At 44.0% G+C, this 121,896-nt stretch overlaps 1 protein-coding gene across 3 annotated transcripts; it reads right to left on the bottom strand.

Annotated features, from left to right (window-relative positions):
* Window positions 1–2,364: 2,364 nt before the first annotated feature.
* Window positions 2,365–61,436, bottom strand: PELI1 (pellino E3 ubiquitin protein ligase 1). 3 transcript variants are annotated; one of them, XM_008172378.4, is made up of 7 exons: window positions 61,140–61,436; window positions 17,954–18,098; window positions 16,825–16,954; window positions 12,769–12,870; window positions 4,918–5,115; window positions 4,622–4,810; window positions 2,365–3,675 (listed from the first exon to the last, which is right to left on the bottom strand). In XM_008172378.4, exons 2-7 carry the CDS (start codon window positions 18,022–18,024, stop codon window positions 3,109–3,111), a joined length of 1,257 nt encoding a protein of 418 aa, XP_008170600.1. In that variant the 5' UTR covers window positions 18,025–18,098; window positions 61,140–61,436; the 3' UTR covers window positions 2,365–3,108. The 3 variants fall into 3 exon arrangements, with proteins under 3 accessions (XP_008170600.1, XP_065445776.1, XP_005287270.1); XM_065589704.1 differs by having other exon boundaries at window positions 60,667–61,410; XM_005287213.4 differs by lacking the exon at window positions 61,140–61,436 and adding an exon at window positions 30,707–30,868.
* Window positions 61,437–121,896: the final 60,460 nt, after the last annotated feature.

The following is a 121,896-nucleotide window of genomic DNA, read 5'->3' as shown; positions in this document are numbered from 1 at the left end:
CCATGCAGAGCTGATTTCAGTGTCTGTCTTTCTGAAGCTGGGTGTGTCCTTACTTGTGTGTGCTGGTGGAGGCTTGAGTGCCTGGCTCAGCAGGACAGTATAAGGGAGCCCAGGCTGGTGGAACAGGTGGGCTCAGTGGTACCCCAGTACATCAGGTGGCACCTGGGCGGGGGGGGGGGGGGAGGGGGGCAACCCATCAGTTTCATTTTAAAAGCTGGTTTTGCTGTAATTGGGCTTTATTTTAGTTTTTACTCAGACTACACTGGGTAAGTAAGAAGCAGTCAGATATGCCCAGGGAGCAGCAACAGTCAGGATTCAGAAGAACGTAACTACATCAGTTAGGTGCAGATCTTGCCCTAGCCATCCATGCCTCTGTCACTTTGAGATCAGACTATCATAATGCACGCTAAAGGCCTGAAGTCAATAGGAGCTTACTGACGACTTCAATGGGCTTTTGGATCACGCTGTACCTTAAGGTCCCACAATCTTATGCTTGCACAGACTATGGCTGCAGGATCACTGATGGTGCTTCATGTCAACTGTGCACAAACACAACCTACACTGGCTGCAAGTTAGATATCTCAGGGGCTGGTTTTGATCTAACACGCCATGTGGTGTTTGGTCCATGACTATCCAAGAGAGATCACCTCATCCCCCTCAGGTGATACTGAAGGAGCTCCAACTAGCACAGGAGCTGTCAAACATCTCCCCCCCACCTTTTTTTTTGGGGGGGGGGGGGGGAATAAAAGAAGAGCTGCCAGAATTATCAGCCTCAAAAAGGAGATGCAGAGGGAGGTATGCCATTTTACTTCTGCCTGGATTTCCACTTTGGACTCTGGGTGTAGTGTAGAGCTGTACTGCCCATACTGTCCTCTTCTGAATGAAGTGCCAAGGAGGGAAGATGGTGAGTAATCATCAAGGAGGGAAGATGGTGAGGTATGGATCTAGCCAAGCCATGAACATGCCAAATCTCATAAACCCCTGATGGTCATCTCATCATATTTCTCTGCTCGCAACACAAGTGAAACTAACATGCTTAAAGTGAAGGAGATATTTTCTGAACAGTCATTTTTAAAAGTACCATAACCTTTCCATCTTCGCTAAATCTTTTCCATACGAGCAGAAACAAATCCAAGAGAGCAATAGGCAACTCTGCAATTTCTATTTTTAAAAAGTGTTTACTCACATAGTTTGAATAAATTAATTTGAAAATAAAAATTAAACTACAGTATATATAGTCTGAATATAAATGATTAGAACAACTACAATACAGGGATTCCTTGTTGCATAAGTCTCATTACTTAATGCATGAAACCTGAAAAATGTCAAAATCAATTATATTTCTTTGAAATGGAGTAACAGCAGTTACTTATACATGACAGCTAATTGAACTTATAATACAGGTTTCCTGACACACACATTTCCTGAGTGAACCAAACAATATATATATATTTTTTAAAATGGAGAAAGAATTCTTGACAGTTGAAGTAAATAATTCATGACTTCTAAAGAACACAATTCAGTTTGTTTTTACCAAGAAAAGTTCAGAACAGCTTTGTGATAGGATAAATTAAAGCTATGCTACAGAGTACAGGAATTTGCTACTATCAGTTTACACAGTACATATTTCCAATCCAAAGTAGAGAAACCAGTTTAAAAAGCTAGTTAAAAAAAAATGCTTACCTCAATCCTAAAAGGATTATTTGAACATTTGTCACAAAGCATGGTGGATTAGCCTCAGGTTCTATGGCATTGGCCTTTTCTGGTAAGGGATTTGGGGGGGGGGGGGGCAGAGGGGCAAAGAAAGGGGAGCATTTGCGGGGAGGGATATTGAAAGTGAGACTAAAAACTGCTTAAAATCAACCACGGTGTGAGTAACTTTTCTGCAAGCTTCCTCCACCTCAAGCGCCATGAATACAACTCAATCTCAGTTTTTCCTGAGCACAGACTGCCAACTGTCCCAATTTACACAATGGTTTGGGGATGTGGGCAAACATCTTAGCTCCAAGGCTGAAATGTCTTCATTTGTCACCTAAATGCACATTTTTGTATCCAGCTCTGTGGAGCTGAAAGGCAAAGCATATGAAGGCAGTGTGCCACCTACCCACCCAGCATACAAGTTAAGGGGTTAGATTAAAAGCAGAATGAATAAATTTTCTTTAAATTGAACACTCAGCTTTCTGGCTAATTCACAGCTTTTTTCTAACAGTGATGAACAGATGAGTCTTGACTGTTCATTTTTTGTTGTTTAAATAAATAAAAAAAACCTCAAACATTGCTAATGGTAAACAAAAGATTAGGTAACAGAAGGAGAAAAATCCTTAACGTAGTTTAAAATTGCATATTCAAAGAATCAGGTAAATGTTTTCCTGTGACCAGTTCTTTTATTATAGTCCTACCCAATGGGCAGACATTTGGAAAAAAGTCCATCATAATGATCTTTTGTGAGGTTAAAGCATATTTTTACACCAATGTAATTTGCATTAATTTTGTTTAAAAAGCATTCAGCTACTCTAAGAACTCAATAGTACTCTAGATTTTAAAAAGGTACTTCTACAGTTTTCTTCTAACTTTCCCCATCAAGAACTATTCTATGCATCCAGTCAATGGATTTAACACACTACTACCATGCTGCTCCTCTATCAAAATGCCATAAGATAATTTCAATAATAAAGATAAATAGAAAAAGTTAATATACATGTTGCTATATTTTACAATGTTTGCATCCAAGCTGTAAACTAATGTCCTTTGAACTGACCATATTTACCCTCAGTTATACAAAAAAGCGCAACTTTTAAACACCAAGGGCATGTCATTCAAAAATATTAAATTGAAGGCATTGAATTTCACTATGCATAAATTCCCTTCCCCTCTCCAAAAGTAGACACTAAACAAAGTCAGGAACTTTCCCTTTCCTCCCCATAATCTCTCTCGTTGTTTCCAGGCTTTTCCTCATCTAGAAAGGGATTTAGCTGCTGTAACAAAACAAAAAAAAGATCTTCGTTTTAATGCAAACTGTCAAAGCCCAGAGAATATGAAATAGACAATTTGTTTAAAATCAGAATTGCTTAGCTTATAAATTTAATGAAGTCCTTGGTGACACGTGTATTAGTCAAGAGGTCCTTGGAAAATAAGTCTGATGTAACCCTGTTCGCCAGCCAGCTGATGTGCACAGAACGGACAGGCTGCATGAAAAGTGTGAGTACCATGAGGAAGAGGAATTTGGGACCAATATGCAGTTGTTTTTTCTGAGCACACGTGTCCACATGGGCTGAATGCATGAGTTGGAGGTCCTGCATCTACATAAAATCCAGCTTCACATCCAAGCCACAGAGGCACATAGGGGCCAACAGAGCGGCACATGGGACATTCTCGATCCTTCCCGTCTCTTTCCTCTTTGTTTCCCCAGTTGTGATAGCCATGTACGTGGCCACAGTTCAGATACACCCATGGTTGCTTTTCATCGACAACATCTTTCCTCTTCATACTAGGAAATGCTAATGTGTTAAACCCTACAGGGCACTGAGGCCTGGCGGCATTTATCTCCTGTCTTAGAGCTTCCAAGTGCTTCACCGTAGGAGTGCGTGAAAGGCCTTCGGCAGTACGCCACAGCATCGTTGCTCCACACAGATCGATTAATGAGCCATCTTGGAGTTGGTTGGTTTCATTCTCAACCTGGGATGGAAATGCATAGAGATCACAAAGTTACTCAAATGGACCGTATAGATTTTGAAGAAAACAACTGTAAAACCTTGCTAGGGAGCTCGGGCCAAGAGTTTCAACTAAGTGATTTTGGGTGCTCAATCTGAGATGCATGAAAGAGCTTGATATTTAGAGGGTGGGTGCTCAGAATTTTTTGAAATCAGGCACCTTTAACTATGTCTCAAGTTCGGGACCCTAAAACTGAAGCCACCAAAAGCACCCATATGCCTAATCATCATCAGCTCCTTCCTGATCATGCATCCAGCTAAGTCAATTAAAGAAAGAGCGACAGTTTGCCATGGGAGCAAGCAACATTAGTCTTAAGTTAGTAGTAATGTACACACACACCGCAACCAGCACATCATCCTTCCTAAACAAATGCACCACAACTTAAAACAAGTAAAACATTTGATTTAAAAAAATGTTTACTCAGGAAAAAGTCATATCAAGACAAGCCTGCTTTTATATCTCATGAATCTTTCTAGAGCAAGGTTTACATTACATTAGACTCTGAAACAGCCAAACTACTGTGGGAATTCCTCCCCCAATGAGAAAATCGTGAGGAAAGATGCAAGTGAAAAGGGAGGGTTAGGAAATAATTAAAAACTTTAAAAAAAGCCCACATCATGATGTAGCAAAGCTTCCACTGTTCACAGACCAACATGCTAGACTGGGCCACTAAATTTTGCACAGCAGGGTAGACATACAATAAATGGCAGAATCTGGCCCAAAATCGTTCAGTCTTACTCAGGTTGAGTAGCATTTTACTCCATGAGCACCCACTAAAATTAACGTGACTAAATACAAAGTAAGGCACTATACTGTTTAAGTCAATCACGCATACTCTGGCCCTAGGTACAGCCTTAAACAATGTACCTGTATCAAACATGCAGCATAAAGTGCTATTCACTACACTTACCATTTTTCCCCTCTGCTGAGCTGATCTGGTTTCACGGAGGCTGAACACATTCCCACACACAGATATCTCCCTCCACACCCCTGGTTTGGAGTCTTCAGTAAATCCATTGCGCGGATGCATAACAAGAACTCCATTTGTGGTTAACCCATCCATCTGTCCATCGGATGTCTTCCACTTGGCAGCTTTTTCCTATGAGGAATGACAATGACAGAACTTCCATTCATCTGTAATTCTGAGGTATAAACTAGTTTAAATATAAGCCTGCAGTGAGCTGGGAAGAGAAAGTGTCTCTTTACCCCAAGAAAGATGTTTTTTGACGAGTCAAATCCCGCAGCGTATATTCTTGCTGTAAAAGGAGGGTTCCGTTCACAGATGATTCTGCAAGCAAACCTTGATATAGTGCTCTGTACGGACTGTGTATCTGAATTACTCTGACTTCCAGGAACCGTATCTGTCACTACGAAGTCGATAGGGCTTTCTGTTGACCGGCCAATCTGAGGAGGGAAGAAAACACATGACTTAGAAGCTACAGTACAAAATATTTAAACTTAACATTTTAAAGTGGTCAAGAATAAACTATGACCTTTCAAAGACTAAAGGCATTTTACCACCTGAGACCCTAACCCCCTCTGAACTGCTAAGTTATTCCACCTCTTATTTTATTGTAGCCATATTGTGTCTCTCAAAGTGGGACCAATGTAGCTGAGGTAATGTCTTTTATTGGACCGGCTTCTGTTGGTGCAGACTACAAGCGTTTGAGTTTCACAGAGCTCATCTTCAGTTCTAGGGAAGGTAACAGAAGTGGCTAACCTAAATACAAGTTGGGGCAGATTGTTAAGCATAATGGATTCACACATGCTGTAGGAGACCACTTAAAAAGAAGTAGGCAATTAAGGGTTGGCAGGCAGTGGGGTGTGTTACAAATGGTTGTAAAGCAGTGTGTTGGAGTTCATGGATTTTAGCGTCTAGCAGAGTTATGAATTTAAGTTCCCAGGCTTGCCTTTTGAAGGTGTGGAGGTTTCCTTTGAGGATGAGGACTGAGAGGTCAGATATGAAGTGATTGCTTTATGAAAAGCGTTTGCCCACAAGTGATACGGCGTTTTTGTCTTATTTTAATGTGGGAGTTCATTTGAGAGCATAGCAATTGATTTCATGCACAGAATAGTTGAGGTACCTCACAAGTTGTGATAAGCTTCATGGGTTCTATACATGCCTAACAGATGTACTGTGGATGGTATTAACCACTGTAGCAGTGGAGATATGTCCACAGGTTTTGCATCTGTTGTCGCTTTGAGTTGGTGTGTCCTGATTGTCTTGCTTATCCAGTAGCTAGACCACCACCAAAGTCGGATGGTTGTTTGAAGGCCAGAAGGGGGGGGGGTTTGGGAAATATTTCCTTAGGATGTGGTCCCCATCAAATATGGGTTGTAACTGTTTGATGATACCCCATATGGATTCTAGTGTGAGGTTTTAGGGGACAACTAGGGGTATGTGATCAGTGGGTTCCCCGTACTGAAGCAGGTTCTCCCAGGGTATTTGGGTGACCCTTTCCATGATACAATCTACTTCTCCAGTGGAGTGCCCTTGTTAAGTGAAAGTTTCAAGTGCGTTTAGGTATGCATTCCAGACTTTGTTTAGCTCAAGTCTTGTGGTATCTGAGTGCCTAGCTGTAGATAGATTTCTTAATTTGTCTGGAATGGTTGCTGGATCCATGAAGGTAAGTGTGGGGATCCAGGGATTTCTTGTATATAGTCACTTGTGGGGCTCCATTGTTGAAGCTGATCATGGTGTCCAGAAAGTTGATGCTACTATGGGAGTGTTTTAGAAAGATTGGACAGATGTCACACTTTCTATCACTTAGGACCTTCCACAGAAACACAAGGGGCTGGTTTCCCTTGTCTACCTTCATAAAAGATCTTTACCTAAGCAGGTTTTTCACTTATATTCAATTTCCAGGTATTTCAACTCGTCATTGGTTGAAGGAATCATCTTTCTCAGCTTGCAAGAGCCTGGCCCCTTGTGTCTGTCTAGTGAGAGATACCAGAGATGACTTCTGTCTTGCTTATATCTTCCAAAAGTTCAAGAGACAGGATGACCTCATGCTATTTTCCCCTTCCTATGAACTTCCGATCCCCCTGTATGTAAATGGGGCTTCCATTGTTTTGATTCCACCATGCTTAATTTACATAGGAGACAGGTAAACAGCTGTGACATTGCCTCCTGTCTGGGAGAGACTTGTTACTCCGTTTGTTTGGGCAGAGACTACAAAGCCAAATATTAGTGAGTACCCATAATTTCTTATATAGTGTTAATACACATACAGTAGAACCTCAGAGTTATGAACACCTCAGAAATGGAGATTGTTTGCAACGGTAAACAAAACGTCATGGTTGTTTTTTCAAAAGTTTGCAACTGAACATTGGATTTCATACAGCTTTGAAACTTTACTATGCAGTAGAAAAATAATTTTTTTATAGTTAACGTTTAACAATACTGTACTGTATTTTCTTTTGTGTGCGTGTGTGTTGGTTCGCGCTGCCGCCTTTGTGTGTACTTCTGGTTCCAAATGAGATGTGTGATTGACTGGTCAGTTTGTAACTCTGGTGTTCGTAACTGAGGTTCTACTGCATTTCACAATGACAAATGACCAATGTGTTGTTAAATTTCAAATAGATTACATTTTTTAAATAAATATCATGACACTAGTGTGGGAGGTGTAGTGAATACTTTAGGCCTGACAAGAATTGCTGACAGTTGTGAATCACAAATGGGCCCCTGTGTCGCAATGGATGATGGGAAATTTATGAGGGAGTTGAGATCTGTCCAGATGATGGAAATATCAATGTATCTCAGGTATATCGTTAGTTTCATGGTATATTATTCTAGAAATTCTTCGTCGAGGTGGCCCATGAAGAGGCTGGCATGCTGGGGAGTCATCCTAGTATTCATGGCTGCTCCCCAGGTTTGGACAACGTGTTTGTTGTTAAATGTAAAGTTGTTGTGGGTGAGAACGAAAAGGATGAATTTGACAATGTGTTTAGGGTGGATTTCTGAGTGTTGTACATTATCTCCTAGGTATTTGAGGCAGGCAGCAATGCAATCATGGTGAGGGATGTTGGTGTACAGGGAGGTGACATCTACACGGCAGAGAGAATGTTCTGGGGAGTTGTTAATGTCATGGAGTTTCCGGAGGAAGTTAGGTCTGTGTGTGGTGTGGTTTAAGGATGTTTCTATGAGTCCTGATATTTCTTCAGTAAGTGTGCTATGGCCAGATATGATGGGTTTGCCTGGGAAGCATATAGAACCTGGGTTGGTTCGTGAGGGATGAGGTTGTAGAGTTTTTCTTGGAGTTGTTTGGGGAAGGATTTGATGGCAATTTTAAATTCCTGTGTGAACTGTGGTGTGGCATTTTAGAGTTCTTTATAATAAGTGGTGTCAGAGTTGTCTGTTGGCCCCGATTAAAGACTATGATGGCATCTCCTTTGTCTGCATGTTTGATCACTTTCTGGTGGCTGGATTTCAGATACCATATTGCTATGCTCTCAGTAGTAGAAAGATTGGGTGAATTGTAATATTTGTTGAGGATTTCAGAGTATCTTTTCCTGAAGCAACCAATTTAATTATTTAGAGTGTGGTTTCTGCTGCTGGGGGACATCCAGTCAGATTAAAAAAAAAAAAAAAAAAAAGAAATAATCTTATTTGGTGGGGATGTGGTAGTTGTGGGGGGCGTCATCTTCACTGTGAAGGAATTCCTCGAGGCAGAGTCAGCGGAAGAATTCTTCTAGTTCTCCACATGTTAATGTGGCATCAGGTTCTGTGGTGGGGCAGAGTACGATACTTTAGTTCCAATTAGCTGGAGTCTTGATAGGTTGAGGATGCTGAGGTGTTGTGTAGCATCTATGTGGTGGACCTGATGTCTTGGATTCTCTGGAGTTGTTGTAGTGGTTTTCACTTTTGATTTTGTGTTGGATGGCTGTCAGCTTTTTCGTCTTTATCATTATTTTGGGTTTTCTATATGATCTTCAGGTAGGTTTCATGGTTTTTTTCCCTTCCAGTGTGTGATTTTTGTTTTTGTTTGAGGTGGTCCCTTCTGGAGTATGTAAGGTGCAGGAGATGGTTCCTTGACAACCTCTAAAATTTGGTTTATTCAGGAGGCAGAAAGCAGCCAATAGAAGAAAAAATTGTAGTGAAGGCAGATGTAACAGAAATTCCCCCTAGAGGCAGTCGCATTGGAAAGGTGAGCCCCAATATCTAAATCAACCCGAGATCAGCAGCTGCAATGTCAAAATAGTGGGAAAGTGATCCCTTTAAATCATGGGGGGTGGGGGTGGGAGGGGGAGAGAAATGATTGAGCCTCTAGTGGCTGCATGAGCCCAGCACACGTTCCAATTCTTGACATCAGGTTTAGGACCTATTGGAAGTACAATTAGAAAGAACAACTGGGACATGTGAGTTAGCCCTCCAGTTCTAATAGGGCATTGGAAAGCAGGGTCCTGCTTGTTAGGAGAGACAAGGTACAAGAAGTTTGCATTTACAATGAAATATGCCTGCCATAACAGAACAACTTTGGAAAAATAGCAGCCTGCTGTAATCAAGCCACGAGGCTGGGGGGGAGGGAGGATATCTACCTTCAGTGCATTTGCTGACAAGGTAGTTCCCCCTCTTCTGATTGCAAACAATTGGCTTAATTATGCCTTCAGTGCAGACCTATTCAACACACCTGACTATAGTAGGGCAGTCAGTTTCATGCAACCCCATCAGTTGGACTTGTTACAATGCTTGAAGAGTGTACAGGGAAGTTTTTAACCTATTCCATCCAGGACATTCAGATAGCCAGATCTAAATGACTGGGGTGCTACTGAATTCAACAACTTGCTGCTTGAGCTCTCCAATTCCATACCCATTTATGGAATTGACAGACAATCCCTCTCCCAATTTTCATGGTATAGTGGATTATACTATAGCTAATTTACTGCTATGCAGAACGACACTGCAAGTGAGAGAAAGACTAAGCACTCTGGGTATTTTTTGGTGGGGGAGGAAGGGGTTTGCTGTAGGGGATATGGGGTGTCAATATATTTCTTCTATTGCATTTACTCTGCTTTCTAGGCAGGATAACCCATCAGTCCACGTGGACTGCCACAGGTGATTTTAAAGAAGCCTGCCTGAAGAACATTTTTACCAAGATAGCTTATTTGTTCCCCCTCTTTAGAGGATCTGGGGAATTACAGACCAATCAGACTAACTTTAATTCCAGAAAGATACTGGAACAAATTAATAAACAATCAATTTTCAAGCATCCAGAGGATCTTAGGGTGATAAGTCATAGCCAACACGGATTTGTCAAGAATAAATCATGACAAATTGACTTAATTTCCTTCTTCGACAGGGTTAGTGGAGGGAGGAGGTGTAGACATGATATTCCTTGATTTTAGTAAGGCTTTTTATAGTCCCAGATGACAGTCTCATAAGCAAACAAGGGAAATGTGGTCTAGGTGAAGTTACTATAAAGGTATCTAGTTGAAAACAACAACAACAACAACAACAACAACAACAACAACAAAGTCACACTCAGAGTAGTTCTGAATGGTTCACTATCAAACTGGGAGGATGTGTCTAGTCAGGTCCCGCACTATTCAATATTTTCACTAATGATTTGGATAATGGAGAGGAGAGTATGCTTATAAAATCGGTGGATGGCACCACGCTGGAAGGGATTGCAAGCCAGGATTAGAATTCAAAATGCCCTTGGAGAAGTGGTCTGAAACCAACAAGATGAAATTCAATAAACACAAGTGCAAGGAAAGAAGGTAGGAAGGAAAATAATCAAATGCATAAATACAAAATGAGGAATAACTGGCTAGGCAGTAATACTGCAGAAAAGGATCTGGGGGTTACAGTGGATCAGAAATGGAATACAAATCAACAATGTGATGCAGTCACAAAAAAGGCTAATATTCTGGGAGGTATTAACAGGAATGTTATATCTAAGATACTGAGGGTAATTGTTCCTCTCTACTCAGTACTGGTCATGCCTCAGCTGGAGTACTGTGTTCAGTTTTGGGAACCACACTTTAAGATGTGAACAAACTGGAAAGAATCCACAGGAGAGCAACAAAAATGATAAAAAGTATCAGAGGGGTAGCCGTGTTAGTCTGAATCTGTAAAAAGCAACAGAGGGTCCTGTGGCACCTTTAAGACTAACAGAAGTATTGGGAGCATAAGCTTTTGTGGGTAAGAACCTCACTTCCTGCATCTGAAGAAGTGAGGTTCTTACCCACGAAAGCTTAGGCTCCCAATACTTCTGTTAGTCTTAAAGGTGCCACAGGACCCTCTGTTGCTTTTTAAAAATGATGAAGGATTTAGAAAACATGACCTGTGAGGAAACCCATGGGCATGTTTAGCTTGAGAAAAGACAAATGAAGGGGGAGCGGAGAACAGTCTTCAAACATATTAAGAGCCGCTATAAAGAGGATGGTGATCAATCGTTCTCCAGGTGCACTGAAGGTAGGACAAGACGTAATGGGCTTAATCTGCAGCAGCAAGGGAAAGTGAGGAAGTTTTTACCTAATGTCTAACCTAACTATAAAGATAGTTAAACACTGGAATAGAGTAGGAAGGTTGTAGAATCCCTGTCATTGGAAGTTTAAGAACAGGTTAGATAAACACCTGTCAGGGATGGTTTAGGTATTCTTGGTCCTGCCTCAGCACAACAGGATGGACTAGATGACCTCTGGAGGTCCTTTCCAGCCTTACATTTCTATGATTCTGTGTTGGGAATCATTAAGAAAGAGATAGACAATAAGACAGAAAATATCACGTTGCCTATATATAAATCCATGGTATGCCTACATCTTGAATATTGCATGCAGATGTGGTCGCCCCATCTCAAAAAAAAAAATATATTGACCTGGAAAAGGTTCAGAAAAGGGCAACAAAAATGATTAGGGTTATGGAACAGCTGCCGTATGAGGAGAGATTAATAAGACTGGGACTTTTCAGCTTGGAAAAGAGACGACTAAGGGGGAATATGATAGAGGTCTATAAAATCATGACTGGTGTGGAGAAAGTAAATAAGGAAGTGTTATATACCCCTTCTCATAACACAAGAACTAGGGGCCACCAAATAAAATTAAAAGGCAGCAGATTTAAAGCAAACAAAAGGAAGTATTTTTTCCACACAATGCACTGTCAACCTGTGGAACTCCTTGCCAGAAGATGTTGTGAAAGCCAAGACTATAACAGGGTTAAAAAAAGAACTAGATAAATTAATGGAGGATAGATCTATCAATGGCTATTAGCTAGGATGGGCAGGGATTGTGTCCCTCGCCTCTGTTTGTGAGAAGTTGGGAATAGACGACAGGGGATGGATCACTTGAGGATTACCTGTTCTGTTCATTCCCTCTGGGGCACCTGGCATTGGCCACTGTCGGAAGACAGGATACTGGGCTAGACGGACCTTTGGTCTGATCCAGTATGGCCGTACTTATGTTCTAATAAAACCATTTTTGGTAGCTCAGTCATGGCAAATTAGTTTAACTTCAGCACAGCATTCAGTCACTGGAAATGCGAAGGAACAAACCTTCATTTTTAAAAACAAAACCCTTTCCTTTTGAGGAAAGCTATAAGAGATATGAAAAGTATGCTGTGGGCCCAATTCTGCTTGTATATGCAGACTCCACTGAAGGCAATGGAATGACTTCGGATTTACAATGGTATCAGAAGTGGCCAACATTTCACAGTACAGAATTCACTCTTAAATATTACTAGACTTTCTTGAAAGAGTTTGTGCTGTTTTTTCACAGCACAAAATAGCTATTGGTCCAACTAGTCACACTTGCATTTCCACTGCACCTACTAGTGGCTGATTCTCAAAGCACTTTGTAAGCATGAACTTCGCTTCAGGCTCCCCCTGTGAGACAGTTATCCCTTACTCTCCATTTTATAGAAGACAGACGAATTAAGTGACTGGCCACAGACACAAAGGATGTCTGTGGCAGAATGAAGAGTAGAATCCTGGTCCTTGTCCTGGTGGATTAGTCAAACACGTTTCACCTACAAACACTGAAAAAAAACTGAGCAAGAGCATGTCTTGTGCTATTTTCTTATAACGGAAAGAAAATATATACTGCACATGCTTTACATACCTGAAACATATCAGTGTTGCTGTCATGTGTATATTCAACCACCACCGTCTGGGCCCGAGACAAGGTATACGATATGCTATGTTGGTCCTTGTTGCTTATTGCCTATAGAAAATTAAAATATATTAAAAATAAAGACTATTTAAGCATCACAAAGGAAAACAAACACTAGTCAATTGACAAAGAGGAACAACCCAAGTTAAACATAGTAGACTTACAGTAGTGACAAGTCAATGCTCATGTTATTTTGTAAGTTAAAAGATTACAAGAAAAAGGCACAAAAATTATGTGGCTTAGCTGTAGACAGATACGGATTTTAAACATGACACTCACACAGTACACTGTCTGAGTCTTAATTTAATAGTCTGGGTTTAGCAATCTAGAGGTTTTGCATTTTAAAAAGGTATCAAGGATATCTTGGTAAAAAACACAGAACTCAGATTTCCCAGACCTGGTACCCTAAAAAGAATATAAGTGGAGTATGGACAGCATCAGTGCTGCTCACAGAACACAGACTAAATCCATGAGAGCGGAATTTGGCCTGGCCCCCAAACTAGAAAATCCAAAGTGTTTTACTATCACCAGCAACTCACTTATTATTATTTCAAACACCATTCAGCTTTGGAACAAAGAGTTGAGATTTATTCAAGCTATGATCAAGAGTGCGGAGTACAGTAACTCCTCACTTAAAGTTGTCCCTGTTAACGTTGTTATGTTGCTGATCAATTAGACAACATGCTCATTTAAAGTTGCACAATGCGCCTTTATAACGTTGTTTGGCAGCTGCCTGCTTTGTCCACTGCTTGCAGAAAGAGCAGCCTGTTGCAGCTGGCTGGTGAGGGCTTGGAACCAGGGTGGACCAGCAGCCCTCCCGCCCCCCCCCCCCCCCCCCCCATCAGCTCCCCGCTCCCCTAAGTTCCCTGTGCGGCAGCCGCCCAGCAGGCTACCAATTGCTGGCAGTTCAGCTGTCCCTCCCTGCACTGCCATATGCTGCTCCTGCCCTCTGCTTTGGAGCTGCTCCCAGGAGCCTCCTGTTTGCTGGGGGGGGGGGGGGGGGGGGGGGAAGAGGCTAACGTCAAGGTGTCCCCTCCCCCTGCTCCTGCCCCCCCCGCTTACCCCATCTCCACAGAGTGGGGGGGGGGCACGACAGGGCTCAGGACGGAGGGAGCTTGCTGGCAGCAGCTGCTGTCTCAACTTGCTGATCTACTTAAAAAGGCAATGTACTTAGAGTGGGCTCAGTGTACTTAAAGGGGCAATGTGCATCTCTCTCTCACACACACACAGGGTGTGTCTCTGCCTGCCATGCTGTCTCCCCTCCCTCCATTTGTGCTGCCTTGTAGAGTGTGAGGCTACATTAACAACAATGTGTTAACCCTTGAGTGCTAGTTCATAATTTAGCAGTAAGACATTCCCTGGGAAAATATCCCACCCTCTGACTCCACCACCTCAACCAAGCTTCGCAATCATCATCGCTGTGTACAGTATGAAATTGTTTGTTTAAAACTTGTACTGTGTATATACATAAAATTAGTCTTGTCTGGTGAAAAACATTCCCTGGAACCTTACCCCCCCCCCCCCATTTACATTAATTCTTATGGGGAAATTGGATTCGCTTAACATCATTTTGCTTAAAGTCGCATTTTTCAGGAACATAACTACAACGTTAAGCGAGGAGTTACTGTAATCAAAATGAGACATTAGGTAAATGCTCTCCTCACTACATGGCTATACAAGACACCAACATCAATATCGCTGGGGCAGACTGAAGCCACCCCTTACAGGGATATGTACAGACATAAGTGTGGAAGGAGTCTTCTCTGTTTAATTCCTCCCCTCAATGGCTGCTGACAGTTGCAGTCCCTGCATGCTCCTGGTTACCATTGCTACAAGTGGTGGAGCCCTGATCCTCCTCCTCCACTTCATCTAGTGGAGTTAGCCAACTGTGGAAGAAAGTACATACTATCCTCTCCCCCTAAGGAGGTGCTCCCCCAGCAGATTAGTAATTCTGCAACAGCTTGCAATAGAGGCCAGTGTCAAAAAGGCACTACAGAGCTCTACTGTAAAGACAGCAAATAAGCTATGTAGCTTACAACAAACATTAAGGGCCAGGCTATGCCAGGCTCTTGTGTAGGTGCATGGAGGGTGGGGAGTGAGGGTTCAAAGCACTCTTTACCATGTACCCCCACACCCCTCAAGTTCCAGACACAGTCAGTCACTGCAATCAGGGAATCTCAAGACTGCTCCCTCCTAGCAGCCCTGGGGGAACAATCCACGACGGAGCATGGCACACTGCGTAATGCCTCCTGCACATCTACAGAACTCTAGAAGGGGCAGTGCCTTCTGAGTCCCAACCCCTCCAGGATTTCCTGCTGCAGCTTGGCACTGCCCTCGTTGGTGGGCAGGATACAAACACTATGCTCAGGTCTAGGAATATAGCCAACCTTCTGTTCTGCTTGATGACTGCACAAACTCACAGGTGCAAATCTGCTAAAGGTGTGTCACTGCAGTGCTAAACCTGTTCAGACACTAGAGTTAAAAAAAATAAAAAAAATAACGCAGGACTGATCCAGAAACAGACCCAACAGGTCCCTTCACCACACTGCAACAAGAAACGTGTTATGTGACAGACACATTAGTCATGGCTAGTGTTAGACACACTTTGGCCTAGACACAAAAGATGCAAAGAATGATTAAGCATGGTAAAGGCTAAAAATACAAATGCAATGCTAGTAAAACCTCCTCATCCTGACCTTTTGCAACAGCAAAGGAAAAAAAAAAAAGGGTGGATTTTATTTTAACAGCCCTTTTAGTCACTGTGATATCATGGGGTGATTAGTAAGCTACCTGGACAAAAAAAGCAGTAAGTGCTGCTAGCAAAGCAAGGAAACGGAAATTTACTCACAGGATGCAAGCTATCTAGCACAATACATTAACTTTCAGTTTGTCAGCCAGGGCTGTGGGTTTTTGGAGGTTTGTGCCATTTTTGACTTGCAAAACAATGGCTAGTTGTCTATAACTGAACAAGTCTTCATAGTCTGCTTGTGAATGAAGTACTTGTGAGGCTGGAGAAATAGTGAACTCAGAATAGGAGTTGTGAGCACATCAACTGAATTACAGCATCAGATCCAAACCCCTCTTCTAGACTTCTCCCAAATTAAAAAAAGGACTCAGCTATTTGATGTAATTCCCTGAGATAAAGGTGCATGAACTGGTACTCCCCATTGTCAGAGCATTTAGAGACATTAACAGAGTCAGATCCTATAGCCCTTACACATGAGTGTGTGACCGCATTGGCTCCAATGCATTTAGTCATAGGCCTGAAACGTGCCGAATACTTCCTGCAAGACTGCTGAGCGTCCTCAGTTCCCATAGATTTCAGTGGGAGCTGTGGGCACTTGGCAGCTCACTGAAAATATTCCGCATCTGGCAGGACTGGTTCCAGTGCAAGTGTGCACGGAGCCCAGACATGGTAGTTATCAGCTCCAGTCAGAATCGCCTTTACGCTTTAAGCTTCATCAGTGCTCGTTCCTGGGTTTAAAACCTTCCCCCCCTCTCCCTCCTAGGGAGAATCTGACACTTGATTTTAAGCCCCTTGCAACACTTTGTGAAACACAGCTCCTTTTACCCCTTGCCCCATCTGTGACCGACCACCACCACCAGTGGACTGAGTAGCAAGTGTACTCTGAGTGCTCTAGTAACGGAGTGTGGCAAGCACAGCTCCACACGAAGCACAAACCTAGCGCTAGTTACGTAGACTGAGAAAACAGGAAATCTGAACTACACCTTGGTAGCATGCTCTGGAGGAAAACCAAACAAAGTGTTTTATGTGACCAGCTTAACTTAGTAGTTATTTGTGTTATGTGGTGAGGACTGGGCACTGGATTTGTTTGTGTTAAATGGTTTCTTTTTCATTAAGTGAAACCTGGGATAGACACCTCCCAACTGTTTCCCACACAGGGCCTGATGCTTCCAACATCTGGGTAATTACACTGAGCTTAGTAGATTTACACTGGTGTCAGAGTAGAATCTGGCCTACAACTAACAAGCTGTCAAACTTACCTTTGCTGCTTGAGGAGTGCAGGCAATATGCACAGTGCTGGGTTTCACCCCATTTGCCTTGGGTCTTTTAAATAAAGCAAACCTACTTTTCCTTCTTCCTCGATCTCCATTTGGCAGAGAGCCATTATACCTGCGGAAAAAGCCATTATGCAAGATAAACTATATGAAGAAATAAATAATGGTATTTAAATTCATTTGGACCGATTGCTAAACAATTATTGTATTGTAGATCTAAAAACCAAGTTTCACTGTGAACAGTCTTTGTGGTAACTAATGTATTATGAAAAAAGAAACAGCCGGAAAGCTGCACAGAACTATAAGCCTGAGAATAAATGACTATGGTATACAGACCTCTCTCTGGGTGTACAGAATTAAAGGGTGCAGTCAGAAAAACAGATGGAGAAAACCATTCATGTGCATTTAGGGCCCAATCCTGCTCACGCCAACTTCAAAGGGAGCAGGAGCAGGCCCTAAACTGCTAAATGTGTAAGATTTATGGTTACAAGTAGCTTTATCTTCAATAATTTGCTTGTAAACCAGAAGCAGGCTCCGATGAGAAACCCTTACTGCAAAAGGACTATTTTTTCCAGAGAAGATCTCAAATAAATAACAAACACCCCTTTCCTCTACTTAGGGCTTACCTAGACTAGAAGAAAAGATGTTTTTATAAAGTGTGTTTGTTAACATGTTTTAACACCCTAATGTAGACAGGAGCAGCCCCCACAGATCACATTGATCAGCTAATGTGTTATAGTACAATTTGCCTAGTCTGCACTAAGATTCTAAAATACGTTAGCTAGTGTGCTTTTAATAAAACCCTGTTTATCCTAGTCTAGACAAGACTTTAAAAAGGAGGATTTCCATTTATGTTATCAAAGATCCTGTCTTTCCAGCCACAGACTGGGATCTCTGAAGAGGTCATTAGTATGCTGGGGGTTTAATGCCACATAGCTTGCCTGGCCTGGAAAGCGAGAGAATGGAGCTGGAAATCAAACCCAGACCTTCCACACAACAGTTCAAAGCCCTATCAAAGCCCCATGTGATTGGCTCATTTTTCATTGCAGAAGCACTGCAGTAATCTAACATTTGACCTCGCTCCTATGCACTCATCTCTAACCAAGACACTTACCCTAATACAATCAGTTCACCATATTTTACTGGTGTTTTAGATGGATGATTTTCTTGATCAGGAGAAAACATGAGCTTAGTTAGTGACTTCTTCTCAGATTCCAGTTCTCTGATCAAGAGCCTTGGCAGACTTTTTTCATTATTTCCTGTAAAATAAAAGGTAAAACAAATTAGCAAGATGGTAAATAAATTAGTTACTGTCTGCAAATCAGCTATACACAATGGCTTAAGTGAGCCTGCACATCCAACATAACCATATACTGTTCCACGTGCCTATCTTTTGGTCTGCCTGACCTGCTGCAGTAGTGGAATCATTTCATATACACCGTTTCCCCCTGTTTCAGTTAGTCTTGAATAACTGCTTCTGCCATGTACAGTATATAAAAGAGTGCACACACTAATTCCAGTTAGACTGTCTTCAAGTAACTCCTGGAATCACCAAAATATAGCCTATAAAAAGGCGAATTTAAGTGTGGCAATAGAGTCTAATGTTGCCATGGCAGAATGGAGTTACCCCTCCTGATTATTTAAACATAAGTGGTGTAGAACTGCACTAGATATGCTTGGTGATACTTTGGGGTAGACCCTCAAGACAGGAGGTTGCCTAGTAAGACTAGAATGAAGAATATATTTAAAGAACATATTTTCTGATCATTAATTGTCCAGAAGCACATAAGTTTTATCAAATATATTTGCGAGTCAAAATTATTTGCTGAATAATAATTCTTGCGCTGTTGATTGTGAGCAGTTAAGGGCAAGTATTTGATACTACAGTGAGTTTTGATTGGACACAGAGGTCACACGGTATTGCTTCTGTCTTCAGACTGGATGAGTTTAATTCTTAGAACCTGATTTCCAGTGTAAATACCTGTGATTAAAATTTCACAACTGTTTTACCATGGATTCTCTAAAATTACCTTAAAATGTGTTGTTTTTGCAAATTTCCCTTCCAGTAAACTTATTCACTAGAGCTACTTCTGGACAGAACACATAGGGGATATGAATGCAGACACAGCAAACAGCCTGTTACTTCAGAAAATGCCCTGAATTATTCTCCCACATCTGTTAGTAAGAATCATTTCCAGTAGTACAGGTCTCATACTTCTAAGGAAATAGACAGGTTAAGTGACTTGCCCCACAGAGTGAGTGTCAGAAGGAGGATCTGAACTCAAGAGCTTTGCATGCTAAACTCAATCCACTAACCTCTGCTAGCTCAATGCAACAACTCACCCACTTGATGTAGGTGTTTGTGCAAGTAACAACCTCTTTTATCTTCCCATCCCAACAAAACAATGTAGGGTTAATAATAAATAAAATAAATGATTAAATTATTTGTATTACGGTAGCACATAGGATCCCTGGTACTTGCACAGGACTTCACATGTTTAAAAGCTCCTTACAAACCCTAAATCAATCCTCACATTCCTGAGATAGGGAACCATTATCTGCATTTAACAGATGAGGAAACTCCAGCACAGCGGATTAAATGACTCGCACAAAGGCATTCAGCAAATCAGCAGCACAGCTGGGTGTAGAACCCATGTGTTCTGGTTCACAGTCCCATGTTCCAACCACTAGACCACACTGTCTTTAAGCTGACCCAGGTGAGACCCTAAATCTTTCACTTGAAAAAATACTAAGGAAGGCAAAAATTTTAAATGACAGAATATTTCATCTGAAACACAGGGCGGAAAAATGACCCGAAGTAGAACTAACCTACATACCCTGTTTCCCCGAAAATAAGACAGTGTCTTATATTAATTTTTGCTCCCAAAGATGCGCTAGGTCTTATTTTCAGGGGATGTCTTATTTTTCAATGAAGAAGAATACGGTACACATTTTTTTGCCTTATTATCGGGGAGGTCTTATTATCGGGGGGATGCCTTATATTACAACGAGAGGCAAAACTGTAAGTAGGCCTTATTTTCGGAGGATGTCTTATTTTCGGGGAAACAGGGTAGTAGCTACAAATCCAGCTAAATTAAAGACTTGTTTGAACACACTCACAGTAGCCATTTAGTGTCTCTTGCAAAACACCATGAACCCTGACTGGGAATCAGGTGTTCAGCACTTAACAAGAGATGCTCAGCAACGCAGAATTGGGCCCTAACTAAAGAAAGCTTTGAGTACCCTTCCCAGTTTACTGGCAAATATTTAGATGCCCTTGATATTAAGCCCAATTAACCTAGTCCCACAAGTCACCTGTTATGTTACAGGTCATAAATTATGTTACAGGTAATTGGGATTGAGAAATGTATCCAGTATTTATTTATTTATTTTAGGGGGTGGGAGTCAGGAGTCAAATTAAAGTCAGTCCATTTCTCCATATATACAAATAATGGATTTAACACCTTACCTTAATATTTTCAATTACTTGATTTTTTGCCTACACACAGCCCACTAACACGGGGTCATATCTAGTAACATACTGCAAGAGTCAATCCTCCAATTATGGAGACCAAAGAATTTAGGGCAAAACATTTCAGATTTAAGTACTTAAGTAATTTGCCCCACCAGCAGCTCTCATTAGTTTCAACAGGAGCTACAGGTGCGCAGCACCTTTTGAAAATCAGGGCACTTTTATTTAGGAGCCTAAGCATGGATTTAGGAGCTAAATTTAGGCACCCAGGTTTGAATCTATTGGCCATGGCTCCTTAGGAATTCCTACGCAATGAAGTCAAAATCCAGAAAGAAAACTTGCCTGCTGGTTTGATGCTCAAAGTTAATACAGGCAGGCATGTGCGGGAGTGTTTGTTATTATCTCAAAAGATTAAAAGGAAGATTTCTTTTTAAAAATAACCTACAAGTTTAGGGCTCAGTCCTGAAACCCTTACTCACTGAACAGTACTTACATAAACATCACATCAACGAACTGGATCACCAGCCCCCCACACCACCCAGGGTGAACGGAGTCCAGGAATGCAAGAGCCAACACCATGGAGAGACATGGTGCCTACACACCAGCTCTGCTCCTCAGTGGGATTGCTCTTAAACCCTGACAGCACAGTTCCACTGGAGACAAACTACCAAGGACTCCTTGGGGGCCACATCTCCCCTATGATGGGGCTCACTAGCAAGATACAGCCTAGGCACTCAGAGCTTGTAGCTTTGGGCCTGTATTGGGTGCCTTGAAGCACATGGGCTTACGACAACAGCCTGTCACCATCATCTTTGTTAGCCATAACTGCAGTAACAGCATTTCCTGTTTTGCTTTCTCTAGGGTTTCTCCGTGCAAGTACACTGAAGCATTGCTCAATATAAAATGGATTTACCTCCATGTTGGTCTGGGCAAAAGCATGTTACAAGCAACTATTCATCACCTTTAAAAGTCAAAAATGACACCCCAACATTTCTAGTCTTCTCTTTAATGACTAACCATTTGTAAAATGCTCATAGGAAGAAGAGAGGCTGCAGAAGAGATCAAAGTTCAATCTTCTCTGCATACTCCCACTTTCACCTTAGCGATCACATTTCATAGTCAGCACTTTGCGTTTTTTCTTCTGAAGTGTACATTGGAAGTCATTAAAATCTTGACATTTGCTGCTCAGTCATTTAACTGCCATGGAATCTGCAGTACTGCCCATTAGGGAATATTATTGGACTGGTAAATAAGATTGTAATGGTACTGTGCCTTGCTTACTTGTAAGAGTACTGAGCAGTATACTTAAAGCTACCTCATGCTGGCAGGACCAGAGGATATGGGAAAAGATCTGAGAGACAGCAGTTTTGGTTTTGGTGTGAAGAACACCAACAACTCCAAAGTCAAGTACCTACAAAACTCAGGCCTGCAGTGACAAATTCAGAGGTGGCATACATGTTGACATACACATGGGTAAGTCAATGTAAGTGGGTGTAATGTAGTACATGCTAAGGAAGCCAAGGGGGAGGCCTTCAGCCGCCTCGTGCACTCTCACTGCCCTTGTTAGTTGCATTTCTTGTGACACTATCCCCTTGACATGTAATTACACCCAATTTTTTTGAAATGATGCACCACCATTTATATCTGCTCTGAATATGTCCCCTCTCCCAAACGTTTGCAATGAAACCGGGGCATGCTCTACACTGGAATTTCAGCCATATTGGTTTAAGCCCCTACTGTCCTCTAGCACGATTCACACTAGTGCAAGTCATTTCTACACTGAGGGTTTGCACCAATGGCTGAAAAGTATAGATAAAGCTTTTGTCGGGTTTGTCTTTGTTTTTAGTGTTATAGACAATCATGTTTCCTTAAAATCGTCTATGACTTTTAAAAAAGAAATCCTTTACCCTGACCTTTTGTGGACTTCCCACCAAGAATCGCAAGAACCTTAATCATGTCTAAATAAAGTCTTCCAACAAAATTTCTAAGTAGTCTTACTGGAATTTCACAAAATTGAAAATTACACTCAATATTATACAGAGTCTTCTAGGGAAGTGGTGGAGGCTTATTTGCATGAATCATTTAGAACTGGACAAAGTACTTAAGGATTTACTGTAGGAAACCTTTCTGATCTGGCAGGATAGACTGGATTTATCTAATAAGCCTTTTCTTTCTCGATTTCCTGCATTTCTATGATCAGTATAATGTGCCTTTTTAATCTTTCATAAGAAGACAAGAAAGTCTTTAAGAGTCAAATAAGGTTAATGTAAGAGATTATAGAAATACAATTTAGTAGTCTCCTTGAAATCTCACATCTAAAAGATCAATTATCTTGGCACAATGATAGTCAAGATCTTCAGCACAGGCAGCTGAAAATTCAGTAGTTATCAGATCTCCTCCGCCTATTACCTTGTCAGTAATTTCTTCATGTCAGGAAAACTTTCTTCAGTTTTACCATCTAGAACAGTTCAATAAGGAACTGAAAGTGATTTTCTATTTTCTAAGCTTGTAAAGGTTCTTGTGAGGTGATCTAGCCTCTCAGACTTCCAACAACTAATCAGACTGGAAAGAGAATGTTATGAAGCTTTCTTAGCTGAACACCCTTCTCAAAGTCTCGTACTGTTTCCTCCTTTGAAAAGAAGGCATTGTCAGGACTTATGCCATACACAGCTCTTAGGGCAGTGGTTTTCAACCAGGGGTACATGTACCCCTGCAAGTATGCAGAGGTTTTCCAGGGGGTACAACAACTGATCTAGATATTTGCCTAGTTTTACAACAGATTATATAAAAAGCACTAGCAAAGTCAGTACAAACTAAAATTTCATACAATGGCTTGTTTATACTGCTCTATATTTCACTGTATAGTACATAAGTACAATATTTATATTTCAATTGATTTTACAATTATACGGTGAAAGTAAGCAATTTTTCAGTAATAGTGTGGCTGTGACTTGTCTTTATGTCTGATTTTGTTAGCAAGATGTTTTAAAGTGAGGTGAAATTTGGGGTAGGCAAGAGAAAGGGGGTACAGTAGTCTGAAAAGGTGGAGATCCACTGTGTTAGGACAGAACCCACTAGGCTAACCAATCTACGAGTTGAAGGATTTATGTGAAAGCTCACCATTTAGAACGCAGTAGTACCTAAAGGCTGGTTCAACCCCATTGTATTAGATACTGTACAAACAAAGCTACTTTAAAATTCTTAGGAAGGAGCACGGCTGGTGAGGAAGACACTAATTGCAGAACTTTGATCTCAAACAAATACAATTTTTACTCCAAAAACAAAAGCCTTATTCATTTACATTTTTGCAAGATCAGAAGGGAAGATGACTTGACAACTCAGAGCACTGGGAACAGGGTACATGTCCTTCACCTCAAGATCATTGCTTCAGATACAGCAAAGGGGCCAAATCTTGCATACTCTTATGCATGTGAGTAGTTCTATTAAACTCAATGTGATTATTCATATAAGCAAAGTGACTCATGCATAAGTATTAGCTAGGCTTGCAGTGGCTGAAAACCATTATTCTATGGCTGTTTGGTGATTTACATGTAATGAGCTGGTGATCTCAGTCAGCTCTTAAAGGACAGCTGTTACTACCACAAAAGATACCATCACAATGGACACTAATTTGCATCCTTATTGGCAGTCTCAGCAAAGAAACCTAACTACTGAACAGTCATGGTGAATGGAGGATACTTTCACCCTTAGAACTGGTTCCTCCAGAGGAGGGAAGAGCCAGGAGGGTTGGGTAGTTTTCACTGCTGCTGTCCAGGGTGTACGTATATTGTGGAAAGATTTTGTATGCATTTTGTGGACCTCATGTCCCCAGAGCTGTCAAACAGACCAAGTTCAAAACTGGAATATTTTTAAAATGTAGTCTAGAAAAGACAAAGAGTTTCCTTTCCTAAGAGTTCTCTCCCCCCCCCCCCCCCCCGCCTTCTTTACATCTTCATCTCAATCATGGAAATGTTTGTCTTTTGCTGTGACAGGAAGAGAGTGAGATTCTCGTATGCAATGTTCTTGTAGCTGTATTGGTCCCAGGATACTACAGAGACAAAGTAGCTTTTATTAGACCAACTTCTCTTGGAGAGAGAGAGAACTTCTGTTGGTGTTCAGAAGTTAGTCTGATAAAAATCTTACCTCACCCACTTTATCCCCATAGATTATTGGTTATACTTAGGCTAAGGGACAGGGGAAGAGGTTATTTCCACATCTTTTCTGTTAATTAGACAATGCATGCACTTAGGAATACTTCAAACCACATAAGGACCAACTCACTTGTATCAAACCATATGTTGTGGGAGCAAGCAATATATATGCAAGAAGCAAACACCAATGGAAACCTGCAACATCTTCACTGACTACGTTTATACTGAGAGCAGAATCTGGCTGTAATGTAAGTGATACAACAAATGCTTTCATACTTTGAAGGGGAGCTGGCTGAAGTGGGCCAAATTTGACAAAGCTTTTTTTTGAAAACTCAGGTTTGTTGGGGAAAAAGCACAACCAAGTATTGAGGTTTTTCTACCAGTTATACTTTGATGTCCAGTTCTCAGCCACATGATTATCTCAGTATTTTCTGATCAAATGGGACCACATATACATTAGTCTTTCCTGTGTCTGCTATTATAAGTCTATAGATCCTGCCTGGGATTTTTTGGTTTATTCTGACACCAGAGGGAGAACTGATTGGTGCACAGCATTTTGAGGAGTTAATTAACGAAGTCTACTGAACTCCCAACTCAAAACTCAGCTTTCCGAAATGCAAATTAAATCGGCAGCATCTTAATGGTTAACGTGCGGGGAAAAAATGGCGAGTTCAATGAGCCCAAGCAGAGATTCATTAAATACTCTGCTGTGAGCTAAAAATACTAGAATAAAAGTCTCTTTGTAGTAAATTACCATCATTTTCTAAACACAGAGCTAGCATTATGGGCTGTTAGCAACCGTAGTTCATGCCAGACTAGGCTTTTCTAAAATGCTGCGATTAAAAAACCACCACACACAATATATTCATTGACAGAGGTTTCTTTAAAAAAATAAAATAAAAATATGCTGATTCAGAAGCAAAAGCAAATTTTAACTGATGTCACTCAGCATTGCAATATTTTCCTCTTCACGTTCTACCTACAAGCTCTAAATCTTTATTTCTACCCACTAAAAAGATGAAAAAGCGCCACAGACCTTGCAATTGACAAGCACCATAAATTCTGTATAATGTTAATTCTGTATCTGGAAACCATGCAGCCCTTACATATTCCATTCCTTTCATTCACTTAGAACAGGACAACAGGCCAGTCAATCAGTTTGGATATCCTGGTTCATTTACAAGCAGCAAACCCAGTTAAATTGAAACTGAACTGGTGAATTATACACTTACCAGTCTGATTCTGTTCTGTCACAATGGTGACAATTACACAGAAATCAATAAAAGAACAGGAGTACTTGTGGCACCTTAGAGACTAACAAATTTATTAGAGCATAAGCTTTCATGGACTACAGCCCACTGTAGTCCACGAAAGCTTACGCTCTAATAAATTTGTTAGTCTCTAAGGCGCCACAAGTACTCCTGTTCTTTTTGCGGATACACAGACTAACACGGCTGCTACTCTGAAACAGAAATCAATGGAGTTTCACTAGTATAAAATAAATGAGACCGCAATCTTGCTCAAGTTAATACATTACTTTTTAGTAAACAAAATTACTCAGTCCCAAAATACAAAGGGTCTTCTAATACAAAGGAAATTCTATGTTCAGTGATGTGGTTGCATGACTAAAAAACCCCACAATCAGGCCCCAATTTTGCCAACAAAACACTTACACACGTGCTTAACTTTAAATTCATGGAAAGTCCCACTGACTAACATGACTACTCGTGTGCACAAAGTTTGTAGGATTGGGACTCCACATTTCCCCAGTAATTCTTATGAAGGAATCCAATATAGTGTTTTCCCTCATGTCCTCACCCCAATCACTGAAGCAGCAGTCCTGTTTTCTGGATTTAAAAACGACTGGCTATTTCTCTCTTGCCCAAGTACCTGGATTAAGATTCCAAATGTGTTTTTTCCCCATGCTACCACGGGCCTTTTTTCAGCAGAAGGACATTTTTAATGTGAAATCTAGGAGGAAGAGAGGCAGAGAAAGTAGTAAGCCGGCCTAGTGAAATGAAAAATGTAATTCCCTGCAGACTACCTGCCTTCCTGATAGACTGATGGGCTTTTCCTGTCAATTTGCTGGATCCAATGAGTGGGTTGGAGAGGAGGGAGGGTGCATGTAGTATAACTTCCTATTACACACACACACACGAAAGGACTGGATCATGCCACTGAGATTGTCAGCATACATTTATTGTAGAAGGCACACCACCATCTGATACCATGCATTCATTTAAAACAAAAATTCCAGTTTTTGACAGACTTATCTTTTCATTTGATGCTTTGCTTCATGAAGATGATAGTTTGTTTTATATCACGAACCCGATTGTGAAAGTCAATAACGTTACTGCTGATCTACACTGGTGTAAGTGACAGAAGAATCAGGCCCCTAGACTACAAAGCTCTTTGAGGCAGAAACAACGTCTAAAGCACAATGTCCATCGGGGATGGTATAAAAGCGAAAGCGTATATTAAGCTTCAATACATTATATTTTTCCCCCCACTCATTTTTTTTCCAGAAAGCTTATTAAACTGACATCACCATTGTCTTTACTTAAGTAATTATGGGGCTCAAAAAGTACATAAATATTGTCCTCTGGTGTATGCATTTATTAGGCCTATAGTTTATTTTCAATGCTTCTCTTTTCCTCCAAATGAAAAAAAACTCATTCCCATATACACGCTGAATTTTAGTTTCTGTGAGTTTTATATTGCATTTGGCTTTAAAGTTATATTCTGCTTTACACTTGAGGCTGATACTGTCCTTAACTCACATCCCTTTGTATTGGGTAGTTAGGGAGTAAAGATGGGTGTGTGTGAAAGTAGAATGAATTATATTGTAAAAGTAGAATGGACTAAAGAAATGCGGTATGTTCCTTTAAGCAGGAATGAGGTATGTTGAGATAAAGTTGACAGGAATAGAAACATTAAGGTATTGAACAATGGGTCCACTTAAGCTGATGGTGGGACAGGAGATCGGTAAGAGTTAATAAGGAAATAAGATGTGTGTGTCTAGCTCCAGGTAAACTTATCAGTTCTGCTCCCTTTGTCATCTTGTTATGTTCACGCCCTTTTTATCTGTATAAATAAGGTAGTTTGGGCCTTGCATGGCACTCACATTTTCTGGGTGTATTAGCAGCGCGCTTTTGCTAATAAAACAGAGTGGTCTGACAAATTGTGAGTCCTGAGTCTGACTTTGACAAGTGTTACGTGTGAAGTGACATCATTGGTAGCATGATTTTACTGTTCTAAAGGAAGAATATTTCATTCTTCTCTCTGTGAAAATGTTGATTTTCTTTTTAAATACCTAAAATAGCTCCGAAGTTCAGTGTACACCTTTTAAAGTCAATGATAGGGGATTAACTATTTGAAGGAAAAAGACTCTCAAAGTCTGTGCTACATATTCCCTTCCCCTTGAGGCCCTAAAAGAGCTTAATCATCCATTGTACACACAGGAGAGATTTCAGTTTTATTTTCAAACATTTTAATATTAGTAACCTAAAAAAAACCCCACAAGGCCAAACTTAGGCAGCGTGTAGTCCTTCCTACACAGGCCACCAAACATAACATATAATATTAAGCAAGATCTGTCAGTTTCTGTGCCCTGAGACTCTTTACTACAATCTCATTTATTAGAGTAGCAAACCTAAAATCTCTTTGGTAAAACAGATTTATTAGTAGATCGTTAGCCTTGAAACTATGGTACAAAAGGTCAAACCACAAACAAAGGCTCCAAAACTCCAAACACAAAGACAAGTAACTTTACACATAAGAGTAAACTTATTATGTTGGTCTTGATCAGAACATCTGACTTTCTCCAGTTTAAACATTAATTTCCATAGAGTTGACAAATCTGTGCTGTAGCCCCACAATTTGTTCTATTTGTAGAAATGCAAATCAGTGTCTTTGGGTACATCTACACTGCACTAAGAGACCCACCGCCTGAGTTAGAGGACTTGGACTCGTGGGACTCAGGCTGCAGGGTTAAAAATTGCTGTGTAGACATTAGGGCTCTGAGACCCTTCCCCATTGGGGCTGCAGGCTGTTTTATTGCAGTGCAGATATTCCCTTTGAGGCTTCAGGAACCACAGCATAAAGAACAAAACATCTTTGTCTGATGAACAAGACAAACATTTTAGCAGATGTGAATTACAAACTAGTTAAAAAAAATTCTGCACCTTGCTTATGAGATGTACAAGTCAAAAATAGGATTTCTCTTCAAAAGATGGTTAAGCATACTGGGCCAGATTCTGCTCAGTCATATCAGCATTACTCTGCATTTACACTGAGATCAGAATCTGATCAACTATGTGAACACTACACTCAGGAGGGAAAAAAGTTACATAATACTCCCTGCAATATTTAAAAAAAAAAAAATCCAGCATATTTTTCTGTTATGAAAAGTAACAGCTGATCCTCCTCTGAGGAAACCACGATGTCCTCCCACAGATAAGTGATGTAATTCAGAGACACTGTGTGGGAAGCTGAGAACATTATCTTTTAGCACAAGATGGCTATTTTAAAGCTGCAACTTTGATATTACCATCTAACCTCATTAATTAGGAAAAGTCTTAGCCACTCGCAAGGTGGAACATTCACATGCAATTTACCCCTCCTTTCCCATGCCCATTAAATAAGACCATGTCTACCCCATCACTTTTGTTGGTATAACTTTTTTCAAACCCCTGAGTGACACAAACAGCCCCCTGTGCAACATAAGTTACACTGACAGCACTTGTCCACACTGGCGCTTCTATGTCAGCGGGAGAGCTGTGCTGCTGTAAGGTTGCTAGTGTAGACATGGTCTAAGTCCAGCGATAAAATAATGACAAACCACATAACCTTTGCACAAAGCCCACAAGCTGGCTATGGAGCTTTTTCTGCAACCAAATACTGCAAACCTTATTCAGTTGGACTACTCACAAGAATAAAAATTACTCATGAATGACTTGTGAAGGTAAAGAGCATGGGATCAGGTTTTCAACTTGCAGCTTTATGCATCAGCCCTTGGTTGCACTTGTAATGTAATCTAGTTCATACAATTTCAAAAAGGGAAGATCTCTCCTTTGCACCAGATACCCAACAGACTTAATTTAACTTGTGAAAGTGCTACATAAATATACGATCCCATATGAATGTTTTAAATAAACAACAACATATCAGATGGCATGCTTATAAAGACATTAACATATCCTTACCCTAGGGAGAAAGCTATCAGCTAAAAAGTAGAGCTTTTCCATTTGCACAAACTGACAGTTAGGGACTGGTTCTCCAAGAGGTAGAGACCAGGAAGAGCTCCATACTATGCAAGATAGTGCCTTTTATAGCCATCTTTGAGTCCTCTGCGTTGAGGCAAGAGAAAAGCACCCAAGAAATTAAAGTAGATCACCTGAAAAAATTCTTCAGTTTGTGTGTCATTGACAGAAGCTTCTCTTCTAGTACACAAGAGTTTTGGCCATGTTTATTAAAAAGGCTTGCCAAAAATATAGATGTATACATTTTTATTTTTTAAGGACCATTTATCAAAGTATTTACATATTGGATGGAGATTCCAGTGCTTTTGTGACTGAGCACGTTGGGGGAAGGGGTATCTACCCTATAACGCACCGTTAGCTAAAATAGATGGAAATAGACAGACACTTCCCCACTACAAAACCACCTCTGAAAGCTTGTTCTGCAGATTTGGACCAGAAAGCTTTGATTTTTGACAAGCTTTCTGACAATTAATACCATGGCAACATATAAGATTGTTTAGACAACACATGTTCTAATAGCAATAAGACATATTCAGAGCACCTTTAATACGAATTTAAACTGTTGGTTAGACCAATGCACAGGGTAAAGAAGCTAAATATTCAGACTTTGGTAAGACTGCAGTTAGTAGTCATTTGATTAGACACACCGACTGCTTCAATCACATCTCATCCTTAAGTTGTAGATCAAGATGCCCCAAAATCATCTTAAGCTATTTTCAAAACACAAGACACAGTGTATAACCTCCACTTTGAAAGCCTCTCCTTATTTTGGGTGGGAGAGGAGCCCACAAACACCACACTGCCTATTATCTCAGATTCCCTCACATCAATTCGAACAAAAAACATTAGCTAAAATGCTTTGAATTATTCTCCAGCTACTCACAGAAGGAAACTCATTTGTAAAAAAAAAAAATCAACACATGCCTACTAAGTCCAACAAGACAGAGAAACATGATATTAAAACAAATCATCCAAGCACTTACCAGTACCTCTTTATTCTTCCTCTATTTCCACAAAGTATGCAAGGGGGTGAAAAAAGCCAGTCTTTTTAAAATAAAGATGAAATCCAGAGTTCAAGAGTATCCTTCAAACCACAGCAACTCATAGGCTCTGACTGCCTCTCCTGTGTGTTCGTTTACTTAAGCACTCGGTAATGCCTGCTGACTGAAACGGGGGCTGGCTCAGAGTTACGCAATCTAGGAAAACACTCCACTGCCGATACACCATTGGCTGAAATCAGAGCTCACATCTCCCTTACCCCTCTACAAATTAATTGGTGGCCCCAAAAGGAAGAAAAGGAAGTAGAAGGTGTAGAATACAGTTTTTAAACACAAGCCTGATCCCTAGCAATTCTTCTGGATTTGCGCCTCAGAGACTGTTCTATTTCTTGTCAGTCTTACATAACTGTATCGATACAGCCTATACTGGGGGGGGGGGGGGGGGGGGAGTGGTTAAATTAGCACTTATTAACCAAATTAGCTTTCCTCACCTCCCACATCAAAAACAATTCCCTAATATAGTCCCTACAAAGACAGCAACAATGGAAACTCCTCAGGGTACATCTACACCAGAATCACTGCAGCTGTGCCACTGTGGTTTAGATGCTACAGCTACGGAAGGAGTTAGGTGGTAGCTAGGTCAAAGGAAGAAATCTTTCGTTTATCTAGCGGTGTCTACTCTGGGCTTAGGCCGTCTTAATTACATCACACAGGGCCTGAAACTTTTCATAGCCCTGAGCAATGTAGTTAAGTTGACCTAATTTTGCAGTGTAGACCAGCCTGTAGGCATTGCCAATTCTGTTTTAAACTAGATACATTTGGACCTTTACCTGCTCTAAAGGCACCTATAGATGCCACTTGTGTCTATTCACTTTCAGATACCAGACACTGCTAGCCAGCTGCTTCTTAAGGGCTCACTCCCATAGCATATCAGGTTCTGATCTCATCTCTTAGGGCTTGTCTACACCACGCAGATTTTAGCAACAAGGCTGTGTCGCTTGTGTAAAGTTAGCGTGTGTAAACGCTCTGTCGGCACTTTTGCCAACAAAATACTTCCAGCCTGGTGAGCAGCGTTAGCTTTGTCGGCAGAAGAGCGCTCCTGATGACAAAGCCGCGTTCACACTGCCACTTGTGTCGGCAAAACTATTGTCTTTCGCGGGGCGGGGGGAGAGGGCTTTTTTAAGTACCCGTGAAGCAACTTCTGTTGAATTAATGGACTTGATTCATTATTGTCTTACATCTCAAGTGATTATTAACACCTGAGCAAAGTAAGTGTAAGACACTGCCAACCAAATCAGAATGGTAGCCTCTACCATTCAACACTCACTTGGTTGTCGCTTTGCCCATGTGTAAATGGCTAGACATGATGCAAAGTTGGGGGGAGATTCAGACCCAATGAGTTAGACCAGATTTGCACTAGGGTAATAGAGATCAGACTTTGGCCCAACTTCTCTTATCAGTTTGGGAAAACAGTCCAACTTTCTTCCCTGATGAAATAAATATGATCTTTCATTGATTGTTATAAATCTGTCTACCTCTGGCAGGAGGAGACATGGGGGAAAAAATCCAATTCCATTTTCAATGGATCTCATAGGTTCATCATTATCCTCAGAAGTTTTATACAATGTTTATGTGTGATTTAGTTAAAAAACCAAAATAGCATCAGGACTGCCTCTAGTGTGGATGCTGCTATATGGTACAAAGGTACCTTATAATGGTACAGCTTAAACACACCTTTAAACGGATGTAATTTCAGGTACATTAGTTAAAGCAGTACAAAACCTGTGTTTAGACCAGCCCTTCGATTAATTTGGCACTCGTGAAAGCAAGGCCATTGGCAGCACTAGTTGGAGCCAAGCATAGTGCAATTCTGTTGTGCAACTCCATTCCCCAGATAATACCAGCCCTCACTTTTCACACTCCTGTCCTGTTTGTATTCTGAACCTTTCCCTGAGCAGAGATGCTGCTAACTGGGCCAGGATCTGTGAATTGTTTGCAATGTGGACAATGGAGAATCTCCCCACAAGATCTCTGCCATTTCTGTGGAGTGGATCCTAACTGCAGAGAAAGGTTCTTACCTGGACACTGAATAGTTCTCCCAGATAGACACCCTTGCTGTTCTGACTCCATTGCTTTGCCACCTGGCTCAGGCTGAATTTCCTCCCCCCCCTTTGCTTTTGTGGTTTGTGTGACCAATTCAGAATAGGAGCTTTCATTTTATGAGTAGCAAGTTTCTAGCCATCATGGTCGTAAGAAAACCTTGAATATCTGAGCCAAGAGTAAACCAATACAGTTATCTCCCCTTGTGTGCAGACAGCAGGAAAACAATAGTTCCAAAAGGTATGAACTCTACTTATCTCACCATTAATCTCATTGAGCTATTAACTCTAAAACCCAATGATAAACTATTTCACTGCTGAGCATGTTAGCAGATGGATGGACAACGAGTGGAACAAAGCCCATGGGGCAGGAATTGGGAGTTGCTGCAGAGAAGGAAATGGAGAAGGAAGGGAAAAAAAAAAAGATGATGGAGAGGAATGAGAATGGAGAAGGAAATGAAAGAAAGGGCAGAATTTGCACTGGCCCTGAAGGAGAACACATTCACATGGAGCGGCATGACAGCGACAATAAGGTACAGAAATAACCATAATGACTAAAGTTTAGGATGGGATTTTCTACAGCTCTGCACACTTACCCAGTATGCACTGAAGTCAATGGTAAAACTCCCATTGAAGCCAATGATTGTAGTCTTGCAGAGTTAGGCCAACGCTTAGTCAGAACTTCTGAAAGTCCCACCTTTAATTGCTACATAAAAGTCCTGCTCCACCCTTGCTCTTTGTGAACTCCTCCCAGTGACACCAGTGGAAGTGCCTCTGTACATCAAAGCTAGTGTTTCATCCTAAGTTATACCCCACCCACAGACAATAGCTAAAAATGGAGTATGGCCCTCTCCACTGAATGCTTTTGATACTTCTGTCTTGGAAACATCCATGGCTGTTTTGGCACCCTAGAAGAGCTCAGATGGCCTGACTGCTCATGGAGTAGGCACCCTGGAGATTCCCCTTACCAAAACACTACAGTGAGAGAAAGTGTATTTCCAGAAGGAGCCAGATATCCCCACCACTCCGTTCATACATTAGTATCTAAAGTGGGAGATTATCGGTTCACAACATGAACCACTCGCCAACCACATACCCTCCTCCAATTCACTCTCCTTTTGTCAGATGGCCACAAACATACATCTCCCCCCAGTATGTAAACCAAAGAACTGCTCTCCTCAATCCCACCTTCGGCAACAGGCAACATTTCTCCATTAATCTTCTACATACAATCCAAACCACCATCCACCCTTTCTCTACAGACTACCAGCATACTTACTCATTTGCCCTCATTTGCCCAGTAAATTTTAAGAACTCTGAGCTTGAAATCAGTCCTTTTCATGAGAATAGCTGATCATGTTGCAAATGTAGTCCCAGTGAAGAACCCAACGCAAACAGGTTTGTCCAAATGCTTCCTCCACCTCACCTTGGCCCTCAGAATAAAAAAAGGTGTTGCAGTGGTCAAATACCTTTTTCAAACATCTGATACATGACACTTCACACCACCATAGGTTACAAATTATGTTACCCATAGAAAGTTTTCAGGTGTGGCCCTAGTGAATAGTTAAACTTGGAGGGATTTGATTTTTAATTGGTAAATATTGGTCAACATCAATTTCTTCATATACACAAACTGCAAAAATATTTCCATCTATAATAACAATCAATATACACAGATAGAAAAATACTGCTTGAGAACTGAGTTTGATTTAAGGATATTTACTTAGTATAGTTTGACATGTGATGTTGACATTTTGTATTAGCGGTTATAAAGCTTTAACTTTTTGAATTTTAGTGTCTACTGTCTTTAAAAATAATTGTAGTCTGACACCCCCCGACCACCACAATTTTGCACAACTGTGAAAGTTTACATAGATAAAAATAGAAAAATGCTTAAAAATAAAAATCCATATTATCCATCAAAATTATAAAAAATAAAAATCAAATTCTTATCTTATTCTGCCACGCCTAAGGATAGTTCACTAGATTATTGGTCCACTGAGACATGATTTAAGTCACAAGGTGGCTAAATTTGACAGCCCTGATGGATATCCACTTGTATCACAAAAAGTTACCTCACAAAGTCTTAACTCAAGAGAGGCCAAGGCATATTACAGGTTAGGACTGCCGTTTATCAGCAGAGATGTGTGGTGAAGTTTGTGACGAACCTGCCAACACTAAATCTGGCCCAGTGATGTTAAAATATTGGTAGCACAAGGCATTGCTGCCACGATTTCCCTCTTTGCTGGTGATAGAACTCAGTGTCCTAGGGAGACTTTTGCTGGGAGACGGGGGTTGCCAATGACTGGGAAATCTATACATTCCCCTCACACATTTAAAGAAAAAAATGCTCTCATAACCAAGGACCAGGCAACACTACTAGGCAAACATTAAGGTGCTTTGACGGACATGATTACACTATGCTTCTGAAAACTGCACTAAGTATAAATTGATAGAACAGCAGGGTTTTCAAGTTGTATACTTGGAAAGGCTGGGGAGTAGATCTTGTAGGGTAGTTTGGGGGAGGTTTCTCCTCCTAGGAATTAATTCATTAAAAAAAAAAAAAAAAAAAAAAAAAAGTGAGCCATTTATTGCAATCTGATCCACTCCAAGGACAAGAAACAGGCTCTTGAGGAATAAATTTTGATAAACCACCTCTGTCAGAGATAATTTAGCATCATTGCCAGTTGAATGATATGTAAATTGAAATGAAACATTTCTAAACACTAACAGCTGTTCACTTTGAACACATTTGCATCTTTATTCACTATTCACAAACATTTGTGCAAAACTGTTCACAAAATGCCTACTCTTATGAAAACTAATATTCACTCATAAAAACTAAGAAGTGCCATACTAGCTCAGACCAATGAACCATCTAGCCCGGTATCCTGTCTTCTGACAGTGAACAGGACAATTATCGAGTGATCCATCCCATCATCCACTCCCAGCTTCTGCCACTCAGAGCTATGGACAACCAGAGCATGGGGCTGCATCTCTGACCATCTTGGCTAATAGCCATTGATGAACCTATCCTCCATGAACATATCTAATTATTTGTAAGTTACACTTTCACAATAAAGAGATTGCACTACAGTACTTGTGTGAGGTGAACTGAAAAATACAATTTCTTTTATCATTTTTACGGAGCAAATATTTGTAATCGAACATATAAAGTGAGCACTGTACACTTAGTATTCTGTGTTGTAACTGAAATCAATACATTTCAAAATGTAAAAAACATCCACAAATATTTAATAAATTTCAATTGATACTTTATTGTTTAACACTGCAATTATGATTAATTTTTTAGTTAACGTGAATTAACTGCGATTAAATCAACAGCCCTAAATAAGTTTGTTTTGTTTTTTAAATGAGTGCAGTACAGCACATTTAAATTATTGCATGGGGAAAAAAATAGAAGGGGTAAGAACCATTCCTATTGAGACCTAGCCTACACACAGTGTTTGCACTGGTAAAAACAATTTGGTTAGAATAATTTGTTTTCCTTAAATGGTATAGTTATAGTGGTATAACTGTATATTTGATGTCGTTATCCTGATACAAAGGTCCCTTATACTGGTGTAGTTTATTCCCCTTCCTGTATGGGGAATAAACGTTACTGATAAACACATATTCCACTTTACCTACACCAGGGAACCTTGTGGGTAGACAAAGCCTTCATTGCAAGCATTTTGTCTATAATGGCAGGCATTTTCAGGTTTACAAATCCTTCCACCTCCCCTCCTCACAAAAATGGTTGGGGGGGGGGGGCAGTGTTCCAAGTACTGCAACTCAATTAGAGCATGATGTATATTGCCCTGTACTTTGTTGAACAAAGCGGCAACAACTAGAACAATTTCCAGACATACCACTAACTCAGAAAACTCACTCTGGAGAATGGTTTAAAAACAAACAGTGGCTCTCAAAGCTGTGGTCTATGGAACAATAGCGGCCCACTGAGCTGCTTCTGTTACAATGGAAAAGGAACAGTCAGGTCCTCAAACAGGGTGCTTCCTGAGACTTGGAGCCCAGTCCAGGATTCTTGTTTTCCCCAAAAGCTTTTAAAAATCAAAATAAACCCACAGCACCTCTCTGCATGCTGTCTGGTGCTCCTGTCTTTGTTGCTTTTCTTCTGTGTACATTTCAATGTAAAGACGACACAAACCGCAGAGGTAGAAAATAAACAGGAGCAGAACTAAACTGTTGAGTGATCCAGAGAGATTAAAGCAGTGGGGATTGCAGGTTACCAGGGGAAATGCAGTACTGTAAACAGTCACATTAAAACAAGTTTATCTTCCTTCTGGTTTGGCCTTCAGACTATCTAAACAGTACGTTTTGTTCATAAACAGGTTTTATAGTGACCACAAGAAAGGGGTGGGGATCAGTATAGGATTGGGTAGGGAGATAGTCCACAAAGGACCTATGTTTAGGAAGTGAGCCACAGTGTGGAAAGAGTTGTAGAACAGAGTTGTCAGTTCGGGTATGAAATAAGTCATTAATCAGGTCTCATTTAATGCCCAATATGAGATTTGGTGCTAGTAGTAACCCTTGGGGCCAAATTTGGTCTTAGTTGCACTGGTGCAAATTGGAGTAACTAGATTGAAGTTAATGGCATTCAATGGCTGTAAATCTGAAATAAATGGGATCAGAATGAAGGCTATTTTTATTTATTTAAAACAGAATTGCCAAACCCCCTCCAAGACGGAGCAGTTTGAGTGCTCAGCAGTTGCAGTAGCCTCCACATATACTCCCTCTGTATATGAGCATGTGGCCAGTGGAACCAGACTGTTTTGTTTTTGAAGCAAATGAATCAGTGACAAACAGCCCCTCCCCCCATAAATCTGGCCCCAAACAACCATGTGATTGTCTTAAATCGTAGTCATTGGATTATTTCATATCCAACTTTAGTACTTGAAAGGTATGGTATAAACATTCTACCCGAGATGCACAAAGACAGCAACTTGCACAAAGGCTTAGTTCCAAAACTAGTTCCCACTGGCATAATAAATCCACCTCCTCAAAAGGTGGTAGCTATGTCAGCCACCGACATAGCGCCGTCCACATCGGTGCTTAGGTCAGTGTAATTCATGTTGCTGAGGGGGGTGGTTTAGTCACACCCCTGAGGTTATACCAAAGTAAGTGGTTGTGTAGACCTGGCCACAGACTGAGCCTTACCAAAATTAAGCAAATGCAGCTACAGATAGACTAACATAAAGAGGCAACAAAAGTTTAAAATTAAAGTCCCCATTCATGCCACATCTGATAAAAATCAAGGATCACAAATAAGGCCTCTTAAAGCACAGAATAATTTAAAACAGTTAATAGGTTGCCAAGATCGCATCCTTCCATAGAACCCCAGCCTTTTGGAATAGTTATTTGTAATCATGTTTCCAAAGATGTGACTAACTCTGGCACACACTGAAAATGTTCCATAAAAAAGTTTATTCACACCCTATAAAAGTTAACTCAGATAGAAATGCTGCAGTGAAATTTCCCTTTTTCTGGGGCTCTTTAATGGATTTGGCATACTTTATTTAAATGAATAATATAAATAAAGCCATTGTTAAAAAGCAAAGTATATCTCACTATTGCTGAACTAGCCATGGAACCAGTTGGAGAAGGAGTATTTCTTGGTGGAGTAATGTAGTGGAGTGCTGAGGTTTTTTGGACTTACTGTTATGAAAAACAGACCTGAGGGGTTTGTAGACCATGTGATCAGCCAGTGATGGGTCTACATTTGTAGGGATACTGTCCAATAAATTCAAGTAAAATCATATTGGAATAGGGAGAGTGTTACAAGTCAAGTTCTGTCCTTACCCCCTCTTGCAACCTCACTGAGTAAATTGGTATAATTCTGAAGTTAATTTCAATGAATTCAATGGAATTAAGCGACTAAGTGAGATCACTATCTGGCCACTTGACTTCAGGGAGGTTGCATTGGGACAGATTTGGGCAATACATATAATTTAACTAACCACTGTGGTTTAGGGTAAGGCAGACACTTTAGAAATAATTATAGTGCAACCACAGAGGATTCTCTGATGTCAGTTCCCACTATTTTATTTTGTTCACATCTTGTTCAAAAAGACTTAGGCCCCAGAGGGCTATGTATTTTGCAGCAACATTTCAAGACATAAGCTTCACAGACAGTTGTACAGCATGTGTCAATTAAGGAGCAATTTAAATTCTTTGCTGAGACTAAAAGTTAAAAAATATTACAAATTTAAAAACAATCCATACTATGTGTTACGTACCTGTACATCCTCCTCCTGCCCCAAGGCTAATAGGGACACTGATAAAGAATATTATTAGAGCTGATGGTTTTCAGAATTCATCTGCATCACTGCTATGGGCCCTATCAGCTCTAGTCCACTGATATTTAAAATAAACCACTATCAACAAAAACAAGTTTCCAAAATTGTGTCCCAAAACAGATTTTCAATCCTAGATGAAGAGATCAAATACAATGGGCATGATTCTTCCCTCACTTTCATTAATATTAATCAAGTGTAAAAAAGTAGTTCAAGAGAAGAGAATTCAGCTCTCACAATATCCCTTTCCATTAACTTGGTGCCAAAAATAAACTTTAAATGATGCACTAAAAGGATTTTTACCTCCCTAACCTGACCTCCAACCCCTTGATTTTCATGTTTCTCCTAGGGTAGCTGATGAGCCTTATGCTGATCACACTAACACTAGTGAGAATTAGGGGTCACATCATAGACTTCAACAGTTTTACACTAATGAAATCAGAATTGGGCCTGATGTCACTACCTGGTCCCCTCACCAACTTTTCAGTGGTTTCCCTAGGTTTCAGGAGACAAAACTGATCAGTAACTCACAGTCTGAGAAGTATTTGAAATTCTGTCTACTCCTGTTTTCTAGTAGGTCCAAAGCCTCTCAACCTCCCCAAACCCTGGGTGGGTGAAATTCTTCACAGGGGTTGGTGATGAAATCCTATCGTCCCCCTCCAAGACGGAGCAGTTGGAGTGCTCAGCAGTTGCCGTAGCCTCCATATATACTCCCTCTGTGTATGAGCATGTGGCCAGTGGAACCAGACTGTCACCGATTCATTGGTCCACCCACCAGGCCACCCCCCTCAGAGCTACCACCAAAGGAGATGACGAAGCACAACTCCATGCCATGCACAGTGCAATCCTCCATATCTGGGATTCTGAGACAGCACTCTGCGGAAGGACAGGAACAACTCTGCTGCCAGGTGAGCTCTGCATGCCCACAGAATGGGAGGGAGAAGGGTTTGGAACATAACTAAATCCTTACAATGCTGAAAACAACTACGCTCATCCTCAGTGCCTGAGCCGCATACTCCAACACAGGCTCGGCCACCTTACCCTCGTCCCTGTAAAGCACAGGAAGATACCCCACCCTTCCCAGCGAGCCCCTGGCCTCTCATAACCAAATTTGCAAAGCCTCCAGTTATGCCACCCTAAGGAGGCATCTCTGTACCCAGGATGTGCTCCTGACATCACCCCACCTTCCTTTTATTGGCGGTGCCTGAGCTTTAGGCAGGACCTGGTTGATGTTGAGAGCACAGCCCTGAGGGTGTTCTAGAAACAGGGAGGTGGGGCCATTTAGCAGAGAAATTTATAGTTAGGCATAAAACTCCACCCTTCATAATGCTCATGGAGCATCCTATTACAGTATCATTTATCCAGGGTCACTGGTGTACATACAACTTCACAGGCAAGCTCACTGCTCCAGTCTTGCAAGCTCTTAGATGAGTAGTCCTTACTCACACAATAGATCCACTGACTTAAGTCAGAATACTCACACCAGCAGGAGCTCGCAGGATCAGGTCCTAAATGTACCAAAGAAAGCAGAGAATGGATGCAATATGCAACAAAGAGAACTTGGAAGTTACACATGACACTTGTTTTGTTCGTCCCACAGCTTTTTACTTGTTTGATCAATTAATGTTTAATCGTAGTTGACCTAAATTAAACGATTATCTGGAGAGGCATAAGGGTAGGGGATGGAACATGAATTGGGAAAAGTGAGGTTTGTAGAAGTGTCTTAAGGGGGAGAGCCATATTAAAAATAATGGGTGACAGCATGTATTGAGTTTTTACTAGACAACTCATTTATTTCAATAGGAACTTGAGGTTAAAAAAAACAGCTGGTGTATCTCTGATCTCATGTCATTGTACGTACCAGATACCCTACATAATGAGTAAAAAAGGGTGAACGTAGAGTTCCAGCCATAACTAAGTTTCTTGAACTTTGAAGGATAGTGTCTTAAGTTTTTGCATTTATAAGTAAGAGCCAGATTCTAATACCCTTCTTCACCCTGAGCAATGGGACTCCTCGTGGAGTAAGATCCTACTCATGAGTAAGGATAGCAAAATCTGGCCCACAGTATTTAACCTGATCACCATGGATCAAATTCTGATTTCAGTTACACTGATGTAAAACCAGAGAAACCTAGGGCAGAATTTGGCCCCGTCCTATTGTTTGTACATTACCAAAAACATGGTAGGTGCTTTACATGCTGATTCTTCGCCAAGGAGCTTATTTTGTGCAAGAGCAAAGAATGATGGAGAAAAGGTAAAGGGCCAGTGAAAGCAAAGGATTGGGTTACAATAAAAGGATCACACTGATTAAAATTCTTGTGTTCCTACCATGATGGTTCCACTAGGGTAATTTTTTCCTCTCACCTGCATGTCTCTTATTGCTTCCTTCTTTGACTGACATGGGTTATGGTTTGTGGGCTTTGAAAAAGAAGTGACTCTTTAGAAGTGATTTGAATGAGAAAAGGGAGTCTGGTAGACTGGAGCCAAGTTCCACGTGTAGGGTGGCAAAACCATCACGTAACCTCAACTTCCCCAGTGGAATTAAGGAGGCAGATTAGGCCCATGACCAATTGGGATTTTAGTTCCCTCTTGGGAGGCTCTCAGATACCACAGCAAGTGGAGCAGTTATAAGCAAACAGACCGGATAGAGGGGATGCAAAGGCGGCATCCCTGGCAGAGCAAGGAGGTCAGAGGGATATGGGAAGAAATGAAAGCAGAGATGCAGACAGGGGCAGAGATGCACAGGGCCTTGAAGGCAAGGGCAAGAAGTTTGAACCTAATACGGTTGGCAAAGGGGATCCACTGCATAGTCAACCAGTGTAGGAGATTTAGGTGGCAGTCCATTATCAAAGCACGAAGGAGGGCAGCAGAGGGTTGTTAATCCTATTCAGCAAAGTACGCCTCCCCTTTTCTTCTTTTGGGTAGATCAGCATGGGGGTGTTCCACTTGCAGGTACACTGTATGCTTTATAGAAGCTGCTGTATTATACTAGCTTTCTAAGTTTAAAGGAATAAACTTTAATACTTCCCCTGGCTTCTCCATTTAGTTTTCCCACACCCCCTCCTTTCATACAGGACTATAATATTTGCCCAGCATTAAGTATGGTTAAAGACCGCAAGTAATAAGGCAATACAAATATATGTGGATCTAACACTTATACTGGTATACAAATGATACCATCTCAATTAAAATCCTAGGAGGTAATGGAAAGACTTGTTGCCAACAGAGTTGTAGGAGTGCATTTAATCAGAGAGAATTGTTTCTAATATGTACTTGGACAGCAGTTAATGGACAAAACTGTTGATCTTGAATGAATACAATAACATCTATCACATTAAACTAAAAACCTGAATGAAGAAAAAGATTAAAAGCGTGGGTGCTAGCTGACATGTTATAGCACCGCACGCTGCTAGGCTTCATGTGACTGTAAACTCACTATGTCCAAAACCAATATGACTGGAGACTGCACTTCCACTTGGATCTAGGGTATGTGATTGAGGCCCCATCTGCTTTGGGAAAATGGCCTGTTGCTGATGAAAACTGAACTATAGGTCCCCTCTATTGCTGAGTTCAGTTTAGTTGTTAGTGTAGACAGGAGAAAATAATTTTCAACACCATGACAGGAAGCACCATTATGCCCATCCACTCTAGCAGCTAAACAGAACCACCAGTTGAGAGGAGTACCAGCTAGGGGTGCCTGTCGTTCTACTGTCAGCAAGAAGCTGTTCTCTTATGTGTAGATGGGGCCTAAGATTTCACAAAATCGAAGGCTGACTGACTGTCTACAGCTGCACTATTCCAACACAAACACACACAAACACACACAAACACACACAAACACACACAAACACACACAAACACACACAAACACACACAAACACACACAAACACACACAAACCCCCCTTCGAAAATAAAGTCATCATTTTGGTACTTAGTTTGTCTTTTCCAACATGGTGTATGCTTTGTGTTCAATCAATATTCTAGGGCAGTGGTATTCTACAAACTCAAATGCTCAGTTATCCAAAATAGTTTGACTAACTAAACAATTTCAACATACTAACAATTTAACAAACAGACTTCTGGAACTTAAAAACCCTGCCATAAAATGATTGCCAATCCTAATAACGCTGGGTAACTAAGTCCACTCTACTCTAGTTTCCACAATAAGTAGTATTTTTCAAAGACGGGAAATAGTGGCATGTTAAAGTTTCACACGTGAAAGTGCAACAAAATTATTACAATTAAAATAGTCAGCAGAATCAATGGCCTAATGCTTTTGCAAGGCTACGCAAGAGATCCAGGTTCAATATACAGGCCAGACAGAAGCTTGGCACACAGACGAAATAGAACAGTATCAAGGTGCTGGACAACTGGGATGCGAATGAATGCTGGTCATATGGAAAGCATCTCTTCTTGTGTAGTAGTACTGCTTATACATTCTATAAACTGCAGCTGTGACAGTACAGTGTTACCACACATATTTGAGTTGGTCTGGCATTATAGAGGGAGCTGGTAGTGACCCCAAGGCCTTGTCTATATAATTTTTGTTTCAAATTTAACCATTAATTAAATCAGTGCAACTTTTGTCTTTAGATAAGGTCTTATACCTAGCTTGCTCAACACTTTCCATTATAATAAAAAAAAAAAAAAATTTCCCCCCAGGGGAGAAGTTTTCCATTCTTGGCAGGGGAATAGTGCCTTTTCTTTGTACTATGAAAGTCTGTTCAAGTTTGGTGGAGATAGTGATTCTTAACAGTCTCTATTTCCCTCTCTCTCTTTGTGCAACCATAAATCTGACATTTCCAACTTTTAAGTGCTTGACTTTGAAATCAAATAATATTAACATTTTGATTTTGGACTTTAAAATGTATGCGGATAACACATAGTGCAAGGACATACATATCACAGAATTCTATTGCATTATTTGAGAAATAACATGCAATTATAAACCTTGCTGTCAAGTCTGCATACAAGGGGACAGAGTTAAGGCTGTGCCTGTAAATTTAACTCTAATTTACTTTTACTTGCTTCATTGTACAAGCATAAATATTCTATTAGCAGTTTAACGAGTAACTAAAGTAAAGAACTTAGTTAAAAGACCCTGTCAGGATGCATACCAAAGTTAATACTTAGCTTATCTGAAAGGTTAAGGTGTTAAAATTAAACAAACAAAACAGATGTTCAAGTATTGCAGTAAACTAAAACCTTGAATTCAGTTTCTAAGTTACAGCAGTGGAATCACAATGTTCTCTTAGAATCACAGAACCATAGGGTTAGAAGGGACAGCAAGGGTCATCTAGTCTAACCCCCAGCCAAAATGCAGAATTTGTTGCGTCTTGACTCTAAGTCTGCCATCTGCAGATTCAGTCATATCCTATAAACTTTTCCATATGCTAATTATTCTGTTACATTTTGCCATGCTCAGGATAACTAGACGCTCTGAAGGAAATCTCAATTTAGGACAGGGGCAGGCAAACTTTTCGGCCTGAGGGCCACATCGGGTTTCTGAAATTGTATGGAGGGCCGGCTAGGGGAGGCTGTGCCTCCCCAAACAGCCAGGTGTGGCCCGGGCCCTGCCCCCCTCCAACCTCCCCTACTTCTTGCCCCCCCGGGGACCCCTGCCCCTTCCAACCACCCTTTCTCCCTGTCCCTTGACCGCTCCCAGAACCTCTGCCCCTGACTGCCCCCTGCCACCCCATCCAACACCCCCTCTCCTTCCTGACTGTCGCCCCTCCCCCCCAGGACTCCCGCCCCCATTCAATCCCCCTGTTCCCCACCCTCTGACCGCCCCGCCCCCTATCCACACCCCTGCCCCTGACCACTACCCCGAACTCCCCTGCCCTCTATTCAACCCACTCCCCCCGCCCGTCCCTCCCCACTCCCTGCCCCCCTACTGTGCTGCCTGGAGCACCAGTGGTTGGCAGCGCTACAGCCACACTGCCTAAAGCACCAGGACAGGCAGGAGCTCGCAGCCTCGCCACCCAGAGCATTGCTCCCGTGGTGCATTGAGCTGAGGCTGCAGGAGAGGGGGAACAGCAGGGGAGGGGCCAAAGCCAGGAGTTTAGGGGCTGGGCAGGAGGGTCCCACAGGCCAGATGTGGCCCACGGGCCGTAGTTTGCCCACCTCTGATTTAGAAGAGGGAAGAAGCAAACAATCATTTTCAGCCTAATCAGTTCTGAAACCTTGCAGCAGCAATTCTGTTTTTTAGGGGGACAAATAATTTCCGGAAATTATTTGGAGGCTAACAGTTGCGAAAACTGGTCTAAGCTGAATTTGTCCACTAACATTAACAAACCTGTCATAGTAGGAACTTTTTCTAGTTAGCTTAATAAAACTGCCACATAGTTTAAAATACGGCACACTGTAACAACTCTTGGGGGCCAAATTGCAATCCTTTACTCCTGCCAATACAGTCCCACACACTTTAATTGGAATAACTAGTGTTAATAAGGCCTGTAGGATCCTCAGGCCTGTGGCCGCCACTGAACTGCCTCCTCTTTAAAGGTTTGCTCATAGGAGACGCTGTGCACCCTCATTTTCCATCAGTGAGAGTTGAGGGTGCACAGCAGCTCTGCGTACATGAAAGTAGGTATTGCTGCACTGAGAGATCATTGTAAAATGGGGTCAAGTTAGAGCCACTTCTCCCTACACCCCACGAGACTTGGAACTGTGGAGGGGAGATCCCCTGCTCCTGGGGGCACTAGGACCCAGGTGGCATCCCCACTTCCCCCAGCCACATGGCCTCTGGAATGAAACTGTGGGGATGAACTGGTCAGAGACTACACCCGGCAGTAGCAGCTGGAGAAGCAGGGACCAGTAGTCATGGAGGATGACTGCAGTTCTCACTCAGAACATTTCACCTCTGGCACTGACTGGCTGTCTAGGAAAGGACAGCAGGGTTGGAAAAACCTTTGGCTGTCCATCCAGCTAATCCCCCTCCCACCATAATCCCTGTTCACGCCACTTGTATGTGCTATCACTTTCTCCTCTTTGTGCTGTCTATCTAGATTGCTAGCTCTTTGGGGCAGGGGCTCTCGTTATACATTTGTACAGTGCATGAACGTACCACCACAGAGCCCCGTTCTTGGTTCTCTCCTAGGCACTACCATAAATAAATAAAAATAATGAAAAAAAAAAAAAAAAAGGAGGTCAGATTAAGTAATCAGAATGGTCCCTCAAGATTTTCAGAATGCAGGATAGCTGAGGGGCTTGTGCCTCCAGGACTATCCTTAGTCACACAGCATCCAGTTTCATCATGAAAGACAGGAGTTAAACAAAATAATTCACTGTGTTCATTTAACTTTACAAATCGAGAAGCAGGTAATCTGGTGCCCAGTCCTGCAGCTATTACTTACAGGAGTAGTCCCACTGACTTTATGGAGCAAGTCACATGAGTAAGGGCTGACAGAACTTTCCCAAAGTCTTACAAGGAAAGAATTTAAAATGATAGTAGTTAGGATGTAGGAATTCTAAGAAAAATCAATGTTAGCTGCAGAGTCTAAAATTAAAGGAGGTCTGGTTTTGATGCTTTCAGTACATGCAGTATGTTTCTGGCATAAATCCAGTGGAACATGAAGTACTTGTGGACAATGTCTGCCAAGAGCTAGAAATATAGCACTTAGGCTTTGAAGAACAAATAGCATCTCTGTTTCCATTCAATGCACTTAAAAAAAAATTAAATCAAGGTGAGCCTTCGGAGGGCATGACTGCATTAGAACTAACTGGCATGTTTTAGTAAAGGCTAATGAATACATGCCGATTGGAAGGGAATCAGCGCCTGCCATTTTATAATCCATTCCCCTAGTGACAAAGTTTATATATACAGATGTTAAACTTCATGGATTACAAATGCAGTTTTCCTTTCAATGTCAGATATACTCAACAGAAGCTCAGTGCTTTCCTTTGACCTGCCTCTAGTTCACACTTCCACAAATTCCATCAATTGTTTTAGTACTGCATATAAAAGAAAAACAGAGCAAACAAAGATAGTTGGAATGTAAGGCTATGTCTACACTGCCCATGTTGTGCCCAGCGCTGTGACGTGGGCAGTGTAGTCACGCTACATTGCCGGGGGAGAGCTCTCCCGGCGATAACAAAAACCCACCCCAAAGAAGCAGTGGTAGCTTTATAAAGCGCTATCTATACTGGCGCTTTTCAGCACTAAAACTTTTGCCGCTCAGGGGTGTGTTTTTTCACACCCCTGAATGACTAAAGTTTTAGCGCTGAAAGTGGTAGTGTAGACACAGCCTAAGACTCAATTAAAAGTGCTTTATCAGTTCATATATCATGCTTCACGCATCTGTACCTCAGAGCAATGCTCTGAAGATTAGTTAGTAATTGAATACTAATTTGCATTTCTATAGCAGCTTCCAAACATTAGTGAATTAAGCCTCAACATCCCAAGGTAGTTACCATCAGCCTTATTTTAATAAAGATAAGGAAACTGAGGCACAAATAGGGTTAATTTTCTAGTGTGGAATAGGCCTTAAGTTGGCTTAATTGTGTTGCTCAGGACTGTGAAAAATACACAGCCCTGAGTGGCATAATTAAGCTGACCTAACCCCCAGCACAGACAGTGCTATGGAAGAATTACACTGGTCTACAATTTTTGAGAAGTCGTCTGCTTCAGAGATAAAATGTGCTATTTATTATGTATTTTGATGTGCTGAATTCAAATATGACAATTAAAACAACTGATTGGCTACTGTTTCTAAGATATTTAAGTTTTTACATTTTATGTCTATGTATATTGTGTAGATAGTAGAGTTTTAATCATAAATTGTAAACCTAGGTCTTTTCATGTGTTTATGGTTGCTTTACATGATAATATTTCACCTGTCCTGTTTATGTAACACTTTAAAAAGCAGCAAAAGGGTTATGAAACAAAAGGCAAAAAACTATTATGTACATAGCTTAGTCCTATTCAGTGTCTACTCGGCGCTTCTTGTCTCTTGTATTCATTAAATGGAGCATCTCTTGTCACTGTCCAGCAATAGTCTGCAAGCATTGATGGGCTCCATTTGCCCTGATAGCATTTCTCCATTCTTGCAATGTCCTGGTGAAATCGCTCGCCGTGCTCGTCGCTCACTGCTCCGCAGTTCGGTGGAAAAAAAAAAAAAATCTAGATGAGAGTGCAAAAAATGTATTTTTAGTGACATGTTGCAACCAAGGCTTTTGTATGCCTTGAAGAGGTTTTCCACCAACAACTTGTAGTTGTCTGCCTTGTTGTTTCAGAGAAAATTTATTGCCGCTAACTGGAAGGCTTTCCATGTCGTCTTTTCCTTGCCACGCAGTGCATGGTCAAATGCATCATCTCGAAGAAGTTCACGAATCTGATGACCAACAAAGACACCTTCCTTTATCTTAGCTTGACTTAACCTTGGAAATTTTCCACGGAGGTACTTGAAAGCTGCTTGTGTTTTGTCAATGGCCTTGACAAAGTTCTTCATCAGACCCAGCTTGATGTGTAAGGGTGGTAACAAAATCTTCCTTGATTCAACAAGTGGTGGATGCTGAACACTTTTCCTCCCAGGCTCCAATGACTGTCGGAGTGGCCAATCTTTCTTGACGTAGTGGGAATCCCTTGCACGACTATCCCATTCGCAGAGAAAACAGCAGTACTTTGTGTATCCAGTCTGCAGACCAAGCAAGAGAGCAACAACCTTCAAATCGCCACAAAGCTGCCACTGATGTTGGTCATAGTTTAGGCACCTCAAAAGTTGTTTCATGTTGTCATAGGTTTCCTTCATATGGACTGCATGACCAACTGGAATTGATGGCAAAACATTGCCATTATGCAGTAAAACAGCTTTAAGACTGGCCTTCGATGAATCAATGAACAGTCTCCACTCATCTGGATCGTGAACGATGTTGAGGGCTGCCATCACACCATCGATGTTGTTGCAGGCTACAAGATCACCTTCCATGAAGAAGAATGGGACAAGATCCTTTTGACGGTCACGGAACATGGAAACCCTAACATCACCTGCCAGGAGATTCCACTGCTGTAGTCTGGAGTGGGTCCTGTGACACTGATGGTTCAGGACCAGAAGTTTCATCCTCTTCCTCGTCTGACTCAAGTGAGAATGATTCTGGTGCATCAGGAACCGGCAGTCCTTCTCCGTGGGGTCCTGGGCGTATAGCTGATGGAATGTTTGGATAATGCACAGTCCACTTTTTCTTCTTTGACACACCTTTCCCAACTGGAGGCACCATGCAGAAGTAACAATTGCTGGTATGATCTGTTGGCTCTCTCCAAATCATTGGCACTGCAAGAGGCATAGATTTCCTTTTCCTGTTCAACCACTGGCGAAGCTTTGTTGCACAAGTGTTGCAGCATATGTGTGGGGCCCACCTCTTGTCCTGATCTCCAATTTTGCAGCCAAAATAAAGGTGATAGGCTTTCTTAACCATAATGGTTATACTGCGCTTTTGTGATGCAAAAGTCACTTCACCACAAACATAACAGAAGTTATCTGCACTGTTCACACAAGTACGAGGCAGCTCTGCTCACTTTGGCTAACCAGAAATGTGTCCCTTTGCAAAATCAAACACTGACAAATAAGAGAGCACGACACTATGATTTCTAGAGCTGATATAGGGCAATTTGTTCCGCAGAGTGATGATTGCATCATCCATGACTTCTAGGAATAACATGATGAAATTCATATCATGTATGACGCAATACCAGCTTCAGATTGCATCATTCATTGTTTTGCCTAAAAAGCAAGTACTGTCCAAACCCAGTCTTAGATTTATTCATAGATCCAGTCAAAGATGTATTTTAGTCATTTCTGGTTTAAATTGAGATCCCTTCCCTTTATAACTCACTTATCCTCTGCCATTCCCAAGTCAAGGGTCATATATACTGACCCAATAGCATATCTTGAAAACTAGAGCCAATCAACAATTTTAAGCATCATTTTCGTTCTCAGTGACCCAGAATTAGTAAAGTTTGACTACATTTATTTCAGAAGCATTTTGGCTGTAGAGCAGCGTTCTGTTGTCGACCTAGAAGGTGGGTTACCTACACCGATGGAAGAATTCTCCCACTGGAGTAGGTAGTGTTCCCCTCCCAACCCCCAGGCAGGGCCGACAATAGACATCTACCCCAGGGCAGGGAATCCAGTCGAGGAAAGGCCCTGAAGACAAAAGACTCTGGACCACGAGGCCCCAACCCAAGGGGAAGCCCGGAGCCCCTTGTCTAACCTGTCGCTGGACTCCTTACAGACTACCTACCAGAGGCCTGGCCGGAGGGCCGAGTCATGGAAGGACAGATCAGCGCAAGGCGCCGGCGCTCTGGGCTTCAGCCGCAGGGTGCTGAGATTTGGGGCTTCTGCCCCGTGGGGTGCCGGGGCTTGGGACTCTGGGCTTTAGCCCAGCATGACAGGGAGGCTCAGGGCTTCTGCCCCACAGGACAGCGGGGCTTTAGCCACCAGGGCTTGGGCCTCTGGGCTTTCTGCCCTGGGCCCTAGCCAGTCTAATGCTGGCCCTGCTTTGCGGACCCCCTGAAACTGGCTTGCGGACCCCCCCTGGGCCACGGACCCCTGGTTGAGAACTGTTGCAGGGCTCTCCTAGAAAAGGACCTAGGGGTCACAGTGGACTAGAAGCTGGAGATGAGTCAACAGTGTGCTCTTGTTGCCAAGAAGGCTAACGGCATTTTGGGCTGTATAAGTAGGGGCATTGCCAGCAGATCGAGGGACGTGATCGTTCCCCTTTATTCGACATTGGTGAGGCCTCATCTGGAGTACTGTGTCCAGTTTTGGGCCCCACACTACAAGGAGGATGTGGAAAAATTGGAAAGAGTCCAACGGAGGGCAACAAAAATGATTAGGGGTCTGGAGCACATGACTTATGAGGAGAGGCTGAGGGAACTGGGATTGTTTAGTCTCCAGAAGAGAAGAATGAGGGGGGATTTGATAGCTGCTTTCAACTACCTGAAGGGGGGTTCCAAAGAGGATGGATCTAGACTGTTCTCAGTGGTGGCAGATGATAGAACAAGGAGCAATGGTCTCAAGTTGCAGTGGGGGAGGTCTAGGTTGGATATTAGGAAACACTATTTCACTAGGAGGGTGGTGAAGCACTGGAATGCGTTACCTAGGGAGGTGGTGGAGTCTCCTTCCTTGGAGGTTTTTAAGGCCCGGCTTGACAAAGCCCTGGCTGGGGTGATTTAGTTGGGAATTGGTCCTGCTTTGAGCAGGGGGTTGGACTAGATGACCTCTTGAGGTCCCTTCCAACCCTGATATTCTATGATTCTACTCCAAAGCATTAACAGTTCTAAATGTAGACAAATCTTAAGTCATCACACAGCAAGGCCACCTAGTCACTCTGCACCGCAGTTTTCGCATCTGTAAGATGGAGATAAAAATATATAGGGCTCAATGTGGCTTACACAGGAATGGAGCGAACAATCCATCTGCTCCCAGGGAGTCAGGGTGGAGCACGTCCACACTCTCTCCATGGCCAACATAAGAGGCTAGTGCAAGAAAATATCATGGCCACATCTCCTTTTGGGGTATCTTGCTCCCCAGGAGGTGCTAGAAGTGAGTAGACCCTGGGCTTCTCTACACTTGAAACACTACAGGAGACTGCTGCAGCAGCACCACTGTAGCATTTCAGTGCACGCACTACCCAAGCCGACAGGAGAGGTTCTCCTATGGTCATAGGTAACTTACCTCCTCGACAAGTGGTAGCTAGGTTGATGTAAGAATCCTTCCATTGACCTAATACTATCTACATTGGGGGGGCTATGTTGGCTTAACTACATCATTCAGGGTGTGGATTTCACATCCTTTAGCAATGTAGCTGGGTCAACCTAACTTTTTAGCTTAGACCAGGGCCTGTGATTTTACCTGGCCAGTGTGGGAGAGATGCAAGACAGGATGCTTTTTGAACCATCCCCTCTCCTTGCAAACCCCGACACAACCTGGCCCTTTAAGGCCACAGAATGTTAGTGTTCACATGGCCTGTTGGAAAATATGAGCTCTTTGCTTCTCCCTACCACACATGCACCTCTACTCTTCTTCCCAGCCTCTCCTGGCTGTAAGAAAAGGCAAGGGTTAACTCTCCCTTCACCATCTTGGAACAGATACCTATTTCTGCTGCTGTTCATAGAGACACTGCCAACTTGAGTTTTGGAGAGGAGAGCTGATTTAAGATTTCAGTAACTGAAAGATCAGAGAAAGATATTATTTCTCTATTTTTACAGACAATTTCCCCTGTATAGTCAGGGGTTTCCCCTGCTGAATGTGTGGGTCTTTCAGAGCAGCGAGGAAATATTATAAATAGGAAAAATACAATTACGAAACTTCAAATATTGGCAGCAGGACTCGGAAACAGGTGCAGCAGGTAAAGCTACTTTTAAACACATTTACTGAAGCTGACTAGATTGTCTTCATGGGGTCCCTATAGTTTTCCCCAGCAACAGTGTTATGTTTACAAGAATCTACTCCGTTTCACATCTGCTACTCAGAAAGCTGTGGGCAGAACTAGGGAAAGAAATGAGTGATCAGTTGTTTGTCTAGGATTTTAATGTAGATTCGAACACATTATGTAACTTGTTCTACCAGCTCCAGAATATAAAAAGAACAATTACATATGGCAATGTGCTTACTTATACTAGCATGTGCAGAAACATGACACTGGGCATAAAACACTGTCATTATCCAATAAGTGTGAGCATTCTAATCGCATGATTGCTGAAATTATTATTCAGGAAGGAAGGGATGGATGGAGGTAGGAAAAAGGATGAGGCTCTATCTACATAGTTCAGATAAGCAAATTCATTCTTTCTGCAAGCCCATTTTATGGCAGCTCAAGAATTTTGATTTCCTTTATGACCCATGCTGGAAGGACAGGTAACATAAGAATTGTCAGTGATATTTCATACCGACTTAAAAAAAGGCCTGAAAGATCTTATCTTAGAAATATATGGAGAACGTTAAATTGTCTGCACTGTTTTTGCTGGGGGTCTCCTTGGAGGACCAGAGAATATCTGCTAGCCCTTAATTGAAGGAGCCGGGGTGAATCTTTAACAAATGTATTTCCTCCCAGATGTATTTCAGAAGTTTTATTTATAGGTATTAAAATGATTTTAACTGGTTTGGCTACTATCCCTTCCTGTCTCAATTGCTTGGTTTTCCATCACTAGTGATGTAATAATCTCACTAGTTCTCCAATAATCAAATCCTCTCTCAAAAATGGAGTAGATAATACCTGTTATTTCTCAGGTAAAAAGCAAGTTGAAAATAACTTCTCTGGCAAAAGAAGGCCTTGGTGTGTGAGGTTTTCTTTATACTCTTATGAAACAATAAAGGGGGCAAAAGCTTTAACTGTGACTTTAAATGTCACTTTACAGGCACATTTATTCAAGGTGGCACAGCAAACATGAGTACATGTACTCTAATCTCAACCTCTGGTGAAAACTCTAATTATTCCCTCTTAACCCACCCTTCATCCAAACACAAAACTCCTTTAATTACACATCACTCGTGGCAGAAAATGAGGTAGGTGCACGAGGCTGTAGTTTAAGTTTGAGGCCAGGTTATCTACCACTCAATAAATTACAGAAGAAAGAATGCCAGACTATATTCATTTTCTGAGATAGGAAGACTACCTTCTAAGTCAATATGCAACCAACAAGTTTGGCCCATGCAATCATCACACTGATTTGTGAAAGCTGTATGTATTTTTGTGGTGTTTGCCTTTCTAAAACTGCAGTTGAATTACAATGATGGTTAACTTAGTAACACTAACGCAGAACCAATGGCTCACTGGATATTGGATTCTGGTTTCAAACATGGAAATGCAAGGCTTTTCTTCCATACGACAACAAATGCTACAGATTTAAAAAAAAAAAAATCTCATGAGGTTTTGGACAACATAATCTCTCCCCCAACTCAGAAACAAGTGTCAAGCCCCCGACTTCCAAAAAAGGTATTGCGTACTCCATTTAAAAAATGAACCAAAAATATACCTCACTTAAGTTAAGTAATGTCTATTGCACTAAACATACTGTACACTCCCACATTTAGCAATGCACGTTTAAAGTTACCTTTGATTATCCAATGAAATACAACAATAATCCAGGAGTACTTGTGGCACCTTAGAGACCAACAAATCCACTAGAGCATAAGCTTCCGTGGACTACAGCCCACCTCCGAGGAGGTGGGCTGTAGTCCACGGAAGCTTATGCTCTAGTGGATTTGTTGGTCTCTAAGGTGCCACAAGTACTCCTGTTCTTTTTGCGGATACAGACTAACACGGCTGTTACTCTGAAACAATAATCCAATCACAACAACTTGAATTACTAGCTGCATTTTATTTTCTACCATGTTTAAGTATTCCTTAGAGTATTTAAAGCAGTTCAGGGAAAAAGCAAACTATTGCCAAATGAAGGAGAAGAAAAAAAAATTACAGCGGATGATGGGAAACAGCAGAACTGACATATTTTTAGAATTAGCAGCTTATCCCAAGAGGTGCATAATAGAAGGAAAACAAGCTACAAGTTCTTTGAAAGGAAGTGAATTACTCTATAGTAAGCCACATGTGTGATACATTTTAAAAAGATTCCTAACCACATACCAGACATTTGGTTTAGCTACATGAAGTGACAGTTTTGTTGTCATATTTTCCCAGTTGAACCTTGTGTTAAAACACTGTTAAAGCAATCCACATCCTTGCATAAGTGGCATAGTGAAATGTAAAAACATTTGAAAAATGGAAAGGGTGTATTAAGGTAGCATTACTGATACAATAGAGTAGTGATCAATGTGCAGAGAGAATCTGAAAGTGCACTAACAGAAATAAAGCCTACGACCCTTCTTGGGAGTTCCTTAGAGGCCACTTCTTTTAGGATTTAATATGAATTTTTTTTTTAAATGCCGAGGATCTAAGTGAAGTACTCAGACAAGTTTACAACTATATTGGCTACAAACCCACCATTTAAGTTGTTTAATACTGCTGATGACTAGGGCACTACCAAATTCACGGCCATGAAAAACATGTCACGGACCATGAAATCTGGTCTTCTCTGTACACCCTATTCTACACAGATTTCATGGGGAGATCAGTCTTTCTCAAACTGGGGATCTGGACCCAAAGGGAGGTTATGGGAGGGCGGGGGTCACAAAGCTTTTGTAGGGGCATTGCAGTATTGCCACCCTTACTTCTGCGCTGCCTTAAGAGTTGGGTGGTCGGAGAGCGGCAGCTGCTGGCCAGGCACCCAGCTCTGAAGGCAGCATCATGCCTGCAGCAGTGGAGAAGTAAGGGTGGCAATACCATACTATGCCATCCTTACTTCTGCGCAGCTGCTGGTGACAGGTCTGCCTTCAGCAGACACCACTTTCTGGCTGCCCAATTATGAAGTCAGTGCTGCCGCCACCAAGAGCGCAGAAGCAAGGGTGGCAATACCGTGACCCCCGCTAAAGTAACTTTGTGAACCCCAGAACCCCCTTTTGGGTCAGGACTCCTACAGTTATGACACTGTGAAATTTCAGATTTAAATAGCTAGAATCATGACTTTTTAAAATCCTAGGACCATGAAATTGACCAAAATGGATCATAAATTTGGTAGGGCCCTACTGATGACCAAGAAACACAGTGATCAATGATTCAGGGTGGAGAAAACAGTCACAAATGGTGCAAATTTACAGCCTTCAACAGAGGTGTGATGTAAACACAAGATCTGGAGTTTCTGGTTCCTTAAATTCTAATAGTGGTTCTGGCACCAATTTAATGAATGGCCTGAGGTAAAGCACTTAAGGCCTATACCTGTCCCCCGCCACCCCCCACATTAATGGGGAAGCACAGACTGATTTTAATGGATGCAATACCAGGCCCTATTCTTTGTGCCTCAGTTTCCATGACCCTTCCTCATGTGTAAAATGGGGATGCTATCCTAGCTCAAGGGAAAGAGGGAGATTTTTAATGTTTGTAAAGCATTCTGAAGACGAACAAAGTGATACATAATTGCAAAAGTATACTTGAAAGACTAATGGCTAAATATGTCCAAGTGGAAGAATTAGTGTGCAAGGGAGACTATAATCATTTATGGTGAACTGCTTAAAGGGACAAGTTTGATTAGGAAGGATTATTATAGATTTTAAGGCCAGAGGGGATCATTATGATCATCTGGTCTGACCTCCTGAATAACACAGGCCATAGAATTTCACCCAGCAATTCCTATATCAAAGCCATACCACCCTGTGGTTGAACTAGAGAATATGATTTTAGAAAGACACTCAATCTTGATTTAAAGACTTCCCTAGGTAAACTGTCCCAATAGTTCATTACCTTCACTATTAAGAATTTGCTCCTCAATTCTAGCGTGAATTTATCTAGCTTCAGACACCGGATTTTGTTATGCCTTTGTTTGCTAGGTTAAATAGCTCTCTACTATCAGAAATGTCAGTACTAACAGACCATGATCAAGTCACCTCTTAAGCCCCTCTTTGATAAGATGGAGGCTTATGTGATTAATGAATTACAGGCCTAAATATTAGTACTTGGACAAAACACAACTTGGCTGATATTGCTGAACTGCCAATATGCAGAGGGGCATACCAAAAGTCTCATTGGCCTCTGTGGGATGCATAGCTGAAATCTGCTGCTCCCTGCTCCACTAGAGAGCAGAGGGGGAGTGCTTGTGATTCACCTCAGATAGCTGGCCACGTGCTAGATATTGGCATAGGATCAGAGATCACAGGTGTGTGTGTGTGTAAGTGTAAACTGGGCCTTGGAAAGGATATCACATCACTACACTTTGTGAGGCTCGGGTGCACCATTCCCACGGAGAGCAAGGGCCTGATTTGGCTGTGCACTATTGGAGGTCATACAGAAAAATGCTGGGTTGTAAAGGAGATTACTATTTTTCCCCACAACAGTTCTATCAAAGGTTTGGTAGGACTTTATAAAGCCAGCAAGACAGTGACTCCTAAATACTCTCTTCCTCACAGGCCAATCATATTCAGATTTGAGACAGGTGAAGCAGAAGGGAAGATGGTTAGAATGCAGGTGGCATATGTCTCTCTACCAATGGGATCCATCACAGCATACAGAGGTTTTGAAAGTGAATTACTATACATTTAATTATTTTCAAATTATATTTAATATGTTCTTTTCTGAATCTGCCAGGGGTTCATTCAAGACAATCATTTTTCTATGTTGGAAACATAGGATTCTTACTGCATTTAAAGTGAAAAAGCAACAGGCCAAAATTCAGTTCCTTCATAATTACATTTGAAGTTTTTTAATGTTATTTTGGGCCTGTTATAAAAAAGTTTTAGTTTCGTCAGGAATTTCCAGTAAAAAACAAAAACACAAAGATAGACTAAAAACACAAGATGACATGATTTCTGAAGGCATCACTACTAGTTGTATGTCAAACTAGAAACACTGTTTTCAAGTAGTTCGTGCTGATGAGTTATGTCAGGTCTATTGGAAGAATGTTAGAGAAATCTAGGATACCAATAAATTTTGTTTTGTGGTGGGGTGAAAACATGAGAGTGGTGTGTGTATTTGCCAATTCCCTGTCCCTGCCCCCCCCCCTCCTCCCCGCAACTACCTCAGAATCTAGTAACATCAAGGAGAAGGGTAGTGGCAGCACAGAGGAGAAGAAAAGGAAGGAACATATGGTCCAAGTCTGCATGATGCTGAGCCCCCTCAACTCTCACTGACTTTGATGGGAGTTGTGGGTGCTTGGAATCTCCTAGGATTAGGCCCTTAAGACAAATGCAAAAAACTCTTCCCTCCCTCACCATTAACTCTGTCTACCCAGATACACTAAGTACCAAATCAAGGGTGCAACACCAATTTTAGTGAAACTAATGGCCTCTGGTTGCAGTGTGCAATATACACACGTATCCTGTGACAAGTAAACTGAAATGAAACAAACTAGATCAGATGGAAACATGCTCACTTTGTTCCACTGAAACTGGCTCAGCAGTATTTACCAGTGCTTGACCTAGTTCCTACACCAGCTCTTCACTGTCATTTCCTTAGACAGTTTGTCAGTGCAGTTGTGAATCTAGAGATTAAGGAATGAAAGTTTGGAAACAAACACCCTGGGCTCTCTCTGCTAATACCATCTACAGTCAGAGAACTTTTGTGATCTAAGCAATAAGGTACGCAGTGCCAGAGTAGCCTCTTTGTACAAACAGCACAGTACTTCATAATAGCTGATGTGCTGCAAAAGGCTTAAACCTTGAAGCAACTGCTGTATACTACTTTACTGCACTCCGAAATGAATGTTTGGAGTTTGATTTTTGACACTGCCCCTAACTAGAGAAATCAATGTCAACTCTCCATCCCATTTTTCAATCAATAAAGAGTTCAGTATCTGCAAACAGCTTTAGGGCTAGTCTACGCTACTGGGGTTAGGTCAATGTACGCTGCCTTGTGTCAATCTAGCTGTGGAAGTGTCTTCCCTTAAATTTGGCTCCCGCCAACGTAAGCAGCTCTCTATGCCAATTCAGTAACACTACCTCCCTGAGCGGCGTATGGTCACGGTCGATATAATTAGATCGATGCAGTGTCTATGCTGACACTGCGTTGATTACATCAACTGTTACTGGCTTTCAGGAGCTGTCCCACAATGCCCCACACCAACAATACAATCGATACAAGTGCTCCTGGTGCGGACACGCATCACCAAAACAAGAGGCCCCCAAACAAGCGATTTAGTAACCAATGTAAGTTAGGTCGACATAATTTTGTAGTTTAGACATGGCCTTAATTTTCAAACTAGCTTACTTGTTGTATTCCACAATTCTTTTTAAACAAGGCTTTTTTCTTCTTTCATAGAAAAAATATTAGGACTAGATTTACTACTCACAAAAGGGAGGTACAAATACTGTTGGCCTGAGGCAGATGCTGTGCTCAGTTGTCCTACACAGCTCTACCACTGTACCTCAACCCTGACATTAAACAGTCCTGTTTTCAGTTTGGGGCTTCTTGACAGGAGAAGCAAATAACACTGATGCTAAACTGTACAATGGTTTCCTAATATACTGAAATCAGGATTATGAGAAGACTAAACAAACTCATTTTCATTTGGAACCTCAGTAATTATTTTTGAACTCTGATCTCAGAGGTAAAATGCTAGTGCAATTCATAGATTCCAAAGCCAGAGGGGACCATTGTGATCATCTAATTTAACCCCATGTATAACACAGGCGACAGAACTTCCCTGAAATAATTCCTAGACCATTGACTTGCTGCACCTCCTATATCTGACTAACGCCCCCCAATTAAGCACTTCCCCAAAACAGTAACAATATTCTATGTCCTCTAAAATAAAATTAGTTTAAAAACTGGCGCATAAAAACTAAGTCTCTTTGCTAGCTAATTCTAGATTATTAAAATTCATTAACAACCATATTATATGCTTTGGTCAAGAGTAACTAGCGATTTTAGATGTCCAACTTGAGAGCCTCAAAGGGGCTTGATTTTCAGACTGAGTACTCGGCAATTTTTGAAAATCGGGCCTTTTAAAAAGACATCTTATGTTTGGCACCCAAAAATGGAGACAACCACAATCACTAGTCACATTTACAAATAAAATTAAATTTTTTAAAAAAAATTCTTAACATGAACCATGTTCTACTCCTCAAAATAAATAATTCAGGAAACTTGCATAGGAAACCTTCAGTGTAGGTTACGCAAAACACATTTACTGCGTACAAAGTGCGAAATCCAATCATCGTAACAGGACATTACAGCTTTCCTATTTTGCAACATTTTATGTTAAAAAAAAAAAAAAAAAACACTCAACCTTCTCCCCGCCCCCCACCTTGCAAATTCAAGATGGGGGGGGGGGGGGGAGAAATCATCATTTTGCTGAGCATGTTCAGGAGCAACCTTTCCAGTTCAGTCTATTACCAACTACAATTATAAAATATTACAAAGTGGTAGATTTTAAACGGTCAGTCCAATCAATACAACAAAAACAAACGCAAGGCCTTTGAAGGTAATATGAAAAAACAAAGCACTACTGTTAAACTACAGTGGGCATGTATATATGCAAGGGACTATGTGTAGCAGAGATCAAGATAACTGCACATTTTGGGTCACATTTACTTAAGAAAGCTGAAAGTTATCAGTATAAGAGTATTGGCCACTCTTCCTGTGGAAAGAGATTTTTGGGGTGGGGGGATGGGAAGGAATCACATCTAAAAATATAGCTGTTCTTCCTCTTTGCCTTTTAAATTCATCTCCTTTTTTAATAATAGTGTCTCCCAGTTATTTTACCTCTGGAAATACACTGCTTACTCCAGTAAAGAGTGTGAGGATGTAGGTTGCACAATTTTGTTTCTTCTGGCAAACTAAAGCTGTGCTGGATCACAGATCCTTTGTAAACGAGCCATAAAATACAGGAGAAGGGCACAGAAAAATAGGTCTGTACATTGTAATTCTAAGGAAGCTTAAAAATAGAAAGAACAGAATAAAAAAAATCAACTCTCTTATCGGTTATGAGGATTCTTCCCAAGTAAACAGTAGCAAAATATGTTGTCATACAGGAAAATAACGACGTACAGCTGACCACACGCACACAAAATCCCCCTTTGTTTGGTTTTCGCCCGTCTGCTCCCATGCCGCTCCACTAACCGGGTTCAAACCGGGATTTGCGCAAAAAGGAAATGAAGTCAGAGCTCAGGAGACGCATCTTGTTTTGGGGACAAGAACTAAATGAAGTTTTCAAGGACTGAAACAAAGCCAGAGGCGCTTTCTCAGCGGCCACTCCGTGACAAAGGACCGTGCTCAGCAGCACACCCGGGGAGGCTGGGGGCTAGGAGTGGGGGCGGCCACACTCGGGAGCCTGGGGAATTTCCCCTGGGAGGACCGGCATGAACAGCACGACCCAGAGAGGGAGGTGTCGGCACAGACCCACGCACCGTGCCAAGAAGTGGGGGACGCAGCCCGGGACAGCTGAGTGCACCAGAGGGGATGTCTGACCCGCCCCCCCACCCCCGGGCTAACACGTCCCGGCCGAGAGTCCCGACACTCACCCGGCCCACACCAGCGGCGCCCACCGTGGCGATTCCGTGCGGCTCGAACCCCGACAGAGAGCCCCGCGGCCGGAGGCGCGCCCCCGCCGCTATGGGTCCAGACCCCCCGCAAGGGGGAAGGGGGGAGAAGTTCCGGGCTGGCGCGCGGAGCCCAGAGCGCCTCCCGCTCAGCCGGCAGAGCTGCGGCACGGATCGGGGAGCTCCCTTTGTGGCCGGGATCGAGGCGGACGCGAGCGCGAGCTACCAACCGCCAACGAGCTTCCAGCGCTCTGGGTCGGCGGTGGCGGTAGCGGTGGCTCTAACACCCCACAGGGTGGGCGGGGGTGCGGTGACCTCATCACTCCGCGCCATCGCGCGGGGAATCATGGGGGTTGTAGTTCTTTCCCCCCCCCCCCCCCCGCGTGGGCGCTGGGTGGTTAGTCTCTGCCCTCACCGCGGGGTTGATTTTGCCAGAGGAGGTTCCCAGCCCTTTGGGCGGCGGGTGCGGGAGCTGCCGGACTGTGGGGCAGCTAGCCCAGCAGCCTGGCTCCCACGCTGGCCAGTGCCAGAGCTTCAGGAAAGCCTACAGAACAGGGCAACTATGGAGTGATCCATCCCGTCTTCCACTCCCCGCTGCCTGCCGGCAGTCAGAGGCTGAGGGTCGCCCCTAGGGTGATCAGATGTCCCGATTTTTGGGTCTTTTTCTTATATAGGCTCCTATTACCCCCCACCCCCGTCCTGATTTTTCACATTTGCTGTCTGGTCGCCCTAGTCGCCCCCCTCCAGCCCCCTGCATGGGGCTGTGTCCCACACCATAACAGCTCTTGGTGGACCTATCCTCTGTGAACTTATCTCATTCTTTTCGGAACCCAGTTATACTTTTTGACCATGACAGCCAGTGGCCGATTAGCCACTGGGCCAACGGGGTCCATGCCCAGGGCCCCTGGCCAATTGGGGGCCCCTGGAAAAATGGGTGTCCCCGTGACCAGCTCCGCCTGCCCAGCGCTGCTGCACTCCAACCCCACTCCCCAACTGGAGCGCCGGGTGAAGGGATGGGGCGGGGAAAGCCCCTGCGTTTCGACCCCATTTCCCCAACAGGTGGGCTGGGGGGGATTGCAGGCGGAAGGGATGGGGAGGGGTCCCCCCACTTGCTCTGACCCAGGGCCCCACAAATCCCTAATCCACTTCTGAACATCCCATGGAAATATGTTCCATCGGTTAGTTGTGCACTGGGTGAAAAAGGAGACTTCCTCTTGTTTGTATCCAACCTGAATCTGCCCCGGGAAGCCAGGGCAATGGGTTGGGAAGCCTGATGCCACGCTAGCTGAGCGCATCTGCCCACGGGAGTCTCAGAGCAATGCACTGTGAAGCAACTGCCAATTGGGGATGCCTGACTGGAGCAGCATTGCCAAACTCAAGCGCTCGAAAATCGCCTAAAAAGACAAGCCTAAAAAAAATCACGATTGACTTAATAATCATATTTAAAATAAGTAAATAATTCAGGGGTGAGGGTTGGCCTCAGAGAGGGGTGGGTTCATATTTTCGTGCAATTGTAATTCATTTCCTTGAAAGGAAGGCGGTCACCTTAGCCCTGGGTGTGGGTATTATTGCTCCAATGCCCATTTTACAGAGTGGGAAACAGGGACAGAGAAACTGACTTGTCCAAAGTCATACAACAAGTCCATGGCAGAGCTACAAATCCAACTGCTGAGCCACAAGGATTGGATGTAAAACAACCTAGTCACATCTGAGGCAAATGCCACGCTATGATACAAACTTAATCATGTGATGGTGATGATGTTGTGTGACTCTCAAAAGTAATTTTAGGACTCTGTTGAGCCCTGGGTTGCTTTGCTGAAATGAGGACAATTCCAGAGAAAACCGTCCAGAACAGCAGCAGGTCATTTAATTTATCTGTGCCACAATTCACCCACAGCTGGGGAGAACAACTTACCTGCCTGCCAGTGGGGTCATGAGGCTTAGTAAATGTTTGAGCTTGGAGATCTCAGACAAAAGGCCCTATATAAGTGCAAAATATTATGATTAGATTTTATAGGTTCCTCCCCCCCATCCAGTTAATCAGAGACACAATGTGCATCCCAAGGGCCCTGTGTGGTCTATGAAGTCTTAAAATACATCCCACCACGACTCTCATCTCCCTATAGTTGTAGAGGGAAAATAAAAAGCTGATCAACTCCAGATTTTTATTCCTGGCGAACATAAACAACTAACTTTTCCCTTTTTCCATCAAGGAAGATACAAGTAAATATAATGATTGTGTGTATCTGTAATTGGTTTAAATGGATGCATATGTATATAAAAAAAATTAGGCATGATTCTTCGGATCCTGGAGTGCTACTAATAGACCCTTCAGCATTACATGAGTTAGGCACCCTACAATGAAGCAATGAAAGATATATTGGAAATAGAAGGCAGGAAAAGAATTGACTCAGATCCAAAAGGCACCAGCTGTGATTCATCAACAACAGCTTCAGAGACATACATATTTAAACAGAGACAGTGAAATTATTAAATGATTATTCAATGATGTATGAGAATTCCCATGAGATACACCTGAGATGGTGGTATGATATGACAAGTAACTGATCATTGTAGTGGTGATGATGATACACACTCACAAATATGTACGTACCAACTACTGATGTATGAATATCAATTATTAATAATTACATATATTACAGTAGCACCCAGAGTGCCCAGTTGAGACCTCATTGTACTAGATGCTGTACAAACACACAGTGAGTACGGAAGCATTTTTTCCCCATTCCCTTATACTTTAACCCCTATTTGATAGCATTTTTCATCCCAGAGCAAACTGAACTGAACTGGTACACGCCATATATAGGAATCACTTCTTTCACCAATTAAATATAACTATCTCCCAGACGAAATATGTCAACTGTGCCAAAGCACAGCGTTACACTATACAGCAGTTTGGGACAGAAGTGAAGGATATTTTATCCATTTGAAACTACAGGGGGAAATGTAGATAGGAAGACTATCCTTACCCAAGCTGCAATTTGGTTGAGGTTAACACCTCTCTTTTGTGTAAAAAGTGCCTTAGGATCTTTAATTACCATAAACAGTTAAGACCTCTGGTTTACTCTCATCCCAAAGATGGGAGGACGAGGGAGGATTCTAGCATGTTGCTACAGATGCAGAGGAGGAACTTGGATTATATGGCAGATATATTTGAAGTCAGGGGGAGGGTTGGGGAGCGTGAGGGTGGCTGACAGACCCAGAATGATAGAGTAGGTGAAAATCTTTAGATTTCAGATGCTACACCCTACTTTGTTGTATGGATTGGTTAGGTTAGTGGGGGAGGTTCTGATTTCTGTGGGCTATTTACATGGCAGAGCTTTTGTTTCCTCTTTCACTGATGTTACTGTGTACAAAATTGCATGGATTCTACATTAAAATGTTCACTAGAGCCTTGCATAGACAATTATGGAGTGTTTCCTTATGACCACCTAAATATAGATACTTTCCTCACCTTTTCCTAAATGATATTATGTAGTAGAGTTGAGAGTTCATTTTGTGAATCAAATCTACACACTGAACAGAGCAACTACCCCTCTACCCCAATATAACGCTGTCCTCGGGAGCCAAAAAATCTTACCATGTTATAGGTGAAACTGCGTTATATCGAACTTGCTTTGATCCGCCTGAGTGCGCAGCCCCCCCCCCCCCCGGAGCACTGCTTTACCGCGTTATATTTGAATTCGTGTTATATCGGGTCATGTTATATCAGGGTAAAGGTGTACCATGAAAAACGAAAAGCTTAACTCATTTCATGTTAAGACACAATCAACTGAGACTTATAGTTTTGTATTTTCCCAATCTTACTTCTTTTCATGAGTGAAATGAATAATGGTGGATATCATAACCATGGCAGGCTGCCAAATCCTGCCCAAATGTGTCTGTGTATATGTGTGTGTGTATATATGCAGAGACATACATACAGAAAATACAGAGAGAGAGAGAGAGGTTAAAGATCTCTGCCTTTGTATATCACAGCACTACTCTAGCATTATTGCTGATGATTATTATATCCGTTTTCATAGATCACTTGGTCTGGGCAAAATACATACTCTGAATGACTAGAGTACTATTTCACCTGAAGTACCCTTGTGGTGGTGGAAAAAAGAACACATCCGTTTACTTTGTTCTATTTTTTCCCCCAGCTTACGGAAAATCATGACCTGAATGTGGCCTCTGATCTTATTTTCTCTTTCTTGTATATATTTAAATATACACAAAGAAATGTCAATGAACCAGATTTTTTTCATATGTAGAAAACCACTACCAAAATCTGAATTAAAAAAAATTAAATTCCTTGGAACATTTTGTTTTATAATTAATTTCAAATAACATGTTTTATTTTGTCTGAAGGAAACTCCTGATGGAATAATTGACGGGGGAGAGGGGGAATTAAACAATATACCGCATCTATTTATCTCCCAACTACATGTTTACCACACTGTGTTATAGCACAAATGGATTCTGGTCCATGACTGGGGTTCCTAGTGCTACCACAATTAATAATTATTATAGTATATTATATGTAATATATTGTATACTAAATTATTATGATTTAATACATGTGAAATTACACAGTGAAACTAACTGTGCATTTGGTACTGTATATGGGAAAAAATATACAGATGTGCCTTTTATTAGGGGCCTTGTCTATGGTGGGCTTTTTCCTAAAAAATGTCCCATCTTTGCTAGCACTGATGTAGCAGCAGGAGAGGGCTGGTATTGACATGGTGGCCACATATATTTTTACCACCATGTTGTGTAGAACTGACCAGGGGGATTAGATGACATTGGACCCACGCCCATAAAAGTCAGTGGGACCTCTTGGTTTGAGCAGTCTGGCTCTGATCCAACAAGGTACTTAAGCACATGCTTAATTTTATGCACTTGATTAGTCCCTTTAAAGTTAAGCATACGCTTACGTGCTTGGCTGGATTGAGCCAGTTTACTCAGCACCTTGAAGGACTGATCCCATGGTATTGAAAACACCTATGACCGCTGGTGTCTTCTCTGTACTAGTACTCCTATTTTGCTACCACCAGAGTTAGCATTTGTGGATCATATTTCAGGACATAAACTAATGTAGACACAGTCCTAATAATTGCGATCTTGAATTTACTTTGTGTTGGATTTTTGAAAGAGAGGCTGGGAGACCTGGAGATGATATACTTCCATATCTTCCACAGGGCTCACTTCCGGTTTTTATGGGACCAGTTCCCAGTTTCCAGTTCTCAGTGAAGTCTATGACAAAACTCCCATTAACTCTACGGTGAACATGCCTCTCTGTTTTGTCAGGGAGAGACACATGGGCAACTGAGGAAGAACAAAATGTATGTGACTAACTAAATTAACGTGTGTGTGTGTGTGCCCGTGTGACATCAGATCTGATGCTTGCAGTGAGGCTGGGAGGGTGGGGGGGGGGGGAGGGGGGATTGTTGTATTAAGTGCTGCCACCAGGACAGGAAAAAGTGGAGAGTGGCAAAATATTAAGTAGACAACTTCCCCTGTTCTTTACATTGGGCTATGTGCTTCTCTCTGTGGTAAAAAGGTAAGGAAAGGATTAGAAGCTGCAAAAATCTGCTGAATAAGTTAGTATGCATCATGGGAAAATAATGCTTGTGTTGTTATAATAACCATTCATAATATTTTGCACTTATATAATACTTTGAGTTCAAAGCACTGCACATACCTTAAATAACGAATCATTCACCATATACCTGTGAAGTAGATATGTGAACATATAGTATTATCACCCCCAGTTTATGCAGGGGAAACTGAGGCAAAGAGAGCTGAAAACCGTCCCTAGGCAATTCAGGGGCAGAACCTTAGCAAGAATTAAGGAGATCCCAGATTCCAGTCCTGTGCTCAGTCTACTAGACCATATAGTAACTAGCAGTAACTAGACCATATAGTTACTAGACCATATAGTAACTAGCAGGTGACATGCTATAATAAGTAGCATCTGAACCACGGAAGAGATTTAAAGAAACCTGCTCATCGTGTGTGTGGGGAAGATCCAGCATGTAGTGTAGGGGGACAGAGCTTTTCCTTGACCCTTCCAATCTGTGATGTTTGCACCCCTATACACATACCATTGTCAAATGGCCCCTGCATGCTTAGGTATCCACCGAATTAATTATTTATATCTTGCCACCGTGAGTGTGGATTTTGATTGCACATTGCTGCTCAGAGCATCACTAATTTGCTGTCACTTTTCTGTAGTAACTGATGTGTTTTTATCAGAGTGGCACTTTGGCCTTTGCTAGACTCCCCGCACATTTTATTCAAATCACATCCCTTTTTGGAGAGTTTTCTGATTTTCTGGATGGGGTCAGTTTTATGTCGAAAGTTGCTTTAGCAGCCAAACCAAGTAAAAATTATCTTCTTGTGCATAGAATTTTGGGACAGGTTTTGTAGTAACTTCTGCTATGTTTTCAGTCTACAAGCCACAGGAACATATGGCTCATGGTTCTGTTCTAGGCCCAATTCCCTATTAGATAACAAATAGTTTATGGTTAAGTTTTAGGGGCACTTCATAACTGCTACGTTCCCTTTGTATCCGCCTAAAAATACCCCTTGCTCATTCATCAGTTTGATTCCGTTTGTCCTGGCAATTTGCTTATTCCTTTTCTTAAGAACCAGTCAACTTTCCAGAACTTTTCTTGTTCTAACCGAAAGAGTTTCAGTCCTAATCCTCAAAAGGTTTTTTCTATCAAGGATTAAAAGAAACTGAGGATATAGTCAAGTTTGGCAGCCCCAAAATGGGGTTTCTTTCATTTTTTTAAAGATGTCTCCCTAACCATGAAACACACCTAACAACTTCCCCCTGAAAGAGAAGCTTGCAGTCCATGGTAAAACTATCACTAATTCAATGGAAGCCACCGCTAAAGTCCAGACTTCTTAACTGAGCTACCTGCCAGCAATAAGCCTGGGGGGCTGATTTTCTCTGTAATCGTGGTACATTTCACATTATCCCCCCAGTCTGTTTCACTCTGGCTAGACAGCATGGTGCCATAATATATAAGAATCTTCCTCGTCCAGGAACAAAACAGACAAGATGAGCACACCCAGAACCAAAATAAAGTTGGTTCTGTGGGTCTAATTTTAAACCAGCTCTCTTATATGGAATACCGTGTCTGCTGAGCCATTTCATTTGAGACCCGTTTGCCTCGCAGCATTGGAATATAAAGTTGTTACATGGGAAAACACTGCACTGAAATTGTCTTTGATATTTAAATGAACAGTTTCTGTTTTCTGACAGCCACATACTGTTCTGGCATTTGTGTCTAACAGGCTTTCTGAGTCAGAGGCAACATAAAACGACACATGGAAGCCTCTATTGTTCCCAGCAAAGAACATATGTTTCTATGATCTTTCTGCAGCTACAGAGGGTGAGTAAAAAGCAGTAAGGACTATTGTTCAGATATTATGTCTTTCTAAACTGCTTTACAGCCCAGAATCTGGGACCCAGCACACACTCTGAGTATTAGGCCAGGCACTGGATGCCAGAGGGGGCTAGAGGAAAGGAGTCCTCATCTCAAGTCGCTAAGGGTATGTCTACACAGCAATTAAAAACTCGGATCTGGCCTGTGCCAGTTGACTTGGGCTCAGGCTGAGGAGCAGTTTAATTGCAGTGTAGACATTTAGGTTCAGGCTGGTGCCCAGGCTCTAGGACCCTGCAAGGTGGGGACTGGGATGTCTAATTGCAGTATTAGACATACCACTTAGGGTACGTCTACATGGGGATAAAAGCCCTGTGGCATGGCTAAAATTCACTGTGTAGACATTTGGGCTTGGGCTGAAGCCTGAGGTCTGGGATCCTCCCACCTCGCAGGGTCCCAGAACTCGGGCTCCAGCCCGAGCTCAAATGTGTACAAAGCGATTTTTCAGCCCTGGAGTCCGAGCCCTGAGAGCCCTGGTCATCTGACGTGGGTCTGTCACGGTTTATCATCCCTGTGTAGACATACCCTAAGTGGTTCCACAGCAACACACTGGAGACTAATTCAGTTTAAGGGCTGAAGTAACCCTGTATGGCCTCAACACATCTCCACTTCATTGCCCAGATCATGTATCTCCCACTTCTTTCCTGGCACAGCCCCTATTCACCCCCTGTGCAATGGTATACCGGTCATTCTTGTAGAACTGAACTTCACACTGCACTGGGAGTACATAGACTCTCCCGCAGCTCCCTCAATCCACCCTCCGCCTTGTGCTGTGGAAACATACCCTTTCCACTGCAAATGGACCCCTGCAGCTCCAAAGGGGAGCTTCGAGTTACCTCCTTATTTTATATTAATTGATTTTCTATTTAAAACAGCACAAATCTAAACCAACTTTACAGAAAACATTTTGTGAGGCGCTGAAACTTTGACACCAAATATTCTGGTGTAGTGGACAACTGCTCCCGTTACAGTGATGTTCTGCAGTTCATACTTAACTAGATAATCACCCCAGTTCTACATGGTGATCTGTAATTAAATCATTAGTCAGAGTTCAGATGCAAGAAAATATTTTACTTTGTGAGTCCAAGATGAACTCTTCAATAGAGGCGTCGTCATGCACGTCAATATTTACGGTACGGTTTGCTGGTGTAAGGTTGCAGCTTTGTAACAAAAGGCTAGCTAAGGAGCACAGTAATTATGATGATTATCAATTATTTGGTTTAAAAATATGATACTTCCTGACTCAGAGAGTATATTATAAACCCAAAAGAGTATTTGGTCCCTTAACAGTTCAACTTCCTAACTAGAAATCACACCAAACCAACGAGTCAATCTCATCTTTACCATTACTTTTGAGCAGATGTGAATGTGTACTGCACCTGTGGCAGTGTTCATACACGGTAAGTAGGTGGATGTGTAATCATTGCAATCAACCAGTCTGGTCACAAACGAGGATTAAATTACGTTCTTCTCAACTTCTGAGAAGTGTAATTTGCTGTAAATTAATAAGCAAACATCCAACATCTTGAGGTCTATTTGCAGAGATATGAATTCAAAGGGAACTTTATGATGGAAAATTGCAATGATTGAGAGAGCAATGCAAGTATATTCGGCTGTTGTGCCATCAATAGCATTTAGTTACAGTTGTGCTGGCATTTGCATTAGAAACTGTTAGTTTGCTGGGTGAATAATGCTTTAGCCATTTCAATGTACATTAGTCAGAAAGTTGGGGCATGATCCTGAAGTCCTAATTCAGGATCCCATGTACTGCGCAGCACGAACGGGATCAAATTCTGTTGCAAGAATCCCTACCTTCCGTGACACTGTTAATTTATTCTCTCTATGTGAATATATTGGGTCCCCATAACAATGGCTCCCATTTCCTCCCCAAGATAGGTCCTTAGAGGAAAAGGCGGAAGTGGGAAATGTCCGCTGTTTAAGCATTTTATATAGCACCCATCACTGTAGTATGTGGAGATAGTGCCTGTCATTTCCACGGGCTGTGCCCTGCTCATCATTACCACAGTGCTTCCAAAACACTTTCAAGCAAAAATAAAAATGGAGGTGGGGATGAATCGCATTTTCAAAAGTGCCCGAGGGTCAGATTTTTAAAGGTATTTGATTGGTGCTGTAGCAGGGTGCTAACCCAGAGCACGCCCGCCTCATGGCACAACATGGCCCCGCAGGCACAGTACCCTGCATTCCCTCTTGTCTCTCTCAACTAACTTATTCCCAGCCCAAAGTCATATTCCCCTTGCTGGGGTCCCATTTATTAAACTCTCTACAAAGATGCAGTCTCCTGTGGCCTCTCAGGCCCAGACCCTTCACCCGGTCAAGACATTCCACAGCCTTCCCTTTTGGGGCTGTGTACTGTTTAAGCCAGTTTTCCAGCACAGCAGTAGCCATGTTCCAGCCCTGCTTCACAGAGCCTCCCTTCTCTCTCCTCAGAGTTTTTATCCTGTTCAGGAGCTAGCTCACTGCTTAACACCAGACCCCATTCACCAGCTTGTCTGCTGCTCTCCTAAACACCTATTCCTTAAAGGGGCCATGTCATAGAGCAGGTTTAGCTGGCCACACCAGCCTGTAAGAGGTGCCTATTGGGATTTTCACGGGCACCTAACCCCCACTGAAATCAAAGGGAGTTAGGAACCTAGGTGCTTTTAAAAATCCCACTAGGTGCCTAAATACCTTTAAATATTTGGCCCTTAGGTACTTCGGCATCTAAGTCGTATTGATTTTCAATTAGCCTTAGGCTCCTAACTGCCTAAGCCACTTTTGAAAATAGGACTTAGGTGCTCTTGAAAATGTTACCCACAATGTATAAGTCAAATACTAATCTTTTTCCTTGAAAAACACCAGGACTGGCCTTTGGTTGTAATTCACACACAGTTGCAAAGTGCAGTGAGTGGGTTAATTTTGCAACACATTGGTTCCTCTAGCCTGGGCTCTCACAGAACTGGGCAATGTCATAAACCACTCACAAAAAACACACATGAAGGCCTACACTCCGTGTGGTGGGGCGGGAGTAAATTAAGGTAGACGCTTCCCCAAACCCATTGAGTGGGGAGTGCTGTGGCTTCTCTGTGTTCTCTTCACTCAGCCCAGGCACCATGGAAGCTCAGCTCTGTACTCAAGGCTTCACGTCCATAGGAAAGGGAAGGGGGTAGAGACAGAGCCGCAAAGAAGAGTCGGGGGCCACACTTCCCACACCTTACTCCCTTCAGGTGGGGGTGGATTTTTATTTTGAAATCTTCCTGGGAGTTACAGCAGGTTGAATTAAGCCTGTGCCTATACCTGGTATTCAGTCCTTGGTGGCCAGCACACTCCAAACATAGTCATGGAAAGCAATTTGTACCAGCTGAGTTTACTCCAAGTACAGACAAGCTCCCAGGAATAATTGCGACTCTGTGCAGCTACGCAGTGGCTGCATTCTTCCACTTCCAAATAGGGGCCAAGTAGGGCTTAAATGGTTATTCGGCTTTGTGCAGAGAGATGAATTTCACCTAGAGTGCATAGAATAATTGGCATATTGGTTGCCCCTTTGCAGACTGCAGTACGTTTACACAGCCCATGGCAGTGAGCCTCCGAGCCTGGGTCCACAGACGCAGAGCTCACACTAAATATTGCTGTGTTGATGTTGCGGCTCGGGCTCTGACACCTGGGAAGGTGGAGGTGAGCTTCAGAGTCTGAGCCCCAGCCCGAGCCGCAACCTAAAAGTGCTGTCTACACAGCTCTTTTTAGTACAGAAACGCAAGCCTCAGTCTGGGTTGGGAGGCTCGCTGCCACAGGCTGTGTATAGTATGCCCTCAAAAGCCTGCGTGTACATTTCATTGTCTTCTCAGCATGTGGGTACAGATCTAAAGTTTATTCCAGGGTCACACTTTCTTCCAATGGACTGCATCTTATCCCTAACCATCTGTCTCATCACACACAGTCAGCATGCCTCATACCATCTGTATGTTACACTCATTACAGTATAAAAATGATTCAGAACGGGGAGGGGCTTAGCCATCAATCACCTCACTGGCATGTGCTGGGTGAACTGCACATGTGCCGGGTGAACTCCACATGTGCCGCAGGCCATGACAAGCCACAATTAGCCTCCCCAGCTAGAGCGTCAGAATGCAAGTCACCTGGGTGATGTAATGCCTAGTGTAGATTCTATAACACCTAGCCGCCAGGAGGGATAATTTGCATGTGAGTAATAGGTGAGCATCATGTACATACAGCAACAGCAGAGGAATCTACTGATGAACTTATCTTAGGTATATCTCAGAGTTCAAGAGAAGGAACCTTTGTGTTGTAAGAGTCCCAAGGGCAGGCCTGGGAACAGAACATGTATTTAGAGACAGACGAAACAGTGTTGCCAACTCATGATTTTATTGAGAGTCCTGCAATATTTGGTGTTTTTCTAAGGACCCAGCTCCTGGAGTCATATGATTCCATGAGACTCAGCTTTTTTTTAAAGTAAGTTTCTAGCCCTCAAGATTGCAGAGAAAAGCTTGAAAATGTAAACACTAAAGACTCAAAATACCTGAAAGCAAATAATAAATGGGGGCAGGAGTGGTTATTTCTTTTAAACTCTGTTAATTTTTAAGCCAGTCTTAGGTTTCTGGGGGGCCTGACTCATGACTTTTGAATGTGTGGAGTTGGCTTACTGCACTCCCACACATCCTCCCTCAGAGAATGAGCCACAGGAGATGAGGACATGCTGATAATGTTCTCACTCAACCCACAGCACCGCAGGCAGAGTGGAAGGGGCAGGTGTGACTTCAATAAGTCATCCTTAAAAAGTATAATAGGTGAAATAAAAGCCACATATTACACCTTTGAGTTACCATATCAGCCTGCTGTGTTATGTAATAATACTTAGTACTTATAATCAAGTCACTTCATAAACATTACCTAATGAATCCTCACCATACCTATATGAAGTATACATTTCAGAGATGGGAAAACTGAGGCACAGAGAAGTAAAATGACTTCGCCCAATAGATTATTGTTCAACAGATCAAGACTTACAAAATGATACTTCACAAGGAATACTTTGTACAAAACATATCATAATCATATCACAGTGGTGAAAATGGAGGTTCCAGGGTGCTACTTTGAGGTACAGAGTGTCACAATAATGGAGCCCACTCTGTGCAAAGTTAAAGTAACAAAGCTGCTTTTGAGTTCTAGAATCCCAAGAAAGCACATGAAATCAGACTTCTACATGTTTTTTGTTTGCATTCAATTTACAAGCAGCCAACGATATCTTTTTCTGCATGTTTTGGAAAAAACCTTGTACACTCCGCCTGGGACCTCATATGGCAGAAGGCCTGTTAAAACTATGATTTAAGCCACGTGAGTTGGCTGAACACTAACAGAGTAATACTCTTTTTTCACTCAAAAATATGACTAACACGGCATCCTCTGGCTGGTTGAATTTACAAAGGGGAAGGAGGTGCTATCGCAATGAGAGTAGTTAAAGACAAGGAGGCCAGTAATGGGTTTCTCAAAACAGAATTAGTTTATTTCAATCCTGATTACACTTGTAAACAGAATCATTGCATTTCTTTGGTTGGCAAGGCAGAAAAGGAATGAGCTCGCTGCTTGGTTGAAATCCTGGCTTGTGGTAAACTGACAAGGATATCAGCAGCTGACTACATCACATCCCATGGCTTTTCAGTGCTCATTTCACAGCTTTGCCAAAGGTTCATAAATCATGAGCAGGCCCTAAAACTTAAGAGATTTGTTTAACAATCACGAGATTTGAAAATAATAAATGTTGGCTTCTTCTTCTTCTTTTTTTTTTTTTTGTCTTCTGGTTCTTGAGGTGGGAGAGTTCATATTTCCAAGCTTTTCTCTGAACCATGGAGGCTAGGAATATACTTAAAAAAAAAAGAAAGCTGAGAGTCTTAACTGATCATGTTACTTCAGAAAATGAGGCTTTCAAATGCCCACCAAATACTGCAAGTTTAGTTCAGCTGAGGGGGCTAGGAACCTTCAGAGCTCTCTGTTCCTTGTCAGAGCAAAGGCAGTAGGGTGGGTTGGTGGGAGAGAAGGGAAAGCATTTAAAATACTCATGTTTAAGTGTCCTGAAGAAGGTTGCTCTGATAACACAGCTAAACCTTAATGACTCAAAGACTTAGAGCTCTGTTCTATAGAATCTATGTCCCAATAAGGATGCATTTCTCTCTTTCCAGCAAAAATGGGCTCTCTTGCCAAAAACATAAAATCAAGAGTCACAGGAGTTTTTCCACTTTGTCCCTGATTCAAAGCCCAATGACTTCCCTGGTTTTTGGATCAGGCTCTTAATGCTTATTTGATTGGCACTGGTGGCATGTGAACAGCTAAAAGGAAAATAGGAATGACTTCAAGGACTGGACTGATCTTGCAGTTCTATGTGAGGAGCTTCCATTGACTTCAATAGGCTTTAGATCAGGCCTATGGGATTATACCATAATGGACAAATTCTGCCCTCAGTCAAACCTGTGCAGTCCCACTTGGGATTGAGTTCCATAGCTTTTCATTGAGGTTCAATGATTCCACATGAGTTGGGGCTTACATGTGGTTGGGGTGTTTTGACAGAGTTACACAGGAGTAATTTAGAGCAGAATGGAAAGATTCCCATTGACTTCGATAGGCTTTGGATCAAGCCCTAAATGAGGAGTTTGCACCAATTTGCAAATGCAAGATTTAGGCTTAAGAAAACCAAGCCAATCTCCAGCTATGAACTAACCTGCTCGGTGACCCTGGGCAAGTTATTTCCTTTCTCTCTGCCTTTCTTTCCCCTTCCATCCTATGTAAGTCTGATCTGTTTATATTGGAAGATCTTTATGTCAAGGAATGTTACTTACTAAGTATTTGTACAGTGGCTAACCCAATCAGGCCCTGATTGCAATAAAGACCTCTAGGTGCTACTGAAATACAAATAAAATAATAATAATACTTGTAGCCGGGACTAATGAGAAACCTCTGAAATTGGTCCAGTCCTTTCTCTCAGGATGCTTTCAGCCATTGGTGATGGGTAACTAACTGCGCCTTTGCTTGTAGGATACCACAAGGCTTGATTCTCTCCCCTATCTACATAAACAGATTTTAACTCCAGAAGGGACCATTGGGATCATCTAGTCTGACTTCCTGTATAAAAAAGGCCATAGAATTTCCCCAAATAAATCCTAGAGCAGATATTTTAGCAAAACACGCAATCTTGATTTAAAAATGTTCAGTGATGGAGAATCCACCAATACCCATGTTCCAAAGGTTAATTACCCTCACTGTCAAAAATGTACACCTTATTTCCAGCCTGAATATGTCTAGCTTCAACTTCCAGCCATTGGACAGTGTTCTACCTTTCCCTGCTACACTGATGGGCCCATTATTAAATATTTGTTTCCTCATGTAGATACTTAGAGACTATAATCAAGTCACCCCTTAACCTTCTCTTTGTTAATTTAAACAGATTGAGCTCCTTCAGTCTATCACTATAAGGCAGGGGTAGGCAACCTTTCAGAAGTGGTGTGCCAAGTCACTGTAATTTAAGGTTTCGCGTGCCAGTAATACATTTTACATTTACAGGGGCCGACAGACAGAACCCCAGACTGTCAGTGGGCTGAGCGGGGCCGGTGGCCGGGACCCCGGCTGGCAGGGGCCAGCGAACGGGACCCCAGACTGGCAGCGGGGGCCAGCGGACGGAATCCCAGACCAGCAGAGGGCTGAGCGGCTCAGCCCACTGTCGGTCTGGGGTTCCATCCGCTGGCCCCTGCCAACCTGGGTTCCTGCTGCCAGCCCCACTCAGGCCGGCAGCAGGCTGAGCTGGGCTGGTGGACGGAACCCCAGGCTAGCAGCAGAGTGCCACTGAAAGTCAGCTTACGGGACGTCTTTGGCACGTGTGCCATAGGTTGCCAATCCCTGCTATAAGGCATGTTTTCTAATCCCATAATCATTCTCGTGGCTCTTCTCTGAACCCTCTCCAACCTATCAACATCCTTCTTGAACTGTGGGCACCAGAACTGGATGCAATATTCCAGCAGCCGGTGCCAAATACAGAGGTAAAATACTCAAGGTTCCCCCATTTATGCATCCCAGGATTGCATTAGCTCTTTTGACCACAGCATTGTATTGGGAGCTCATGTTCAGCTGATTATCCACAATTACCCTCAAATCTTTTTCAGAGTCTCTGCTTCCCAGGATGGAATCCCTCATTCTGTATGTATGGTTTACATTCTTTCTTCCTAGATGTATTTACATTTAGCCATATTAAAATGCATATTGTGTGCTTGCACCCAGTTTACAAAGCAATCCAGATCATTCTGAATCAGTGACCAGTCCTCTTCATGATTCACCACTCCCCCCAATTTGTGTGTCATCTGCAAACTTTTATCAGTGATGATTTTATTTTTTCTTCCAGGTCATTGATAAAAATAAAAATAGCGTAGGGCCAAAACCCGATCCCTGTGGGACCGCACTGGAAATACTCCTGCTAAATGACAATTCCCCAGTTACAATTACATTTTGAGACCTATCAGTTACCCTGTCTTAAATTCATTTAATGGATGCCATGTTAATTTTATATCATGCTACATTTTTAAGCATGAGACTTTTGGGGGCATGGATTGTGAGATGCCAGGGCCTCAAATGCCAGCTGTACACAGATGGCACCCAGCTCTACCTCTCCTTTACTTCTAATGCAAGCAATTCCATCTTCCAGCTTGTCTGAGATCACCACTTGGATGAAGGACAGCAGGCAGACACTGATACTGGGTAAAATGAAGTGATATAAGCCTTGTCTACACTGCAGAGTTTTGTTGGCAAAAGGCATCTTATGGCGGCAAAACAGTGGAGATGTACACACTGCAATGCCATTTTTGGCAACAAAACTCTTCAGGTTTGGCGAGAAAATAAAACCACCTCAACAAGAGACATAGGGCTTTTTGCAGTAAAGTTAAAACGACAAAGCGTCAGTGTAGACCAGGGATAGGCAACCTCTGGCACGCGTGCTAAAGGTGGCACATGGCTGATTTTCAGTGGCACTCACAGTGCCCGGTTCTGGTCACCGGTCCGGGGGGGCTCTGCATTTTAATTCAATTTTAAATGAAGCTTCTTAAACTTTTTAAAAACCTTATTTACTTTACATACAACAATAGTTTAGTTATATATTATAGACTTATAGAAAGAGACCTTCTAAAAACGTTAAAATGTATTACTGGCACGCAAAACCTTAAATTAGAGTGAATAAATGAAGACTCGGCACACCACTTCTGAAAGGTTGCCGACCCCTGGTGTAGACATTGCTGTTCGTTATATCACCAGAACTGGCCTCCCCCAATATCCCACAATGCCCGCCATGACCACTCTGCTCACTGTTTTGAACTCGGCTGCCATGCAGGCATGCACCCCTCCCCTTTCAAAGCTCCGACAGCTGTGCATGCGGCTCTGCTCGGGGAACCAAGAGCAAATCGTCAATGTAGAATGCTCCTGCTCTCTCCCGCACTAGGAACACACAGAGGCAGGCAGGGGCGGATGTGTGTGTATGAGAGAGATTGCTGTGCTGCGCGGAGCCAGGTAAGGAGGCGGGGCTGATGTTGGGGTGTTCCCCTTCCTCTGCCCTGCCTCAGGACTGGTTTCTTTCGGTCGCTGTCTGAACTTAGAAACAGCATGCCAACACTCTCATGCTCCCCCAACACACACTTTGTCTCTCCCCCCTACACATGCTCCCTGTCACACTTCCTCCATCCCACCCCCACTTCAGTTGAACAGTGGCTGGTAATCTAATAGGATGCCCATCTAACGATGGGATTGAGAAACCTGCATCATGTGACACTGTACCTGCCCCACAAAGCATTGCAAACCCTTCCCAAAGCACCCTGCGGCCAGCTGCACAGTGGAATAGCTACCCACAGTGCATTGGTCTCTGTGTTGATGTAAAAGCTGCTAGTGTGGATGTGCTCTGCCGACACAAGGAACATAGTGTGGACATACAACAGCACTTTAATTAAAGCGGCATAACTTTTGGTGACAAAACTGTGTGGTGTAGACATAGCCATAGGAACAGAGGTATTGCCATACTGGACCAGATCCAGGAGCCAGCTACTCTAATGTCCTGTCTCCACCAGGATAGTTGCCAACACCAGATGCTTCCAAGGGAGGTGCAAGGCGGCAGATGTAGCAAAATCTGCCTCTATTAAATGCTCATCTTAATCCATAACCCTTAGAAATAGAGAAAGGGATGAAGCCAAGAGTGAAGAGAGAGGGAGACGGAGAAGACAAAACAGAAGGAAATAAACAAAAACAGAGCGGAAAATTATCATTTTTTAAAAAAGTATAGTCCCAACTGTGAGGAAAGGGGGAAGAGAAATTAACTGCCCTCCCACCCCACCCATGAGCTGTTTTTGAGGCATTCAGATGGCACGAGAAACTATCTAGATTAGATTGATCTGCCCTTTCTGGCTCAACTAGATGAACTGAAACAATCTTCAAGTCCGGATGTCGAAAACAGTTTCTGAATACAGCCAATTTCCCAGTGCAGATGGGGCCTCTTTCACGGCCCATGAAGCGGTCTCACAGGGAATATCAGCATCTACAAACTGCTGAAGCAGGCCTCCTATACAGTGAAACTAGCTACTTCCCGGGCACTACCACTGGTGGAAGCTGTCACTTCGGTTGCTTAGCAGCCTGAAGGAGTCTGAATTGACATGTTCCCAAAAAAGTGGGGTGCGTGGGTGGCGACCTGCACACAGGATTGGAGCAGGAGCTCTTGAAGAAAGAGAAAACTTACTAACTTCAAAGGGGTGCTGTGAGGACTAATTAGTTAATGTCTGTACAGTGCTTTGAAGATGATTACAGACAGCAAGTGCTGGGCATTGGGAGGATTCTCCTATTTGAAATCTGCACTCAAGCACACAGATGGCCACATTCTAGCTGGTACACTGTGTATCTTGTATGTTCAGCTGGCTGCATGCTATGTCCTGCCATACAAATGGTTGTACAGGAAAATAAAAAATGCATATAAATAAAGAGGCAGAGAATACAAAATTGGGATCTTTCTATATCAGTGCTAGAACCACTTTGACCCGTCAAAGGACATCAAACGTAGGCCTAGTGTCTAAGTCGGGATCTGGTCAGCATAAGTTTTCCCTACCTAGCAACAGTTGTTATGTAATAACAACAATACTTGGCTGTTTTCAAAGCACGTGAGAAATATTAATCTTCACAACACCCCGTCAGGGAGAAAGCTAAATGTTTTCATTCTCATTTTATGGATTGGAAAAAAGTGAGATAAAGTGACTTGTTCAAGGTCACAGCTTCAGAATTAGGATTCAAAAGCCAAAACTCTTGGTTCCTAGCAGTGCGTTCAGGCCATTTTTTCCTTCTCTTTCTCTCACACAGTATACAAGTCAAGCTTCTCTCACATTGTCCCACTGCACGGCCATAATAAAAGGCCTTGGGAGGCTGATTCAAAACTCACTGAAAATCTCCCATATATTTCTGGTGTCAAGTATCAGGGGGTAGCCGTGTTAGTCTGTATCTACAAAAACAACAAGGTGCCACCAGACTCCTTGTTGTTTTCATATATTTCTGTGGGCTTTAGATCAAGCCCCAGGAAAGCACTGATATGAAGTCTTTTAGCTGATTTTTATCATACATTCAAGATAGAAAATGTGTACAAACTAACTCCCACTGAAAGATGTATAGCTCTGCTGCCAGGATTTGGGGGGTGGGGTGGGGGGATTCTATCAGGATGACGGTATAATTAGTAGAGTTGAGAAATCTTACTGTAGTCATAAGAGAAGGGGGGTGAGGGAAGAGAGAAACCTCACATAGCATCTGTGAACTTTTCTCCTCAGGAAATCCTTGTTGTTTGCTGTTCCTGTTAAGTGAGGTAATGTGCTTACCCATTTCATCTCATGGAAAACACATCCCCGCCCCAGCAGCACCAGAAAAGAAGCAAATAACACCGCCTTGGAAGAGCGATTGCCAAAACACTTAAAAGCAGCACTTGTTACCTGCACACTCCCTAGGGCACCCACCTTTACCCTTCTGTGGGCTCAAGCCATAACCTTGTTAATTTAGGCACCCCCACCCTTTCCCAGTTCCTAGGGGTATGGGTATGAGGCACCCAACTTTACCCCTCCGTGGGCTCAGGGTATAACACCCATACCCAGTTCCTAGGGCTCAGGGCGTAATCTTCTGCGGGTTTACGGGGTCTTTTATCAGTGAAAGAGCCTAACACAGTAATATCCTACTTAACCTCTATTTATTAGCAATCACCAAAACAGAACGCACACACTAAGCATACAATTCTCACCACTCCCAATAAGGCAGATGAACTTTTCCTGCTGGCCAGTCAGGATCAGGTCATGCGGGGACTCCAGCTTCTGCCTGGTATGATTGGCAGGGGGTTGAGCTCTGGCAGCTCTGATCTTGGGGCTGTGTCCTGGAGTTGGTTCCAAAGAACTTCCTTTTGGACCCCAGTTTATATAGTGAAACTTGAGTCTTGCTTAGCTGTGCCTTAACCAATCATTGTAAACTAAAGTCCTACAAACCAGTATTTTTCACCCATTCTAGCCCATTATGAAACAGTTCTTTAACCAATCAGATCCCACCACCATAGTTGATTTACGCCTAGCAAAATTAATTATGTAATAGACAGAAACAATGACAGAACCACAGAGACCCTACAGATAAACAATAGAGAAGTGGGGACCATAAACAGAAAACAATAAAGAAGTAGGGATTTCACAGCCACAACTGTTGATCAGCGGTTTCTTGCCAGACCGAATGCTATCAAACTAAGTTTTCTTTAACCATCTTAAGATCTGTTTCTTTATCTGGTATTACAATAGGATCTCCTTCTGAACAGCCCAATATGACATTGTTTTAATGCAATTTAGATGGAATATGAGGATGTGACTTCCTTCTTCTTGGCTCATGGCTGCTGCTCTCCTAATATGGCTACAGGAAAAGGGCCTCAGACTTCACAATATGGCTGCAGGAAAAGGACCCAGCCTTACACCCTCAGAGACGGCATCAGAGAAGAGCATTCATGCAAGAAAAAACAACCAACCAACCAGAGAATCAAGACATGCAGAGACTGTAAGGAAGTGGCCTGTTCCCAGTCCAGTCCACTGAAAACACCTCAGTTGTTCCCCAGGTCAGAGGGATTTTTCTATTGGCCATTGTGACAGTTCTTGGGGTACCCAGGACTGTGAGTTACCATGTTACTTCCTGCCTCTTGTGAGAGGGAGCCTTGCCTGTGGTAGCTAGGTGTTAGCTCCCTAACACCACCAGCCTTTTAGCCACTCATGCACTCTTCTCTGGGTTGAGCCAGTCCTGTCTTTGCCTTGCAGGTTAACAAGAGGTGCACCATAATCTCCTGGAAGTGATCCCCTGTCAGGGCCGGCTCCAGGTTTTTTGCCGCCCCAGGCAAAAAAAAAAAAGCCGGAGTGCCACCGCCGAAGCAAAACAAAACAAAACAAAACAAAAACAAAAAACCCCCCGGAATGCCGCCCCTTGAAAAGTGCCATCCCAAAGAGCCGGAGTGCCGCCCCTTTAGAAGTGCCACCCCAAGCACATGCTTGGAACGCTGGTGCCTAGAGCTGGCCCTGATCACATCTCCCATGTTTATGAGGAAACTATTCAACTATTTCTAACCATACAGTGACAAATAAACAACGTGCTCATTTTTTCCTGCCCTAAAAGTAGATCCCAAAATTATAGAACTGTAAAGGAGTGCACTTGCATTGTATTACCCTTTTGTATCTTAGATCTATTGATGCCATTTGTGTAGATTATAATCTTTTACGAGCTCCAAATATTGAGCAAGTAAATAACCCATCAGTACTTCCAGTTAAGTGTACTTTTTCTGGAGGTAAGTATTTATTTCCTGCAAGTGAGGTTTTTTTTATTTTGAAGGAGGTTCTCATTCTCTGTTGCTCTTGCACATCTATTCTAATCCAACACAATCCAAAGCCCCACTGTATTTTAAAAACATTACAAAGTCCCGTTTAAAAAAAAATCAAAACTTAAAGATGGAGATGTATGATTAGAGCTGGACAAAAAATTCACAAATAATGTGTGTACTCCATTAATTTCACCTCTTCTGTTTGTAAACTGTCTGTGGCAGATTCTCTCTACTTTGAAGCTAAATTGAGCCTTTGCTCAGTGACCAGAGTATGGAGAAGCAGACAATTCTTTCTCGTCTTCCCACTTACTCCTGAGAGGGTGAGAACAGATGTCATTTACGATGAGCTTTTTCAAAGTGCCGCACAATCCTTCCATTATGCTGCTTCAGCAACAATGGTCAGCACGTTGTGGGGCAACTAATGCTTGTACTATTTAACTGTTTTTCTTCGTGATTTGTTTTCTAGTTTCCCCTCTCTTTTCCATTTTACTGTTCTTTGTTTCTTTTTAATATTTCTGACCAGTGCCTGATTATAGCCTGGAAGCCGAAATCCTCTGATTTTGCACAGAAGAAGTAGAGCATAGGCCTTAACATTGCTACTTTCCCTACACTGACAATCCAATGAGCCATCAGCCTTGATCTCGGTGGACCATCTCTAAAGGCAGTTTAATCTCCAGAGTCTACTCAACCATTAGGCGCTTTACTGGGACTGATAACAAGAGGATGAGTTAACAGTCGTGGTTTTTGTCATATAGAAACCTGCCTATTGGAATTCTTTAATTGCGTAAAATTAGTGTAGACATTAGGCACCTGAAAGTTTCCCTGGATCACAGTGGATTCCAAGTGCTATGAAAAGCATTCAATTGTTTAATCTAGAAGTATACGCAGCGCAGTATGACTTGCAGATATGTACTTCTGCTAACTGCTGATTAGTTTAACACAGCTTAAAGAGTAACTGAGAACATATTTGAAAAGGTATTCCCTTGGGTCCTAAACTATACTGTTCCCTTCAAATCTTACAAAATCAATATATATATATATATATATATAAATAAAAAAAACCCAAACCCCACATCTCCCACTTTTTCCATTGTTAAAAAAATTACTTTAGGAGGTTATCATTGCAATTCCAAAGGTGTGAGCATTACTGAATCCATTCAAGAATTTAAGTTCAGATACTTTCCCTGAGGGTGTTTACCACCAGCTTTGGGCTGAATTCCCAAGCAACCCGACTCCAAGAAGACCCGGTCCCGGCGCGCCGGGGGCCGCTACCGGCCTCACACCGTCCACGGGCACCTCTTAACGGTTTCACGCCCTGAGGGTGTAGATCAGGCTACACACAAAAGGCAAAACACAGAGATGATCTTACAATGTAGAGGCAGGGGGTCTATTCTGACCTTACATGAGAGAAATTCTGTTGACTTCAGTGAGTTATAGCTGATTTATGCCCATGTAAGATCAGCATTGTGCTCGTGGTGTTTTGTTTGTTTGGGTTTGGTTTGGTTAATTCATTTTAGTGGATTTTGATAAAGAAACAGAATGAAATGTACAAAAAGGTAAATGACTTACAGCATGTATATCTTTCCAAATACCACATGCTTCACGGGAGCTCCAACAGAAGTATGCAATTACACAATTTTACAATTTGTCAAAGATTCAAGACTGGTCAATACAAAAACAAACAATACTACATAGACCCAGGGGCGGCACTATGTATTTTCCCGCCCCAACCATGCAGTGAGGCAGCCTTCGGTGGCGCGCCTGCGGGAGGTCCGCAGGTCCTATGCCTTCAGCATACCCGCTGCCGAATTGCCGCCGAAGCCGTGGGACCGGCAGACCTCCCGCAGGCATGCTGCCAAAGGCAGCCTGACTGCCGCCCTCATGGCGACCAGCAGGCCGTCCCCCCGTGGCTTGCCGCCCCAGGCACGCGCTTGGTGTGCTGGTGCGTGGAGCCGCCCCTGTCCCCTGTGATATCCAGCCCTTGACATGGGCTGCTCATAGAAATCCTAGATCCTCTGTTCCCAAATGATCAATGTGTCCCAATTTACTAGTTTTACCTTCAATCACTGCTCCTATGTAACACAGAGCACTTAAAATAAAACAAAAGTAGGTTTATTTAAGAAAGAATAGAGATTCTACTAGAAATAAGAGTGATGGAAACAAATGGTTACAATATAAAATGAAAATCACAAGTCATGAACTAGGGCCTACTGTTATTAAGAGTTACCTTTCTTGTCTAATAAAGTATGTCCCCCCACACACACCCTCCCCCCCAAAGATAAGTCTGTTGCAGAGCTGGCTGGCTTCGCAGGAACCAGGATCCAAACTTTCATGAAAACACTCCCATTCCACAAGATGTTTCCTCAGCAAATGGATAAAGAGTGCTTCTCCCTCTTGTTGTACTGAAACACTCTATTTTCTCTGTTCACAGACAGGACGATCCCGTCTGCTGTAGTGTTCCCTTTTTACGTACAAGTGGTTTTTACTGTTTGAAGTTGTCTCCGATGGCTTTCTATTAATAATCTGGGGATGAAGCAAAGCTAGACAACTGAGCATGGGTGATAGGTATAATATTGGCAGCCGCTGGACCCCCAGTTGCAGGGTTTGGTGGTGAAGTTTTGGCTTTATTATGCTCCATGCAGGTTCTGGGGTGTCTGAGGAGGCGGTATGTGCTATTCAGCTTCTTGGGTACATCAGTAATCTCCTTGGACTCCAGAGAGATTATTGATGAACCCAGAAACCTGAGTAGCAAATACCACCTCCTCAGCCACCCCGGAACCTGCATGGAGCATATCAAAAGCATCTTCAGGAAGAGACGCTTTCCCCCATGGTGGCTAGGGTCTGGGGAGGGGATGGGCAGTGCAGTTGCGGCTGACCCGGGCTCCTCCAGGCAGGTGGGGGCGGGGCTCGGGGCTTCGGCCATCCCAGGGCTCCTCTGGCCAAAGGGGGGGCACTTGGTGCTTCTCCAGGTGGGAGGGGCGGGGCTTGTGGTTCCAGCTGTGGGGGAGGGGGCAGGGGGTCTCAGGGTTCCAGCTGCAGGGGGAGCAGGGGGTCGCAGGTGGAAGGGGTGGAGCTGGGGGGGCTAGCCTCCCCAAAGGGGGGTTCCACCCACCGCCCATGCAACTGAGCCTTGTATTGCATGACCAGATAACCAGGGAGGGGTGACAACTCCCTTCTGCTTGAATGGGCCATCACTGAGACCTGTTATTCCCTGGTGACCAACTTTTAGTCTCAGACCATAAAGCACACTTTCAATAGTCACATTATTCCTTAAATATTACCCATACATACATTTCACACTGATTATTAATCCTCATAAGTTGTAAGGTATTTACAGAAAGCTCACCTCTTATGCATAAATACCCTTCAAGATATGTGTTTGGTGTAGTGAGTTTGTCAGGTCTGCAACGAGACTTGTTTGTACAGAACAGGGGACCCTTTGCCATGGAACTGCTGAGTCACAGCTCTGTTGCCATTTCTCTGACCTATTGATTATATTAATCACTTTGATGCTGACATCTAACATCAACCTTCATTTAAACTGCGACTTCTAGACGTCAGATATAGAACCGTCTTCTTTAAATAATCTATGAGTAAACTCAGTTGGGAGACTGCCTATCTGTCTGTGCTCTCTTCAGGCAGGATCTTCCAAAGACACTTAAGCAGCAGATCCAAGTCTGATGGTACACAGTGTAGTTAAAGTCAGCTTCAGGGAAGAAGAGATCCTCTTTCTGGATGCCACCCAGTGCCAGCTGCCAAGTGTCCCCACTCCCTGAGGGCCTGATTTAGGAATGGAGGATTGCCAGAAAGCATGAGAACACACCCTTGCCCCAGCCTCACCTCCAACAACAGCAGCAGCTAGGAAGAGGGTGTCACAGGTGCCTCTACTCCAGTTGTATGCCATCAGAGAATCTGGTCTGGGCTGATCCTTCCATGGCTACAGGGCCTTTTTTTTTTTCCAGCCTCAACCATTCCAGGGAGGCTGCAGAAAAAATGCCTAGGGCCATTCCTGCATGGATGTCTGCCAACAGGGTTTTTTAAGTGGACACAGCCCAGCCCAGGGTCTGCTTGCTGATTGTTTGCCTATTTCCAATTAATTTAGGGACCTGATTTTTTAAAGAAATGAACCAAGATTTATTTGGAAACTCCAAGTACTTATTCAAGTCATGAGCTCCATGCACCCACATTACAACAAATAACGAAAGGACGGTAAATTAGGAGTAATGCTAACGGAGGTACACTGAAGTGAAATTGGTGTGAGAAGAATCAAGCCCGTTGTCTGTTAGCCAATGAAGCTTTATTCTGGATAGTAATGAGCCTACTCAGGCTATGAATTAGCCCTGAGAGGAACGGCCAGCTGGTCCATTACCATCCAATTTACTCTCAACAAAAGGAGACTATGAAAAAATGCCCAGTAAGATCACAGACACAAAGACAGTAAGATATTATGAGTCAGGGTTCCTCCCCACTCCGTTCATGGTTTATTTTATTGTTTACAAGCTGCTATTCTCATTTTACTAGTTACACTGTTATGCGGAAAACATGGAAAGAAATCTTTCAATGATATTTGTCAAAGCAGAATACTGGGCTAACACTGCAAATAAAAGCAGAAGAAAGGACAAGTAGGTGGATGCTGATTTGTAGTTAAAGATGCCACAACAATAAGTAATGTTTGTTAATCTTATCTGAGAGATCCCAATCATCATCCTCTACAGGCTTGAAAGAACATTGTACTATAATTTCAGCTTGACTAGTAAGCAATTTTCCCAAATACTGGTTATGATTGAAAATCTTTTCCTCACATGTTATTTTTATGAATACTATATATTGTTTTGTAAATGAATTTCCATAATAAATCCACTGTGCAGATTTTACTAACAGAGACCATTTATTCTCTAACTACAGTATGTCACTGACTAAAATATAGGTGGAGATGTATATGATTTTTACTTATTCCTACCCCAAAATACATTTTTACATAGTCAAAGTGGCAAATCTTTAGCCTAAGTAGAGCTCGTTGAGATACTTTTTATGAATAATGTCTTGTGCATGTAGCCCCTTATTGGAGCACGTGAATATTTTGTGACCAGATCCTCATTTTCTTTGACTGTATTAATTGTTCTTTAAGTATTTACCAAGGAGTTCAGATGAATTATTATCAGAGTTAGCTTTGTTTGTGAATGGCACTTTGACCATTTGATATCCATTATTCATGGTAAAATAGTTGGTTACTCACGTCTCACTGTATCTTTTCTACTTTGTGATCAGAGGACTGACACTTTTTAAAAAGGAAATCCTGAATAAATACAACACTTCAGGTATACATTTTCTGATTTAATTCTTCCTAGAATTTATAACATTGCCACAGATTTTCCTGAATACCAAGCAGTTCCCTGAATGTGCATGAAAAATGTACAATATGATTCAAGTCAAAATTCGATATCATCCATTGTTATGTGCAGTGTTGTATCCATGTTGGTCCCAGGATATTGAAAGCCAAAGTGGGTGAGGTAATATCTATTATTGGACCAACTTCTGTTAGTGAGAGACTCAAGTTTTCAGGCTTATACAGAGGTCTTCTTCAAGTCTAGGAAGATATTACCTCACCCAACTTGTCTCCACAACTCAATGCTTTTATTTGTGAAAGGTTCCAAAAATCACTATTACTGCTTGGTCCTATCTAACTAGAAAATTGTTGTTCTTCATTCTTTCATTCATAGTGCTCTCTCTCAAATGCTTTTCCTATTGTGCATGCTGCATTGCCCCATTGCAGTGCGTGATAAATTTACTGTGACATCATGCAACACGTTATCTCTTAGGAATGACTGTCCAATGCAACAGACTTTGTACCGTTGCCAAAAAGATGTTGTCACTGCAAAACCCTTTATTTAATCCCAGAATTTTTTTGTCTAAAAAAGGACATGGACTTGGTAAGCACATGTCACATTCCCCGCCCTTTATCCTGCTGTGATACCACATTAATCCAGTTCCCTCTGCTTCAAAGAATGTCTTGGTTTTGGGAGTGTGAGCTGGCTCATGGCTCCCAGGCAATTGCTGGTGACCTCATTGGGGGGGGGGGGCAGATAGGGAACCTATTCTAGAAAATGGCTGTGCAACTTAGTATAGTGGGACAAATTACATAGGAGCAAAGGGCGTGCCTGCACAGCACTGACTAATCCAATAACCTGCTTCTGAAAATTGTCTGAGTGATGCTTCAAAGGTAGGAGAGAACTTTCCCAGCTTCCCCACACACACACCTGCCACCCACAGGGCAACCAGCCAGTTATTTTGGGAACAGAAACAGTTAACAGCTATCCATTCAGAGGCCATAATGCCTCGTAATTAGTTGCCAGCCCATACCTTCAGCATCATGGCTAACACAGCCTACCCATTTGTAGTTGCCTCTGAATACAACCAGCAGCACCATCTGAGAAGTTCTTACCAGAGCGGAAACAACCGGGACAAGTTAATGCTGATATTGTCATTATAATCTTAGTGGGAAACATCTGCCCAGTTCATGGGGATGATGCGGTGCAGAATGACTGTCTCCTTTGTCTCACCTCCTCCTGCCTCAGCCCATTCCCTCCAGAACCACAGAGCCCTGACAGCACAGTTCCCACAAACAGGGACTTGCACAACCTCTGGAGTCAGAGAGGACATGCTGCAGAAGCATGGCTGGCCCCACTTTCCCCCACTGCATACCTGGAGAATTTGCTGTTCTATTTTGCTCCCACTGCTATATGTGGTAGAGGAGACCACAAGGCCCTCTGTAATGTAAGAGTTTTTACACACACACACACACACACACACACACACACACACACCCCTCTCTATATAAACTTTAGCAACACACACACACACACCCCTATATATAAACTTTAGCAACTATATATATAACTATAAAAAATCATGTCAGGCCTGACTCATTGGAGTCAATGGGCATTTGGCCAATGAGAGCAGGATCAGATCCTTCGTAACAAAGCTCTTAGAATCTTTTTGTTTCTGTAATCCCATGTCAATAAAGCACTTTACTAACAATAAAACATTTCAAATTAATTTCTGTTCCAAAGGGATCAAATACCGAGCGATTTTCAATAAAAAAAAATCGTACAACCTTAACCCATCCCCTTGCTTTTCTCATATATATACAAACACACACCCCTCCCAAAACACACACACACACACACACACACACACACACACACACACACACACACACGGAAGAGGAGCAAAAATCCCATGGTTTTTACCTGTGGTTTGGCCTTAGTCTGCAGCTCAGGTCTGCGGCTGATATGGTGTCACCAGCAGAGAGCATATAGCCGTGTCAATTGAGGTGGAAACCAGTGTTCCATGGTGGGTTTAGATTAGAAACTGTGAGACAAAGTAAGGGGAAGGGATGGAGGAAGAGTAGTTTTAAGCTAATAATGTATTGGAATCGCCTCTTGGCCTGGACCTCGGAGGCATTCAGCACATATTGGGCCTGATTCTCCATTGCCTTGCACTTTGTGTAAGTCATTTACACCAGTGCAAAGTGGGTGTAAACTCATTACCACTCTGACCTGGTAGCATTTGACACCCACCCTTTGCACTGGTTGAAATGACTACACAGAATACTGGGCAGCAGAGAATCAGGCCCATTACTTCTGAAGTTGTTGCATTTAATAAAAATAGCCATTTGCAGATGCCCTTTTAGGAAAGTTGATGGCGGTCCACAAACTCCTGTTTCATGTAGGACTGTCTGAAGACATATACATATTTTGATGCAACAAACTATTTTTAGTTTCCTTTTGGATATGTTTGGGAGCAAGCCAATAACTGTTGCTGTGCTGCTATGGAAACAGTATCCATGTATACTGACATGTTTACAATTGTTTTAAACACCATAAACTTTCAAGGGCAAAGTCAAGCAGCTTATTTTCATTAAAGTCCCTGTCCAGTGTTTTTGATTATTACATTGATTAAGTTAGGACCTCTCAGCTTCCTGTGGCTCTCTAGCTTAGAAAAAGTTGTGGTGATGTGTCTAGATGTTAAGTGCTTTCATATTTGAGTAAATGAGTGAGACAGGAGCAGTTGAGAATCTCGCTTCGAAAATAGAAACATCCTGTAAACTCCACTCCCCTTCCCCAACCTAAGATATTAAACAGATTTTATTGGACACCAGGGTGCTTATTCAAAGCCAGATTAGCAAATCACAGACAGTGTTGGAGATGGAGGCAGCTGAAAGCCAGTTTTTCTCATCTCTTTCACTCATGCTATAAACTCTACATTATTGGAATGTCTTATTCAGAACTCTTCCCTCGGCACTAGCCACTTGCATCCACCTGGGGCCTATAGGGATATCCCATCAGCTCACATTGTCTAACAATAATGGGTCGGATTTTCAAACTGGACTGCCTAAAGTTAAGCATCTTAATCCATGTATAGGCACCTACAGAAGTGTGCAAGATGAGTCAGTGTCCTACTTCTTCCTAGCTGCCTGTCAAAGGAGCTGCTGACGCCTTTTCCTTGCTGAACAGTGCAGGGCTGGGCAGGACAGAGAAAGAATACCTAGGGCCTCCTCAGTTCCCACCCCACTGGACCTCCTACTTAACTCCTCGTTTGCCAAACTTAGTGTGAGGGCCACATGCCCAATCACAAGCATTTTCTTTGAAAAGTCACCCCCGTCCTCCACAAAGGAAAAACGAGGAACATTTTCAGAGTCAAGGGCAGGCAGCTGATTTATGTGCTTGATTTTAATTACACCATAACTTCAGCTCTTTCGGAGTTCCTCTTCCACCTCCAGCCTTATCGAAAAACAAAAGCAAAACAGAAATCTGCCCTCAGATGAGACCTGTGCAATTGCAGGAGGCTAGGTTTTGTTTTGGGGAAGCGGTGGTGGTTGTGGGAAAGGCGCACCATTGAAAAGCACGGTTATAAGGAGGCGCTAGCTCCAAGGTAACTGGCACTGCTCTTGCCACACATTAATAATGCTGGCTCAAGGAATCCTGTTGGGGAGATGGGTATCTCAGAGTGTTTCTAGTATCAGGGGGTAGCCGTGTTAGTCTCTATCTACAAAAACAACAATGCACTAGATTATGGCTAGCAAGGAAAGGCAGGGAAAGGAATGGCGGGGGACAAGGTGTAAGTAGCCTTCTCTTCTACCAGGCTCATGGGATAGCCATAACCTCGGTCCTTGTGTAACCCACACACCTTCTGGGTGTGGTGTTCTGTCCCATTTAGTGGCACTGAGAGCATTTAAAGAGAGATGAAAAGACGAGTCTGCTCAGGGGCGGAGTTGGGGTGGGGCCAGAGGCAGGGGGGAGGGGTCAAGCACCCACCGGCACCAGCAGAAGTAGGCACCTATGGGTGAGGGCACCAGCTAGGGGTGAAGGCTCTGGGGTGAGGCTGGGGATGAAGGGTTCGGGATGCGGGAGGGGGCTGGGGCAGAGATTTGGGGTGCAGGTTCTGGGGTGGGGCCAGGGATTAGGGGTTTGGGGTGCAGGCTGCCCCAGGGCTGCGGACTCCCCCCAACTTTCTCTTGTCGCAGCAGCTTGGTGTCGGGGGAGGGGCGCCTCTCCCTGGCCACGGCAGCTCCGGCGGAGTTCGGTGGGAGGAGGGACTCCTCTCTCCAGCAGTTCCGGCAGGCCTGGGCTGGGCAAGGGTCTCCTCTCCCCTGGCCGCAGCAGGTCTGTGCTGGGGGAGAGGCATCTCTCCCCGCCGCAGCACTGAGCCCCTGCCCGGGGCTTAATAGGCAGCTGCGCAGCCGCGCAGCTTAGGGGGAATTTAGGTCCCTGCTATTTATCCCACTGATGAATTTATAGAGAGCAACCATATCTCTCCTCAGCCTTCTGTTGGTTAGGCTAAACAAGCCAAGCTCTTTGAGTCTCCTCTCATAAGGAGGCTCATCCTAGTAGCCTTTCTCTGCACCTGTTCCAGTTTGAATTCATCTTTCTTAAACATGGGAGACCAGAACTGCACACAGTGTTCCAGATGAAGTCTCCCCAGTGCCTGGTATAATGATACTAACACTTCCCTGTCTGTACTGGAAACACCTCACCTGATATACCCCAGGACCGCATTCGCCTTTTTCACAGCCACATCATAGTCATCCTGTGATCAACCAACACACCCAGGTCTTTCTCCTTCTCTGTCACTTCCAACTGATAAGTCCCCAGTTTATAGAAAAAAATTCTTGTTGTTAGTTCCTAAATGCATGACCTTGCACGTTGAACTATTAAATTTCATCTATTTCTATTACTCTGGTTTACAAGGTCATCCACATCTTCTTGTATGATATTCTGGTCCTCCTCCATATTGGCAATACCTACCAACTTTGTGTCATCTGCAAATTTATTAGCACATTCCCACTTTTTGTACCAAGGTCAGTAATAAAAATGTTAAATAAGATTAGTTCCAAAACTGATCCCTGAGGAACTCCACTAGTAACCTCCCTCCAGCCTGATAGTTCACCTCTCAGTGTGACCTGTTGCAATCTCCCCTTTAATCAGTTCCTTATCCATCTTTTAGTTCTCATATTAATCCCCATCTTCTCCCAATTAACTAATAATTTCTCATGTGGAACTGTATCAAATGCCTTATGAAATCCAGGTAGATTAAATCTACTGCATTTCTTTTGTCTAAAAAAATTAGTTATCTTCTCAAAGAAAGATATTAGTAACTTTGTTCCTACCTCTTGAATACAACAACTGAAACAATTGTGGAAAAATCTACAATTACTTTCTATCATTTAGGCTACTTACTTTTTGCAGTTCACCAGGCTTGGAAAAGATCATTTAACTTTAGGAAACATCCGAACAGCCCTTTCTTATCTTAATCACCCATCTGAAGAAGTGAGGTTTTTACCCATGAAAGCTTATGCCCAAATAAATCTGTTAGTCTTTAAGGTGCCACCAGACTCCTTGTTGTTTTCATTAATCACTCTGTTTCTAAACAAAACTCCCAGCCTCATGGGCACAAGCTAGGAGCAGCAGTCTCCTGTCTACTCTCCAGAACTCATTACATTGCACACTCAGGCTGCCTGCCTGAGGCTTGCAGCTTGCGGGGGCAATGCCCTGCCATGCCCCCACCCCTCTCCAAATCTGCCTATGGATCTGACCTCAGTAGGGAGAATTTGGGACATTTGACAGCAAGTCAATAGTCTGAAAAAAAACCCTGCTGGTTGCCAAGATTCCCTGCTATGATGCAGATGAGGGCGAAGCGCACTCAATATTCCACTTTTGGGAGGGCTGTCAGACATTTCCTCTAGTTTTATTGGGAGGGGAATGTGTGTGTATGACCCCTAGGAAACATGAATTACTGACTGTAAAATTCCGTGGTGAGAGGTGTACTTTATTTTGCATTCATTCAACGATGCACACATTTGTTTTTACTTGGACATGCATCCCCGGGAGTACAGAAACCGCAATTTTAGAGCAACAGTGAGCTCCATGAAAGCAGATGCCTGCACCCAGATAGAGATCCATTGAAATCAGTGAGTGAGGCACTACATAGTCATAGGAATCCATCCACATAGAGCTTTTAGCAGGATCGGGGCCTTAGACTGCACACTCTTTGCAGTAGAGACTTTGTATTCTTATGTTTGGAAAGCACAGGGTACATGCTACCACATTCTAAATAGTAAGGAGAAATTCGGACTTGGCTAATTAGACACAAGTCCCCGTGACTTCAATAGGGCTTACATTTACTTATGCCAGGGCTGACTTTGGTCCAATCAGAGTTGAAACTATGGGGAAAGAGAAACAAATCATCAATTTTAAGCTTAAAATCGTTGTCCTGTTTGTTTTTTAATTCATTGTTTGTGCTGAGAGAGTTGAAATAAATGCCCACTATTTACATGAGGCTCCCACAAAAAACAATGCGGTGTGATTGTGTGCCCTTGCCGCTTCTTCTACAGCAGCCGCTGTACGGGAGACGTTTACAAACAGGATCAGTTATTATATGTCAATGTGCAAACCAGGAAGTAAACGAGAGCAGTCAAGTTAGCTGAAGTTTCATTAGAAACATTGGAAATTGGGGGGAAATCAGGGCTGTGATCCAGGGTAATATATCCACAGACTTCTGAGCTGCATAAACCGCAGAAAACAGGCTGCTGATTCCATATATGGCCAAACTATCCAGGGGAAAGAAAGTCAATGGAGACTTAGACTCCCAAGTACCTAAATTGCTTTTGAAAATGGCACTTAAGGCCCAGATCCTTCAAAGGTGTGTAAGGTGTCTATTTAGGCACTTAACTCCCTTTGATCTCAACACCCTTTGAGGATCTGGGCCTTAGGTGCTTTTGAAAATGTTATCCATGGTCACTAGATAATTCCTCCCTGGTCTTATATGGGGTTGAGTGCACACTTGGACAGCGAGTGTAGAGATGTCCTGTCCAAGATGCCCCTCCTACTTTCCTAACATCCTCTGGGGATGGTGGGCCAGTATTTTACACCCCACAATCTCCTCTCCCCTTCCTCCTGCTGACTACTTCCCCTACCTGACTGTTCAGGGCACTGGCAAGTAGGTCTGCTGCCTAGCACACAGAGGGTCTTCTCATGCAGGGTCAGGAAGCCTTCCTTCCTGCTACATTTATCAGACATGGTGCCTGGGATACTAATTTCCAGGACAGCCAGGCTGCCCCTTTGCATTATGAACATTGCTCCCGCTTAGATCACACAGACTGACTGAATAATGTTTGCAGTAGGGGATCCCCGCTCACAGAGGGTGAGCAGCTTCAGCAATAGAGCCTCAGTTCCACCCTTGTTAAGAGCACTAGGTTAAAAAATGTCCATTCTCCTCTGCCCCCACTCAGCTAGGCCAGATTGCAAACCTCACACTCCCGCTGGCAAGTAGTTTACCACATCAGTAGCCCCACTGAAATTAAAAGGACGCCTGCTTGTCCATGGCAGTAAGGGGTGCATAATTTGGCCCTTTAAATTACCTCAAAATTTTTTGGAATTAATTGCCAGTGCCTGTAAACTAGATTGCATTAAAGTTGTTAGTAGAACTGTGTTAGTAACGGATGTTTCAGTTTGCTGTCTAAACAAAAAGAATTGTTTTGGGTCCCCTCACAACAGACTGGTCTTCTTCCATAGGGGGACTGGGCGTGGCTGTGACAGAAGCCAGTGCATTCAAGGGGATTACGCACATGCTTATAGTTATGCACATGCTTAAATACCAAGCTCAGACAAGGCCTTAGATGGAAGTTCCTTGAGGCAGAGACCACACTATCTTTGACTTTTGTACAACACCAAACGCACTGTTCAACAATAAAATATAATAAATAATTCCCTTAATTCCGATGATGCTGAACGTGAAGTAAGCCCTGCTCAGGGGTGAAGGCATTCAGCCAGCATTCCAGCTGGAATGTACCAGGTATATGAAGCAGTCTCAGATTTGCAAGGACAGTAACACCACTGTTAGATACAGTCTGCTGTGCTGATTTCTCCTAAGAACCACCACATGGATTTGAAAAATGGGATTGTTTCTAAATCGGAAATCACATAACACATGGGTCTATGGAGTTAGCACAGGGGATGAATACCCTGAGCTCTAAGCATCCCAGAACATGGTTGTTCTGAAGCTGGTTTACTGAAGTTTGGTTAGTGGCAGAGGCACTGCATTGAGTAACATTTCAGGACTTAGTGTAACAGAGCAGAATTTAGTCCAGCCTTGAGTTCAGAGAAACCACTGAACTCAGTGGAGTTACTTCGGATTTATATGGGTGTAATGGAGCCGGTTATTTGAGGGGCTGGGTACCCTCATCTCCCAGTGAGATCTAAGAACCTTGAAATTCTGAGCACTCTGTCACTGGGTCAGATAAGCAGCTGGTGTACATAACAGAGTTCCATTAGCTTGAATGGATCGACACCGCGATGAGCCAGCTGAGGATCTAATCCAATTGGTTTTATAGATGAGAACTTTCAGCCACTTGCAAGATCAGATCCTTGTCCCTTATGCTTGTTTTATACATGTGACTTTCCTTGGACTTCACCAGAGTTACTCCTAAAGTTACTCCTAAAGGTCATGGTGGTTCTCCATCACTTGCAATTTTAAGAATCAAGACTGGATTTTTTAAAAAAAATATGTGCTCTATTTCAAAAGGAATCATTTTGGGGCAGTTCGATGTCCTGTGTTATACAGGAGGTCAGTCTACATCACCACAGTCATCTCTTCTGGCCTTGGAATCTAGAGTCAGCTTCAGTGATAAGTGAGAATTTTAAAACAATCTATTATAGCGCATTACAACAGGGCCCGTAATATAGTTAAGGTGGAGGAGGAGTTCCCATTGTAACTCCCTTTTCTTTCCACTTTCTACCCAGAGTTGTTCCATGCTTGATCTGCCCAGAGGTGAATTCTTTCAAAAGTTTGGGAGAATGGAAAGTAACACATTGTTCCCCTTGTGTTAGAATTTTTCTTCTAGCAGAAAATGAATAGAGCTACGATGAAGCATGACTGACACCTGAAACTTGGCAAGGACACGGTCCTCACAGAGCAACAGCTTTTGATTGAAGAAAGAATTGGTTTGCCTTTAATGAATATGACTTTTAGATGCATTGAGTTGAATAGGGCAACTGACATGCTTAAAGTTAATCACACACATGTGGTTTACTGAATTGGGGCCTATAAAGGCACCATAGAAGGATTTGCACAGACCTTTCCCATATTTTCAGTCAGATGAAGCACAAAACGTAAAACAGGGAGAGGCCAACAGCTTTGGGAGTGTAGCACAGTGGCTCAGTCTTTCCAGACTGCTGTACCCCTTCCAGGAGTCTGATTTGTCTTGCGTACCCCCAAGTTTCACCTCACTTAAAAAAAAACTACTTGCTTACAAAATCAGACATAAAAATACAAAAAAGTGTCACAGCACACTATTACTGAAAAATTGCTTACTTTTTCATTTTACCATATGATTATAAAATCAATCAATTGGAATATAAATAGTGTACTTACATTTAAGTGTATAGGGCTGTAAAAACAAGTCAGTGTCTGCATGAAATTTGAGTTTGTACTGACTGTGCTAGTGCTTTTTATGTAGCCCGTTGTAAAACTAGGCAAATATCTAGATGAGTTGATGTACCCCCTGGAAGACCTCTGGGTAACCCTGTTTGAGAACCACTGGTGTATAGGAATTGGGTAATATTCCTTTACTAGTCCAGGAATCCTCTAGTGCAGGAGTGGGCAAACTACGCCCACGGGCCGGATCTGCCTGAGGAGCGGGGTCTGGGGCTTGCCCCGCTCCAGCGTTCCAGCCGGGGTGCCAGGTCGGAGGCTGCACCATGCGGCTCCGGGAAGCAGCCGCATGGCCCCGCTCCGAGGGTTGGGGGCCGCTCCACACATAGTAGCTGGAGAAGGGACATGCAACTGCTTCTGGGAGCTGCTTGAGGTAAGCACCACTCGGAGCCTGCACCCCTGTGCCTCTCCCCACACCCCAACCCCCTGCCCCAGCCCTGATCCACCTCCTGCTCTCCGAACCCCTCGGTCCCAGCCCAGGGCATCCTCCTAAACCTGAAACTCCTCAGCCTCACCCCAGAGCCCTCACCCGCTCCCGCACCCCAACCCCAATTTTGTGAGCATTCATGGCCCCGATATGGCCCTCAGGCAGAGGTGAAAATAAGCCGGTAAGAGCCGGTACGCCGTGCCTGACTGGACTGGCTTCTCCGGCGGTGATTTAAAGGGCCCAGGGCTCCTCGCAGTGGCCGGAGCACCGGGCCCTTTAATCCACAGCCAGAGCCCCAGGGCCTTTAAATCTTGAAAGACCCTTCTTCTGGTTGAGGCCACGCCTCTTCCAGTTGAGGCCACGCCCCCACTCACAACTCCAGCATACTGGCAAGTGCATTAAGTTACATTCACCCCTGCCCTCAGGCCAAAAAGTTTGCCCATCCCCTGCTCTAGTGAGCCTCCTTATCTTCTATTGCAGAAGCCATCATAACTTAACAGCGCAGCAGCGTAATGTAACTCAGCTTTGTATATAGTAAGTAGTGTTCTACGTTTCCAGTTTTTATTTGTAAAATATTCTGGGAATTTGTTTGTTTTCCTAACATTAAAACCGGGATGTAAGTGGGTGTAAAAAACAAAACAAAAAACACCACACACCACACATACAGAAAAGAACAAAAAAAACCTTTCATAATTACACATTTTACTACAGTATAATTGAAACTTTTTAAAAAATGTACAATGGTATTTTGTCTCTGAGCTAGTAATTTGACCAGAAATCCTGGGGGTTTGTGTACACTCACATAATTTCCTTCCAAGTATCCTCACTCATGTTGAGCCTATTGCTTTCCTGGAGGTAGTCCAACTTTGAAAATAAGCCCTCTGCATCAACAGATACAGGAGATGCACTCAAAGCTCACTCTGCCACTTTGCTGAAGTTGGGAAGTGTGTCTTGATGACTGCTACAAAAAGCCAGGACATCGAGTTTCACATCGTCAGGGTTAGACATGTTCATGTAAGTAGTAAATTCCCCTTTCAGATTTGAAATGTCATCTTAATGGCAAATAGTTGAAGCACTCTGCAGAACGGTCACAGTCCGCTGCAAAATTCACCTTGAGGAATGGGTGGCAACACCTGGATGACATTCCAAAAAGAATCTTTGGCAACCACTTTGGGGTTCAGATTATAGGTCACGGTTGTCTCCCATTTCTCGCTGAGCGTTGTGTTGAAGGTTTTAAATGCTTTTTTGATTCTCTCCTGTTGTGGGGTGGGAAAGATTTCCAGAAACAGCTGGGTTTTCGTCATATGTTTCTCTTGCAGCTTTTGTGCTTACTTCAGCTGAGATTTTGGTTGTTAGGACCTGGTAAACATCTATATTGGCCACTGTGTTGGCAGTAGTTGGAGAAAACTCCAGTGTTTTCTGTGTGGTTATTTGCCAGTCTCTTCAGAGTTTCTCCTTTAGACCCAACAAACTCAAGATGATCTAGGAGACTCATTAGCATAGGTGCTGACTCTGTGGCTGCTCCATGGCTGGAGAACCTAGGGGGGAAAATTAGTGGGTGTTCTGCACCCACTGGCAGCAAAGCTCCCCTCACCCCCTGCCCCACCTCCTCCTCCTCCCTCTCCCCTGAGCGCGCCACATCCCCACTCCTCTGCCTACCTCCCAGCACTTCCTGCCTGGCCACCACCAAACAGCTGTTTGGCAGCATTAGCACGCTCCGGGAGGGAGGGGGAAGAGCAGGAACGTGGCGTGCTCAGGGGAGGAGAGAGGGAAGAGGCGGGGATTTGGGGAAGGAGTTGGAATAGGGGCAGGGAGGGGGCGGAGTTGGGATGGGGACTTTGGGGAAGGGGTTGGAATGGGGGCGGGGAAGGGCCTCATGGAAAGGGTGGACTGGGGTCGGGGCCAGGGAAGGGGTGGGGGGGTCGAGCACGCACGGGAAAGTCGGCGCTTATGGGCATTAGCACCAGTCCACACATTATTTATATGACATGCAGTGAAGTGCGCGCTCATTCACCGATGTGGCACAACAGGGATAGGTAATCGGCAGTCGGCTCTGCACTATTCTCGCACTATGTAAAACAAAGACTTCAACTTGTTCACATGCTTGAAAATGGCCCCAAATCCAATGACGCAAGATTTCATGTCTTTCATTTCTTCTGTAGCAGTAGCTGCTGAGAGTGGAACGTTAATCAGATGAGCAGGACAGGTAATACGTAGCAGCTCCAGTTTCTGGTTGAACTTAATCTCCAGTGCAAACTTAGTCATGTAGGAAGCATAATCTGTGTTAGTTGTGGGTAGAGGGGGCTGGGCAGGGTCACCCCCCGACCCCAGATTTGCTGCTGAAGCTGGCTGCCCTCACTCTGCCCTCTCACTATCAGCAGGCAAGGGTCGCCTCCGGTTGTGGCCACATTTTCCCAAGTTAGTTGGTACATCTCAGACATGTCAGTTACTGCTGACTCAACAAAACGTACATCAGCAAAGGGGTCAAATGTCACATCAGCACAAAACAATGGGGGTTCATTCGCTTTGAAATAAAAAAAATGAAAACAAAAGGCCAACAATCGGATGGTCCAAAGCATCAGGAGACTGTCAAAAATCAAACTAGACACCACGTTCAGTTTAGATACTAAAGCAGTGCCATTTTCTTTCAGATACTTATGAGTGAGGTTGTCTGCATTAGGAAGGTTTTTTGCTGCTGGACAGTATTGTTGCACAAAGTCACCGAGAGGCCCCTCTGCAATTAACAGTGGTTGTCCAGTGAAACAAAGAGCACGCACAAATTCATTGACAATCATAGAATATCAGGGTTGGAAGGGACCTCAGGAGGTCATCTAGTCCAACCCCCTGCTCAAAGCAGGACCAATTCCCAACTAAATCATCCCAACCACGGCTTTGTCAAGCCTGACCTTAAAAACATCTAAGGAAGGAGATTCCACCACCTCCCTAGGTAACCCATTCCAGTGCTTCACCACCCTCCTAGTGAAAAAGTTTTTCCTAATATCCAACCTAAACCCCCCCACTACAACTTGAGACCATTACCTTGGTCTGTCATCTGGTACCACTGAGAACAGTCTAGATCCATCCAGTGCCCTGTCTTTCAGTAAAGCCCTGGTGAAGGCTCCCAGTATTGACTGTTTATCCCGAAGTTCACTTTCTTCTTTAGCTTCTTCTGTTGCTTGCTTTTGACATGCTCCTTTATTCTATCAGCACGAGCACCAACCTCAATGCTGCAGTACTTGCAGTGCAATGCATCCTCCTCGCTCCTGTCTTTACTTTTCTTGAAAATTTCTAAGCACTGATTTTTCTGTTGATATTCAGGCATAGATTTGCCTTTTTGCCCCAGGTTTACCTTATCTTTATCTGCCAAGGATTGATGGCTTAAATTCAGCGCTGCACTAAACGGACACAAAGAAATAGGTGGGCAGCGTCTCCTTGTGAGCCAATCATAGTGCGATATTAACATTGTTTGATTTTCTGACCGGCACCGTGTGTGTGTTGTACACTGCGGAACGGCTTCAATCACAGAGCTGCAGGACACAACAATCATGTAAAGTGTTAGTGTTTAAAATATATTTATTGAGTGGACTGATAAACGGGTGTAAATCAGTAAAAACTGAACTCCTTTCATAAAAAAGTCTGGTAATTTATCAGTAATAATCAGTAAAAACTGAAGACGCAGAACACGAATAGGAAGTTAACATGGTTATTGGGAACATAGCTATGTGTGCTATTTCCTTGTATTCTTAATGTCATGCGGAGAGCTAACCATTTTTGAAGAGGTAGAAGAATATGGGCCTGATCCCAGTAGCGTAGCTAGTGGGGTTCAGGGGAAGTGGCCGCTTCCCCTGACCATATTTCCCAAAAGTGGCGCCTGTGGAACGGGGCCGCGGGCTGGCTCCCGTCACTCCGGGCGGCCGGCGGAACGGGGCCACGGGCTGGCCTGCTGGCTCCCGGCACTCCGGGCGGCTGGAGGAACGGGGTCGCGGGCTGGCTCCCGCCGCTCCGGGTGGCCGGCGGAATGGGGCTATGGGCTCCCGGCGCTCCGGCCGGGACTCCGGCCCTGAGAGCGTGGCCGGGGGTTTCGGTGCCCCGGACAGCCTTCCGGATGGGGAAGCGGGGTGGCCCTGCGCATGCACTGCTCTGCCTTTCGGAGGCATTTCAGTGCATGCACAGGGCCACCGAAATACCACCGAAGGACCGGTGCCTTTTTTCTCTGCCGCTCCTCCTCGGCTGCAACCCTGGCTAAGCCACTGCCTGATCCTGAACTTCCAACACCTTCAATGGGAGCTCTGTTTGCAGAATCCTTGCAAGATGGGCCTTCTGACTGAAGCTAGCAACACTTTTTGGTCGTCTAAATATTCTAATGGTGTCTGGTTTCTTTCACCATCTTAGAAAAATGATTATTTTCCCAAGGGCCATTGGCATTGGCAGGTTAAAAATCCTGGGCCTAAGCCTGCTGTCGTTGACATAAATGAGCACTGATTTCCATGAGGATATGGCAGGACCCTATTTCTTAGAATTTTCACTTCAGTTTCTACATTACAATGGCTTGAGCTAACTAGAATGGATTGTTTTGCTCAGTTAAAAGCAAACTGAGCAGAAATAGGATTTTTTTTTAAACATGTAAAAATCCAAATTCGTCATTCCTTTTCTCAACTGAGGCTTAGCTTACTTTTTACATTCAGCCAATGGACAGTGAAACACCAGTGAGAGTTGGCTGGCCTGTTCTGTCAGATTTCTAGTTTGCTACCCAGTCATGTAAAGTTTGGAAGGCAAGCACTGCAGGGGTAGGTGTGTCCCCAACTTAAACACATGTTTCAAAGGGCTCATGCATGCAACACTTACGATTTGGGCAAGGACTCGCATTGACTTCAATGGGACCCGACTCACCTGAATAAACAGTGAATGAGTAAAGCTTCTAGGGTTGGGTCGGGGTCAGTCTTGCAGTGTCATCCCTGTGGGTGCCATTGTAAGATCAGGGCCCCTCTGATTTCATTGGGGTTCCATGTGGATGCAGGGGTGAGCTCACATTTAATTGCAGGACCAGGGCCTTAATTTGCAAATACTTGTTTTATACCAAACCCCACCCTTTGGTCTGGCAAGCTATTTTATTAGGAAATGCATTTGCTGATCTGTCTCCTAACTGCAGAGGGGCAATAGATGGGACACACATTCCAATTCTAGCACCAGCCCACCTAGCCTCCGAGTACGTTAAACGGAAGGGGTATTTCTCTATGGTTCTCCAGGCACTTGTGGATCACCATGGGCATTTCATCGACATTAATGCAGGTTGGCCTGGAAAGGTGCATGACACACGCATCTTTCAGAACACTGGCCTGTTCAGGAAGCTGCAAACCGGGACTTTTTTCCCAGACCAGAAGGTCACTGTAGGGGAAGTCGAAATGCCCATTGTGATCCTTGGAGACCCCGCTTACCCTTTAATGCCGTGGCTCATGAAACCCTACACAGGGAGCCTTGACAGCAGCAAGGAGCGGTTCAACAACAGACTGAGCCGGTGCCGAATGACTGTGGAGTGTGCTTTTGGCTGTTTAAAGGGCCACTGGCGCTCTCCGTATGGGAAGCTGGATCTGGCCGATGACAGTATCCCCATGATTATATCCACGTGCTGTACCCTCCATAACATTTGTGAAGAGAAGGGTGAAAGATTCACTCAGGCATGGAACTCAGAGGTTCAACACTTGGAGGCTGAATTTGACCAGCCAGAGTGCAGGACTATTAGAGGGGCCCAGCGCGGGGCTGCAAGGATTAGGGATGCCTTGAGGGAGCAATTTGAGGCTGAAAGCCACCAGTAATGTCTGGTGCCCTGCATGGGAGTGAAGTGCAGTGGTTCCAATGTTAGTAGGAATCTGTGTTTGCTACGCATGATACACTGACTTGCAGTGCCTGTTGCTTTCCTGGGCTAAGGCATCTTTCGCTTTATGCAGTAATAAAAAATGTTTTCAAAGCCAAAAAATCCATTTATTGAAAAGAAACAACTGCTTGGGAAACAGAAAGGGCAAGGGGGTGAGATGGGTAATGGTACCATCACAGATTTGCGTATGTCCTGTTATCATACTCAGCCTTTCTGTCTGGAGTGCTGTGCAATGAGTGCTGCACTTCAGGATGGCTATACTGCATGGTGATGGGGGTTCAGTGCAGTGGGTAAGGGTCGTAGTTTTCAGAGCTGGGTGGTGAAGCTACAGGTGTTGAGGCAGCTGGTGGCGATAAGAACCCAGACATTGGGGAAAGTGGGTTGGAGGTGACATGGGGACACAATGGAAAGTTTGGGGACAAGGGCTTTGGGGGGGTTGGGGGGGCACGGTCCACCTGCATGGCTACGAGCACCTGGATCGAGTCTGCTTGATGCTCCATGATGCTTATCAATCGATCCGCGCTTTGCTGCCGGACCAGGATGTCCACACTGGCGCTGCGGCGCTCCACCGGGGGTGTATTAAACGTTATTCCACTCGCCGAGGTGGATTACCAGGAGCGCTCTAGCCGTGGAGTCAGAGCGCTCTACGTGCCTTGCCAGTGTGGACGGGTCATGAGTTCGAGCGCACTGGGCTGCTTTAATGTGCTCTAAGTCACAAGTGTAGCCGTGCCCGAATTAGCTGGGAATCAAGCTACTTTGGGTTGTGTTATATTCTGATTTGACTCCAGGGAATTAAGAGTTAATCCTTTGAGATTTAGAGCTGGTCTACACTACAAAGTTAGGTCAGCTTAACGACATCGCTCAGGGCTGAGAATAATTTCATGCACTGTGTGATCTAGTTAAACCAACCTACGCCCCAGTATAGACACTGCTAGGTCAATGGTAGAATTCTTCTGTTGACCTGGCACTGCCTCTTGGGCTGTGTCTACACTGCACAGCTTACAGTGGCACAGCTGTTCCACTAAAGCCTTGCTGGGTAAGGCAGGCAGGGTAGCTGCTCTTTGCCGGAGGAGAAAGCTTTCCTGCCAACAAAATGAAATCACCCCCAACAAGGGGCGGTGGCTTTGTCAGCGGGAGTCTTCCACCAAATCAGTAACCTACTTGTCCTGGGTTTAGGATTTTTTGGCCGCATACTCAAATCCTTTGTTAATAAAAGGAAAATTTTGACAAGAAAATACTACACGTTTATTTAAACTTTGATCCCTGGAAAAGCATAACAAATTAAAAAACGCTACCAGGCCCGATTCTGCTCTCACTTTCACCAGTGAGTCAGCCATTACGCCACTGCCCTCTTTGAAAATTAGTCTGATAGTGAATGAACCACAGGATGGCAGATAAAGACAAGCAGCCGGATGTTAGCTGCAGGAGCAGGATGTAGAAGCTGCCCTGCAAGTACTTCAGACCTATTATCATTAACAAACAAGATCTGATTGTATCTGTCATTCTAATGGCAGCAGCCAGTTCAGTTCAAACACAGATGCCGCTGATCCCCATTCCTTTATGGAAAGGAGCAGGGGAATAAATGCCTTTTGCAATGGCTGGAGCTTTAGAATCAAGGTGAAGGGAAGACCAGGAAGAACTAAGTTAAAATAATCTAGGCAGGAGCTAACTATCCACTAATGTCCTTTTAAAGAGGGCTAATAACTGTAGCAACATTTAGCAAAAGTACAGAAAGGTCAGATAGACATGTTCGGATCCAGTCCTGTAAACCCTTCTCCACCTACGCACACCTCCAAAAGTAACGGAAGTCAAAGTATATGGACTTGCTTTGTCTGTAAGACAGTGAAGCAGGTACAATGTTGCCTCCTTTCTTATAGCGACCTTCATTCCAATCAGTGAAAAAAGGGATATTAGTCAGTTGGAACAAGCTTATGTGCATAATTTGTTTATAACAAACTACAAAAGTGGACAAGCAAGACCTAGTACCTAGGGCTGCAGTCATTTCAAAGACGATTACCCTTTTATATGTTGCAGCTAAGAGTCCTAAAAGCCACTGAAATCAATTCCAACAATAGTTTACAGCTGACAGACTGAAATGTCAACTTGATTTTGGATGGCATGAAAGTTTCCGCACCCACCCACCCCTGCCAAAGGAGCATCATTCTTAAAACTTAGAAACTGGGGATTTACTCACCATTACGTTTTTTAAACAGTTTTACAACAGCTTTGGTAACAAAGGTGCATGTCAGAAGCTGATAAAACAACCTAAAGAGGATTGAAACGGATTAGATTGCAGCTTCTCAAACCTATTGGGCCAGAAAGCAGCCAGATCCACCCAGCTGAGAGTTTCCTGCCTGTGTGCGGGGAGCTCTCAGATGGCAGAGCCAGCATACCCAGCTCTTGTGCCACCTTGTTCACCTGGTGTTGGGGGAGGGGAAGAGAAGAGGGAGGTTAACATCACATTCTGGCTAGATACAGCTGGCATTCTGTCCCTTGGAAGCCATTGCCAGCTGGCACAGGGTCGAGCACTCTCTGCTAGAATATAGATCTGCTCTTAGAATCACAGATTTAAGTGTCCCCATCGCCAGCTACTGTGCCAAGAGGAAACAGCTCAGCAGAGAATCTGGCCATTGTGCTTCTCATGAGCTTTTATACCACAGCTCCCTAACCCTCAACACCAAGAGATCTGTTTGCATGCACTGAACAATAGCAGGTTTATCAGGCACATCCCTTCATTCAGAGGCTTCATTTTGTCATGAAAGAGATCATCTTCCCCTCCTTAACATAATGTGGAGAAATGTGCACCAAGTGTGTCAGACGGCAAATAACTAGCGATTCACTCTGAAAGAGGTGATAAAAATCAAGCCAGTGGCACTCTTCAGGCGGCTAAAATGGAGGCAAAATCCTGCTCTCAATGTAGCACTGAGATAAAGCTGCCTCCCTCACATTGCCACGGCGCCATATTCTGTAGCGGGCACCCAAGCAAATGCAAGGGTGTTCAGATCAGATCAACGTGGCTTCTAATTAGCTAACACAGAAGTGATTTCACTTGTCATTTAAATGGAGTTGGGCCAGGCCTTGAAAGCCTCGGGCTTGATTTTCAGAGGTGCTGAACAGTCAAGAGGAACTAAAAGTGTGTTCAGCATTTCTGAAAACCAGGCCACCAGGACTTTAACATTTTCTGCCACCTGAACCTCTCTCTCTCCCCTTTACTTTTTGGGTAACACAGCCCTTGGTCATAGATCCCTCTATGATCCGGACAGAGGTAGATACAGACACAGTACTAAAGGACAAACCTCTAGTTTAGTAGTCAGGAGACCTAGTTTCCATTACTGGCTGTTACAGAGTTTCATGTCACCCTGGGGAAGTCACTTTACCTCTCCATACACTATCTTCCACCCCATTGTACACACTGCTTATAGTGCCTTCTTGTGTCAGGGGGCAACACTGCAAAGAGTCCTCATCTCCAGTGCCTCCTGTTGGCCATCTGCCTCTGACCAGGTCTTCCATAGCTCAGCCCTCTGAGCAAGTCCCATGAAGTTCAGTCCCCTTCCAAGGCAACAAGAAGGTCCGACTGAAAGTTCATAAAACATTTCAACACAAGAGAGCCTTCAACATCCCCCGCCACAGCTATTCCTCAGTCTGTGCTTTGGGGTCAAACTTCAGCCTCACCTTAGGCTTGATATTCCTTACAGCAAGCTTCCTCAGGGGCTGGTGGGGGAATCCAGCCCATGCTCTACTCTGGGTTACAGCCCAGGTGCCCTGTATTAAGCAGCTAGATCTACTTCTTCAGACCTACTGGATTGTTTCTTCCAAGCCCCCCCTGGTGCTGCTTCCCCCCAGCTTATGCTTAACACAGTCTCACTTTGGTTCCCAGACCTGTGCCTGGATCCTACGCTTATCTCTAATGAACTAACCACTCTTCCACTCCTTCCAGGCTCCACTGAAGTGCTTTCACAGATCCTATCGTGGGGCGTTCCCCACAGCAGCCTAGCCCTACTCCCTGGGAATCCTCCTACCTGGTTTCTTGCCATTTAAGCCCTATTTCAGGACTTCCCCCACCGAGCTGAGCCTGTGGTCTTTGGGATCTCTTCACAGATAATTCCTGCCTCCTCAGCTTCCTTATGAGGCCCAGATACCTAATGAGCCTTACCTTGCTCCACCCCCTCTGGCCGAGGGGTAGTCAGCCAATCACAAGAGCACTAATTGGCATGAACCCCTTGTCTAACAGGTGATGGGAGTAAGCCCCATCATATGGGGGTAACAATATCACCCCAACCATGTAGAGCACTTGGAGATCTATATACAAGAGCTAACTATTATGTGACTATGTTCATGTCCTTTTAGTGCCTTTCTATTTTGCATTTAAAATTAGTCTGTCTGAATATTTTTACCACACTCACTGTGCTTCTCTCACTGCCTTTGGAAAGATTTTACTTTGGGTAAAAGACCCTTGATAACATTTGTTTCTTATTACTCAGATGGCAGCAGTATGTATGATCAGCTGCTCAGACTTCTGTTTTCAATGTTCTGTGATGCTGCCAGAATCTATGTCAGAAACCAACCTCTTGGTGGTTTTAAATTCAGAAAATGGAGCCTTTCCCCATATATATGCAATAAGCACTTCAAAGAATGAGAAGCAGCCTAGCTTTTACACATACGCAAATGAAAAACAAGCCAAAAGGAGCCCTCTGACAGTATTTCACTAGCTGCTAGGGTTGTGCAAATGAGAAGGAACGTACTTCCTTTCATAAACATTGAGATCAGCAGTACCAGCAACACCTGCTTCAGGAACCACGTAGACCACATTGAATTATGTTCCATATTATTTCTGTGGAGTTGCATATGTGAACAAAATGAGAAAAGAAGGAAATCACTCTGGATGGACTCTAAGCAGAAAAGCTTGCACCATCTGTTACTCTTATCTTCCAGGGCAACTTGGTACATGAGAGCAATTATGGTTGTGCAGAAAAGACATTCACCATTGGGATCAATTATGTAAAATGCCTGTGGGGGTTAGGGGATTCCTTCACATAATAAGCCAGTGGGGGTATATTTCTGTTAGCAACATTCACTAAGAAGAGAACTCTACAAGCAATTGATGGGGTAAGACAAAGTCATCAAATAGCGATGAACAAGAGCTTTCCAATATTGTGGTCAGGGCTTCTTGTGAAATCTGGAAGTTACCTTTGCAAGCAGAGCTGCTATCATTCCAGTTCTTTCATAGGCCAAAACTCCAGCAGGAAAGATATTACTGATACCCCCAGAGGCAAGACTTCTGTGAGAAGAAATAAGGAATGAAGATTTTCTAAATGTCAAGGCTTCTCGCTGACACACTTGCAGACTGACGGCTTGTCTACACTACCAAGTTTTGTTGACAAAACTTATGTTGACACCCAAAAGTCGACAAAACAAAAATCGCCAAAGGGTGTTCACACTTGCTCCCTCTGTCGACAGATCATGTCCACATTGGGGACACCATCATCGACAGGGTGAGCAATGCACCGTGGGTATGTATCCCACAGTGCAGTGTTGTGGGAAGAAAGAGCTGTTCCCCAAGTGGAGCAGCACACGGATACTTTGAAAGGGGAGGGGCGCATGCCTGCAGGGCAGCAGAGATCAAAACACTGAGCAGAGCAACCAGGGCAGGCATTGTGGGATACTGGTGGAAGCCAGTCCTGTCGACAAAACAATCAGCAGTGTCTACACTGGCTCTTTGTCGACAATAAATGGAGGGGGAAAGACAAAAGTCTCTCCTAGGGGTGGAAGCTTTTTATCACCCAAACTGGGCGGTTTTCACGTCAAAAGTCCCGTTGCAGTGCGTACGCTCTTGCTGTTTTGTCAACAAAGGCAGTTTTTGGCGACAAAACTTGCCAGTGTAGACAAGGCCCCAGGTGCTCTGTATTTCTTTGAGCCAATGGAGTCCATATTGTCGGAGAAAAACAGAGTTCTCACTCTCTTCTTTGGGTGCAGCAAATCAGATACTTTATTCTCAAGCAATTGCATAGAGAGAGAGAGTGCACTAGGACACAGGGTTTCCCCCTCCTAGGCAGGTCCCTCAAAAGATAAACAATTAAGGCAAGCATTTATACCTATTGTTACATACAATAATGAACAACAGCTGCATTTTGTTTATACATAGGTCATCCTGTTATCTTATTTTTCATATCTATTTAGACTCTAGTCTACATTCCATATTTATCTACACAAGGTCGCAACAACTACTCACACAGTTCTTTCCCACTCGCCTCACACAATCCTCGCTTCTATAAATCTCGCGTTATTAGGGTTACAGCTAGCCTGACTCTTGCTCACAGAAGAGACTGTAGGCATTGAAACCCCCTTCAACTCCCTGTCAGTTCTTGCTCTACTTCCACAATACCAAGTGCTAGCTGATCACATGGCTTTAGACTACTGGGCCACAGGAGCCACTGCAGCCCATCAGAGAGCCAAAGATTTTAAGGCAAGATGGGGATGTTGGGACGATCTAGTCCAGGGATGGGCAAACTTTTTGGCCCGAGGGCCACATCTGGGTGGGGAAATTGCATGCAGGGCCATGAATGTAGGGCTGAGGCAGGGGGTTGGGGTGCGGGAGGGAGTGCGGGAAGGGGCTCAGGGTAGGGGGCTGGGGTGCAGGAGGGGGTGCAGTGTGCAGGAGAGGGCTCAGGACAAGGGGTTGCGGGCTCAGGGCAGGGGGTTGAGGTGCAGGAGGGGTGTGGGGTGCAGTAGGGGCTCAGGGCAGGGGGTTGAGGTGCAGGAGGGGTGTGGGGTGCAGCGAGGGCTCAGGGCAGGGGGTTGAGGTGCAGGACGGGTGCAGGGTGCGGCGGGGGCTCAGGGCAGGGGCTTGAGGTGCAGCAGGGGTGCGGGGTGCAGCAGGGGCTCAGGGCAGGGGGTTGGAATGTAGGAGGGGTGCGGCAGGGGCTCAGGGCAGGGGGTTGGGATGCAGGAGAGGTGCGGCAGGGGGCTCAGGGCAGGGAGTTGTGGTGCGGGGTGCAGGAGGGATTTGGGGTGCAGGCTCTGGCCCGGCACTGCTTACTTCGAGTGGCTCCAGGGTGGCAGCGGTGCACAGCGGGGCTCAGGCAGGCTCCCTGCCTGCCCTGGCCCTGCACCGCTCCCAGAAGTGGCCGGCACCACGTCCCTGTGGCCCCTGGGGGAGGGGCAGGGAAGAGGGCTCCGTGCACTGCCCTCGCCTGCGGGTATCTCCCCCAAAGCTCCCATTGGCCACCGTTCCCCATTCCCGGGAAATGGGAGCTGCAGGGGGTGGTACCTGCAGGCAAGGGCAGCGCGTGGAGCCCTCTGCCCCCTGCCCTTCCCCAGAGGCCGCAGGGATGTGGTGTCGGACGCTTCCGGGGAGCGGTGCGGGGCCAGGGTAGGCAGGGAACCTACCTTAGGCCCGCGCCGCCACGGGGGTGGCAATCCCCCGGGCCAGATCCAATGCCCTTATGGGCCATAGTTTGCCCACCCTGATCTAGTCTGACCTCTGGCATAAGACAGAGCAGAGATTTTCACCTAGTAATTCCTGTATCAAGCCCATAACACCTGGGAGACCTAGAGCGTAGCTTTTAGAGAGATATCCAGGCTTTATCTCAAGACTTCACGTGTGGAAGGATCCACCACATCTCTCCCCAGGGTTAATTACCTTCATGGCTAGACTGAAGAGCTCTCAGATATATTCTCCCTGTGTAGGTACTTCTAGACGGTGATCTCACCACATCTTACCCATCACTTCAATAAGCAAAACAGACTGAGCTCTCATGAATGCAGCTGCAAAATACCATTTAACTCCCCCCCCCCCCGCCCAGCAATTTGACATATGTGCAAAAAGGCATCTGCAGCCACATGCTTCTACACAGTCATGCATTCCATTGAGTTTAATGGGAAGGAAGAGAATCTCAGAGCTATTATCCTGCTTCTGTCTCACCCCTATGTATAATGGAAAGGACCAAGGATATGGCCAGGGGGAAAATGGCTTCTTTTAACATAGAGAAGATTTGCTGGAGTCAAAAGGTTTTTTGATTGGTTTTGTACTTAAGACATTATCTGGACTGATGGCTCAGGTGATTAGCAGTAGGAAGAAGAATCAAACCAGTTACCTCTCGGTCACTGATTTGAGTTCAGTGGGAGCTTTGGGTTCCCAAGAAATGCAAGACTGGGCTCAATATTTAGGCCCCGTCTACACTGGTAAGTTTGTGCGTGGTAAAGCAGCTTTGAGCACTGTAACTCCCGAGGTGTGCACACTGACAAGCCACTTAGTGCGCAGAAACTGGGCAGATGCCGCACTCTAAAAAAACCACCCCGATGAGAGGCGTAGAGCTTTCTGCGCCATGGCTACAGAGCTGCGGTGCCAGTGTAGACACCATGATTTCAGCGCTGCGATTGGCCTCCGGGAGGTGGCCCACAATTCCTGTTCTCACCTCTCTGGCCATCGGTTTGAACTCTACTTCCCTGCCCTCTGGTGACCAACAGTCAGCCCCACCCCATACATTTCTTTGCAAATTTGAATGTCCCCTTCCTGTTTGCTCGGTGATGCATGCAGTGGTCTCAGCACATCTTTACAGGTGGCCAGGCCTGCTCCACACACCAGGCACTCCCCTGCTTGGAGCAATGCCGAGCTGCTGGAGAGGAGGGAGTGCATTCACAGCTGTGCTCCAGCCATTGGAATTATGATACCTATGGACAAATTTCACAATGCATGATAGAAAAGGGCCATGACCAGGACACATTGCAGTGCAGGGTCAAAGTGAAGATGCTGCGGAATGCCTACCACAAGGCACAGGAGGCAAAACGCCGCTTCAGTGCTGCGCCCATGAGCTGCCGGTTCTACAAAGAGCTGGACGTGATACTCAGTGCTGACCCCACCTCCACTGCGAAGTCCCCTGTGGAGACTTTGTTGGCTCCATTGCCAGTCGAGAGTGGACCGAACCAGGAGGAGGCAATCTTGGATGAAGAGGGGGAGGGGGAACCAGAGGCAGAGAATGACTCGGAGGCCAGAGATGCATGCAGCCAGGAGCTCTTTTATACCCCGGAGGAGCCTAGCCAGTCACAGCTGTCAGATCTTGGCGAAGCGCAAACAGGAGAGGAGGCTCCTGGTAAGTGGATCTGATTTTGGGAATTGCTGAAGTGAGTTTTGGGGGGCAGGAGGGTTGCAGAAAGCAGGCTTTGTCTCCCACCTCATGCCTAGTTTGAGTAGCGAAACAGGCTATCAATACACTCCCACACTTCATGTGAATCTCCCTCAGAGAACTCCAGGAAATTCTCATGGAGATACTGGGCAATCCGCTCCCGCAGGTTCCTCAGCAGAGCTGCTTTGTTTCTTGTCCTATTAACAGTGACTTTCCATTCCCCCATCACCCTCCCTGCTGATGAATTTTTTCGTTTGACTCTCTCCTCTGGTTGTTGTCTTTCAGTAAAAGAATTGTGTTTGTTTGAAAGCAATCTTTATTCTATTAAGTAAAAGCAAAAAGAGCACTGCCAAGCAACATACAATTATGTTAAGGCCCCTTCCTTGCATCATGTGCACCAATCACCTCCTAGCATTACAAGCAATCCCGAGCATAGCAACAAATATTAGTGGCTTTGAGCTTCAAATTGCTGCCTCAAAGCATCCCTGATCCATATGGCCCCCGCTCTGTGCCCTTCTAATAGCCCTGGTCTCTGGCTGTTCAAACTCAGCCTCCGGGCACTGAGCCTCTGCAGTCCAGGCCTGAGTGAAGCTTTCACCCTTCGCTTCACAAATAGTATGGAGCATACAGCACGTGGCTATGAGCATAGGAATATTGTCATTGGCCAGGTCCAGCTTCCCATACAGGCATCGCCAGCGGGCTTTTAAATGGCCGAATGCACACTCCACAGTCATTCTACATTTGCTCAGCCTGTTGTTGAACCGCTCCTTGCAGCTGTCAAGTTGCTCCGTGTATGGCTTCATGAGCCACGGCATTAAGGGGTAGGTGGGGTCTCCCAGGATCACAATGGGCATTTCAACTTCCCCTATGGTGATCTTCTGGTCCAGGAAGAAAGTCCCTGCTTGCAGTTTCTTGAACAGGCCAGTGTTCCGAAAGATGCATGTGTCATGCACCTTTCCGGACCAACCTGCATTAATGTCTGTGAAACGCCCACAGTGATCCACAAGCGCCTGGAGAACCATTGAGAAATACCCCTTGCGATTAATGTACTCGGTGGCTGGTGCCAGAATTGGAATATGTGTGCCATCTATCACCCCTCCGCAGTTAGGGAAGCCCATTTGTGCAAAGCCGGCCACAATCTCATGCCCAGAGTCACGGTCTTTTGGAGCAGGATGCGATTAATGGCCCTGCACACTTCCGTCAACATGAGTCCCACATGTTTCCCACTCCGAACTGGTTAGCGACCAATCGGTAGCAGTCTGGAGTAGCCAGCTTTCACAGTGCAATCGCCACATGCTTCTTCAGAGATAGGGCAGCTCTCATTCTCATGTCCTTGCGCTGCAGGACTGGGGTGAGCTCATCACACAGTCCCATGAATGTGGCTTTCCTCATGTGAAAGTTCTGCAGCCAGTGCTCATCATTCCAGATGTGCATCACGATGTGATCCCACCACTCAGTGCTTGTTTCCTGTGTCCAAAAGCGGCGTTCCACTGTGGTGAGTGAGCATTCTCATGTCATAGCTACTACGTGTGGCAAGATCAATATCACACTCCTCTTGCCTTTGTAGTTTAAGGAATTAACTCCACTGCCACTCGTGACGTGTTGGTCAGTGCGAGCAGCATTCTTGTCAACAGCTCGGGATCCATTCCTGCAGCCAGAAAGGGGCAGGGCAGGGCGCGCAGTACACAAACGGTTGAAAGATGGCGCCAAATGCGGATGGAAGCACAGGGATTGCTGGGATGTGAAGCAGTGCATCACGGGGCACTGGGACAGGACCCAGATGCCCCACGACCCCTTCCGCCTTCCCACAAGTCTTAGCAGCAAAAGAGAAAGAGGGGCTCTGTGGGATAGCTGCCCAGAGTGCACCACTCCGAATTGCCCTGCAAGTGTGAACACGCTATTGCGCAGGCAGCTGTCAGTGTGAACATACAACAGCGGTTTTCCTTCGGCGCGCTCTAAGCGGCGCTGTAACTGCCGGCGATGTAACTCTGCCAGTGTAGACGTGCCCTCAGATTCATGTTGTTTCAATATGGTCAAATATCTTATTTTTACAATTGGTAAAATTAGCACCCAGCCTGAGACCTCATGGGGCAAATGTACCAAGCCCCGTGACATTGGAAACCCACACAAATATTCACAGACCTGGGGCACAGGGAGAACCCTGAATTTTGAGGCACTAATAGGGTCCATGCTCCTGGAAACAGGTGTTTAGAAGATCTGTGACCACACTTGCTCATATAAACATCAGATTTTGCACAGCTCTCCCAGGCCCTGATTCAGGAACACACTTAAGCATTTCTTAACTTTAAGCACAGGCTTACATCCCATTGACTTTATGTGTTTCATTGACCCCCATGTGCTTTTTCTGAATTGGGGCTCTAGTTCATAGACTCTGAAAATGGACCCCCCCATACAGTCTGCCACTGCAACTAAATCAAATTTCTGTGACTGAGGCCTGGTCTACACTGGGGGAGGGGGAAATCGATCTACACAACTTCAGCTATGAGAATAGCATAGCTGAAGTCGACGTATCTTAGATCGAGCTAGATTGACTTGCTTCGCGTCCTGTGCAGTGCGGGATCGACGGCCGCCGCTACCCCGTCGACTCTGCTTCCGCCTCTCGCAGCAGTGGAGTTCTGGAGTCGATGGGGAGCGCGTTCGGGGATCGATTTATCGCGTCTAGACGAGACGTGATAAATCGATCCCCAATAGATTGATCACTACCTGCCGATCTGGGTTACATTCCTGAAAATAGGGGTTCAGTGAAAACATTGGCACAAACTTTTCTAACAGTATGTACACTACAAAGGACCTTAAAGAATGTGTAAAGGAGGTTTTGCTTTATCCTCTCACTACACACCACATCATGTAAGATCACATTGCAAACTACTGCCCAGACAGAGACTGCATTATTTATTAGAACAGGCTACTGATCTTAAACAGGAGAAAAAACAAGGAAGATAGAAAGCAATGTTACTTAACTGTCAGAATAAAAGGACACAAGAAACAGGGAACAAACAATACCTCTAGAGAATTTATGCCTACAGGAAAGTCATAAGCTATAATTTGTTTTAAACACTTCCCTACTTTTTGATGGGGACGGGGGGAAACTTAGGTACACTGTTAACATTTTATTTGTGAGTTAGAAATTTACGTAACCTACATTTCATAAATCCCGATACACAGATCACGTAGAACCAGGAGCTCTGACAGCTGCTTTTTTTGGTGGGAGGGGAGAGGAGGAGAAGTGAGGGGGGGAGAAGGAAGCAATTGGTTCTCTGATTCCTCCCTTTTTTCAGATGCAGAGGTCTGGATCCTGAGGGCTTTAGCGCTATTCTCCAGCATTTTTACTTGCTTCTTGTGTAGTATACTTTGACGCACTCCGTTATTAGATCCAGACACAGCCTGGTGCTTTATGAGACATTCCCTTCAAAATTCCAGTGATGGGCAAATTTCAAGAGGTTTTGAGATTCATTCTGGATGAACAGCAGAAAGTTTACAACCTTACTTACATCTAACTAAAATAGATGTGTTGTCCTGAGGTTTCCTTAGAAGATAGTGTGGTCTAGTGCAGAGGTCCCTTGCGGGGGCATGGAGGAATGTCCAGGGAGGCGCAGTAGGAGCAGGGTGTACCACCCAGCTCCTCCCTGCCCCCAGCTCTACTCTGGTCCCGCCCCCAGCCACGTCCCCGGCTCCCAGCCTCAGCACAGCTCCACTTCTGGCCCCAGCCGCCCCCCCCCCCCCCCCAGCTGAGGCCCAAGCCTCGGCCCTCTTACCCCGTCCACGTTCCTCCATCGCCCTCCCCCGCAAAGCCACGGCCCTGCTCCCGTCCCCAGCTTCAGGGGGAGTGCTGGGGAGGGGGGGGCATGGACGGGGTAAGCGAGGGGCGTGTGAACATCAAAAGTTTGGGGTTGCTGGTCTATTTCAGTGGCTCTCAACCTTCCCAGACTACTGTACCCCTTTCAGGAGTCTGATTTGTGTTGCCTATCCCCAAGTTTCACCTCATTTAAAAACTACTTGCTTACAAAATCCGACATAAAAATACAAAAGTGTCACAGCCACACTATTACTGAAAAATTGCTGACTTACTCATTTTACCATATAATTATAAAATAATTCAATTGGAATATAAATATTGTACTTACATTTCAGTGTATAGAGCAAGTCATTGTCTGTATGAAATTTTAGTTTGTACTGACTTTGCTGGTGATTTTTATGTAGCCTGATGTAAAACTAGGCAAATATCTAGATGAGTTGATGTACCCCCTGGAAGATTTCTGCATAGCCCCAGGGGTACACGTACCCCTGGTTTTGAACCACTGGTTTAGCGAGTAGAGAAAGGGGCTGGGAATCGGGAGACCTGGGTTATGGTGATGCAGCTCTGCTGCTGACATGCTGTTTGACTTTGAACAAGTTGCTGAACTGTTTTGTTCCTCTGTTCCTCCGCCAGGAAAATAGAAATCATATCTATGGCCCTGTGCTACAAAGCATTTAAGCAGATGCTTCACTTTAAGCGCAAGAGCAGTCCCACTGAAGACTACTCACATGGTTAGAGATAAACACATTACAAAGTTGGCCCCAATCCAGCAAAGTACTTTGATGAAAAGTGCGATGTAAGTGAAAACTATTATTTGTTTTAGGTGTTTAGAAATTAAAGTCAATACATGATATCCAGTGAAACACAAGTATTCAGATCAAATACTCTGCCAGCCGAGTGGGTCATCTCCTGGCTGTGCTTAAAGCTAAGCCATCCTCTGCAAACTCAGCTGATGGAGATTCTAGAACAGGTCTGAAATATGCAATTTCCAGATTCCATCAATTCCTGACTGAATTCTGAGAGGTTCAAAGTTTCATGGTGAATAGCACTGGCACTTCGCACAGCATTGCAGCCACCACTACTGATTAAAACAAATTTGGAGTTTCTAGACTAAAGTATCGTTTTCAATATGGCCACATACATGGAAAAGAAAACTTCAAAAAGTGAAAAATAATGGTCCCATATCTGAAAAGTGTCTTACACTATTGATCTCAAACTTCCCCTGAAAATTCTTCTCTGGTTAGAGAATACACAAGCAACATTTCAGCTACTGTGACAGACCCAGACCAGTGGGGTACAGGAGTCTGGTAGAGGGCAAATATACTGGTCACTGGATGAGTAGTTTTCTGTTCCCTGAGTGACCAGAGCAGGGGCTGCACTAAAGTAATCAGGATCCTGCTAGAACCAGTTAAGGCATGCAGGCTAATTAGGACACCTGGAGCCAATTAAGAAGCTGCGAGAATCAATTAAGGCAGGCTAATCAGGGCACCTGGGTTTTAAAAGGAGCTCACTTCAGTTTGTGGTGGGAGTGTGAGGAGCTGGGAGTAAGGGTACGTCTTCACCTACCGGAGGGTCTGGCGGCAGGCAATCGATGTTCTGGGATCGATCCCGGAAGTGCTCGCCGTCGACGCCGGTACTCCAGCTCGGCGAGAGGAGTACGCGGCATCGACGGGGGAGCCTTCCTGCCGCGTCTGGACCGCGGTAAGTTCAGACTAAGGTACTTCGAATTCAGCTACGTTATTAACGTAGCTGAATTTGCGTACCTTAGTCCGAAGTGGGGGCTTAGTGGGGACCAGGCCTAAGAGGTGCAATGAGCTGAGAGGGTGTGGGTGTGCTGCTGGAGGACTGAGGAGCACAAGTGTTATCAGACACCAGGAGGAAGGTCCTGTGGTCAGGGCCGGCTCTGGCTTTTTTGCCACCCCAGGCAAAAAAGCCTCCGGCTGCCCCACCCCGCCCCACCCATGCAGCAGGGGAGGGCAGCCAGAGCCCTGGGAGGAGGGCGGAGTGCCCGGCCAGGGCTCCGCTCTCCCCGGCGGCCAGAGCGCCGGCGGGAGGGTGGCGAGCCCCGGCCGGGGCTCCGCTCTCCTGGGCAGCCAGCCCCGGCCGGGGGGAGAGTGGTGAGCTCCGGCTGGGGCTCCGCTCTCCCCGGCGGCCGGGGGGAGGGTGCCGGGGGGGAGGGCAGCTGGAGCCCTGGGAGGAGGGCGGAGTGCCTGGCCGGGGCTCCGCTCTCCCCGGCGACCAGGGGGAGGGCTCCGGGGGGGAGGGCGGCCGGAGCCCTGCGTAGGAGGGCGGAGTGCCCGGCCGGGGCTCCGCTCTCCCTGGCGGCCAGAGCGCCGGGGGGAGGGCGGCGAGCCCAGCCGTGGCCCCGCTCTCGCCGGAGCGCTGCACCGCGCCGCCCCCCTCCAAGTGCCGCCCCAAGCACAAGCTTGGTGGGCTGGTGCCTGGAGCCAGCCCTGCCTGTGGTGAGAATAAGGAAGGTGTTTGGAGGAGGCCATGGGGAAGTAGCCCAGGGAGTTGTAGCTGTCATGCAGCTGTTCCAGGAGGCACTATAGACAGCTGCAGTCCTCAGGGCCCTGGGCTGGAACCGGGAGTAGAAGGCAGGCCTGGGTTCCCCCCAAACCTCCCAATTGACCTGGACTGTGGGTTCTTCCAGAGGGGAAGGTCTCTGGGCTGTTCCCCAACCCACATAGTGAATCTCTGATGCAAGAAAATCCGCCAATAAGTGCAGGACCCACCAAGATAGAGGAGGAACTTTGTCACACTACTTAGAGACACACAAGCAAAATTTCAGCTGGACAGGAGGTTTTTAAAGCAAATTTGGGGAATAGATTTTTAAATCAAGCTTATAAGAGAAAGTGAATTACCATCTTAATTAGGGATTTGCTACTTCTAATGTTAGTGATTCATTGGATGGTAAAAAGAACAGGAGTACTTGTGGCACCTTAGAGACTAACAAATTTATTTGGGCATAAGCTTTCGTGGGCTACAGCCCACTTCTTCGGATGTAGACCACGAAAGCTTATGCTCAAATAAATTTGTTAGTCTCTAAGGTGCCACAAGTACTCCTGTTCTTTCTGCGGATACAGACTAACACGGCTGCTACTCTGAAACCTGTCATTGAATAGTATTATTCAGTTTGAGTCAGACCTCAACCAATGGCCCAGCATTGTGTGTAAGGGGCACTATGCGATTAGAGGTGCCTGATACTTCAGTTTCTCATGTGAAAGTTTTTGACAGCCTGTCATCATTAAAGATCCCATAGCACTTTTGCCCTAGCCGCATTCCAGTTTGAGTAATTGCATTCTGCCTGCCTATGTTTCCCCTGGAATTTCAATTGGATATCCTGGATGAAATCCTGTCCCCATTGAAATCAATGGGAGTTTTGCCATTGACTTGAATAGGACCAAGATTTCAACCCACATTGCCATCCTATATTGTTGTGTTTTATTTAAGTATCAGTAAGGTGCCAATCAACATAGTATTTAGGGCTTGATTTAACTTCCATGGAAGCCAATGGAAAGATTTCTGTTGACTTCAATGAGAGATGGATTAGGCCCTTAGGTACTCGTTTCTTGTTCTGAACTGTTCATTTTTGTTGCTGTGCGCTGCTAAAACAGCTGCCCATTCCACCCCAGAAGTGGCTGCCATTCGGTGATATGTGTGAAGGAGTTGCTATACCCACAATTTAAAAAGCCTTTGGGGGTCCATCTGGATGCAAGGTATTATGCAATTGTAAGATGACATGAGTCTTAGATATTTTCTCACTTACTTATTTAACCGGGGCCTGTCTTGTTTCAGAGAAGAATTTTCTATTTTTTCCCCTGTTGCACAGCAGATGTTACTGTCATACTGTTGTTTGTGTTGCGATGGGATTTGTATATGTGTCTGTGTGAGAATTCAGTTGGTAGTAACTATTATATTGTGCTATACTCATACCAGCAACCAGGGCCGGCTCTAGGTTTTTTGCTGCCCCAAGCAAAAAAATTTTTGGCTGCCCCGGGTCCGAGCCCTGGGCTCATCGCCACACACCCCTCCCACCCCAGCCCTGGGTTCTCCCCCACCACCCGCACCCCCCTGCCTCCCCAGCCCTGGGCTCTCACCCCCCTGACCCACACCCCCCTGCCGCCCCAGCCCTGGGTTCTCACCTCCCTCACCTGCACCCCCTTGCTGCCCCAGCCCTCGGCTCTCCCACACACACACACACACCCTGCTGCCCCAGCCCTGGGATCACCCACTCCACCTGCACCCTCCTTCCGCCGCAGACCTGGGTCACTGGTAATTCGTTCCCACGGCAGGTCATTCAGCAGGAATTTTAGATGTGCACAGAAGACAGACAGGATTGATTCCCACATGGTTACAGAACTGCAGTAAAGTAAACAAACAAACAAAAGGCAATGGCTGTTGAAAATAGCAATTCCAGTCCTAATAACCACTGAGAAGCATTTCTTGCTCAATTTTATCCTACTTTTTCTACAGCAAGTTACACTGGATCAGTATATTTGATTTGGGAGAAATGAAGTAACAGCTGCCCAAACTGAGCTTGAGCACTCCTGAATTTTGAGGTGTTCAAATCTGGAAGGCAGGTGCTGGGCGGGAGGGGGAGCCTGTGGCTCCGCAGGGGAGCACGGCAGCATGTATGCAGCAGCGTGTCTGCCGCTGCACGAAGCCAGACACGCTGCTCGGAGTGGCATGGTAAGGGTGTTGGGGGGTTGGAGAAGGGGTAGCGGGTTCCGGGGGGGCAGTAAAGGGACAGGGAGCAGGGGGGGTTGGATGGGGCGGAGGTTGGAGGGGGCAGTCAGGGGACAGGGAGCAGGGGGGTTGGATGGGTTGGGGTTTCTCTGGGGGGCAGTCGGAGGGAGTGGATGGGGGCAGGGTGGGGCTACCCTCCCTCCCCATGGAATGTCCTATTTTTTTAATGTTAAAATATGGAATCCCTACTCACAGCGCAGCTCTCCATTCACAGCAGGCTACAGCATGAGGTCTCAGCTTCCTCACTCCCTCCCCCTCTTTCCTGTTGGTAGTGGCCAAGGGAATGCTGGGAAATGTAGTTCTTTCCCTGCTCCAGGGCTGGCTCTATAGGCAGGGAGCTAACCAACGAACTACAGCTCACAGGGGCCCCTGTTGGTTCTCAGCTGCCATGCTGGATCCCTGCCGCC

Source organism: Chrysemys picta, chromosome 3, assembly GCF_011386835.1.
Source record: "Chrysemys picta bellii isolate R12L10 chromosome 3, ASM1138683v2, whole genome shotgun sequence".
Taxonomy (NCBI): Eukaryota; Metazoa; Chordata; order Testudines; family Emydidae; genus Chrysemys; species Chrysemys picta.
Note: the sequence above shows the minus strand (reverse complement) of the source record. Positions and strands in the feature narration are given on the sequence as shown.

Excerpts from the sequence above, each read along its gene's own strand:
- PELI1 (XM_008172378.4), bottom strand. The coding sequence starts at position 18,024 with ATGTTTTCTCCTGATCAAGAAAATCATCCATCTAAAACACCAGTAAAA. Across the intron at positions 16,955-17,953 it reads GGTGAACTGATTGTATTAGG|GTATAATGGCTCTCTGCCAA; the intron begins GTAAGTGTCTTG and ends CTTTTTCCGCAG. Across the intron at positions 4,811-4,917 it reads CAAAAAACATCTTTCTTGGG|GAAAAAGCTGCCAAGTGGAA; the intron begins GTAAAGAGACAC and ends CATTCCTCATAG.